Genomic DNA, 144,179 nt, shown 5'->3' on the forward strand with positions numbered 1-144,179 from the left:
ATTGGCCGATATTAAAAAATTTAGGATAAATAATAAAAAGCCCCTTAAAAAACCCATAAATTTAAAAACTAATCCAGTCCTGCGCAGATGAATAAGTGAGTTTTAAGCTCGCGACGAAAGGTTCGGAGGTCCGGAAGTTGACGGAGTCCTGGGGGGAGTTCGTTCCAGAGGGCGGGAGCCCCCACAGAGAAGGCCCTTCCCCTGGGCGTCGCCAGACAACACTGTCGCGCCGACGGCACCCTAAGGAGTCCCTCTCTGTGAGAGCGCACGGGTCGGTGAGAGGTATTCGGTAGCAGTAGGTGGTCCCGTAAATAGCCCGGCCCTATGCCATGGAGCGCTTTAAAGACGTTCACCAAAACCTTGAAGCACACCCGGAAGGCCACAAGTAGCCAGTGCAGTCTGCGCAGGATAGGTGTCACGTGGGAGCCACGAGGGGCTCCCTCTATCACCCGTGCAGCCGCATTCTGGACTAACTGAAGCCTCCGGATGCCCCTCAAGGGGAGCCCCATGTAGAGAGCATTGCAGTAATCCAGACGAGACGTCACGAGGGCGTGAGTGACTGTGCACAAGGCAACTGGCGCACCAGGCGAACCTGGTGGAAAGCTCTCCTGGAGACGGCCGTCAGGTGGTCTTCAAAAGACAGCCGTTCATCCAGGAGAACGCCCAAGTTGCGCACCCTCTCCATCGGGGCCAATGACTCGCTCCCAACAGTCAGCCGCGGACTCAGCTGACTGTACCGGGATGCCGGCATCCACAGCCACTCCGTCTTGGAGGGATTGAGCTTGAGCCTGTTTCTCCCCATCCAGACCCGTACGGCTTCCAAACACCGGGACAGCACTTGATAGCTTCATTGGGGTGGCCGGTGTGGAAAAGTACAGCTGGGTGTCATCAGCGTACAGCTGGTACCTCACACGAAGCCACTGATGATCTCACCCAGCGGCTTCATATAGATGTTGAACAGAAGGCGAGAGAATCGACCCTGCGGCACCCACAAGTGAGGTGCCTCGGGCCAACCTCTGCCCCCCCGTCAACACCGTCTGCGACCGGTCAGAGAGATAGGAGGAGAACCACCAATAAACGGTGCCTCTCACTCCCAATCCCTCCAACCGGCGCAGCAAGATACCATGGTCGATGGTATCAAAAGCCGCTGAGAGGTCTAATAGGACCAGGGCAGAGGAACAACCCCTATCCCTGGCCCTCCAGAGATCATCCACCAACGCGACCAAAGCCGTCTCAGTGCTGTAACCGGGCCGGAAGCTGGACTGGAACGGGTCTAGATAGACAGTTTCCTCCAGGTGCAGGGGAAACTGATATGCCACCATACTCTCTACAACCTTCGCCGCGAAGCGAAGGTTGGAGACCGGACGATAATTACCTAAAACAGCCGGTTCCAGGGAAGGCTTCTTGAGGAGGGGCCTCACCACCGCCTCTTTCAAGGCGGCCGGAAAGACTCCCTCCAGCAAGGAAGCGCTCATAATCGCCTGGAGCCAGCCTCGTGTCACCTCCTGAGTGGCCAGCACCAGCCAGGAGGGGCACGGGTCCAGTAAACACGTGGTGGCATTCAATCTACCCAGCAACCTGTCCATGTCCTCGGGAGCCACAGGGTCAAACTCATCCCAGACAATATCACCAAGACCGCCCTCAGACGCCCCGTCCGAATTGCCACAATTTTGGTCCAGACCATCCCGAAGCTGAACGATTTTATCGTAAAAATAACCGTTAAACTCCTCAGCACGTCCCTGCAACGGGTCATCCCGCTCCCCCTGGTGAAGGAGGGAGTGGGTCACCCGAAACAGGGCAGCTGGGCGGTTATCTGCCGATGCAATGAGGGAGGAGGCGTAGCAACGCCTCGCTTCCCTCAGTGCCACTAGGTAGGTCCTAGTATAGGATCTAACTAGTGTCCGATCAGCCTCTGAACGGCTGGACCTCCAAGAGCTCTCTAGGCGTCTTCTCCGGCGTTTCATCCCCCTCAGCTCCTCGGAGAACCAAGGAGCCGGTTGGGATCTGCGCCGGGTCAGAGGCCGCAGAGGCACGACACGGTCTAAAGCCCCAGCCGCAGCCCGTTCCCAGGCTGCGGCTAGTTCCTCCGCCGTGCCGTGAGCCAGACCCTCAGGAAATGGCCCAAGCTCCGTCCGGAACCTCTCCGGGTCCATCAGGCGCCTGGGACGGTACCAACATAGTGGTTCCGTCTCCCTGCGGTGTTGGGTAGCGGTCAGAAAGTCTAGGCGAAGGAGAGAGTGATCTGACCATGACAAAGGTTCTGTGACTATATCTCTCAAGTCCAGATCCTTCAACCACTGACCAGAGATGAAAATCAGGTCCAGTGTGCCTCCCCCGATGTGAGTGGGGCCATCCACTACTTGAGTCAGGTCCAAGGCCGTCATGGAAGCCATGAACTCCCGAGCCACTGTTGATGACGAGCCGGCAGATGGCAAGTTAAAGTCCCCCATGACTAAAAGTCTGGGGGTCTCCACTGCCACCCCAGCAAGCACCTCCAGGAGCTCGGGCAGGGCAGCTGTCATGCAGCAAGGAGCCAGGTACGCGACCAGCAAGCCCATCTGACACCTATGACCCCATCTCACAAAGAGGGATTCACACCCAGCAATCTGAGGTACAGTGGTCTCCCTCGGCTCTAAACTCTCTTTAATAACAACCACCACCCTCCCACCCCTACCCTGGGCCCTCGGCTGATGAAATGCACGGAAGCCCGGCGGGCACATCTCGACCAGGGGCACGCCCCCTTCAGTGCCCAACCAGGTCTCCGTAACGCCTATAAGATCCGCGGCGCCCCCCTGAATAAGATCGTGTATTAGGGGGGCCTTATTGGCCACGGACCGTGCGTTGCATAACATAAGCCTAAGGCCCAGGCTCTGAGGGTCTTGACCATCCGGGGAACGGGAGAAGTCAGAGGGATCGGGGCACGCGATCGCCTGCAAACATCGCGCGCGTGCCCCCCTAAACCGATATGATCCCCCCCTTCCGCCATATCTGCCCCTCCCACTTACCGTGCAAATAGAACCACCCTCACAAAAAGGAACGCACTCTCCCCCCTTAACCTCCAAACCCATTAAATAGTCGCCGCGAGCGCACGCAGGAACTGGTCTCCCTCCCGACGGGCTACCCCCAACCCTCCCCCACCCCCAACCCAAACCCGTCATCTTCCCTCCCCCCCCCCTTAAATCCCCTTTAAAACTCCCCTTAAAAAATCTATTAAAACAACTAATTAAAAAACCCCTAAGCCTCCTATTTTTCGCATGCCACCTCTCGGGACTCCAAAGCCCGTCCTCAAGGTGGGCCCTCGATAATCTGGAGGGCCAAACCCGCGAGAGAGGGGCATCTCGCAGGGCAAGTAGGTCAGCCACAGTAAATGTTCGCATCACTGAGAAGGTCCAGCAAAAGGCCCATCCTGGGCTGGTCAAGATGGTAGCAGGTGACAAAGCAGATGGTAAAGTGACCATGACCAGTCTGTCCTGATGGGAAACAGTTAGAGGTAATCCATGTGCGGTAGATGACCAAACCGCTGACTCAGTCAATTCACCACCCCGTACAAACAACCCGGGGTGGACTATGGAAGAAGGGGGGAGGCACGATGGTAAAGATATTATTTAAAGATGGTAAATAATGGAGGGGCATCCGCTGGGCCCGCGGGCCTTCCTCCGGCGCTATCAAATATCCACGCCATTAGGGCAAGGTCACAACCACCTTGGGCCTACCGGGCCATCCGCCGCCTCAAAGCACCGGGGCAGGCCGCTGCCGCCTACCGCCTCCGCCCGGCCATCGCCGCCGGGAAAGCCCCATCGCCACCGCAAGCAGGCCACTGGAATCTCCACCATCCGGGAGGGGACACCAGTCGCCAAAACCCACCAGCAGTCCCGGGGTTCCACCGGCGCCAACGCCCGACGAAGAGAACCAGGCCGCCACCGCCGCCGCCGTGAGATCAAAGAGGCCGATGGAGCCCAGGCGGCCCTCCAGATCTTCATTGGGGCGCAGCCCCTCCGGGGCTCCTCCCATTGCCCCCGGAGACGCCCAAACTCTAAAACCCTTCTTTGGATTGCCTGAGTCTTCCAGGCAGAAGTCCAGGGGGCGATGTCAACGCCCCCCCACTGCCGCCGCCGCCGCCGCCGCCAAAAAGGCTGGCGGCGGCTCGGCAGGCCGCCAGGATTACCTGCAAGGCGCTGTGACTCCGGGGTTCCTCCCAACGCCCCTCAGAGTCACACAGCGCCCAGCCACCCTTTTTTAGGGTGGCTGGATCTTCCTCCATCAGGGCAGGGGCCTAAGATGTTATTCAGGCCCCCCCCAGACCCGGATAGAGCCCGAAAAGGCCGGTCGCCGCTCCCCCGATCAGCAGGGCGGCGCCATCTTAGACATGCGCAGATGGAATTAATCTCAGTAAAGTTGTGTTTCCAATTTCAGCATTTGAAAATTATTGGTAATGGGATATGCCTGGACTTCCTACAACTCCCCCCCACCTTTTTTTTATTGTGCCTTTGAGTCAGTTTTTGACTCCTGACAACTGCTTGGACAAATTTCTGCAGTTTTCTTGGCAAGATTTTGGAAATGGTTTGCCATTGCTTGCTTCGTAAGACTGTGAGAAAAGGTCTGAATCAAGGTCACCTTGCTGGCTTTATACCTAAGGCAAAGCTCACCATGTCCCAGTTTCTAGTCTGATGCATTAACCACTACACTGTTCCCAGACCTTTATAGTAATTTTCTACAATAGGGATGGGCAACCTGAACCCTGCATAGTCTCCAATCCCTGGAGCTATCTTGAGCCAGGTTCCTAAAATTGATGGCATAATATCCTGCCATTCTGAAATGGAAACAGTAACTGAAATATGCTTAATATAGTTGCAGTCAGAGAGTTACTGCTTGATCCTCAGCTGTCACTGGATTCACAGGTGGCAGCTTTAACAAGGACTGCTTTTGGCTAACTAATCCTATGTCAATTGCTGCCCTTCCTGTGCAGGTCCACTAAAGAATAATGTGTCTATGTAAAATAAATTAATGAAAAGAAACATCCCCTCCTTCAGTTTTTCTTCTGAAAAGGCTGCAGTATCACCATACATACTACAATGTACATAATGCATAGAAGCAACATATTACAAATATATAGGAACACAGTCATAAGTAAAAAGATGGGTACAACAAAATTGTTTTGAAGTTGCATTAAGAATATTGTGAACGCAAATATGATATAATGTGAGAATATGGTGAGAATATTTTAACTTACTGCATCTGTGTATAGTTTGCCAATTGCACAGTGGCAGATAAAACAGCACTCCAGAGGGTCAACGTCATTGCCCAGACGTTGCCCTCTCCCCTCCTTGGAAGAGCTTTATAGCTCCCGGTGCCTTAAGAAAGTTCAAAATACTCTTAAAGATTCATCTCATCCTGGGCACCCTTTTTTTGAACTATTATCATCTGGCAGACGGTACACGATAATAAAAACAAGGACAAATAGGCTGAAAAAAAGCTTCTATCCCAGTGAAATAACCATATTGATTTTATGGTATAGTGCAATTTTGGGTTTTCAATTTCCATTATATAGAATGTAAAGGATGTATGTTTGTGTTTTTATTTTTATAGTTAAAATGTATACTGAAGACAGCATTTAATTTTATTGTACCATGTGCAATGACAATAAACTAAACTAAACTAAACTAAACACAAAGAAAAACTTCTTGTTTTTTTTTATAATCTTCATTATTTGCTAAATTAGTAATGTTAGAAGAAATATCCATCTGATTCAGTTCCAAGCTGGGAGAAAGACACTGGAAACATGAAGGCTGATTGGAAACGGGGTTTAACGATAAAGCAGAACCACATGGATGGTCCTGGGCAGCTGACCACATGGAGTTGAGAGTGAGGGGCTTTTACAACTTTTCTTTGGCTTTGCACTTGAACTTCCTGTTCCTGTGCAAGAATATGTATTCTATTGGTTGTTGTCAGACTCCCATAGTGCCAGGTACAAATTCTAGGAGTTTGTCTGAGCCAAGGTTGGCTGAAGTTTGGCTGATGCAATGTGCTCATAAATATATTTTTATATTTATGAGCACATATATAAATATATTTTTATTCTTTTTTTGAAATATACATCAATCTTGTGTGTGGACAGAGTTGGTTCCAGGTATCATTCATGTTAATCCAATTCACAGTAACAATAATAATCTGTATCACATTTGTCAAATTTAAGTAATCCTCATTATGTTGTTTAAACATACATAAACAAAAAATGCCTAACTCCTCATCTTTATCTCTACTTCCACCTATATCTTTCTTGTTCAATCTAAACATTTCTCTATTATGTATAGGCAAAGTTATTTCTAAGTATCATTCTTATTAATCCAATTCATGCTAACAATTTTAATAATCTCTTATCACATTTATCAAATTTAAGTGATCCTCATATTATTTAAACATACATAAAAAAATGCCTAACGTGTAAACTTCTAATCTATTATTTTTATTCATTCTATAAAAATTTATATTCTAATATTTCCCCTATCTAATTTTATTTCTGCCTCTTTCATCTTACAATCAGGCTACTTTAATATTTAAAGGGAAATTATTCCTATCCATCATCTCTTCTTCTCTGTCCCAATCTTTCTCAATGGGCACAAAATATCTGCTGGGGGCTATTAAGAAAAGGGTCGTAATAGCTCAGGCTGTTAAGAAGCCTGTTATTAGAACATAGCAGCCTGCAATTACTGCAGGCTCGAATCCCACTAGGCCCAAGGTTGAGTCAGCCTTCCATCCTTTATAAGGTAGGTAAAATGAGGACCCAGATTGTTGGGGGGGCAATAAGTTGACTTTGTAAAAATATACAAATAGAATGAGACTATTGCCTTATACACTGTAAGCCGCCCTGAGTCTTTGGAGAAGGGCGGGGTATAAATGTAAACAAAAAAAAAAAAACAAAAAAAAAAAAAAAAAAGACTTGGGGGCTGTTTTCTGTCTCCAAGAGCATGTTTCCCTATTTCTCCTTTAGGGAAATATAATATTCTGCCTTTTTAATATTTCCTAAAATATTTCATTCTTCTGAGAGGGGTGGCTTCCCACAATAACAAGCTATATACAGTTCCCCTATATATATAGGGGGGGGGGAAAGAAACTTGGTGACTAAGTGGGGATGTGAACGCGGATCTCCTTCAGTCCGACCTTCAAGTCACAGCATCAGCCTAGGACAGTGTTTTTCCACTTGGCGGCTTCAAGCTGTGTGAGAACTTCAACTCCCAGAATCCCTCAGGCAGTAACCCTACACAATTTTACAACTCAGCTTGGCTTTGCCCAACCCTCTCTCTCCCCTCCCACTTCCGTCTTGTTTTGAGTCTAATCCACGCCCACCAGAAGTTTAGCTCCCGCCACTAGCCGCCTCAAAGCGCGTGTAGCTTATGGGGATCATAGAGAGAGACCGTGGTGAGGCAGAGTTAACTTCCGGTTAAAAGAGATTACTTCCGTTGACGGAATGGCGTGCATATACATCTATCTATCAATAGATTTTTATTTTTAATCTAGGTGACTTGGAAGGGAGCTTCCTCGCTTTTACAGTGTTTAACACATTCTACAGAATGCTTTTTAAAATCAAGACTGCCCCCAAGACCTCCCACTACCCTCCTGCACTTTTTAATGTTTCTGCTCTGACACTGTGTAGGATGACGTCATCACTCCGAGCCGGAAGCGGCATGCCCCCTGGTGTGCATGCCCCTTGCTTATTTCGAGGGGAAGGGGGTTCTTTCTCCGCGATGATCCGCCTGTTAGCTCCCTTGTCGAGCCGGAGAGCTGCTTCGCGGGTGAGAGAGATTGTGAAGCCGGGCAGGAAGCTACTGGGTGGCCGGGAAGAATTTGTTGTGCAAGGAATGAGGTCCCCTTAAGGGACTATTAGATCAAGGCTCTCCAACCTTGGCAACTTGAAGACTTGTGGACTTCAACTCCCAGAATTGAAGCAAAGCTGGCTGAGGAATTCTGGGAGTTGAAGTTCACAAGTCTTCAAGTTGCCAAGGTTGGAGACCCCTGTATTAGATGACCCTTGAGAAAGCTGATCATATTTTCTGTGGGGGGGAGGGATACTGGTTCTATGCACGGAGTCTCCACTTTCAGCAAATAACTATAAAATGTTTTTAACCATGCCGTTTCTTTATGGCAGTATAATGTTTCATGGGTGTTGAATTAATTCACCCTAAATTAGGTGATTTTAGTTCTTCACGGTTGGGGTTTATGGTAGTCTAACATTTCACCACATAAAGAATATGTTTAATAAATCGGGCTCAATATCCAAGGATTATTCTTGGCTTAATAAGGTAAAATAGTTACAATTATGAAGTTTGGGTGACCTTAGTTCCCAAGAGAGCAACCACATTTTAGATTAATGTATTGTATTGAATTCAGTTCTGCAGTCAGTTTATGGCAGGGATGAAATCCAGCAGGTTCTGACAGGTTCTGGAGAACCGGTAGCAGAAATTTTGAGCAGTTCGGAGAACCTGCAAATACCATCTCTGGCTGGCCCTATAGTGGGGTGGGAATGGAGATTTTGCAATATCTTTCCTGCAGGAGTGGGGAGGGAATGGGGATTTTGCAGTACCCTTCCCCTGTCACACCCACTAAGCCACACCCACCAAGCCACACCACGCCCACCGAGCCACACCCACAGAACCAGTAGTAAAAAAATTTGGATTTCATCACTGGTTTATGGGTCTGTGTGATGTGCAAACTTAGCATAGGTTAATGGGTTGAATCGTTGTGGTTCCCCTCCCCCCTCCCCTGTTCCATTCACTCGTGTCCAGTTCTCAGTTTTCCTGGCAAGACTTTTCAGAAGTGGTTTGCCATTGCCTCCTTCCTAGGTCTGAAAGAAAGTGACTGATCCAGGGTCAGCCAGGTGGCTTTGTGCATAAGGTGTTGTCCGATGTCTAGCCTGATGCCTTAATCACTACACCAAACTGACTCTCTATTTGCGTTTTCCATTGCTATTTATTTTGTATGAGTACAGACACTATGTTTACATCTTCTGAGATCAGAATAATCTCCTGATTGTCCTGGGCAATCCAAAATTTGATCGGAAACTGCATAGGAAATCCATTGCATGCTCTCATATTGCATAAGAACTAATCTTTGGTCTCAAAGTTTCTTTTCCTTTTATTTATTTAGCAGCTGTTTGTTTGGTTTTCTACCTTGCTTATTAATTTAAACTGATTTCTTCCCATGGTTCTTTTTATGAATCATCCTCGTAATATCCCTGTGGGACAATTAAATTGAGATAATGACTTATCTAAGATCACAGCATAAATATAGTATCTGAAGGGATTCATGCTTGTGACTTCTTGATAAACATCTATTTTCTATAACACTAGATCTCATTTAAGAATAATCTGTTAATAAGAGTAAACTCTCTTATTAGATAAGATCAGTTTGAGTTCACAGAACATACTAAATCAAAGCTTGTTTTGCTTTGGGGCTATGCTTAATCCCAGTTAATTCTGTTTAATTCAGATAATCTTGATTAAGAATACTCATGTTTTAGCAAGTTGCATGAACATGACCTCTTTTTAAGGTAGCACTGTTTTGGAAGAAGTGCAATTAGGGATTGTAGGACTTGTCCAATGCATCTGAGCAGTGCTACATTGCAGAAATGCACAGTGCTACAAGGCATTTGCAGGCTTTATGGGAAAGTGATACCTTTTTGCATTGTGCTCATGTTGGGTGTTCATTATTTATTAAGTACAGCACTGGTTTACTGAGTTGCACCATTTCCACGAAATGTTGAACCATAGTTAATCACATTGGCTGTGTTTGGACAGTGCTGTGGAGTAATTTTGGTTTGTAATAGGTAGTTCAACAAATTAGCAAATATGGTTGACTTTTATGTCCAATGAATTTTATAAAACTACATAGAAAAATGTTGGGGATCATAATCAGATCCCCTGCTGCTGAATATTCCTGCTGCTCATATTCAGTAGCACAGGGAACTATGGAATGTGTTAAGAAAGATGATGGCAAGGATAATGGAATGGATATAAAAAGACACTTCTTTTAATGTCTCTGCATCAACTCAGTACTGGGTTAAATAAGGATGCACAGAATTGGAGCTCTGTGCTGTATTTCATCTCAGATATTTTATTTGCCTTTGCAATGATTAAAAGGTTGGGTACAAGAAAGGATATTCCAGATATAAGTAATAGTGATACAAACTAAGTGGCTTAATGACAATCCATCAAAACACATTTATCCAATGAACCATAGGTCAGAGTGTTCTTTAGATTTTTAACTTGGAAGTATAGTTCCCCATAGCTTGGCCTGCCAAAATACCAACAGTTGTGCACTTTGTCAGTTATAGTCCAAAATATCTGGAGTAATTTTTCACTTTAACTACTATTTGCTTTAAACCACAATGTCCAGTTTGCAGTAACCAAAAAACAGCTGCTAATGTGAAACTAAATTCTAGCTTATTCCTGTTTTAGCAAACAGGGGAAAAAAGAATTAGCTATGAGCCTGGCTATTTACCAATCATTTTTTCCTTTCTCATGCTTTAATGTAGTTTATCATTCTGCTTGAACACAGTCTTTGCACTGGAGATCATCTTTGTTTCATTTTCTATCCCAAGCTTATTTTTACATTGTCAAAAGAACAAAGTTTGGTTGGCAACGTAGATGGTCCAGCTGCTGTGGTGGATGAATCTTCATTGCAAAGTAAGTTTATTTCATAGAGCATGATTTACTTCTATGTATGTAAATTTATATTTGTGATTCTTCTCCATTACCACAAGTTATTATAGCAGTAGTTCTATGAACTAGGTTAGCCTGAGAGTTACCGGCTAGACCAGGGTAACTAACTGAATTCTATGCAAAATGAAATTAGATTAGAAGCCAAGTTTCCCCAGCCTTGGGCCAACAGCATAACTGCTATTCTATTGGTACAAGTTAATTGAATGTACCAAATACTGGTGCCTACTCCAAGCTGTGATGTGCAGTAGGGAATAGGGTTTTTTTTTGTCTTCTTCCAATATTATTTTGCAAAAACATGTTTTAGAAATGTTTCGGAATCTTTTGATTCCAAATCTTTTGAAGTAACCTTGTCAGAATTCCTATGGTCAGCTCTTCAGACAAAAACAGGATGTTTAGCAAATATAAGAGACTACTTTTTGTAATTTAAAAAAAAAAAAGGAAACTCATCCTCTCCCAAACTGTTCTCTTCCAGTTGAGTCAGGTTACAATTTACATTATTCACAACCATTTTTTGTTTAAATGACTCAGATATGTGATATAATATCGATCAGTTGTGGAAATGAAAATTGTTACGGTTTAGAATTTCTCAAAAAAACCTATTGTTCATCCATGTTTGAAGGTTTTTAGATGTAATTTTCTGAGTCTTTCCCCTTTTTCCTTTTTCTTGTATCCATATTAAGGATGTGCAATGAAATAGGTTCTTCATAAAGCATATTATTAGCAAAACATTATTAGCAAAACATTTGTGAGTAAAGTGTTTAAACAGAGACAATTTGGGAAGTCTCACAGGGTTGCTTTAAAGGCTTAAATTTGCCTGTGTGTGAATGTGCACACAACCATTTTACTTGCACTTGTCCTTTTAAAGCTTTTGTGAAAAAATAGTTTTATGAAAAACATCTTTCAGATGCTTCACATTGCCCTCCATGTAGATGCAGTTCCATTGAGGACTACACGTTGAGTGCAGTTGGTCAGCCAGTTACGAATCCATCTGGTGGTGGTGCTGTCGAACCCACATTTTTCTACTTTATCTAGTAGTAGGTTATGGTCTACTTTATCAAATGCTTTACTGAAGTCCAAGTAAATTATATCAACAGCATTCCTCTGGTCTACTAATTTTATCACTTTGTCAGAGAACGCAATAAGATTAGTCTGGCATGATCTGTTTTTAACAAACCCATGTTGGCTTTTGGTTATTACTTGTTTGCTTCTAGGTGTTCGGTGATTGATTGCTTGATTATCTTTTCCAGAATCTTCCCTGGTATTGAGGTGGAAGAGATGTAGTATATTCCATTTGGTAAGACAGGATAGCCTCTTCAGAGGAAAAACTGCTTATGCTGGCAGTGGTTTGTTCTCTGAGCTTGCTGTTTAGCTTTCAAACGTTTTGTCTCTCAAGCTAGGTAACATCATCAGCAAAACTTCGGACTGCTTCAGACAACTGCTTATACTACTCCTATAAGCCCTACATATTTGATGCAAGCATTTGGAAATGGGAAATAATTGTTTCAGTTTAGTTACCTGTGAAGCATGTTGGTAATAGTACTTATTTCCTTTAAATATTTTTCCAGTTTTAGTCTGAAATCTTCTATTATATTTTTGGGGAAAATATTCTGTTGCTGGCTTTTAAAGAAGGCACCCATGATGAGGCAGCAGCATTTTCTCTAGGTAGCAAAGAAAGCAAGTATTTATAAACTGGATAAGGAATATTTTGTTTTTTTCTTGACATTAAGGGTGTGTGTGTATATAGGTTATCCAACATGTAATACAGGTAATCCTCGATTTACAGCAGACTGCCCAAAAGCTACTTGCAACTAGTTCAGTAGTTACGACATCCCCTGACTCCTCTCCCTGGTCATGTGATTCATGGCCATTTGCAGTGCCCTGTGGTCATGTGACGGCAATTTGTGATCCCCTCCAAACAACAACAACAACAACAACAACAACAAATCTCCTGGCATTTACTTCTGGTTTCTGGGAAAAACTGTTCCATAGTGAATAATGGATTTACTTAACCAACACCCCAAAAAAAGCTCATAAAATCAGGTCCTGTCACATAATGACACATTACAGCCATCACGACTTACAACCATAATTGCCAGGCTCAATTACAGTTCTAACTTGAGGACTACCTGTATGAGTTAGGTATGATCTGTAACTCTTTTATCCCATCTAAAGGATCCTCTGAAATGATTGCGCTGTGTCTTTTTCTCTCTCTTTTTTTTCTTAGAAACATCTCCTGAAGTAGTCTCCAGTAACCCAATTCTACGGAAATGCAGCCTCCCCTTCCCCAAACACCTTAAGCCAGTCCAAGCTTGGATCGAATCATTGCAACATTACGATGCTAGGCATCTGGGCTTGGCAGACTTGCATCCAGATGTATTTGCAGTGATGCCTCGGTAAAGGCTGTTGTATTATTCATTTCCATACTGAAACTGAGCAAGCTATCTCATTATTCCCCCCCCCCCTTCCCAAGAAGCGATAGAGATTTTTTTCAGGTGAGGGTTAGAAAGTTATGACAGAAGGGATGGGGCAAAAATACAATTTAATAATGATTACCAGGCAAGAGCTGCAGAGATTTTAATACATTAGGAGTCATCTCCAAGGACAGCATCTGGCCCACTTACTGATATACATGAATCTGTTGTCCTGGACTATACAATTCATATGAAGTCAGAGTTGTATGGCATTGAAAATCTGATATGCGTATATCTTAGCTATTAGAGCTATGAGCAACTGAGAAATTCCAGGGCAGTAATACCAAACTGGTTTGCCTGTGTCTCTTTCTATTGTTTGGGTGCACTTTAACATTGTTTGCTTCTCATATATTTTGCTAGCTATTGCTTCTGTCTGAAACGTGTCTCTGTATTTTTCCCTTTCAGCCTTGATATTCTACATTCAGTGGTTGTCTGGCAGAGGAATTTCAAAAGAATTGTGAGTATTGGAATGCAGATTGCAACAGATGCCTTGGATAATTAAATTGTACCTGAGGTTACCTGTCCAGAGAGATGTGTGCAATAGTCTTAGAGGGGCACTTCTGCATGAAAAGTGCTGCCATTCCCAAACAGTCTTCCAGGGTAAAGCTGGATATCTAAGTAACCTTATATTTCTCCCACTCCAAAGAAAGCACAAATGGGCCTTGGCTCTCACCATTTTTAATCAGTTACAGTTAAGAGCACTGAATATCATTCCACAAACACTAAAAAAACTAGTTGACTTGTCCATGTCAATAGCTATGGCTTGTTTTGCAGCCATAAGGATCACATACCTGTTCATTTTCTGGACGTTAAGGTGAGGATACAGGCAAGTGCCTCATGTGCCATTGAATGGGTGAAAACGGGAGTGACCTATGGGTGCAAGTTGTAACCTTCTGCCAGCTTTCCCATTTGGAGCAAAACTGTAACACCTTAGAAAATAGGATCAAAGAAAATGATTATTTCTTCTTCAAATCATAAATGGCCCTTAATACTGAGCTCAGTTGGCAGGTCTTGTAGAATACAATTTAGACACGTCTACATTTCTACCTTGTGAAATTCCATTATTGTTGATTGATTTTGGCAGGAGGTTGGGTACTATGTTACTAGCATCAAAAGTTAAGATTGTACATCCCTGAGGGTTGTTATTCTGTAAAACTGTGTATACCTTAATTGTGCAGCACAAAATACTAAAAGGGACAACTGCCATAATAATGATTGCATGCTTAGAAAGTCCTTTTTATAGCAATAGTGCTCGGACTTATATACTGCTTCACAATGCTTTACAGCTCTCTCTAAGCGGTTTACAGAGTCAGCATATTGTCCCCAACAATCTGGGTCCTCCTTTTATGACCTTGGAAGGATGGAAGGCCGAGACAACCTTGAGCCAGTTACTATCGAACTCCTGGCAGTGAACAGAGTCTGCCTCCTCTGTATAGATTCCAGAAATTGTGTGTCAGATTGATGATTCTGCCATCATTGTAAACATTTCCTAATATTTGGGGATAAAAGAAAAAGGCATCAGGTTGAAGTCATCTGAAGAAGCTGCTATGGGGAGCCCCTGGTTCAAATTCAATTTAATCCATGAATTCCGATCAGGCAGTCTGTTCTGTCTTAGTTGTTCTTGGATCCATGGAAAAGAGGTAAAAACTTAAGCTAACTTGTAAAACTCTTGAGTGGGTGAAAGAAATGACAAGCAGGAACTTCATGGAACACTCTGGTGCACGGGTCTTCAATCTTGGCAACTTTAAGCCTGGCGGACTTCAACTCCCAGAATTCCCCAGCCAGCAAAGCTGGCTGGGGAATTCTGGGAGTTGAAGTCCGCCAGGCTTAAAGTTGCCAAGGTTGGAGAGCCCTGCTCTGGTGAACTTCCTTTCTGACACATCCTGCTCCAGCTTTAGTCTCCGATCTTCCTTTTCATTTCCAGAGTTATGCCAACACCAAGACACGGGCTGAGATGAGTGGTGGTGGTAGGAAACCCTGGAGGCAGAAGGGCACGGGTAGGGCACGGCACGGCAGCATCCGATCACCTATATGGCACGGAGGTGAGTGAAAAGATCTCTCTCTGGTTCTCAGCTCTTCCCATTTCTTGTAATAAAGTGGGCAAGTATGTGGCCATTACATCAGACCACAGCAGAGGAACACAAAATAGATTGTATCTAACTACTAGCTTTGTAAGATATATTATTTTGGGGTAAACATTGTGTTCTGTTTCCCTCCCCCAATACTCCCAACAAAGACTCAGTCAAAGGCCTTCTCTTCTAATTTATTTACATAGATAAATGTTCTGGCCACGTCTACCCATGGGCCTGCCAAGTCTCTGGAGATAACGAGGAAATTATAGATAAGGCCAGAATTACTCACGAATATATTCTTCCCTCCACTGATACAGTTGGCCTGCGCAAATTCACTGCTTTGTCCAAGACAAAAAACCAGGAAGTTCCACCTCCTTTTTATAGTCTCTGCAGATGTCAGTGCATGACCATCATTCTTTGGCTTTGTCCCAACGGTCACGTCTGTGCAGTCTTGCATCACTCCAAAACTGTTCTTGGGCGTTGCCAAATCAGAAGAAGGCCCGGGAGAATCAGGCCTTGCCGGCCCCTCCTCCTCCCTTTGGGTGGGTGTCAGGGAGGGAGAGGGCCCAAGAGAAGCAGGCCTTGCCAGGTCTTCTCCCTCACTTTCTGAATCATCCGAGTCCAGGAGTCCGGGTCCAGGAACCTGCGTCACAACACTATCCTTCACCGCAGGGCCCTTCTCTCAGGGCTGACGATCGGGATGTGGTCGGGCTGGGTTCTGCTCATGGAAGGCCTGCACCAGGTCAGGGGCATGAACGTCGGAGGCATCTACCCAGGAGAAATCAGTCCCGTATCCTTTCCACGCGATCAAATATTGGAAACGACCCTTCAGCCAGCGGGAGTCTCGTACGCTGTGGACTTCGTATTCCTCCGACCCGTCCTTGGCGACAGTGACGGGTGCTGTTGGGCACTGAAGGGGACTCGGTGTGGCCTCAGGAACCAGAAGGGACCGGTGAAAGACGGGGTGGATCCGCATGGATCGTGGCAGGGTCAGTCGGTAGGCTACCGGGTTGATGACTGCCTCGACAGGGAACGGGCCGATGAATTGGTGGTCCAACTTCTTTACCGGGCGGTCGGACAGGAGGTGTTGCCCGTCGGGAGCGGTCGGCGGACCATTTGTAGTCTTCCTTTGCCCGATCCAGCTGCTGATGTACCAACTGTTGGACCGCATGCAATTCCGTCAGGAAGGTCTGCGTTTCGGGAACAGGAGAGTCCGGTGGTGCCAGAGGGAAGAGCCGCGGATGGTACCCCACATTGGCAAAGAACAGGGTCATCTGAGTAGAGGTGTGCTGAGAGTTGTTAAAAGCAAACTCCGCCAGGGACAGGTAATCGGCCCAGTTGTCCTGCTGCTGGTTGATGAAGCAACGGAGATACTGTTCCAGGATACCGATGACCTTCTCTGTACCCCCGTCGGTCTCCGGATGGTGCGATGACGACAGACACACCTGCACCTCCAACGCGGCCATCAGGCTCTTCCAGAAGCGAGCTGTGAACTGAACTCCGCGGTCCGAAACCACCCTGTCCGGTAGACCATGGAGGCGGAAGATGTGCTGCAGGAAGAGATGGGCCGTTTTTGCGGCTGTGGGCAGTCCGCGGCATGGGATGAAGTGTGCCATCTTGGTGAGCATGTCCACCACCACCAGCACCGTGGCAGGTCCGTCAGGAAGTCCATGGAGATCGCCCCCCAGGGTCTGTCGGGTGTCGGCAAGGGCTGGAGGAGCCCGGGAGGGGCCCCCGTGGCGGCCTTGGCTTGCCGGCACGGTACGCAGGATGTCACGTAGGCATGTACATCATGCCGCACTCGGGACCACCACAAGGTCCGTGTCACCAGATGGAGGGTCTTGAAGAACCCAAAATGTCCTGCTGCAGGGTTGCCATGGCACTGGGTCATGATGAGGGCTCGGAGTGGTCCTGTGGGCACGTATAATCGCCCCCGAAACTTGAGTAAGTCCTCCTCCAAGGTCCAAGGAGACGCGGGCCCACCTCCGCTTTCCTTTGCTGTGACCAGGCATCCTGGCGCTGCGCCTCTCGCACCTGGGCCCGCAAGTCCACTGGTTCCTGTGCTGCGGCCAAGGCTTCTGCTGGCAGCACCGTCCGTGGAGGAAGGGGGTCCTTGGCGCAGAGGTACTCCAGCTTGCGGGACAGGGCATCCGCCCTCCGGTTGTGACCGCTGGGAATGTAGGTCACGCGGAAGTTGAACCGGGCAAAAAACAACGACCACCGGATCTGCCGCTGGTTCAACTTCCGAGCTGTGGTGAGGTGCTCGAGATTCCGATGGTCCGTTCGGACCTCCACCTGATGTCGGGCCCCCTCCAGATGGTGTCGCCAAGCCTCGAATGCAGCCTTGATAGCCAGCAACTCTTTTTCCCAGATGGTGTAGTTGCGCTCGAAAGGATTGAGTTTCCGGGAGTAGTAAGCGCAGGGAAAAAGTGTGCCGCCATTCGTCGGAGCCTGTAGCAGCACCGCTCCAAGAGCCACATTGGACGCGTCCGTCTCCACCACAAAAGGCTGGAGCGGTTCGGGATGCCTCAGGACAGGTTCCGTGACAAAGGCTTTCTTGAGGGCTGTGAATGCTTCTTGCTGCGGGGGACCCCACCGGAACGCGACCTCCTTCCTGAGGAGCTGGGTAAGTGGAGCCGTCAGTGTGGCGAAGCCCGGGATGAAGGTCCGGTAGTAGTTGGCGAAGCCCAGCAGGCGCTGAACATCCTTCACCCGACGAGGGGCTTCCCAGCTACACAAAGCTTCTACTTTGCGTGGGTCCATGGCTATGCCCTCGGGCGAGATGATATGCCCGAGGAATTCTATGGAAGTCTGGAAGAAGACGCATTTCTCCAGCTTCGCATTGAGTTGTTGCTCCCGCAAGCGTTGCAGAACCAGACCGACGTGTCGAAGGTGGCTTTCCCTGGACCGGGAGTAAATCAGGATGATCACCACGATGATCGTAGGTCCAGGAACCTGGGTCACAACACATTGCTTCTTGCCTTGCTTTTTCTCATTTCTGCAAGTGTTCTTTTGATTTCACAGCTTTCCTGCAGACAGGAGTGAGATTTTTCTTCTTCTTTCTTTTGTAAATAGGCCCCTCTAGAAGCCTCTGTTTTCTTAAAGATATTTTTTTTAAGAATTAGAAATACCTGAGTCTGAAATTTGTCTCATGGTTTTTGATCAGGAGGGAGAAATCCCTCTCTGATTTGTTTTCTCAGCCCATCATAAAAACTGCCATTCATTTGCCTGTTTGTTAAAGTTCTCTTATTTTTTCCCTCCAGAGCTCAAGGCAGTGCAGAGCCTTCACTTAACAAAGGCAACTAGCACTTCCAGTTGCCATCATTAAGTGAATCCTGCAACATTGTTAAGTATAATGTCACAAGCTGCCACTTGTGACCTTCTGCAAGCTTCCCCACTGACTTTGCATGTAGGAAGCCAGCAAAGAAGGCTGCAAATGGACTGAGGGATGGAGTGATGTGTGGTTGTTGTGATCCAGGTGCCTAGATCATGTGACTACAGGGACACCGCAGTGACCATAAATACGAGACCACCTACCACTTTCTTAAAACCTTCCAGTTCAAACTTTTGGTTGTTAAATGAGAACCACCTTTATACAGAGTGTATCCTGGAAGCAACATTACATAGCACTCTCATTTCTCATAACATCCTGGTGGAGTACCTGGCTAGGGAGTACAAGACTGGCCCCAACTACCCCGTGAGCTTCAGTGGCTGAGGGTGGCCTTGAGCCAGGGTTTCTCCAGTTTGAGCCCAGTTCTTGAACCCCAGCATCACCCTGCCCATTTGGTTCTGCTGCTCACATCCAGCCCAGTTGTGTAAGAGTGGCGCTCTGGCAGGCAGCTCTTTGAGCTCACTGACCCTTCCTTTGTTTCCTTCTAGGTGGTGTGGCTTTTGGCCCTCGTGGCCCCACTAGCTATTACTTTATGCTTCCCATGAAACAGCGTGTCCTTGGCCTCAAGGTGGCGCTGACAAGCAAGCAGATGCAGGTATGAGAGCCATATTGCAGTGGGAAGGCTTGTTCTGTCCTGGTCTGCTTATGATTCGATTCGATTCGATTAGCAGAGTTGGAAGGGACCTTGTAGATCATCTAGTCCAACCCCTCCTTACAAGATGCCTCACCCAAATCTTGGTAGAGGCTTCTCCCACTCCACAATAGGTTGGTACTAAATCTCATAGTCAGGGTTGAAAATAAAAAGTGCATTACTGCAGGCGCCCATCTCCAAGGATAACATTTTAGGGAAAACTCCTCCAAAGACAAATAATTCCTTGTGATAGACAGTTGTACTGTGGGGACTTTTCCTTTAGCCTGAGAAGAAAGAAAAATCCAACCACAAAATAACAAGAAATCTCATTACAACCAAAATCAGTAGGCCAATCTGACTTAACATCAGCAGCAGTGGGGGCTCTCCAGCTCTCAATGGCATTACTGGATAACACCCATTCAGTTTCTAATTATAATCTATCAGAAAAAATTCACCTGCTCTATTTACTTCCCTTTTTTGTCTCCTTGATGAATTATTCCACTTTTTGCCATTGTATTTTTAGATTAGATGAGAATCTATTATTCTTGTTGGGTTGATTCCTAGCTAGTTTTCCAATGGATGCTCCTTTTAGTAGGGAGTACTAGTAGAATAGAGATGCTCCCTTTAGCAGCTAGTAGAGTAGAGTACTAGTAGAGAGTTGGGATGCTCCCTTTAGCAGCTCTCTGTACAGTTCAGAAATGTTTTGGGCCTCTCATGAGCCCATTGCGATTGCCTCATATCTGCTTTAAGGGATCTATGCATTAAATTAAAACTTTCAATGCAGCTGCTATGTCAGGCAGGCACAGAAGCTAGAGAAATGATGGGCTCTATTAATGAATGATAGAGACTATACATGGTTTTGAGCATTTTTGCTGAATTACTTTCTAAGCGTTCTGCATTTAAGATGATGTAGGTTTGGAGTTTCGATATTTCAAATATTTTGCATGCTTTTGCACAGAAATCTGAGTTAAGAAAGAGAGCAAGGGGTTTAGAGAAGGAACACGTGGCTTTTTTTAAGCTTCAGAAGTGTGTTGCCATATTTTGGCTGAACTGATTGATTGACTTGGGGGATATGGAGGCTTTTGACGGGCAGGGGTGTTAAAGCAGTGGTGAAATCCAATTTTTTTTACTACCGGTTCTGTGGGCGTGGTTTGGTAGGCATGGTGAGGCTTGGTGGGCATAGCAGAGGACGGATAGTGCAAAATCTCCATTCCCACCCCATTCCAGGGGAAGGATACTGCATAATCTCCATTCCCACCCCACTCTGGGGCCAGACAGAGGTGGTATTTGCCAAACTGCTCAAAATTTCCACTACCGGTTCTCCAGAACCTGCTAGGTTCACCCCTATGTTAAAGCCTCCACCTGAAGCCTTTTTCTTTCACTCCGAAATGGTTCCAGAAACAGGGGTGCTGGTGGAGTAGTTCACCTGCCACTGGATTATATAGAGGTCCTTATTTTTCCCCCCAACCTGCAGGGTGATCTCCATATTGTGGACTCTCTAGAGATGCCGACCTTTGATCCTCAGTATTTGGCAGATTTGGCTCGCTACAGGCGTTGGGGGAGATCAGTGTTGTTCGTGGATGTGTGAGTTGATTTTGGTTGGGAGGTAAAATGGGTGGAGCATACGCGCGTGTGCATTCACACACATGCCACACATACCTTGTTTTGTCTAGGACTGCTGGTCTCTTCAGCTATGGAATTTTTTCCTGTAAATCTGTTTTCAAGCTACATCTCAGGGCAGCCATAAGTTAGCTAGTGGGAGTCTGAGTGAGAAGATTATTGTTGTCCTGAAGCTCCCAAATGGAAGTTTGTCTGCTGCTATTCATCTTCCCATGAATTGACAACCAAAGGGGCAACTTTAATACATTGAGTTATAAGGATGACAGTACAGGTACTCCTTGGATTACAATCACTCCTTCAGCAACCGTTCAAAGTTACAATGGAATTGAATGAGGGTGAGTCATACTTGGACCTCAAAATTGCACCTGTCTCAGTGTCCCCACAGTCTCATGGTTGCAAATTTGGGAGCCTGGTAACCACTTAACAACATCCTGGGGTCATGTGATCACCATTTCTGACCCCTTCCCTGCTGACTTCCCACAAGCAAAGACAATGGGAAAGCTGTCAAGAGGTTGCAACTTGCTCCTGCAAGTCACTCCTGCTCCTGCTGCCTTTCTGCCAATACACCTGTACTCTGGCACATGTGGAACTTGCCCACTCACACTACATAATGCCCACCAGCAGCAATCACCTGTGCTTATAGTGCCACCTTGTGGTACCCACCCATGCTGTGCAGTGCCCACCTGCCATGGCTCTTACTTTCTTAGTTTTATAATGCCCTTAGTTATAAACTCCCCAGAATTGTGTTATAAAGGCTTCCAATTTTACGAAGACCTCTTTAGAGAGTGCTAGAATTGCTGCATCTTTTGACTGTAAAACAGAAGTCTTTTGCACCTGCTGTATAATTAATGAAAGGGCCTGATATTTCTTTTTTGTACCTTGGAACAAATATCACCCCTTTTCCTAATAACAGTATTTGAGCCCCAAACCTCGTTCTGAAGTTCCAAAATTGGGATACCCTTGAAGGCAATAAATGGAATGTCAGGAAGCAGACTTCTTAGCGCTTATGATGGGAGGAGAGCAGGAGAGCCACTGGGAACTTTTCTCTAATGGTTGGCTGCAGTTGCTAGTCCTGTTCTGGAACCCTGATATTTTGCTGAGGCTTCTAAGTCATTCTTAAGGAAGCCTGAATTTTTTTACTAAAGAAATGTGTCATTCATTTTTGACCCACTGCTCAAAAGATGGGAGAGATTTGAGGCGTTGAGGCAGCAGTCAGAAAGGGTTTTCTACCCAGCAAATGGAGGGCACTAGCTAGAAGTTTGCATTCAGAAGATCTTAGATCTGAGTTTGTATAACATACCTGATTTCACCTTCTTGGCTTTCAGAGATGAAATACCTGAAAACATCCAGTCTGCGACAAGCAATCTTAAAACCTTCACAGTGGTGCCAGCAATAGGTGAGTTGAGATTGGATGGGTAGGATTCTTCAATAGATGAGTCCTTGCCTCTCAAACTAGATAACCAGTCATAGGCCTCTTGTCTTTCCTTTCTCAATCCCTAACTTGCATTGTAATTCCTATGGTGCTGAAAACTCTTTTGTCCTTTTCCGCTTTTGGGGATGATCTGCCGCTTCTTTTATTGTTTAGGGCTGTGTTATTTGTATAGTTTTAGCAAAAAATAAAAGGAATTGATAATATATATCCCATCTTACATAAAGCCTTATATTTTAAAAAAAGAATGACAGGGCAGCTGGCCTCATCTGGGAAAAAGGTCTAAGTCTTCATTTTTGCAAACTGTTGGTATTTACACCTACAGCCTGAAAACATTAACTGCAAATCTTGGAGATGCTTCCAGAAAGAATGTCTTTCTGTATATGACTAACACCCTGATATTTCACAAGAGAGCACCAAGGATCTGTTAAAAAATTTTTTTCCAATAAAAGGCCATAAGAAACTTGTAACACCTTCTTCCACCACTCCAGTTTTTTCCCTCACCTATGAAGTGCTATTATCTGTATTATATTATCCAGGACAGGTTATGTCTGCAGCTAATGCCACTGCCTTGCGTACTCCCTTTCTTTTAGTCCTTTTTTGTTGTTTTAAGCCAAGCAACCTCTTAACCAGGTGCTTGAACCTGGGTTTGTTCCTTTCTGCAGCCAATGTCTTAAAAGCACTTCTCGCAGTCAGGCATGTCAGTACACAGGAAGAATGACTTTAAAATATTCTTGATGCCCGTCTTTGTAGTGCGCTAAGAACAGGCATATGTAACCATTTGGTCGTCCTTATGTTTTACTTGAGGTCCGCATTGAAGCCAGTTCTCTCCCCCTCCCTCCCCCCTCATTTCCCTCAATTCTGGGTGGTGCACAAGACATAAAACATAAAAGCTTAACTACTTTAATAGAAACAGTTAAAAACTATTCTGTAACTGGCATCTTCCGGTGCCAACAATGTTTCCCAAGATTTCTGGTCCACAGACACTTGGGGGATTCTGGGGCTGAGGATTGCTTCTTTCCTGTTTTCATCTCTGGAGTAAAATAACTCTTTTCACCCCTAGGACTTAATGTATACAGCATGCTGAAGTATGAAACCCTGGTGCTCACCTTGGACACCATCTCCTTCTTGGAAAAGAAACTGCTATGGCATGACTCGCGATACAGTCCACTGTATCCCTTCCGGTTGCCCTACAGTGATTTCCCCTAGCTCATTTGTCAAAGACTGACCATTTTGTGGATGTGCATGTGTATTTTTTTTAAAATATGTACATTAAAACTAAACTTTCTGCCTGAGTCATCATGTGTTCTTGAGTATGGGCAGCCTTGAAATCAAAGCTTTCAGTTTAAAAATGATGCGGCATCACTCTGGGAATTAATTTAGATGAAGGAAACGCTATTTCTATAATATATTTCAGAGAAATGGTGGAAAGATTTCGCTGAATCAAACCAAGGTTATTGACAGGGTTTAAAAAAAACAACAACCTGGAATCTTGTTTTCAGAAACAACTAGTTACTACACTTTTGGAAGCCCCTGAGTAGAAATTGGAAGAGTAAACTGGGCTTTCACAGAACTAAGACTTTACGGTTTTTGATTGTGGGGAAAACAAGGTGTTAGTTTTCTTGCTGTGAAAAATAGACTTTGAAGGTAGATGCTAGGAATCCTCATTGTTAGGTTCTTCTGTGGAAAATATTTTTTCCCCTCCACTGTACCTTAAGGTCTTCAATGTGGAAATCACGATAACTAGCACTGTAGTAACTACCCAACTTATTTCACATCTAATTTTGAAAATTTCTTAGCCCACAGAAGGAGTTCTCAATTTTATTTCTTTTTCCCTGGTTTGTCAGCTTCCTAGAAATTAAAAAAAAATTACTTGGGGGTGTGTGTGAAATATCTTAAATTTTACATTGTAAAGAAAAAATGTTTCATGATACTGTTATACATTCCTGACCAATAATGCTTCACTTAAGTTAGCAAGCCTCAGATGTATTTGGAGGGAAGTGATTAAATGCAGATTACTTGTCAGTGGCAGAGCAACAAAAAAGTGATGGTACAGCTACAGAATGAAGTGGCATAATATAATGGCTGGAATCGTAACTTAGGAAGAGATGCAGAGAGACTAGCCTTGCCCAATTCAGTATTTTATTAATTTATATTAATTTGATGATGATGTTTTTCCATTAGATGTGTTCTTATTTTTGCTCCGCAGAACATTCATAAATAACTACTTATCTGGCTTACTAAACTGTGAGAACAGATAAATATTTGAATTTGTAGAGTTGTAATACTAAAAACTTTCCAGCATTGACATTTATTGTAAATTTATATTGTTGAAATGTATACAGTATACACTTTAATAGAATAGATACACTTACAACTAAGTGCAAAATGCTTTGTACTTGAAATGCCACTTTGTTTCAGATTCCAGACAGCTCATCCTGATCTTTTCAGCAGCCTTCAAATATGGTTGGAAGTACAAATTCAGTGGTGCTGAGTTTGCAATACCTCATGGCCTACTGACCATGAAAGTGGGGAGGGAAGTAATTTCTGGTGTATTCACCATCTCTTCTTTGCTCTTTGTCTAAAAGAGTAACCTGAGGTTACTTCCTTCTCCCTTTCTTGGGCCCATGCATGGAGCAATGCTTTCTGACTCCCCTCCTGGTAGGATCTAGTTAGCAAGGTGCCTATCCCTATAATGTATTTTCTGTAAATAAATCATCTTTCTATTGTAGTTATTAAATTTCTTTTATTAAACATTTTTCAGGCCAGGTTCTTTCTTTCTGAAATACCATACAAACCTCCAATGCTTTTTTTTTTTAAATTTGCATTTATATCCTGCCCTTCTCTGAAGATTCAGGGCGGCTTACACTATATTAGCTATAATCTTCATCCTATTTGTATATTTATATACAAAGTCAACTTATTGCCCCCGACAATCTGGGTCCTCATTTTACCTACCTTATAAAGGATGGAAGGCTGAGTCAACCTTGGGCCTGGTGGGACTAGAACCTGCAGTAATTGCAGGCAGCTGTGTTAATAACAGACTGTCTTACCAGTCTGAGCCACAGAGGCCCAGAATTTCAAAATTAAATACTTTGGGGAGGAGGAGGATGGGAACATTTTGGAATGTTTGGAACATCCTTAGTTATGTTTAAAGCAATCTGGTTTGAACTCAGAATAAGCCTGTTCAAATTCAGAATGATTTGGACACTGCTAATGAAAACAGTTTGGCTTCCTTTTTTTATCTTAGTTTTGAAATAGAGGTGGCTGCAGTTATGCAAACATCAGTTGCCTGTTTCAGTGGAATTCCTTGGCAATTTTGTGAAACTGTTATAATAATTTAGTTAAAAACCTCAAAGGCAACATCAGCATGTAAGAGAAGTACAGTGAAAGAGCAACCCTTAATCTATCGTGAAAACATATTTGTGCTTACACATGTAAGTACTGAAGACACAGTGAGAAATGGAATTTGATTTAATGTTTATTTGAACCAGCATCAAATTAATCTTCATTTCTGAAGAGAAAAATCAGTTTCCAGCATTCCAACAGCAAAATTCAGAGCAGAATGTTTTACACATAAATTTGCTGAAATTTACAAAATTTCCTTTATATAACTTCTAGAGACTGGGAAGGGTGTTCTATCTATGCATAGCTTACTTAGTCATGAATTCATGCACATCCTGTTCACGCTGTGGGTGCACATTGGGCAGAGCTTGCAAAATGGGAGATGACGTTTGAAATTTTGGACTCAAAAATTATGCTCATTGCAGAGCTCACAGGATGGCCTCGTTCAACTGAACTATTCTGAGATTAAATGGATAAACCAAGATATTTCTTATAAACCACGATGAGCAAACTATTTGTGCCTCTATCATTTCCTGTGCCTTTAGGAGACAATCTTGATAAAAACTATTAAAACCTGGCACAGCTATCTTCTATCATTTGAAGGCAACAAAATTAGCGTAACCTGAAAATAATTTTCACACATCATCTTAAAAAAGGGAGAGGAAAATCTCTCCCTGAAAAGTCTAGTGAGGAAAAATTCCACCTCATTTCCTATTTTGCATAGTTGTCTTAACAATGAAGGTAGTGTATGCTTACTAAAAGACTGATCATAGGTCTCTGAAGGAAGGATTAAAGATTGCAATCACAGAATTAGATACAATGATACTTCGGCTTCCTCAATAGCAAAGCGAGATCTGCCCCATTAAAAGGAAGTTTGCTATCTCTGTGATTGCACTCGTCGCTGGTTTAAAGCAGCAGATCCTCCTTCCCAAATCATAAGAACCTATTATGGGTCACGTCGGTGAAGAAGCAACACAGCCAGAAAGGAAAAGGCTCTTAACAAGATGCTTTTTGGAGATGAGAGAAGTTTGTGAAGTACACAAGAACATTGCCTGTCATCCATCTGACCTCCAGTTTCTTTCCCAGAGGAAGAGGAACAGCAAACTACTAAGTAGACAGACTGAGGAACAAATGTAAGAAAAGGAGTGGCAGAACCTGAGGGTGGAGTGAAGAGAGGAATCAGCCTAGAATGCTTACATAGCCACAAGAGAACCAAGTCCAACCTCTCGAGTTTCATTGAGCCTTAGCTAACCCCAAGAGGGTGTTAACAGTCAGGAAGATTCTTATGCATAGACATGATGAGCAATACGTCAGTTTAATTGGACCTTCAGGTGTGGATGCGACCTTTCGTGCCTGATAGCAACTCACAAAGAGAACCGATTTTTGGAAATCCACACCTGTTGTTTCTTTAAAATAAGAAAATTGATATGGTGCTTAATTTTTAGAAACTATGGGGTCCCAAACTTCCATCTAGTGGTCCTACTTTAGTAGCACCATTCCTTGCCATATTGCACTTGATACCTTGGAGACAAGTGGCCTTGAATTCATGCATTTAATTAAACTTGCTGCTCACCAGGCACATCAGGAATAATCTTTGGAAGGTAACCAGATTTGGGGCGCTCCTCTATTACATTAGAGAGTTAGAAGATGAAAATGAACCACAAGTACCACATTTATCCAAGGAAGCAATCTTTGGATGTTACAAATCACCAACAGATGGCAGCACTGACACAGGACATCGTTTCTCTAAATTTGGCAATTTTAAGCTGAGTGGGCTTCATCTCTCAAAAGCTCCAGCTGGGGAGTTCTGAGGGCTGAAGTCCACCTGTCTTAAAATTTGCCAAGGTTGAGAACTGTGTTAGGAGCTCTGATATGTCCTTTAGCCTTTGTTTTTTCACTTCAGTTTGAAGTTGCTGTGAGAAAAGATGATGTTGCAACATAACAATTACTTTATGGAAGACTGCAATGAGTAATTGTCAGTGCATATTAAGCAATGTATTATGGCTGGACTTTTGATTGTTGAAGGAATCCTATTGAAATTGTCCACTAGATGCAGGTTATTTATGGCAATGATTATGTTGAGATGAGTACTGTGCATCCCTCGGCCATAGAAAATAAAACGTGGACTGGGAAGAACTGATTTGTGTGACCAAGAATGAAATAGATGACCTATGACAGCTGATGAATTTTACATGAGAAATTTTGATCTAAGGATAATTGGCAAATTGCTCAAAGTGAAATTGCTGTCTTGCCTGCAATTTACAGGAACATATGGATTACATAACTGATTTTTAATTTTAGAAGGTTTGTGTAAGATCGGTTCCTCGCAAGCAGAAATGAAAGTTCAGGGTTGAATGGAATTAACACAGATCTCCAGTTTCAATGCCCTAAATGTGTTGTTGATATTCAAAATTGTCCCTTCAGTTCTGATATTTTATTGCATTATTTCCCTCAAATATAAAGAATTTCATAGCCAGTATTTATTCTTATTTTGGAGCTATTTCTTTTGGTCTTTCTTTTGGAGCTATTTCTTTGGTTATTTGGAGAAAAATAATGGTTCTTCACTCACTGAATGATTTTTGACTTGCACTCAACTTTTATTGTGTGTTCAAATGTGAGAGGAGATTGTTGCAAGGTATGATCTGGGTTTTCACAATTCATCAAAGTGGATTAAATGATAATTGCATCATTCCCTCTGCAACTCAATGACTTTTCTCCCTCATGCCAAGAAGCACTTTGTTCTGCAGAATTTGGAATAGCAACTGTCACTTTTTTGTCTGAAAGAGAATATTTTCTGAGTCCCAATGAGAACAGAAGTTTGTACTGCTGATCTACCTGTAACTGACTAAATACAGATCGTATTTGCTGTCTTACTGTCTTGTTCCAACTTCCCATTTTCTTTTTCAAGAAGGTTACAAACCTGAGAGGTCTGATAGGGCAGGGGTCTCCAACCTTGTCAACTTTAAGACTTGTGGACTTCAACTCCCAGAGTACCTCAGCCAGCTTTGCTCTCCAATACTTTTTTTTGAGGTGTTTTTTTAAAAATCAAAATGCCTGTGTCATAATTTGTAATAGCTACCAGTAATTGTATTTTTACTCTCTGTTAATCATACAGTGTCTTAGTAAATTCTCTTCAAGTTCTTTCATTCCCTGATATTCACTTTTTCCTGATACAAAAGTGTCCTTTTATAAACAACAACTGATTACATGCAACTTCTGTAAAATAAGTTGTATGTTTTTTTTCCAAATGTATTTTTTTCCTTGAACTTTGATCATGGAAAGATGAATACTATGAGATTTTGTTTGATGCTAGAATTTTTATTATTATTATTATTATTATTATTATTATTAATAATAATAATAATAATAATAATAATAATAATAATTCAATTTTTATACCGCCCTTCTCCCAAAGGACTCAGGGCGGTGTACAGCCAAGATAAAACAAACAGTGCAATATACAATTTAAAATACGAATTAAAAAACTTATTACATAATTGGCCTAAAACTTTGGAACATATAAAACTAAAACCCATTAAAATTAATAATAAAAATTTAAAACCAATAAAACCAATAAAATTTAAGCCAGCCCCGCGTGAATAAATAAATGTGTTTTCAATTTGCGGCGGAAGGTCCGAAGGTCAGGTATTTGGCGTAAACCCGGGGGAAGTTCGTTCCAGAGGGTAGGAGCCCCCACAGAGAAGGATCTTCCCCTGGGGGCTGCCAGCCAACATTGCTTGGCGGACGGCACCCTGAGAAGTCCCTCTCTGTGTGAGCGTACGGGTCGGTGGGAGGCATGAGGTAACAGCAGGCGGTCCCGTAAGTACCCAGGCCCTAAGCCATGGAGCGCTTTAAAGGTAGTAACCAAAACCTTAAAGTGCACCCGAAAGACCACAGGTAGCCAGTGCAGTCTGCGCAGGAGTGGTGTTACGTGGGAGCTACGTGAAGCTCCCTCTATCACCCACGCAGCTGCATTCTGGACTAACTGAAGCCTCCGGGTGCACCTCAAGGGTAGCCCCATGTAGAGAGCATTACAATAATCCAAGTGGGAGGTAACGAGTGCATGAGTGACTGTGTACAAGGCATCCCAATCAAGGAAGGGGCGCAACTGATGAACCAGGCGAACCTGGTAGAAGGCCCTCCTGGAGACGGCCGTCAAATGACCTTCAAACGACAGCTGGTCATCCAGGAGAACACCCAAGTTGCGCATCCTATCCTTTGGGGCCAATAACTTGCCTCCAACAGTCAGCTGCGGCTGCAGCTGACTGAATCGGGGTGCCGGCATCCACAGCCACTCCGTCTTGGAGGGATTAAGCTTGAGCCTGTTCCTCCCCATCCAGACCCGTACGGCTTCCAAACACCGGGACAGCACTTCAACAGCTTCATTGGGTTGGCCTACTACTACTGTACTTATACTACTGTGAAATCTAGTGGCACCCAAATTTACTCTCAATAAAATCCATGGATATGTTTAAACCGCTAGGCGTATCTCTGAAAACCTCCATGTCACCACATTATTTTTAATGCTTTTGATTGCTCTTTGTCAATGTAACCGAAAGTATTAATAATAGGTTTCATTTTATTATACATTTACATAATTCTTTTGGTATCTCTGCATTTCTAAACTTTTGACATTTCAGTAAAAGGCAGGAAGCCTTCTTTGGCCTGACTTAGACATTGATCACCACTGCAACATTTTCATGGGACTGACATTCTGCTTTGTAGTAGGAACAGTGGTACAACTTGGAAACAGTCTAAGCATACATTTGCATGCAAAGGTAAAATGCGCATCTCAGCTGCTGATCTCACATAGATTTTTTTGGTGAAATTGTGCCCCTGTGTAGGCAGAGCAACGGAGATGGGCTGACCTTTCCTTCCAAGCTAAACAAAGGGACAACAACTATGGTCATTCCTACCTGAATCTCCTGTGTTTTAATGGCATAGGATAAAATTTAATGGCCACCGGATAAAATTAAAGAAATGGAAGGGTGTGTTGCTATAAAATTCTGCCTATTCCTTCAGATTGCAGTCATTGCAATGTCAAATCAATAGAGAAGCTGGTTAAATACTTCATTAGCAAAGGTGAGAATAGGTCATGGAAAATGGCCTGGGAGCAAACATTAAAGGAATCATAAAGGAGAAGATATAGCGAGTAGTTTCACCTTGGCTATTCCAGGAGAAGAAAAGCAGACTGGTTGTTGCAGCACTGCAACCAAACTGTCACAGGGAAAGAATGTCTAGTTAGTTGCTAATAAAACATCTATTGCTTAAAATTTAATTCTTCATTTCTCATGTATCTCAGAGGTATGGATGACATATGGGGGGAGGGGGAGATTAATTTATCTGTCATCTTATTTTGATAAGACTAGAATTGGAGAGCAGGTAAACAGAATGGCTATTACAACATTGTGTCAGTTTTAAATGTACACTGTTGGTGACAGGGACAGAGTAGAGACCCTTCTGCTGCCTAGGTATCTCTTCCTGAGGCATTGGATTTCCTTAGATTCCTTATCTTAGGATCTAGGAGATTTCCATATACATGCAACTTTGGGAATAGGTCAATATTTCATGTCTTGTATGACAAATATGAACTAGCTTCAATTGATACCTGACCCCCATATGTAGCAGAGCACCAACTGGATTTGGTTTTTGCTCAGGTAGAGCTGGTGATTTAAAGATTGGATTGCCCCATACGACTCCATTGTGATTGTAACTACAACCTCAGTTTTGTGCTGATGTGAATCCCTGCAAGTTTAGTTAAAGTGGTCTAATCCAGGTGGTTTCGATGAATGTAAATGGTTTCCTGAGTGAACCTGGGGAACTCTCTTGAAGATATTGTCACTAAGACATTGGGCATATGGGATATTGGCACTATTGCTTATATGTGTCCCAGCTCAGCTTGTGGGGGTGTTTCCTTTTCTGCAGACATTGTGTCTCCATAGAATAGGCTGGCACTGCTCTTCTGAAGAGTGTAGCATCCCCACCAATGTGAAGGGAGGGCACGGAAACAGTTTTTGGCTCGAGGTGAACTACTTGCCCTGGTCTTTTTCAAAGAAGATGCCTCCTTCTTCTCACCAGAATCCCATCCCTTGACCCTCATTGGAAAAAAAACAGCTGTTGCATCTTAGAATCTTCTAAATCCACTACATCCCCTCTTTCAATCTTTCTCACGTGCATTTGTCTAGTCAAAATACCTGAGTGATCCCTATGAATGGAATCAACCTGGCCATAAGACCCCATTCCCTCCATCTCAGTTTTTAAAAAACTGACCCTGCAGCAATGAAGCAGGAAGACGTGGTATACCTGCAGTTCAGTGGTGGGTTTCAAAATTCTTTACTACCGGTTCTGTTGGTGTGGCTTGGTGGGCATGGCATGGCTTGGTGGGCGTGACAGTGGAAGGATACTGTAAAATCTCCATTCCCACCCCACTCCAGGGGAAGGCTACTGCAAAATCCCCATTTCCTCCTGATCAGCTGGGACTTGGGAGGCAGAGAATAGATGGGAGCAGGGCCAGTCAGAATTTTTACTACCGGTTCTCCGAACTACTCAAAATTTTCACTACCGGTTTTCCAGAACTGGTCAGAAGCCCACCTCTGCTGCAGTTTTGTAGTCAGAAGCCCCGCACAATAGCTCCAAAAAGTTGGTTATTCTAGGAGCTTCAGCAGTGGGGAATAAAACTGGAACTGATCTAGGTTGTATTTTTTTTGTTTGTAGATCCTTGTACCCTTTCTGAGATGGAGAGTGGCTTATAAACCCACGCACAATAAGCAGTGGCATTCTTGCCTCGACTCGGTATGTTATGCTAGTTAGAGTGACACTTGGACTTGAGCCAATATCTGCTGTCATCTTGCTCCTTGAACTTGATCCCTTGGTTTGCATTGCTTATGGAATCTCACATTCTTGGCTTCAGTTAGCATATCACCCTGCCTGGACAGAAAGCTGGAACTTGTTCTGCAGCTTGATAAACACGTTGCCTCTAAGATTTATGACCAGCCTGTTTATGTTGTACCGGAATTAAGTAAAGCAGCGGAAACTTGTTCCAGCCCTAAACTGAAAGTCAGGAGAGACAGCCTTATAGCAGAAAAATGAATATCAATCAATTTGCACAATTACCAGCAACTTTTACAGCTCTGTAGACACAATAGGTCCTCCTGCTCTCTTTTATCACTCTGGGAGTGCCCAGTCTTCCTCTGGCCCTCTCCCCAAATATGAAGGCCATAGAGAGAAATGTCCTGCATGCTTAGGCCAAGACATCTTTACAGCTAAAAAGGCAGCTGAATTCCATTTAAATTTCTATGCCATCTAAAATTCTATTACTAACTGACTCAGCAGCCAGTTTGGTCAATTCCTTATCTCTCAGAGCAGAGCCCATTTCTCTCAGCTTTTTCAGGCTTCATAAACATAAATTACAATATTTAATCAACTACAACCAGGATTGCCTCTCACGTTTACATGTAGCCTGTGGTTTAGATTTTGTTGGAGTTGAATTAGGTTATGCAAAAAACATGTTGGGTGGACTCATTATGAGTGAGAAGAGCAAGTTAAATTAGTCAGAATGGAATAGGATCAAATTTATCTGGGGATTAAGATGGTATTAAATGGGTGTTAGACTTTAATCCTAATTCAGGAGGAGGCTGCAAGGAGGCTGTGTTAGTAACAGATCTGCTAACTCAATTTCAGCTATGTGGATCCAGCAGAAGGATTTGTTGGGTTTTGGCAAAGTAGGTTATCTCAACCGTGCCAATGTTGCATGTAAATGAAGGCTTATTGTGCCTCTCCGCAGTGGGATCTGAGGTATTGTAGGCTGGCTGCTGCATCCCTTTGGGCTCCCAAGTCCTTGCCTGACTTCAGTCTTTACATTAAAGAAACATCTGAAGTTTAGCAATGGAGAGCTATCATATTCTAAAAGAAAATGTAATCTCCAGCATTATCTTGATTTCCCACATCCTTTCTCAGAAGTAAAAATGAAAGCGGGTGAAGGTTAAGATTTATTCTAGAAGTTGTCTATCCAGTAAAGGACAAATATAAGTACCAGGTATGATCCCGCTGAAGAGACAAGGTCAGGGACCAGCCTGGTGCTCCATCACTGGAGGTTTTCAAGAAGAGATTGGAAAGCCATTATCTGAAATAGTACAGAAGATTGACCAGCAGAAGATTGGACTGGAAGACCTGCAAGGTCCCTTTCAACTCTGTTATTCTGTTATCTGCTTAGGTATGGTGGCCATTTGTTGAAAAGAGAATTTCCCCAGCTGCATATTGCAAAATAGTTCTCAAATTGCCCACCAGCACTTAAAGAGACTAGGGACCCTTGTTTGACGGCCATAAACTGGGAGACTACCTTAGGCATGTAAACCAGCTGGCTGACTTTAGGCCACTCCCTCCCTCTCTCAGCCTGACTCACCTCACAGGGTTGAGAATTATTTATTTATTTATTTTTATTTGAATTTATATCCCGCCCTTCTCCGAAGACTCAGGGCGGCTTACACTATGTTAAGCAATAGTCTTCATCCATTTGTATATTATATACAAAGTCAACTTTTATTGCCCCCAACAATCTGGGTTCTCATTTTACCTACCTTATAAAGGATGGAAGGCTGAGTCAACCTTGGGCCTGGTGGGACTTGAACTTGTAGTAATTGCAAGCAGCTGTGTTAATAACAGACTGCTTTAGTCTGTTGAACCACCATACATGCCTGTTTTTCCACCCTTAAAATCCTGTAAATATAGTATTGTTCTCTCCTTTACTGAATAGGTATCACATTCCAGAATGACTATTCTACAAAGGACATCTCTCTTAAAGATTTAAATGTTACTCTGCCATCAATCAGCATTAAATTTCCCAAAATAGATGATTCCATCCATTGTAACAGTTCTTACAATTGAGTTAGGCAGTACAAAAGTCCTATCTGATGTGCAATGATTCAGAGGCCTAAAAGCTTCCTCCGTAAACTGAATAAAATTGTTTTCTTATTGTTTTAGAGGATTCAGGAAGGAAATTATAATATTGCTTAAGGCAATAGTTTAAATAACTTCCTCAGGTGTGACCGACACCTAACAGAATTCTCTTGGTGCAACTTTGAATGCTGAGTGGTGCCTGGTAGTGACATTTAAGTCCGGACCCCTTCATTTTCTGTTATTTAACAGTTGTAAGTTCTATTGTCTTCCGTAGATTCTTTTTGAAAAAAAAATTCGGGGAAATAAGCACGTGAGAGGGTGGAGTAAAGGAAGCACATATTTCCTGACATGACATGCTGTTTTTTAGTACTGCTTTTATTCCATTTATCAAGCTTGACTCTCCGTTCATCTGACTGAGCGGTCTTTTGTGCTTCAATTTTTGGTCCCTCAAGCTGGTTAAAATGACAACTATTCTGCTTCAGATCATGGCTGTCCTTCTCGTCTTCTGGGTGCCTACTAGTAAGTACTAAATATTCCAAAACACCCTCTCCACAAACTGAATTTACATTTGGTGTAGCAGGTGGAATTTAGAAGCTGACTAACGAAAGAGCAAAATGGAGCAAAGCACGCTAAGTGGAATCTCCTAGTTTGTGTGTATGTTATATATAAAGAATTTCCTCCAGTGGTAAGTTGCATGCAGTTATCTTAAAGTCATGGCAAAATACTACAAATAATAGCAAAAAGGAAAATCTTTGGAGATAATGTAGGTTTTTTTAACAATAGCCTATTTAACATTTTGTAACATTTTCTATGGAAGGGGAAATTTCTGATACAGCTACAACTCACGGGGGCCTTAATTAGTATAGAAAAATATGAGGGATATAGGGAAGTATAGTATAATATCTGCAAAGTGTGTAATAGGTTCACATATCAAAATAGGCTACACAGTGAGACATTTTTTAATATGTTGCCCTTAGACTGGAGGAAATAAGAACATTAAGTCAGATTTGAAGGAGGAACTCAATTGCTAATATATGTGATTCTGATGCTATCCTGTGATGAAATTTTTCAAGCTCAGTCGGTGTGCATGCACAATGTGTATGTATATGAAAATGAAATGGATTGAAGGTTTCCTAGTCTATCACAACATTTTTTCCTTAAGTTCTGACTCCTCTCCTGGTTCAGCTGAAATGCCATCCATTATTAATTCATTAGTTAGCAGAAAACTACACTACACAAATTTTTTTGCTGTTTTTATTGTTGATCCTTGTCCTGCCACAGGAAGGATGCTATCCTATGGTGGTATTATCACATACTATGTGCAGGGGACATTAAAGAAAGATTTTGGTGGATTTCTTTTTGCCTCCCTCGATAAACATCACCATCCAGCAGGAAAAAAATACATCACTCTTCTGAACAACGTGGATTGTGAAATGCATTTGGAAGGACATGTACCCCTCATGCCACCAACAGCTATTAGCTACTAATTGCTGACAGATACATGGGGGTGACATAGTGTAGTCCAGTCTTTCTCCTTCCACACTTTATATGTAACAGTTGACAGGCACATGGTAGAGCTTGTGTGATGCTATAGAATTCCTGGTGCATCTTGAAACCTCCCATGTACTTGTCATCTCTTAAAGTAGGCTATTTTAAAACATGAGTTTAGCATGCTTCTGAAAGAGCCTTAAACCCATGTGAAGTAATCCAAATCACAGTTTAAAGGATCAAGGGGACGGCTTGTGCAGTGCTGAGAAAAATCAACCTTCTGACTGATGACACAACTATCTTGTACTTCCTATCAGCTGATAAGACAGACTATTTTTAACACCTAGTATTACCTGGGTTCAAAAGGTGACAGCCAAGGGGAGAATTTTACCATGAAGCTGCAGCAAGAGAGCCTCCTCTCGGGCTATAATTAGTGCATTGCCTCTGCCATCATTGGTCACCTGCGATTTAGACCAATATATGTCTTTAAGCCAGGATTGGCTCACAAATCTGGTAGGTAAAGAGAAACCATGATTTGAAAGAATTGGATTCTCCTATTGCCTACGCCAAATGACCCTAAAGGACAATGCCAGAGAATACTAACAACTGAAGGCACCATAAGGTTGGCTTGGATTTGGGTAGGGCATAAGCTGAAGGCAAACTCAGGAAGACACAGCAGGAAAAGGAGATCTCCAGAGCATGTTCATGGGTCATTAGGTGCAAATGGAGGCAATAAGAAAATCCAATCAGCATTATTTCTCAGCAACTTCTGAACACAAAGGTGGACTGCACTACTCTATGTAAGACTTACTGAAAGAAAGTACAGTTTCCATTTGTTTAAAAGGGGATACAGTAATGCCAGGAAATATTGTCTTCTAGTGGATTGTGTTCTGTTAGTAAAACCTCACTCTATCATACTTCATGAAATTCAAACCTTTTCTGTCTATGTCAAGGGCGAGCAATTTGTTATGGTACCTTGCAGATATGGTCATATATCTGCAACAGCAACCAAATAGTCATCTTTCCCACTTCCTCATTTTGAGGAAGTTTGAAGACATCTGTGATTGTTTTGAAGCCTATCATCCTTGCATTGCTGAGAACAAGGGACAAATAATTATTTTCCACTCTATCTTGCTTAGGACTGGGGATATATAATTGGTTCAAGTCCACCCTTAGCCATGAAAGCTTCTTTTTTTTTTACAAAAGTTTTTTATTTTTAACAAACAAACTTATATAAAATCATCATCAATCCAAATACATTGTGTCAATGAGTTGATTCCCAATCCTATGTGCCCATATACATTCCAATTAATTTATCTAAACTTATATTTTATCAATATGACATGTATCTCAACTATAATCAAATAATTCTAATTAATTACCACGTTCAATTTCTCCCTTAAAATCAACTTTCCAAATTAATATTACACATCTTCAAATCCAATCCATCCATGGAAGCTCGTCAGATAAGGTTTGAACAGTCAAGTTCTCTATCAAAGCTTACATAGTTATGCCTACATTGCAGTACAAACTCTGCTACTTTTCTACATGTGTCAACACAGTATATACATCTTTTAGGATGCTTCTGTTCCCAAGGGTGTTGTTAAAAAGAAAAGGAAAGAAAAACCAATTATGTACACTACCTTGTGCACCTGAGTTAAAGACAGGATGCATTTCTAATAAATCTTTTTTCTTATTTATTTACTTACAAGGATTTATATACTGCCCAGACTCTATGATTCCAGATGGTTTGCAGGGCAAAAATAAAATATTTGCATCTTTACACTGAGAGAATAGAAGAAAAGCAGCTCAGTAGCAACAGCCAAGCAAACAATTGCAATTGGTCAGCAAGTTCTCCCTGCTTGATCACATAGACTGGGCAAATGGCATCTGAGAATAACCTGGAGTCACTCTACAGAGGACTTGAACCATAACTGACTAAAACAATTCTGACTTAATATATAATAAATCAGAAAACAATGCATAATTCATAAATCCGAAAAAAAGCATATTAATCCAAATCAGGAGAAAAAATATTAAATTCACAATACCATGTAAGGATATTTAGTATAAGCATCCTAAATACTCAAGAATAAGTAAATAAGGGGATAAGGAGCAGTTGAGGTTCCAAATCCCTTGTATTTTCGATGCTCAAATTTCATTGAGCTGCTGCTATTTTTGAATTCTCATTGTCCACTGGTTACTTTAATGTTAAAGTACAACATTGAATTATTATTATTATTTTTTATTTGAATTTATATCCCGCCCTTCTCCGAAGACTCAGGGCGGCTTACACTATGTTAAGCAATAGTCTTCATCCATTTGTATATTATATACAAAGTCAACTTTTATTACCTCCAACAATCTGGGTCCTTATTTTACCTACCTTATAAAGGATGGAAGGCTGAGTCAACCTTGGGCCTGGTGGGACTTGAACTTGCAGTAATTGCAAGCAGCTGTGTTAATAACAGACAGACTTAGTCTGCTGAGCCACCAGAGGCCCTGATTTGTTTATATGATTTCAAATTGGCCTTTTCGTATGTTTTGATATTTATTACTTTCTATATTTATGTCTGCCCTTTTTATATTGGCTGTTTATAATCTATTGTTCTGCTCTATCCAGAGCTGCCTTCAGTGAGATGAGCAGCTATAGAAGTTTAATTAATGAATAAATACATAAAATTAATTGATTATCTGCCATCAAGTCATTGTCAACTCTTAATGACTACATAGATAGAACTTAGATGCATAGATAAAAATAAATTACGTAGATTTAAACCATGGGCTCTGCAAGACCTTCAAGTCCATTTAAAGCAGGGGTGTCAAACTCGATTTCATTGAGGGCCACATCAGGGTTGTGTTTGACTTTGGGGGGTGGGTGGGTGGGGCCGGGGGGGCTGTGGTGGGCATGGGAAGGATGGGTGTAGGAAGGGTGGGCGTGGCCAGCTCAACGTTACTCATGTTGGGGGTGCCTGTGATGGCCTGAGCGCTCTGCCAACGAAAACGGGCTCCATTTTTGGCTGCGATGGCCTCCTGCAACCCTCTGCCCGCAGCCTCCCAAGCTCCATCTTCACTGGCAGAGGCACCATAGGCTGATCCTTTGCTGTTTCTGGGGTGGCCCTGCAGGCCAGATCTAAGCAGCCTGCAGCCGGATCCAGCCCCTGGGCCTTGAGTTTGACACCCCTGATTTAAAGTGATCTGCTTGAAAGGATCTCACCAAATAATCCATTCTAGTTGGCAATTAGTCTGATTCGAGTTTGATTTGATTCAGGGTCTCTCCCTTGTTCAGCATATTCACAAAAAAGAGACTCTGGTTTAGGTGTTATTAATGAAGGCTATATAATTATTCCATGTTCATAGAACATTAAACAATCAGCTGAACATTATTACAGTACAACACACTAGTATAGAATAAAACTAGATTCAATCCAATTCAGCAGTTTATATGGGAGAAATTAAAAGGGCAAGACCCCTTCCTCTTCGGAATACCTAAAGCCTGCTAGCTAGCTAAGGAGGGGAAGGAGCACCCGCAGATGGAGAAACTGAAAGGCCTGAAATAATAGAGCTGAAAGCGATCGTGGAGGTCTTCCAGTCCACAGGTGTCAAACTTGATTGTGTCATGTGATGTATCATGACATATCCCAATGTTTTTTGCCTTTCCAGAGGTGGGATGGGAGTGGCCTGTGCATGATTGCATCCAGCCTGCGGGTCTACAGTTTGACACCCCTGTTCTAGTCCAACCCTCTGCTCAGGCTGGAAACCCTATACTATTTCAGACAAATGGTTGTCTAATCTCTTCTTTAAAACTTCCAGTGTTGAAGCATTCAGAACTTCTGGAGGCAAGTCATTCCATTGATTAATTGTAACTGTCAGGAAATTTCTCCTATGTTCTAGGTTGCTTCTCTCCTTAATTAGTTTCCATCCATAGCCTCTTGTCCTGCCTTCAGGTGCTTTGGAGAATAGGTGGACTCCCTTTTCTTTGTGGCAGCCCCTCTGATTTTGGAAGATTGCTATCATGTCACCCTAGTCCAAGGGTCTCCAACCTTGGTCCCTTTAAGACTCGTGGACTTCAACTCCCAGAGTCCCTCAGCCAGCAAAGCTGGCTGATGAACTCTGGGAGTTGAAGTCCACGAGTCTTAAAGGGACCAAGGTTGGAGACCCCTGCCCTAGGCCTTCTTTTCATTAAACTAGACATACCCATTTCAGCAACTGTTCTTTATATATTCTAGCCTTCAGTCCTCTAATTATCTTTGTTGTTCTTCTGCACACTCTTTTTAGAGTCTCAACATCTTTTTTACATTGTGGCAACCAAAACTGGATGCAGTATTTCAAGTGTGGTCTTACTAAGGCTTTATAAAATGAGATGAACATTTCTCGTGATCTTGATTCTATCCCTCTGTTAATGCAACCAAGGTCAGCCTTGGGGTTTTTTTTGACAGCTGCAGCACACTGCTGGTTGGCTCTAGGACTGTTCGTCTTGTACACTTGGCCACCCCTCATTCTCCTCTGGCGTTCTTCCCTTGAGCGATTCTCCGCTGACTATTCTCCTTGGCTGACATGCCTCCACCGATTCGCCCTGGGCAATGGCCCATGACCACTCCCTCCCACGCTCTTCGCTGCAGCCCATACACAGAAGGAGGTTTTGTCCTGGGTTTTTCAACATCTGGGACAGTTAGGGCCCAACAAATCAGCTAGAGGGGGAAAGAAGGAAGGAAGGAACAGCCTTGTTGAAATGGGAGGGAGAAGGAGGACTTCCACTTCTGGGTTTTTTTCGAGAGAAGGAAGAACCCTTTTCAGGCCAGATATCCAAATCGATAACTAATGACAATGAATAATTTACGGCATTGATTTCCCCACCCAAAAAAGAGGGGAAATGCTGAAGAATATTAAGCAGGTTTTTTTCCTTCCCCCATATTTCTCAAATTGTTCATATAGCCAACCCTGATTCATCCATTTTTTTTCAGTTGAGAGGGAGTAAAAGCTCTCAAGCAAGGAGGAAACCAACTGACCTTTCTTTAATTCTGCCTACTCATAGTACACAAATGCCACGACCGCACTTTTTTATACTCATGATCATGATGTTCCTTTCTTTTTCCCCCCACACAGTCCGTGGGTGAGACCAATAAGCACCAATAGCACTTCCCCTCCTAATTCTGACACCATGTTCTGTCTTAAAGTGTCTACAAATTATTAGTCTTTGTCACCCATTACTGGGTGGCTGATAATGGCTGGAAAGCGAGTCAGCATACATCATGCTGATATAATTTCCGGTTGACTCAAGGATGGATGGAGACTGTCAACTCAGCAAATGGAATAGGCTGAGAATTTGGAAAGTGCAATGTGTATCTGGAAGAGGGAATCTGAGGAAAGATGGAAAAAAGTATTTCAATAATTTGTTCTCTGTCTGCCACACTAGAATGAAACTCTGACCTTTAATTGGATCCTCACAAACCAGAACAAGTTACTTCTTGATTTTGAAACAATGATCTCATGACTGAGGGATGCCTTTTTTCTCTCTTTTGTTCTTTTAAAAAATTTAAAAACACATCATTAAGTATATTCATTTTGTTCATATAGAATAGAATAGAATAGAATAGAATAGAATAGAATAGAATAGAATAGAATAGAATAGAATTCTTTATTGGCCAAGTGTGATTGGACACACAAGGAATTTGTCTTTGGTGCATATGCTCTCAGCGTACATAAAAAGACAAGATACACTCGTCAAAAATCACAAGGCACAACACTCAGTGACAGTCATAGGGTATAATAAGCAATCAAATCATACTAGGATACAATCAATATCAGTATAAATAGCAAGAATACAAGCCACAAAGTTACAGTCATGCAGTCATAAGTGGGAAGAGCTGGGCGACAAGAACGATGAGAAGACCAATAGCAATAGTAATGCAGCCTAATGTGAATAGTTTGACAGTGTTGAGGGAATTATTTGTTTAGCAGAGTGATGGCGTTCTTGTATCTAGTTGTCTTAGTGTGCAATACTCTATAGCGTCATTTTGAGGGTAGAGTTGAAACAATTTATGTCCAGGATGCAAGGGGTCTGTAAATATTTTCACAGCCCTCTTTTTGACTCGTGCAGTATACTGGTCCTCAGTGGAAGGCAGGTTGGTAGCAATTGTTTTTTCTGCAGTTCTAATGATCCTCTGAAGTCTGTGTCTGTCTTGTTGGGTTGCAGAACTGAACCAGACAGTTATAGAGTTATAGATGACAGATTCAATAATTCCTCTGTAGAACTGGATCAGCAGCTCCTTGGGCAGTTTGAGCTTCCTGAGTTGGCGCAGAAAGAACATTCTTTGTTGTGCTTTTTTGATAATGTTTTTGATGTTAGGTGTCCATTTTAGGTCTTGAGATATGATAGAACTGAAGGTCTCTACTGTTGATAATGCAGAGACGCGGTGGCTCAGGAGCTAGGACGTTGAGCTTGTCGATTGAAAGGTCGGCAGCTCAGCGGTTCGAATCCCTAGTGCTGCCGTGTAGTGGGGTGAGCTCCCATTACTTGTCCCAGCTTCTGCCAACCTAGCAGTTTCGAAAGCACGTAAAAATGCAAGTAGAAAAAATAGGGACCACCTTTGGTGGGAAGGTAACAGTGTTCCATGCGCCTTTAGTGTTGAGTCATGCTGGCCACATGACCACGGAGATGTCTTCGGACAGCACTGGCTCTTTGGCTTTGAAACGGAGATGAGCACCGCCCCTAGAGTCAGCTATGACTAGCACATATGTGCGAGGGGAACCTTTACCTTTACCTTTACTGTTGATATTGTGTTGTCTAGTATTGTAAGAGTTGGTAGTATGGGAGAGTTTCTCCTAAAGCCTACCACCATTTCTACCGTTTTGAGTGTGTTCACTTCCAGATTGTTCCGGTTGCACCACGAGGCTAGTTGTTCAACCTCCTGTCTGTATGCGGATTCATCATTGTCTCAAATTAGACCAATCAATGTTGAATCATCTGCAAACTTCAGTAGTTTAACAGATGGATCGTTAGAGATGCAGTCATTGGTATAGAGAGAGAAGTAAAGAAAGTACATGTTCTTGGGGGTTGGGGCCCTGTGCTAATTGTATAGGTATCTGATGTGATTTTGCTTAGCTTCACCTGCTGCTTCCTGTCTGTTAAGAAGCTTGTGATCCACTTACAAGTCTGTTCAGGTACCGCTAGCTGATTTAGTTTAGTTAGAAGAATGTCTGATATGATGGTATTGAATGCTGAACTAAAGTCTACAAAGAGGACCCTTGCATAGGTCTTTGGAGATTCAAGATGTTGTAGGATGTAGTGCAGAGCCATATTAACAGCATCATCTGTCGATCTATTTGCTTGATATGCAAATTGAGGGGGTCTAAGAGCGGATCCTTGATGATTTTCAGATGGGACATCACTAGCTTTCAAAGGTTTTCATAACTACAGATGTTAGAGCAACTGGTCTGTAGTCATTCAGTTCCTTGGTGGAGGGCTTCTTCGGCACTGGGATGGTAGTGATTATCAAATCCAGACCTCACTATTACCCCTCACAAAATACTAGGAAGTTATCTTGTGTCCCCATCTCTCTTCTGTTATTTCTAATTTGGCACTTATTTTTGGTTTATTAATGTATTCAATGGATCATATCAATCATTCTGGTCATGGTTATCCCAAAGGTGATTTTCAAAAAGCAACTGGACTTTCTTGGGTTTTTCCTTTGAAAATATTTCACTTCTTATCCAAGAAGCTTCTTGGATGAGAAGTGAAACATTTTCAAGGGGAAAAAAATCAAGAAAGTCCAGTTGCCTTTTGAAAATCACCATTTTTGGGGTATTAATTTATTCATTCCCTCATGCTTCTATCACTGTATCAGTGCTGTCTAGAACCAATATGGAGATTTAACTGCTTTGGATTATGCTAAACTTCAGGGGATAAATATCTAGCCCAGTGTTTCTGTATCTCAACTCCCAGGATTCTCCAGAGTTGAAGTTCAAACCAGGGGTGAAATCTAAAAATTTTCCCTACCGGTTCTGTGGGCGTGGCTTAATTGGTGGGCATGGCTTGGTGGTCAGATGACTGGGTGGGCGTGGCCAATAACAATAAATAATAAAAATAAATAACGAAGTATACAAAACAATAAGAGGTACCAAAAACCAACTTTCACACTTTACACACACAACACAACACAACACAACACAACACAACACAACTGACTCACACACAATGTAAAAGAAGCTCACTTCACCCAAAATGGCCCCTGCAACAAGCAGGAACCTCACACTTTCACACTTTATACACATACAACACAACACAACTGACTCACACATACACAAAATACCACATACAGCTTTGTGAGATTTTGTCTGTTTGTGTAGTTAGAGTGAAACACTACAGAAACACACCAAATCTCAGAAAGCTGCACAGATATTTTATTTTATTTTATTTTATTTTATTTTATTTTATTTTATTTTATTGTGGACTTCAAATCCCAGAGTTCCTCAGCCAGCAAAGCAGGAAGTCAAAGCAAGCTTTTTTTTTCTTCAGTAGCTGAAGAAAAAGCATGCTGTTGCCGAAAGGAGCAGTAATTATAGGTAAGTGAGGAGGGGGAATTGGCTGGGCATGGGTGGGGGCTCTTGTAAGTGGGGGCTGTTAAAAAGTGAGTTTAAAAGCCTGCTAGGATCAGGAAACTCCTTTGGGATCGCCAGAGGAAAAAAAGTTTTAAAGTCAGCTCCTCTGACAATCTCAGCTGAAGTTCCCTCATAGCAGCCCAGAACCTCTTAAAATAATTGTTTTAACATGTAGAAAACATGTTTTTTTAAGGTTCTGGTGATGAGGAACTCAGCTGGGATGGCCAGAGGAGCCTTTTAAAGCCCCCCCACTTTTCCTTTTTTTCCCCTTCCGCTGAAGAAGTTTTTAAAAAAAATCTTTTAAAGTGTTCTGATGATCTCTGCTCAGCCCCACGATCATCAGAGGTTTTTTTTTTTTTTACTTTTAAAGGTATGTTTTCGGCTGAAGAAAAACTTTTAAAAGTTAAAAAAAAAACCTCTGCTGATGGTGCGGCTCAGCAGGGGCAGGGGGCGGGGCCAGGGATTTTTGCTACCGGTCCTCCGAACCAGCAACTGCCATCGCTACCTAATTGGAAGAGCCGGTGCGAACTGGGAGCATTTCACCCCTGGTTCAAACCTTTTTATTTATTTATTTATTTATTTATTTATTATATTTGTATACCGCCCATCTCCCGAAGGACTCAGGGCGGTTCACAGACAAAAAACAACAGAAAACATATAATAGATAAAAACAGCTAAAGAATAGATAGTTAAATTCAATTGATGCTCTAGCTTTTAAATACAAATTTAAAACCTCATTTAAACCCCCTTTTTTAAAAATCCCAATTTAAAACTACATTCAGGCTAGTCCTGCTCTTCGAAACAGCAGCGTCTTCAGCTCGCGGCGGAAGGATTTGAGGTCGGGGAGTTGACGAAGCCCTAGAGGGAGCTCGTTCCAGAGGGTAGGGGCCCCCACAGAGAAGGCCCTCCCCCTAGAGGTCGCCAGCCGACATTGTTTAGCTGACGGTATCCGGAAGGGGCGTCTCAGTGAGAGCGCACTGGTCGGTGAGAGGCTAATGGTGGCAGTAGGCGGTCCCGTAAATATCCCGGCCCTAGGCCATGGAGCGTTTTAAAGGTGATGACAAGTACCTTAAAGTGAACCCGGAAGACCACTGGGAGCCAGTGCAGATTACGCAGGAGGGGTGTTACATGGGAGCCAAAAGGTGCTCCCTCTATCACCCGCGCAGCCGCATTCTGGACCAGTTGGAGTCTCCGGGCACACTTCAAGGGGAGCCCCATGTAGAGAGCATTACAGTAGTCCAGGCGGGATGTAACAAGGGCATGAGCAACCGTGCATAAGGAAGCCCGATCCAGAAAGGGGCGTAACTGGCGTATCAGGCGAACCTGATGAAAGTTTTAAAGTTGCCAAGGTTGAGAAACTCTGATCTAGCTTATAAGGTGGTTAAAAACTGTCTCTGTGTGCCAACTACCCAAGTGCAGACAGATGTTTACACTTGGCAAAACACATGGGTGGCCACAGTGGTGGGTTGCTAACGGTTCGCCCTGGATCGGGCGAACTGGTAGAGGCGGCGGCGGCGGTAGGCTCTGCCCATCTGGCCAGACGTCTCTGCATAAGCGCGAGTGCACCCACAAGTGAAATGGTAGCGACGAGATTTAAAGCCCACTACAGGATGGTCAGCAGCATGGTGCGCTCTCAGAACAGAGTCATATGGAGAAGCCAACTTGGCATTCATTGCCAAGAATTCCACTGCAGAATTTTGTTTGTCATTTTTCAGTGGGTCTGGCTCAGTTTAACAATGGCAGGAAGGCAGTTCTATTCTAAGGGAAAGTGATGTGTGATTTTAAAGTATGCATCATTTCTTGGCATGTTACAACAAGTATAAAGCAGGAATGCGATCAATGTCAATGTAAAAGGGTTTTTATGCAGTTAGAATAGAATAGAATAGAATAGAATAGATTTCTTTATTGGCCAAGTGTGATTGGACACACAAGGAATTTGTCTTGGTGCATATGCTCTCAGTGTACATAAAAGAAAAGATACGTTCATCAAGGTACAACATTTACAACACAATTGATGGTCAATATATCAATATAAATCATAAGGATTGCCAGCAACAAAGTTACAGTCATACAGTCATAAGTGGAAAGAGATTGGTGATGGGAACTATGAGAAGATTAATAGTAGTGCAGATTCAGTAAATAGTTTGACAGTGTTGATGGAATTATTTGTTTAGCAGAGTGATGGCCTTTGGGAAAAAACTGTTCTTGTGTCTAGTTGTTCTGGTGTGCAGTGCTCTATAGTGTCGTTTTGAGGGTAGGAGTTGAAACAGTTTATGTCCAGGATGTGAGGGATCTGTAAATATTTTCACGGCCCTCTTCTTGATTCGTGCAGTATACAGGTCCTCAATGGAAGGCAGATTGGTAGCAATTATTTTTTCTGCAGTTCTAATTATCCTCTGAAGTCTGTGTCTTTCTTGTTGGGTTGCAGAACCGAACCAGACCGTTATAGAGGTGCAAATGACAGATTCAATAATTCCTCTGTAAAACTGGATCAGCAGCTCCTTGGGCAGTTTGAGCTTACTGAGTTGGCGCAGAAAGAACATTCTTTGTTGTCTTTTTTTGATGATGTTTTTGATGTTAGCTGTCCATTTTAGATCTTGTGATATGATAGAATCTAGAAATTTAAAGGTTTCTACTGTTGATACTGTGTTGTCTAGTATTGTGAGAGGTGGAAGTATGGAAGGGTTTCTCCTAAAGTCTACCACCATTTCTACGGTTTTGAGTGTGTTCAGTTCCAGATTGTTTTGGTTGCACCACAAAGCTAGTCGTTCGACCTCTCGTCTGTATGCGGATTCGTTATTGTCTTGAATGAGACCAATCACTGTTGTGTCATCTGCGAACTTCAGTAGCTTAACAGATGGATCGTTGGAGATGCAGTCATTGGTATACAGAGAGAAGTGGGGAGAGCACACAGCCTTGGGGGGCCTTGTGCTAATTGTACAGGTATTTGATGTGATCTTGCTTAGCTTCACTTGCTGCTTCCTGTTTGTTAGGAAGCTTATGATCCACTTACAAATCTGTTCAGGTACCTGTAGCTGGTTTAGCTTAGTTAGAAGAATGTCTGGAATGATGGTATTGAATGCTGAACTAAAGTCTACAAAAAGGACCCTTGCATAGGTCTTTGGAGACTCACGTTGTTGTAGGATGTAGTGCAGAGCCATATTAACAGCATCATCTGTTCATCTATTTGTTCGGTATGCAAATTGCAAGGGGTCTAACAGCGGATCTGTAATGGTTTTCAAGTAGGAAAGCACTAGCCTTTCAAAGGTTTTCATGACTACAGATGTTAAAGCAACTGGTCTATAGTCATTCAGTTCCTTGATGGTGGGCTTCTTCTGCACTGGGATGATGGTAGAGCGTTTGAAGCAAGAAGGAACATAGCACATCTCTAGTGATTTATTGAAAATATGGGTGAAGATGGGGGCCAATTGGTCAGCACAGACTTTTAAGCAAGAAGGAGTTATCTTGTCTGGGCCTGGAGCTTTTCCTGGCTTTTGTCTGTGAAATAGGTCCTGCACTTCCTTTTCTGTGATCACTAGGGGTTGTGAACCCAATGAAATGGGGTCAGTTGTAGGAGGCTTGGTTGTTGTTGGTGTGTTTGAGATGGGGGTTGTGGAGATAGGTGACTGTAGTTTCCTTTCAAACCTGCAGTAAAACTCATTCAGGTCATCTGCCAGTTGTTGATTACCTTCAGCCTGGGAAGGAGGTTTGCCATAGCCGGTGATATTTTTAAGAGTTTTCCACATGTTTGCTGGTTCATTTGCTGAAAACTGATTCTTTAGCTTTTCAGAGTAGCTTCTTTTTGCTGCTCTGATCTCCCTTGTTAGTGCATTTCTGGCCTGATTGTACAGCATTTTATCACCTTTTCTGTAGACTTCCTCTTTGAAATGTCGTAGCTGCTTAAGTTTAGGTGTGAACCAAGGTTTGTTGTTACTGTATATTTGCAAGTTCCTTGTAGGTACACATAGGTCTTCACAGAAGCTGACATATGATGTTACAGTATCTGTGAGTTCATCCAGGTCTGCAGAGGTATCTTCAAAAATATTCCAATCAGTGCAGTCAAAGCAAGCCTGTAGCTTTAATTTTGCCTCCTCCGTCCAGGTCTTCACTGATTTAATTGTTGGTTTTGTAGTTTTAAGTCTTTGCCTGTAAGCAGGTACAAGGTGAATCATGCAATGATCAGAGTGTCCTACAGCTGCTAGAGTTGACTGAACAGAGTTGACTGAACAGGCTGTGAACTGATGGGAAGCTATTTCTTTTTCTTGAAATCTTGCCCTTGGACCTGTTCAGGCAAGTTGCTTCCTCTTTGTCTTGGCCTATTCCACTGAAATAAATGTTGGCAACCAGACCATCACCGATCACTTCTGCTTTTAATGGGGCTGCAGTTCACCATGGATAAAATGGAAAACCAATGGTTCCATATAACTGGCCAGGAGGGGAACTATCACTCTGTGCTTTTCAGTCATGTACTTCTCTGCACAGAACTGTTTCAGACTTACCTTCCCTTTGAAGGAGAGGTCACTGGTAACTCAATGGTTACTCTCTGATTATTTATAATCACATGACTAGAACATAGTGATGCTATTAATCAGAGTAAGGTGGTGACTTTGGCTAATGGATAAGCAAAGGTAAAAAAGGGGAGCTTGGAGCTTGGGGCAGCACAGCCTGCAGGGTACCCCTTAGCCCTTCAACAGTTGAAACTGGGAAGGAAGCTATAGTGATGGCAGCCTTCCCGTTGCTACTCAATTGGAGGACTGCCCTTTGGCTCTAGGTGCTATGGACAATGTTGTTTAGTATCTATACTGAATGCAACTTCCAATCCAATGGATTTTTATATATAGAAAGGATGGAGAGTGCCCAATTATCCATTCCTTCAGGAGGCATATTGGCTTGGGCAGATCTTAGTAAACAGCAAAATATTTTGGATGGGTAACTGATCTTTACTACTGTACGATGGCTCTTCTCCATTCTTCAGTCTCCAGTATTTTCCCTCCACCCGTGCTTATTCATTTGGTCTCAATATTGCAAAGCCTGCCTCTGTCTCCCTTTTAGGGGAGGCAAAGTAGATAGAAGACCATCTTCTTTTCTAGTCTATGTTGGCTTCCCAATTATTCTGGGGAGGACTCAGAAGCAGAAAACCACTTTCCTGCTAATACGGTAACACAAAAACAATAGCCAGATAAACCTCTGATTAGGATTGCTGGAAATACTGTCATATATTCGGCCAGCACAAAATGTTAGTGGGAACATAGAGAGTGGCTGGGTGATAAGGGAGGTAATGTGGCATTGTAAGAAAGGTTACAGCCTGGGGTGTAGTAATGGTTTGCGGGAATGACTTTGGGAGACAGGAGGAAGAACTGCAGACTAGGCAACATTCAGATAAGAGGCAGCTGAAGTCGCAGAAGGAAAGGGGACGCGGCAAATGTCTCAGAAAAAAACCCTCTCCATATAAATGAGTGCAGAGATGTACTTTCAGATTTGCAAGTTTCTTTTATGTAACCTTGCAATAAAGCTAGAGCTAGTTTTGGGTGTGCTTCTATCTGGACTATCTCACAAGGCTGATAGACACTCATTCCGAAATCCATACTAGACTTTGGAGGATGTTGAATTCTCCAAATTATACCATATCATAAATCAAATAAAAATCCACAAGCAGCAATTTTATACTTTATAGCAAGTTTTTTTTTTTTATGTGGAAACTGCAGTACAGGTTTATTCAAATTCAATGATCTAAAATGTCCTAATAAATTAAAATATCAGTATTACAGCCATGTCATATCAACAATCTTTGTGGTTGTAAAATAGATATTAAATGACAAAAGCAACTTTCAACTCTTGTGGAATGATCATTGCAATCTCAACTAAATGACTTTCCAGGAAATATAGATCTATATCTCTGAGTTCTCTGACACACTGCATCAGTGATCGTTTTTTTTGCCAATGGAAATGCCAGATTTAAGCTTTGTAACATTTTGCTGTTGTCTGAATTGTGTTACAATATTCACATGAAAGATCTGATTTTTTTCCTCCATTTGACACAGTTGTTTTGCATGCAAAATAGCTGCTTTGTGTTTGCATTGTGGGGTTTTTTTTTTTTTTATGTCTTGGAAGTATTTCAAGCTATAACATTTCCCCTCCATGCGATTTACCAAGTCAGCTGAAACTGTCTTCTCTGTACAAATGTCTCTCATCTATAGTCCTACCTAGAGCACAGGAAATGAAAAAGCAGGGTATCCAGGCTTTTTCCACTGAAAGAAAATTGAAAAAAACAACAAGCTGTTGCAACTGCTTAGAATGTGTAAAAGAACGAAGGAGAAGGGATCCTCAACCCAAACAGAACTACTAAAATTGTTGTTGTTGTTGTTCTCCTTCTCCTTCTCCTTCTCCTTCTCCTTCTTCTCCTCCTCCTCCTCCTCCTCCTCCTCCTCCTCCTCCTCCTCCTCCTCCTCCTCCTCCTCCTCCTCCTCCTCCCTGAACAAGGTAAGTGAGGACTACCTATAGGACAGAATGCTTGTTTAATTTTCATCAAAATATCTTTCCAGAACCATGCTACACATACTTTTAGAACTGCAGGATCTTTTTGTAACCTTTTCTTTGCATCCTGTTCTTGTTTTTCTAGTGCACTCATGTGAAGTCAGGATCCATCCCAAAGTAAATGCTGTGATGTTTGGGGCTCCTTTGAATTTGACGTGCACAGTTTCATGTAGCAACTATACCGAACTGAGGTGGGAAGTGGCTCTTCCATTCGTACTCAAGAAGGGAGATGGTTGGATTAATCTGTATATAGCCAGTGTGACTGAATGGACACTTCCACTCTCATGCTTAGTTAATTATGGAGACTTTAATCAAACCTACACCAGGAAAGTAATTTATATTTACGGTAAGTATTTACACATTCTGTTTACCATAAACATTCCAACAATCAGAACTAAAAGGTGTTGTAAGACTTGGGTCATATTTGGTTTCTAGAAAAATATTCTGTAAAAGCACTGTGCTCATTTCCCCCCCCACCAACTATAAAATAGTGGAAAAACCTGTCTTTGAATGATGTCTAATGTTGTCAGTGGAGCTGAGAAAGAAAGCCATTGAAAGGCACGTAATTGAGACTGGTTTATGATCAGCTTTAGAGCTTTTTCCAGCCCTCAAAATGATTTGATGTGGGAGTCTGCAGGGTCCAACCTGGTGTAGAAAGTTAGCACCCACCCCCCTCCTAGAAGAATGAAATATTTTGAGAAATAGTTTAAAAAAGCAGGATAAAATATTTCCCCTTAAAAAAGAAATAAAAATCTTAAGGGAGACAGAAACTCAGAGCCCCAGCTCCCTTCCTCTAGCAGATATTTTGTGCCTATTGAGAAAGATTGGGCCAGCCTATTTACAAAACAAAAGACTTTCAACTCCAGGATGATGGGATTAAGACATGACCTTTCAGGACATAATAGGATTAACCCACTACCATCTAGCAGCAGAGCTCACTACATTGCACAACCTCCTAAGGACATTGCATCATCCAGCAAACTTCAACCAAGTTTAGCTCAGACAAACACGACCCCTGCATGGCCCCATAGGAGTCTGAGAACAGCCAATAGAATAAGTATTGTTGAACAGGAACAGGAAGTTCAAGTTCAAAGCCCAAGAGAAGGTATAAATACCCCTCACTTTCAATTCCATGTGGTCAGCTGCACCAGAACCATCCATGTGGTTCTGCTTCATCATTAAACCATCTTTCCAATCAACCTCCATGTTTCCAGTGTCTTTCTCCCGGCTTGGAACTGAACCAGATGGATATTTCTTTCAATACTGACTTCTGCATTTCTAATGATCCATTCTACTTCTGCTCTAGGTGTAAATTGACACGACAAAGACAATGCAGTTCCCATCGAGTGACCTTCAGATACTTTGAGATGACAATTTCCAGAATTTCTGACTGTTATATTGTTATATTCTGACTGTTATATTTTATGGCAGCAGTGTCAAACTCAATTTCATTGAGGGACGCATCAGGGTTATGTTTGACCTCGGGGGGCTGGAGTGGATGTGGCCAGGATGGGCATGGCCAGCTCAACGTCACTCGTGTCAGGGTGGCCCAAGCACTCTGCCAGAAAAAATAGGCTCCTAAGATCCGTTTTCAGCTGCAATGGCCACCTGCAAACCTCTGCCAGTGAAAATGGAGCTCAGGAGGGCCCTCCTGAGCCCTGTTTTCACTGGCAGAGGCACCGTGGGCCAGTCCTTAGCTGTTTCTAAGCTAAGCACCCTGCAGGCCGGATCCAGCCCCCGGGCCTTGAGTTTGACACCCCTGTTCTAAGGCCCGGATCAAGATCAAGATCAAGATCATGAATCTCTTTTGGGCTGGTAGACACACTGGAAATTTTGAAAGTCTGTTGAGAACACGGAGAATGACCTTTATAGGGAAGACCTTAATCAGCCTTCAAGGTAGAAACAGGGGATGCTAGTTTTCAAAAGTACTGTTATACAATTAGGAAAATTCCAACAGAAACTGAAAATATACCAAAGCCTTTCTCTATTTCAACATACTCCTAAACCAATCAGGGAAGAATTGTTTTGAATTTCTCATATTTCTTACTTCCCTAGGACTTTCCTGTAACAGCTTCATACCAGGGGTGAAATCCACTTACCTTTGCTACTGGTTCACAAATGTGAGCATGTGCGCCTCTTCCATACATGCACACAGCCTTCTGTGCATGCGCAGAGGGTCAAAAACGGGACATGATGATGTCCGGATGGGTGGACGGAGCCTCTCTCTGCTGGCATTACCAGTTTTCCTGAGACAGATAGAACTGGCTGAATTTAACCACTGCTTCATACACTCCAGTTGTGCTCTCACATCCCTGATCCAAGTAGCTACTAAGATGCTGTCATGTAACAAAAAAAGGCAAAAGATGAGGAAAAAGTATATTGCAATTTCTTTATTGAATTAAACATGTCATCAATCTCACTCTGCAAGGTGACCCTGGGCATCTTGCAATTAAAATTATAAATATTAACATATTAAAAGGCATGACTGATATGGTGATGCCATCTTTTCTGTTAGTCCACCAGCCAGCTCCAACATATAGTGCCCCTATCAGGGCCACAGGCCAACCATCAAAACACGGTTTTAACGCCTTTCTGCTTGATTATACAGCAATTTAATTTTCTACTTCTGCTATAGTATTAAAATAGGTTTATTGGTATATGTCAGTGGTCTGCAAACTTGGCTCTTTTAAGACTTTGCTGGCTGAGGAACTCTGGGAGTTGAAGTCCACAAGTCTTAAAAGAGCCAAGTTTGCAGACCCCTGGTATATGTCAATAGAAATATGATATTTTTCTAACTTCAATAGATATAAAACTATTTTTTCCTAGCTCTTTCTTTCTTTTTTCTTTTTGGCATGGTATGTGATGTAACTTGAATCCAGTATTTGATTATCATTTTGCTCGCCCCAGTTCAAGATTGTATTCAGTAAGCATTTATATGTCTTAGAAATGAAACAAGAATCAGTTTATCTTCCTTTTAGGTTGGTTTTGTAAGCTATTCGGAAAAAATGAATTGAAACCAAGGTAGTATGAACCATATAAACATACATTTTACCTCTTTGTGAGGTTGTTTCTTATAAAAATATAACCATAACAATGCACACATGTATATTTGGAATTTGAATAATAAACTGAAATGAATTTGCTACCTTAGTTTTCTAACTCAGACACCAGCAGAACACATTGTTCCACAAAACAGGGATATTAGATCTTAGACAATGCAATTTCCCATCCATGCAATTAATACCAGGAAAAAGGTCCCTGATGAAAATCTATTGTACCAACCTATACTTTATTCTACATCTAATTTATATGTATCTCTAGGCATTAAGCCAAAATTTAATCAGTTATTTCAGACAAATAATCACAACCCTTCCATTTCCATTTCCTCTTCCTCTTCCCCTAACTGGGAATAAGCTATTAATCCTGATGAAGTCCATCATCCAGTTCATAGGATCACCACACCCATGGCAACAAACTTGTCTATATTGAATTGTCCTTCCTATTACACAAGGAAACAGGAAACTGGAAACTCCAGAGGAAAGCAGCAGCTTCTGGCAGTATCCTTATTTCCAAGAAGAAGCATCTATGGGCGCCACATAAGTCCTGGTGGTATTATTACTGATTTAAAATAGAGGAAGGTTGCACTGTTGGTGCTTTATTTAGAAGTGGATCCATCTGTCTTGCCCCACACAAAAAATAATAATCTGGGGTGATTGAGAGCATGCTGGGGGAGCAGAACAGATATGAGGAAGCAACTTTCCACTTTGACTTTTAGTAAAGAGGTGGTTTTTACAGCAGGCGTAAGCTGGTGCCTATTTTGTGGAGAAGCAGGTCTCCCTCTATCATAACAGTCACAAATTGTGAGAATGCCTGTGATATACTTTCTGCATCCCAAATAGACCATCCTCAAAAAGGTGTATTGCCACATCCTGGGACATATCTTCCCACCCTCAGCTGAACTCAGGCCTCCATGATGATGGCCAGATTGTTTCCATTGTTCCAAGACTAAGAGAGTCTACATGCACAAGCATGGTTTGTTTCTTCTAATAATGTTACCCTTCAGTTTGAATCTTGGTACAACTGCCATAGTCAAGATTAAATAGTGTGGGGAAAAATATTTAATTCTCCTCATAAATGAAACTGATCCAGTCACACTATTAAGATACATCGGAAACAAATTTAACATTTTGAAATTTTTTCTTCCTTCTCTACACACACACATACACACATTCGTGCTCACCTATGCATATCATCCTACCTATTCAAGAGCAGGATTTCATATTACATGTGATTCTATAACTCATTTTGATAGGAGGACAGGTCTTCCTCTGAATCTTGATTATTTATTTATTTAAATTTACATGTCTGCCCATCCTCTGGGAAAGGGGTCTCCAGCCTTGGCAACTTTAAGCCTGGAGGACTTCAACTTCCATTCTGGGAGCTGAAGTCCTCCAGGCTTAAAGTTACCAAGGTTGGAGACCCCTGCCCTGGGAAGCTTACAAGTTAAAAAACCCTCCCCAAACAGTAGAACTACTACAACAAAATGATCCATTTTTTTATCTCACACTGTTGGAAGATACACAAAAATGTCCACCAAAAGGTTTATTGTTATTTTTTTATTTTTGTTTATTTTGTCAAACACAATATATATATATAAGCATGAAATAACCACACAAATGGAATACAACCAAAGGGAACATTAGCACAGGAACGGTAGGCACGTTGGTGCTCTTATGCACGCCCCTTAATATACCGTTCCTTTCTATTTTTAATTCTCAGGTTCAGCTGTCAGTGTTACTTTTCAGTTTTACACAGCACAAAGCATTTCCTCTGTACAACCTATTTTTCCTTGCACCAAATTCAAGATGTCATATGTAACTGAGGAGCATGTGATTGTGTTCTGATGTGGAAAATGCTATCTTTCTTCTTACCATTCATACATTAGTATGAATGGTATTCTAGTAGCCATAGAGAGTTCATGGAGATAGCCTTGTGAGAAATATTCAGAAGTGACCACCACAACAAAAAAGGGCAGAAGCCTTTCTTGAGTCCCCGGAAGGGAGATAGTGTTAGAAAGAGACTCAAGCTGGCTTCTCTCTGACTCACTGGGTTATAAGAGGGAGAGAAAGAAGAAAACAGCCAGACTTGCAAGATTCTGTTTATGTAGCCCATCTCAATAAAATTGAGTTCTAGTCATTTTATGGAATTTTTTTCCTGGTTCATAACCTGGAAATGCTGACATTAGCTGAGATGGCTTATGACAGAAGTGGTTAACCTTATTTCTATGAGAAGCCACATGTGACCACAGGGAAGAAAGCGAGCTGGGTCCAAGAAAATATGAGATTAGTTTGGAGGGGAAATCCCTATTAAATACAGTACTATAGTATCTCTCTTCTCTTTCATGCTAATTCATTAAGGAAAAGGAAAAATTAAAAAATGCCATACTTTAGAAAAAATTGCCTTTAAATGTTGGTATCAAACCAACATTCCATCCAGTGGTAGGATTCAAATAATTTAACAACCGGTTCTCTACCCTAATGATTTCTTCCAACAACCAGTTCAACAAACTGCTCAGAAAGTTAACAACCGGTTCTCCCGAAGTGGTGCGAACTGGCTGAATCCCACCACTGATTCCATCCCTTGCAGTAAGGAAGGATACAAAAGGACATTTCAGGAATCTGGGTAGTGACCTCCTGGGTTATAGAGAGAATATGATATGGTCCTTTGAGCAATGAGGAGCAATTGCTGAGGGCAAGGAAAAACAGAGGTGATCTGGCAGCATAGTCCACTGGTTATTACAATGCATTGTAGCTGAACACCTTGATGGTGTTCACGCTTGGTGCTAATTAAGGAGGCTGAATAAGTTTCTTCACTTTAGATTTTGCATATCATGGGTTCATCCATATCTTTCATTAGACAATCTAGGGAGGCTTTTATTAATGAGGGGTCCTTGGTGCTCTCTGAGCTTGATTGTTTTCTTGCAGGTGTTTCATTACCCTAACTAGGTACTGTAATATGATCAGTGCTAGGCTTTTACAATGTTAATAATAATAACATATAATTTTTGATGGTATTACTATCTCTAGGAGGCCAAGATTGCCTAGTTCTTTAAAGCACTAACTTATCTTTCCAACTACTGGTCATCGCTATCTTTTGTCATTCCAAATCTAGAATTCTCTACTCCAGTTATATACCCAGTTTCTGAAGTTCTGAATGATCACTTGGAAAAAATCGTGTGCAACATTTCTAGCCTGAAGGTGAGGGGCTCCGTCCCATCTCACAGCAACATTTCTCTGAGCAGAGATGGTAATATCCTGAACAGCAGCCATGGAAAACCATCTGTGGAGTACAAGTTTGTGCCTAATTTAGAGCACGATGACGGGGCTGAGATCCTCTGTGAGGCCAACCTCCTATTGGGTTCACAAGTGCTGAGAAAAAATGCAAATCAAACTCTGAAGGTTGTGGGTAAGTTGCATTTATTGCATGGCAGGTTAACTATTTTCCCCCTCTTCAGGTTAGGGGTAGTTATTTGTTATTAGATGTCTTGTTTCTCTCTGGCAATTTCTTCTAGCTTGAAAAAATCTAGGGCTTGTCCTTGATAGTGAGAGCAGCATTTAAGCAATCACATCAAACCCACCTTTCTTTCCCTTCTTTGTCACAAAAAACGGTGAAGACTATTTCCCTCTTGTGGCAGGAAAATAATTTTTGTCCCACTGGTGACCAAATAAATGAGTGTGAAGATTTCAGAAGCACCAAAGGCTTCTGAAAGTGTATCCTCAGGGCAAGGATGCTCTTGCCACATTATTTACACTGGATAATACTTGCCATCCTTGCCATAGTTGACTTGCTGGGGAGGCTTAGCTGCGGGGAAACCTCGTGGTTTCATTCCTGGAGTTCAACACAATTAAGTGAGAATAGGATGTTGTAGGCTGAGATCGTCTTTCCCGCTTGACTCATATAATTTGGCCCAGAGAACATGAAGACAGCTTTATAGTTTGTCCATGCTTGCACTTTATGTCAAAACTAGGGGTTCTTGCTTTGGATACATTCTAGTACACATTGTCTTCCCTAACGACTGGGTAATAATAGTGCTATACTGCATAGATCTTCTGGCCTGTCAGCTATTATCTGGACTGGCCTGATTTTAATTTTAAATTTTAATTGAATTGTTGATGGGTTTTAAATTTTGTAATTTTATGGGGTGTAATGTCATTTTAAATTTTCTGGCATATTTGAATCAGTTTTTTAAGGATTGTTTTAATTATTGAGTATGTTTGTTTGTATTTTATTTGCCTGTTCACTGCCCTGAGTCTTTCGGGAGAAGGGCGGTATACAAATTAAAACATCATCATCATCATCATCATCATCATCATCATCATTATTATTGTTGTTGTTGTTATTATTATTATTATTATTATTGTTATTATTATTACTAGAGCTGTTTTTCAAGTGTAACAATTATTTTTTATGAACTTGGGATTCTCACTATCCAAAGATCCATAGCAGGAGGAACGCTGTTAGTACTGAAGTCTGGCTAGTGTTCATTTTCCTCTACTTCTTTCATTATAAAAATACCTCCTCTAGCAGCCCTTGTTTCATTGTTCAGAGGCTATCTGTCATAACGTGCTTCATGAACTGGTCATGGAACAAAGCAATGACATGATCAGTTCACGACATGCTAAGAGAAAAGCATACTGTGAGCATATGGGATATTCCACAGTGAGTGTAAATAAATATCTAGTGCTCTCAGCTATTCTTTGCATCTATAGTATATGCCCTTTACTAAACAGTGTAGTGTTCATTCCCCAGATTTTTTAATGACAAATCCTTATTAACAGAACAGAAAATAACACAAAATACCTGATAGGAAAGTGGTGCCTGAATAGCGAACAGAGAAATGGACCAGTCTTGCTTGTTTGCATTTCTGGGCTGTCAATCAATGCTCTACATGAAATGGTAGACAGGACTCACCTTATTCATTTCTTTTTGCAGCTAGCCCTTATAATGTCAACATATCGGCTACTCATGTGACTTATAAAGTAGATGCAAAAATTGTGGTGACATGTAATGCTAAAGGAAAACCCAATCCAGAATATTCCTGGGAACTGCCCTCCAAACTTAATGTGGAATTCTCAAATAGCAACAAGACTGTAACAATTAATTCAGCGAAGGAGTTCCACAATGGGACTTACCGTTGCCTAATACATAATATTTATGGCAAGAATTCAGCACAGATTGACATTGTCTTTGAAGGTAAGATGAATGTTTTTATTTTCAGATTTGCACATTTTTCCTTCTTTATATCCACGTTTAATATTTTCAATTAAACATTTGACTTGCAAATTTATAGATGGGGGGGGAACTATGGGTGCGTGTGTGTGTATGATTATACTGAAGAGGAGCAGGAGAAATATTACCACAGAGGTTGGAGATAGCAATCTCACCACCTCTGTGGTTTCCTCAGTCAAAGAATGAAATGGGGTTTTGGTTGAGTTGGTTAGAGAAATATCAACAAAATAGCAAAGTGCAATTTAGCAAGTACACATTTAGGAAGTTGGCAAGCTCTTTTATAACTAGGTCCAAGCCATCTCTTATGTTCTATTTCAGGGAAGTCTCGCAACTGGGTTATAGCCCCAGTGATAACAATGTTAGTACTGGGTGCAATCATCATTGGTGGTGTCTTTTACTTTTGCCGAAAACGTCCACTTTAAGAGAAGGCAGATCGGGATTCCTTTGAGATGAAGAGGCAGAATTTGCAGGGGATCCGTGTTGAGCCACAGCAGAAGCCAGAATGAGAAGGAATCTTTGTTCTCATTCGCAAGTCTACACAGCAGAACAGACAGAATTTGGATAATCTCCTCCACGGTGCCTGATCTACATTCAACCACTGCTGAAACCAGAAAATGTTCCTCTGAGCAGCTGAGGGTTTTTATAGGAATTGGAACGTGTGCCAAACTACAGCAAGAAGAGGAGATTCAGCCACCTGAGTGCTTTGCAGTTGGAAATAGGGGGAAAAAATGTTTCTAGTTCTTAGAGCTGAGCTGTATATGTGTATATGTATGTATGTATATGTATATATATATGTATATATGTATATGTATATGTATATGTATATATGTATATGTATGTATAGGTCTTTGGTTATTCGGGTTTTCTCCCGCGTAAAATTGGAAGTGTCTTGGCGACGTTTCGACGAAACAGCTGCAATCACACATTGCTCCCAGAAGCAGGAAGCTGAAGCCTGAAGATGACGAATGAGACTTCGTCGAAACGTCGCCAAGACACTTCCAATTTTACACGGGAGAAAACCCGAACAACCAAAGACCTATATACAACACGTGAAAACCTCAGAAAACAATTTCATATATTTGTTTTCTGAGGTTTGAACTGATTGGGTGGAGCTTGGCTGTGCTCTGATTGGATGGGCAATGCAGCTCACCAGCTCAAATCCCCCTGCAACTCAGACTAATCTGAGCACAACCAAGCCCCCACCCAAACAGGACACACCCCCACCCAATCAGAGCACAGCCAAGCTCCAAAAAAAACAAACCCCATCCAATCAGAGCACAGCCAAGCTCCACCCAATCAGTTCAAACCCCACTAGCAGTTAAAAGGAAGAAACAGCTGCAATCACACATTGCTCCCAGAAGCACGAAGCTGAAGCCTGAAGATGACGAATGAGACATTGTCGAAACGTCGCCAAGACACTTCCAATTTTACGCGGGAGAAAACCGAATAACCAAAGACCTACATACAAACACCATGAAAACCTCAGAAACCAATTATATATATTTGTTTTCTGAGGTTTGAACTGATTGGGTGGAGCTTGGCTGTGCTCTGATTGGATGGGCAATGCAGCTCACCAGCTCAAATCCCCCTGCAACTCAGACTAATCTGAGCACAACCAAGCCCCCACCCAAACAGGACACACCCCACCCAATCAGAGCACAGCCAAGCTCCAAAAACAAACCCCATCCAATCAGAGCACAGCCAAGCTCCACCCAATCAGTTCAAACCCCCACTAGCAGTTAAAAGGAAGAAACAGCTGCAACCACACATTGCTCCCAGAAGCACGAAGCTGAAGCCTGAAGATGACGAATGAGACTTCGTCGAAACGTCGCCAAGACACTTCCAATTTTACACGGGAGAAAACCCGAACAACCAAAGACCTATATACAAACACCCGTGAAAACCTCAGAAAACAAATATATATATTTGTTTTCTGAGGTTTGAACTGATTGGGTGGAGCTTGGCTGTGCTCTGATTGGATGGGCAATGCAGCTCACCAGCTCAAATCCCCCTGCAACTCAGACTAATCTGAGCACAACCAAGCCCCCACCCAAACAGGACACACCCCCACCCAATCAGAGCACAGCCAAGCTCCAAAAAAAACAAACCCCATCCAATCAGAGCACAGCCAAGCTCCACCCAATCAGTTCAAACCCCCACTAGCAGTTAAAAAGGAAGAAACAGCTGCAATCACACATTGCTCCCAGAAGCACGAAGCTGAAGCCTGAAGATGACGAATGAGACTTCGTCGAAACGTCGCCAAGACACTTCCAATTTTACGCGGGAGAAAACCCGAATAACCAAAGACCTACATACAAACACCCGCGAAAACCTCAGAAAACAAATATATATATCAGGAATATATATATATATATACAAATATATATATACCTCCTGATGAAATCTCAGAATGTGAAAATGGTTCTCCAGTGACTGCAGGTAGGATTCTTTAATCTTCCCCAGAGTTATCAAAATTGAATAATGTAGGCAAATTAACACAAGTCACATATTTTTAATTCCTTATTGGATTTAGACTGCTATATTCAATATACTATGAAAAGTGAGTTGTCTACATTTTCTAAACAGATCTACTCTGTCCCTTCTCCCTTTTGCTCTGCTGCAGCTCATACAGGCTGCCCTGTGTCAATTAATAAGTACAGTTTACAAAATTTCACATCTTTCATTGAAATAATCTTAGTCTTTGGCTTCAATCTTATGCAAGATACCAGAGAAGTGAAAGTAGAAATTATCACTACCTATTTTTGAATTGTTTGCATTTATAGATGGTTTATTTTTCATTTTGCTTCTGTCAATAAAAATACTTTATTTTAAAAGATTTTGGACTTGTTGAAGTCTCTACTTTTCTTTGCAACGGAAGGCTCTGCTTGAAAAAAAAAAAGGCTTACTCAAATTGCAGAAATGTATCAGTGATGCAGACTTTTTTCACAATGGGAGGTTTGTGAGGTTTGTCTGAGTGTCCCCTGGAGAAGAGAAAAGCAATTTGGTCAGGCTAATCTAGGATAAATCATTTATCCGGGGAGAAAATTCCCTTAATGCTTTTAAATCAGTGATCCCCAACCTTTCCGGCTTGGTGGACTGGTGGGGGAGGAGGAAAGAAGACGGTTCTGTGTGAACAGCAGGTGCGCCTGTGAGGTCATGCAACTCCATTTGCACAAGCGGTGGGCATGTGTGTCTGCTGTTCACATAAGTGGAGCCCTGCATGCGTGTCTGCTCCCCCAGTACTTGTGCAGCTGGTTCCAAATGGGCCGTGGCCCTGTAGTGGGCCAAGGTCGGGGGGGGGGTTGGAGACCCCTGTTTTAAATCATTGAAGGCCAGAGTGTTACCTGAAGGATCAATGGAATACCAATGATGGGATGAAATCTCCAGGTGGGCATTTTTTATTTTGGGGGGGGAAATCCTTTAGGACAAGGATGTCCAACCTTGGCAACCATGCTGGTTGGGGAATTCTGGGAGTTGGAGTCCACAAGTCTTAAAGATGCCAAGGTTGGACATCCCTGCTTTAAGGCAAACGAGGAGATCAAATTCTAACAGAAGCTCAACACCATTACAGTTTGTAAACCCCGCCAGAATCATTTAGGTGAGATGGGCGGTGTAAAAATTTGATAAATAGATAAACAAACATGTTTTATAGCCTTTATTTTCGGCTCTTAAAAATTGAGCATTTGTGCTGCTTACAATTGAGTAGTGCCAAAATAGGACTGGGGCAGGTCATATGTGCCCCCACCCCAATGGGTTTGCCATTCCTGATTGTGTCACAGTCTCAGGGCACATACAAATATTAAACATGAAGCCCAATTAAATTGTCAAGTAAGTTCCATCACTGAAAAAGGAAGTTTGGGTTGGGATATGCCATCCTAGGGTCAGCTTTCAGCCCCAATGCTTCTTCCTTGCATTGCCATTGAAAGACTCTAAGTCAGAAAAACTTTGAAGAATGGGTTGCTATCTGCCAATTATGAAGAACCATAGCCTATAACAGGGGTCTCCAACCTTGGTCCCTTTAAGACTTGTGGACTTCAACTCCCAGAATTCCTCAGCCAGCTTTGCTGGCTGAGGGACTCTGGGAGTTGAAGTCCACAAGTCTTAAAGGGACCAAGGTTGGAGACCCCTGGCCTATAACCAGAACTGGCTCAGAAGTGGATAAATAAATAAATGGATCAACTGACTTTTCTCTGATAGAAAAAACATTTAAAGAAAAAAGAGGCTACTTTAATATGCAAGATTCATACCTTGGATATTAGTTATTCATATTAGTTATTTGTGGTATCAGCTCCTTCTTGGTCAAGGAACAGCCAGAGGTCATTTTTCCACATCAAGTATAGATGGAGAAAATTTGTAGTTTCCATCTTCCCCAGCCTCATGGTTTTAAACTGGTTTTAAACCAAACCAGTCTTTTTTTTTCCCCAGGAAAAGCAAAGCTGTTTTAAGGGATTATATTAGGGCCCTTTCATGCTCCAAACTGGCTTTTTGCCTTTGAAGCCACAGGGTGGCAGGGTCCTAATAAGACGGATGAACAGGAGAATCCTACGGTGTAATTTTCATTTGCCTTGGATAGGTTTGCCACATGGTGGAGCTATGCTGTTACGGGAAATCAGTGTAAATCCTTGTGTACAGTTATGGTGAATGATTCAGGGCAATCTAAGGGACTTTCCCTGTGGTTTTCCAGAGTGCTAGGCGCCAATGTCCGCCACTGAGAGCCAATTGCTGTTTCCGGTTGAGGGTGGCTTGGCTTGAAACCTCTCTTAATTGGAAGGCCCCTGCTTGGGAAAACCCATCAGAGGCTAAGGGACTTCCATTACCACAGGGACATTTGGCTGAGGGAAGAAGGAATTTCATGTACATAATGTACATTCCATGTACATCATGGAAGTAAGAAGAAATGCATTAGGAGATGAGAAGCACTCCTAGCTGGACAAATTCCTTATCATTTTTCTTGGACTCCATTTATAGTCCTGGCAGAAGATTCATTCACCAAACTGGTTTTCTATCACCATTTTTTCCCCTATAGTTGATTTTCCCTCAGGTTCTTGTACTGTTACAGGTTTCTCTAGTATAGGGTTGGTGGATGAGTTTTTTATTTATATTTGCCCACCACATGATCACTTCAGTGGTGGGTTTCAAATTTTTTTACTACCGGTTCTGTGGGTATGGCTTGGTGGGCGTGGCATAGCTTGGCGGGCTTGCTGCAGGGGCAGGTTACTGCAAAATCCCTATTTCCTCCCAATCAGATGGGACTTGGGAGGCAGAGAATAGATGTGGGCAGGGCCAGTCAGATTTTTACTACCAGTTCCCTGAACTACTCAAAATTTCCGCTACTGGTTCTCCAGAGCTGGTCAGAACCTGCTGAAACCCACTTCTCGATCACTTTTGCAGTATGACTACCGAATCAGATCTTGATTCATGAATCTGCAAAAGTTCCTTCATGCCGTTTTTCTGGCAGATAAAATATTTTCAGATGGTGGTTCTAATCAGATTTATTTTCTTTGGGAGTGGGACAGGTTTGCTGGAGAATTATGTGATAACTGCATTTTATCTCTCTTTCTAAGCAATGTTTCTCAACCTTAAGCTTTAAGGTGTGTGGACTTCAACTCCCAGAATTCCCCAGCCACATACAAAAATGCACATTTTCAATTGCTGTTTGGCTTTCACAGCAAATACAAAAACAAACAAACAAAAACAAGTGGAACATCTGAAACATTAAGAACTTGATTTTTTCCCCTGTGTCTCTGTAATCCATGAGAACTGGTGTTAAATATTATGAAAAAGAGCTCAATCATTTCTTGATGAAATGGATCTTCACCATTTCTTTTTAAAAAGTCGCCATGTTGATTTCAGTGGTAGAGAAATATAAGGCCCTCCCATTTTGGGGATATTGCTATTCTTAAGGTTAGATTTGTTCACATTGATTTCCTGGGCGACTAACCAATTGGATGAAGTCAAGTCATGTGGGCATTGTTTGATAGATTACTATGCATACCAGACTGGGAAATGTGCAGGGATATGTGCCCTTCATCAAGCTACCCACTGCAGCATAAAAAAATGAAAAAAGTGATTATGCAATAATAAATGTCTTTGTCTTTCAGGACCACTAATGCTATTTGTTATGTCTCTATGTGTGTATGTAAATAGACAAAAATCATAGATGGGGCATACAAGGTGGCAAGTATGCTATCTGCCATCAAAGCCTTCAGTCATTAATGACTCTTCAGTTAAATTTCTTTTTCTGTGTCCTCCCCCTCCCCCATCATAGTTTTATACCAAAAACGTGCAGATATCTGATTTCAATTCTATTTAAATGAGCGGTATTCTTGTTCTCTCTTCTGCTGTGCAACAAATGAGAGTTCTCCATGATGTAGTCACACTTGGTTTCTCTTGCATGTTACTCATTCTATCATGGTTTTCTCTGGCTACAGTAGACCTTTTGTTTAAACGTATCCTAAAAATATTTCTAAAGGAAAGGACAAAAGATTCATGTAGAAGCATTAGTCAATCTGGGAATGTTGATGGAATATTTGTAAGGTTAAAACTATCCTTACCAGAGGGTCAAGTTTTCTTATAGACATTCCAAAGATTTTTTTTCTGATAGTCAAGAACTTGCACAAGTATATGAAATGGTTGTTCCTCTTCCCTCTTTGTTTGGTTTCCATTTGCATCAAGAGACACAAGAGTCAGATCTGCAGCATGTTCTCAGAATAAAGAAGTATTTCTGGCTCAGACTATGCACAGACAGTGCAGTTATTAGAAAGCACTACTCAAAGTTAGATTTTATTCAACTGGAAATCTACAGTATGAGTATCAGCAATAGTATTTTGATTTCATGTGCCGCAAGGTCTGTGCAATAGTTCTCTGGTTAAAATTTAAAAAAAGCAAAGGGGTGCAAGATGTTCCCCTTTTGTTCATTGACCCCACACATACAGAAAAGAAGTGGAGTTTGCATCACATTAGAACAGTGCTTCTCAATTATTTTTCTGGTTACCACCTTTAAAGCGCTCCATGGCTTAGGACCCGGGTACTTACGAGACCGCCTGCTGTTACCGTATGCCTCCCACCGACCCGTACGCTCTCACAGAGAGGGTCTCCTCAGGGTGCCGTCCGCCAAACAATGTCGGCTGGCGGCCCCCAGGAGTAGGGCCTTCTCTGTGGGAGCATCGACGCTCTGGAATGAACTCCCCCCTGGCCTACGTCAAGTGCCTGATCTTCGGACCTTCCGTCGTGAGCTAAAAACATATTTATTTACTCAAGCGAGACTGGCATAATAGTTTGATTTTATATTGGGGTTTTATTAATATTTTAAATTTTAAATTCATTTTTAACTATCAGCCGTTTAGTAATTGCTATATTTTAATTTCTTTTAATTGTATATATCTTGTATTTTATTTCTGGCTGTACACCGCCCTGAGTCCTTCGGGAGAAGGGCGGTATAAAAATTTAATAAAATAAATAAATAAATAAATAAATAAATTTTCTGTCATGCCCCCCTAGGAAGAAGAAAACATTTTTCACGCCCCCCGCGAAAATATGACGAGGCGTATGTAGCACTTGGCTTCACTGTGACTACGGTGGGAGACGAGGAAACGCGCCCCCCTTTATGGAGCCTTGCGCCCCCCCTGGGGGGCGCGCCCCACTATTTGAGAAGCACTGCATTAGAACATCATTACTTTTTATCATTTGCTCCCCTTTGATTCTCTGCCCACCACTCCTTAAATAACGCTATTGATAAGCACTTATATCTCAGTTGAGGACAAGATCTATTTTACATCCCACCCCAATATCCATGAAACCTGAATATACCATATTTTTCCATGACTAAAATGATACTTTTTCTTTAAAATATTTCCTTAAAAATGGAGGGGCGTCTTATACATGGGGGGCCAAGAGGAGAACCAACAGCCAACTGGGTGAACCAGTTGTTAAATTACCACCACCACCCGCTATCAAAGTGCATCCTGGGCACTGGGGGAGTTTTGGAATAATGTCAAGGTTCCAGAAAAACCTCTTCTGCATAAAAAAACCTCAGAAGCCATTGTTTTCCAGGGTTCTTTACTAGCATGAGGAAACTGGCACACGATGAGTGAAATTCCAAAACTGAATTTCCGGATTCTTTTCCCAGTTATACAAACCCCAAGAGTCCCACCCCCCTGACCCCTTTGATGGTCACATGGTCCCACGTTCTCCCAGTTCATTCGAATATCTTCTTGCCATTCTTCCTGCAGATGTGAACACCATCCGACCTTGACCGCTTGAAGAATGTTACCATACCCCTCAGCCCCCCTTCCTCCCCTCAGGGGAAAAATGTGGCAGCGTCTGGAACCCTAAAGTCTAATATGGTTTCCAGGCCTGACAGGCACTATGCTGCAATGGACAAGCTTGAAATAGAGTAGCCAGCACAAGGGGAGGAGGAGGAGCAGGGAGAAGAAAGAGAGGAAGCGGCCTCCTCCTTCCCTCGCACTGGCTGCTCCATTTCCTGTTTCTCCATTGCAGCGCAATGCTACGCTGTGGAGCTTGGCCCACCCACCACCACCCAGATGCCCTCGCTTCCCCCAAATATTTCTTTGCCTACCTGATTTTCAGCTCTGTCACGTTTCTCCATCGCATTTCTCGCCGTCACGTGCAGGGAAAAAGGTTGGTGGGACTAAAAAAAAAAAGTTTGATCAATCAATTCCAAGTGAGGGCATCTGGGCTCCAGACACTGAAATGGGCCCATCTCTCTTCAGCAGTTGCCCAGGCCCACGGGAGGGAAAGCAGGCATCTACCGGCACTTAAATGCAGTGGCAGCTCTGGTTGGGAAGGGGCACTGACGGCAGGAAGCCCGCTGACTTCAGCACCCTCCCAAACCCTCTGGCATTCCGCCGGCGTTTTGGCCCTGGCAGTGCTGCCGCCTTATGTGCAGGACCTGCCCCTGCCACCTGAGACAGTTTTCACCTGTTTTCTGAATTTTGGATAAGAAAAGTGTGTGTGTGGGGGGGGTTGTCTTATACATGGGGGCGTCTTATAGATGAAAAAATACCGTACCTAATTTGTCTCCACTTATATCATTTGCATTGCTATACAGTTATGATAAAAATGGATACAAATGATGTAATAGGGCTGTCCAAATATGTCTTACAAACAACAGGCTTGTCTGCTGTGTGTGTGTGTGTTTGTATGTGTGTGTGTGCGAAGTACATTTGAGTGTTTTGGTCTGAAAGCTATGACATTGAAGTTTCTCTACAGGCTTTTTGATGTTATTGGCTAAGGTTGTGTTACCTGTAAGGATTGAATGCCCAGTTTAACTGGAGAAATCATTTTATTTGCCAGGGAGAAATTGATCGATCGATTGATTGCTTTACAAGCTAAAGCAATCTTAAAGAGAAAGAAGCTAGAGCAGATCTTTTCAGGATCACAGGTCTTCTCCAACACCTTATTTGTTTTATTATGAAGGCATAGCACCCCTTTTTATCAGTCCCAGATTTCCTTGTATTTCAGTTTAATGGATGATTCCACCACCTGTGTGAGAGGAAAATGCCTTGCTGTCCATGTATTCCATTATGTATAAATATCTTTTGATATACAGGTGGTCCTCGATTTACAATCACAATTAAACCCAAATTTTCTGTTGTTAAGTGAGACATTTCTTAAGTGAGTTTTGCCCCATTTTATGATCTTTCTTGCCACAGTTATTAAGTGAGTCACTGTAATCTAGATATATTTTTTTACCTCTGATTTAAATGTGATTAATATTTCAAAATTTTGGAAGGATTTTTTAAATGAAATAAGCCTTGTAACTAAACAAAAGACTGAATACACTCCAAGGTTAGATTTGCTACATATATTCAGTGATAAGAGTGAAAAACAGAAAACTGAGAAAGGCTTATATTCTTTCTATCATTAGTTAAACAAATTATTGCTTAGCATAAAAAAATGCTTGATAATAATTCAGTTGAACTGTAGCTAAAGAAGAACTAGTTGAAAAGGTGTTTTTTTAAAATGTTGGAGAAACAAGATGTTGAAACTCTTGCAGAGAAGAGCAACAAAGATGATTAGGGGACTGGAGGCTAAAACATATGAAGAACAGTTGCAGGAACTCGGTATGTCTAGTTTAATGAAAAGAAGGACTAGGGGAGACATGATAGCAGTGTTCCAATATCTCAGGGGTTGCCACAAAGAAGTGGGAATCAAACTATTCTCCAAAGCATCTGAGGGTAAAACAAGAAGCAATGGGTGGAAACTAATCAAGGGGACAAGCAACTTAGAACTAAGGAGAAATTCCCTGACAGTTAGAACAATTAATAAGTGGAACAACTTGCCTGCAGAAGTTGTGAATGCTCCAACACTAGAAATTTTTAAGAAAATATTGGATAGTCATTTGTCTGAAATGGTGTAGGGTTTCATGCCTGGGCAGGGGGTTGGACTAGAAGACCTCCAAGGTCCCTTCCCACTCTGTTATTATGAGACAAAATAGAGAAATATATCTTTATAAGAAACAATGTAATTTTGTTAAGCAAGCAGTTAAGCATAAAGATTATCAAGATTTGTAGAAAAAAATGACAGATTTCTACCAAATATGAAACAGATGTATAAATAATATTGTACTGGACTTATATCTCCACAATGAAATAAAACTAATCATCATCCATCAGAGGATTTTATTGCCTTTAGCAGCTCAAACTCAGGCATCAGCCCAACATACACCGTAGTAAAGACAAAAGCAAATAATCATTTCCGTTTCTCCAAAATTTCCCTGAGCTCTTTAAGGCCCCCTGTTAGTACTTCAGTTGCCTAGTGGCCTAACGGTCTCCTTGTTTGGTTTCCTGTTTAGAATATCATAATAATTGTTTGTGCATCTTGCCATTCTTTGGTATAACAATAACACTGATAACTTATGTTCTTAAAATTGCTTGGATTCTTCACAAACCCTTTCACTGTGTAAAGAAGATCTTCTTGCTGCTAAAGGCTTTTCTGACCTTGTTCAGTCACCATGAGGACATCATTATGGGCTGTCCTGGAAGGTAAGTCTACTTTCTGCCATGGCCGTTTGGAAGAATCACCAAGCTCTCTGGAGAAATGTGTCTTCTGTCTTGATTCACTCTCTTTTTGACAGCTTCTTTTTTAATTGAACTCTGATGTTTTGTTTTAAGTCAACTGTGACACCATATTTGGTCAGTAATCTACATGTATTATAATCACCTTTAAGAACCAAATAACCAGCGGACAATGGGCTTCCCATAAATGCATTTCTGAGAAATACCAGTAGTTCTCAACTTACAACAATTCATTTAGTGACTGTTCAAAGTTACAATGGCACTGAAAAAAGTGATTTATGACCATTTATCACAGTTATGACCATTGCAACATTCCCATGGTCACAAATTCGGACACTTGGCAGCTTGCTCATATTTATGATGATTGCAGTGTCCCAAGGTCAGGTGATAAATTTTTGCGACCTTCTGACAAGCAAAATCAATGGGGAAATCAAATTCACTTAACGATCGGGTTACTAATTTATCAACTGCAGTGATTCATTTAACAACTGTGGCAAGCAAGGTCATAAGATAGGGCAAAACTCTCTCAACAAATGTTTTGCTTAGCAGCATAACTTTTTGGGCTCAATGAATGGCGCAGGCTGGTAAGGCCTGTTATTAAGAACAGCCTGTTATTAAGAACACAAAGCCTGCAATTACTGCAGGTTCGAGCCCGGCCCAAGGTCTCAGCCTTGACTCAGCCTTCCATCCTTTATAAGGTAGGTAAAATGAGGACCCAGATTGTTGGGGGGGCAATAAGTTGACTTTGTAAAAAATATACAAATAGAATGAGACTATTGCCTTATACACTGTAAGCCGCCCTGAGTCTTCGGAGAAGGGCGGGGTATAAATGTAAACAAAAAAAACAAAAAAAAAAATCGTACATAGAATTAAGTCTTCAGTTGCATTAGAATAAGTAGTTGTAGTAATAAAGTTTTTACACTTAGGCAAGAAAAACCAAATGCACAGGTATAGAATACGTGGTTACCTGGCTCAACAACAATAACTGCAAGAGGGATCTAGGAGTCCTAGTGGACAATCACTTAAATATGATCCAGTAGTGTGCTATAGCAGCCAAAAAAGCCAAGGCTGACCTGGGTTGCATTAACAGAGAGATAGAATCAAGATCACCTGATAAGTTAGTACCACTTTATAATGCCTTGGTAAGACCACACTTGGTATATAGCGTCCAATTTTGGTCGACATGATATAAAAAAGATTTTGAGATTTTAAAAAGAGTGAAAAGAAGAGCAACAAAGATGATTAGGGGACTGGAGGCTAAAATACATGATGAACGGTTGTAGGAATTGGGTATGTCTAGTCTAGTGAAAAGAAGGACTGGGATGACATTATAGCAGTGTTGGAATATTTGAGGGACTGCCACAGAGAAGATCTATTTTCCAAAACACCAGAAGTCAAGACAAGAAACAATGGATGTAAACTAATCAAGGAGAGAACTAACTTGAACTAAGGAGAAATTTTCTGACAGTTAGAACAACTAATCAATGGAACAGCTTGCCTCCAGAAATTGTCGGTGCTCCATCACTGGAGGTATTTAAGATGAGATTGAACAGTCAATTGTCTAAAATGGTTATTAGGGTCTCCTTCTTGAGTAACCAATTGAACTAGAAGACCTCCAAGGTCCCTTCCAATTCTATTATTCTGTAAGAGCTGTGCTAGTCACGGTGGTGCAGTAGTTAGAGTGCAGTACTGCAGGCTACTTCTGCTGATCACCGGCTGCCAGCAGTTTGGCAGATCGAATCTCACCAGGTTCAAGGCTAACTCAGCCTTCCATCCTTCCGAGGTGGGTAAAATGAGGACCCAGATTGTTGGGGGAGATATGCTGACTCTGTAAACCACTTAAAGAGGGCTGTAAAGCACTGTGAAGCGATATATAAGTCTAAGTGCTAGTGCTAGTGCTAATCTAGTTGACAAAAAATCAGAAGGCATCTGGCAGCACCTTTTTCGAATAAATACATAAATAAAATATGCTGGTTAAAAAAGTTGTTATCAGAAACTTCTGATTTATTGCCCCTAACAGTTCCTTAACATGCTTCTTAGACAAAGACAATATTAACAGTGCAGCCTTACCCCAAATGCCTCCTTCTGCAGAATGACAGAAGCACCATAATGTGATGTTCTTCCTGGACATTTTTATGGAGGAATGAATAAGATCTTATCAAGAAACAAAGGCATACTGGGAAATTTTTTTCTAAGACTGCCAAGATCCTCGATTATGGCAAAAAGAACAAGAAGCTTGTGTTCTTATTTTACCTGAGATAATGCCCCTTTCATCCTTTTTGTTTGATTTCTTGACATATTAAGTTTGGCCCAACATCTTTAGAAGCATTTCACAGTAAATGGCCCCATTTTGTTGGAGAAGGCATATAGCTTGTGATCGAGGGAAAAAGTGAATTCCATGGGCAATCGGCAGAATTGTACAAGTGTTTGTTGCAACAGGTTCTATTTTGAACTGCTTGAATGATTTTGTGGAGAAAAATAAGAACATGAAAAATGTATTCTGATTTCCCCCACTGGCAGGTGCTGCCCAGAAGCGAAGTAGTTTTTCAGACTGGCAAAAGAAGAAGTGTGAACAAAAGAGAAACAATAAAGTACTGAGAAATAATTTGTAGAAATGAGGTTGAGGTAAGATGGAAAAACTAGATTTTGAAGGAGTGTTAGAATGGAGCCTTAAGGAAAACAGAGGAATAAATGGTTAGCCTTTATTTTGGAAACAACAGGGCTTGAGTTTACATTGTTTTGTTCTTTAAATTCAATTTCATGAAAGTTCATTCCCTCTTTCCTTTTGTTGAGAGTTTAATCGTGAGGGGTATGCAATTTGTTCTTCAGACATTTTGGACTTCAGTTTCCGTCAGTCCCCAACACCATGGTGAATGATAAGGCAGGATAAAGAACTGCCATTAAAAAACATACAGAGGTATCCATCGGGTATGTGCAGGTGTTAGAATGTCAAGATGGCTGCCATGACTATGAAAGCAATTATTATAATTCCAGAGTACTGAAATTATATCCAACCCAGTAGTTGCACCAACAATTTAGAAAAAAAATCCAAGTTAATCTCATACAAAAAGTGGAACAGTAAAATTGGGCACATAATAGACTTTGTGAAAATCATTGAGATAGTTTGCAGGCAGGAAAAACAGAAGATTCTGCAATCAATGGAATTCTTGTCTGAAGTACTGAAAAGTAAGTGAGAGAGTGGAAATAATCTTTGTTTTAATACTTGGAAGACAATGTTCTGAAGAGTCTCCAGGGAATCCATTGTTTTAGTAATTATGTGTTCTTTCAGTTAGAGATACGTTTCCCCCAAAGTTAAGCAACAAAGTGAATGGGGTGGAGTGAGGACTTTAGGAAATAATATATTTTATCTGTCATGTTGCCCGAGTTTAAATAGAAAAGTATATGTTGAGGAGCACATCAAAGTTAATTTAAGGAAATAAAGATCACAGGGGACATAGTAATTAGCCCCTTTTTAATCCTTCTCCCTCTCCAATATTGAGGAAGTACATTGGTCATAGCAGCTCAGAAACTCAGTGTTGCTAGTGCTGAAACAAGGAGATTAATAAAGCCCAGATGATCAAACCATGGCTAGGTGACCAAAGTCCTCCTCCAATGGGTTGTGTGGTTGTTGTGGTTGCTACCTGCTATCTTGATTTTTTTTATTTTTTTTATTTTTTTTGTCACAACAGTATACACAAGCATCAACATAAAATAACTACATATCATATAAGCATATATATGAGCAAAAGTATGCAATAATTATATTAATTTGATATAATGAAAGAAAACAATAGGACAGGAACGGTAGGCACTTTTGTGCTCTTATGCATGCCCCTTATAGTCCTCTTAGGAATGGGGTGAGGTCAATAGTAGACAGTTTTTGGTTAAAGCTTTTGGGATTTTGAGAAGAGACCACAGAGCCAGGTAGTGTGTTCCAAGTGTTAGTACCGTATATACTCGAGTATAAGCCGAGTTTTTCAGCACGTTTTTTGTGCTGAAAAACGTCCCCTCGGCTTATACTCGGGTCTATCTGACTTATACTCAGTTTTTTTAAGCCCTCGGCTTATACTCGAGTATATCGGCTTATACTCGAGTTTTTTTCTTTTTCACATTTTACCGGACGGCGCTGGGAAGCCCTGCGGTGCAATGAGAGGCGGGCGGGGGCCGCCAGCCTTCTCAGCTGAGGGAGGGAGGGTTTCCCCAACCGGTAGGTGCCTCATTTCCCACCCTCGGCTTATACTCGAGTCCCCAGTTTACCCCAGTTTTTGGGGTAAAATTGGGGACCTCGGCTTATACTCGGATCGGCTTATATTCGAGTATATACGGTAACTCTGTTACAGAAGTCATATTTTCTGCAATCAAGATTGAAGCGGTTAACATTAAGTTTAAATCTATTGTTTGCTCTTGTATTATTGCGATTGAAGCTGAAGTAGTCTTCAACAGGAAGGACATTGCAATAGATGATTCTATGAGTTAAAAACAGGTCTTGTTGGAGTCGGCTGAGTTCTAAGTTTTCTAAACCCAGGATTTCAAGTCTGGTGGGATAAGGTATTTTGTTGTTTTCAGAGGAGCGGAGAACTCTTCTTGTAAAATATTTCTGGACACGTTCAAGTGTATTGATGTCAGAAATGTGGTATGGGTTCCAGACAGGCGAGCTGTATTCAAGAATTGGTCTAGCAAATGTTTTATATGCTCTGGTTAGTAGTGTAGTGTTTTTGGAAAAGAAGCTACACAAGATTAGGTTTACAACTCTTAGAGCCTTTTTTGCTATGTAGTTGCAGTGGCCTTTGGCACTTAGCCCATTTCTGGAACATTTTCTCATGCATGTTTTTTTCAGGATTTTCTTAGAACGGTTACACAAAGATCTATGACAAACTGAGAAGGAAAAAAGGACAAGTATAAAAATGGAAAGAGAGACATATAATAGCAACAGAATACCAGCAAATAGCCCAAGTATGGAAGGATGAAGTCAAGGAAGTTAAGGCTGAGAATGAATTAAGACTTGCAACAAATGCCAATAATAATAATAATAACAACAATAATAATAATAATAACAACAACAACAACAACAACAACATTAATGCCATGAAAGCGAAGATACAAAATTCCACTGACTTCTACTTTGCAACAACAAAGTTGAAACTGTTTCACACTTAATATGTGAGTGCAGCAAAATCACACAAACTGATTACAAAGCTAGACATGATCGAGTTGCTAAATTAGTCCACTGGTCATTATGTAAAAAATACAACATACCTGTATCTGAAAAGTCACGGGACCACACAGTGGAAAAAAACAGTGAAGATCTTGTGGGACTTTCGAATACAGACAGATCATCATCTGGAACATAACATGCCTGGTATCACGGTTGTTGAGGGCCAAAGGGTGCAGTTTATTGATATCGTTGTACCAGGAGATGCCAGAGTCGAAGGCAAAGAACTGGAAAAAAATCACGAAATATCACGACATGGCCATATAACAGTGATACCCATTGTCATCGGGGCACTTGGTACCATGTCCAAGAATTTTACAAAACAAATCAAGAAATTGCAGCTTCCTGCATTAACATCAGTGGAATGCAAAAAAACTGCACTACGTCATATATTTTAAGATCCCTAGGACTCTGGCAGAATTAGAATTAGAATAGAATTTATTGGCCAAGTGTGATTGGACACACAAGGAATTTGTCTTGGTGCATATGCTCTCAGTGTACACAAAAGAAAAGATACCTTCATCAACCATTAGCACCAGTCAATCGTATTTGTGACACATTTTTAAAAGTTCAGTTGACGTAGTTTCATGTTTAATGAATAAAAGAGATAATAATAATAATTTTCTTTCAACATGTAAGAAGCAAGAAAAAATAAAAAGTTAAGGAAACAATTAGTTCAGAATAGGAGAAGATGGCAAGGAGTTGAGAGATAACATGGAAAAAGGAGAAATGCTTAAGTTATTTTTTTGCATCTGTCTTCATACAAAAGGAAAAAATAGGCCAATCTACTAAAAGCAGCACTGTAGGAAACAGAATAGAATACAAGCGGTGGTGGGATTCAAGTAATTTAACAACCAGTTCTCTGCCTTAATGATTTTTTCCAACAACCAGTTTGCCAAACTGCTCAGAAAATTAACAACCGGTTCTCCTGAAGTGGTGTGAACTGGCTGAATCCCACCATTGAATACAAGTCAAAATAGTCAAGAAAATGGTAAGAGAACACCTATCCATTTTAGACAAGTTCCAATCACCAGGACCAGATGGATTACATCCCCAAATTCTGAAGGAGCTGGCAGACATGGTCACTGAACATAATCTTTCAGAGCATGGGGGAACTTCCAGAGGACTGGAAACAGCTGGTGTGGTTGCAATCTATAAAAAGGCAGCGTGGGTGTGGGTGTGTGTGGATTTAGGAAACTGCAGACCAATCAGCCTGACATCAATGCCTGGGAAGATCCTGGAAAAGAAAATGAAGCAGCACACCTGTGAGCATCTAGAAATGAGCAAAGCAATTAATAGACACCAGCATGGGTTGACAAAGTGACTAAATTAGTGGATAAGGGAAATACTGTGGACATAGTTTACTTAGACTTTAGTAAGGCATTTGACAGTAGAACACATCCTGCTACTTGGTAAGATAGAACAATGCGAGATATCAGATGGATTCACGATTGGCTGGTGAAGTGCACCCAGTGAGTAGTCCTCCATGGTACTATATTTACATGGAGGAAAGCATGTAGTGGGGTACCCCAAGGTTCTTTCTTAGGCCCAGTATTCCCCAATATCTTTATAAATGATCTAGATGAGGATATAGAAAGGGAATTCATCAGGTTTGCAGACAACACCCAGCTGGGGGTGTTTAATAAATGCAAAGCAAAGGACCAACTTCCATTATCTTCATTTCCAAGAATCCCCTGAAACCAAAATAGGCCTCATGAAGATAAACAGGATGGGGATTGCTTCCAGCTGCTTTGTTGGACATGTATCCATGGCGAACCTTTTGGTGTCGAGTGCCCACGCAACCCCAAAATGCACACGCAACCCCAAAATGCAATATGAGTGCCCCTGCACATGTGTCTGCCCCCCCGCACATGCATCCCACCCCCAGTGCATGCACATGCATTCCCCATGCATACACCCTGCGCCCCCCCTCGGCCATTTTTGGCTTTCAGGTTGGTGCAGGAGCCTTTCCAGGCCCAAAACGGGGCAGAGGGGGGGGCCTTGTGCGGCACCCCTGCACTCCATTTTGGCTTTTAGGTTGGTGCAAGAGGCCTGCCAGGCCCAAAATTGGGCACGGGGGGGACACACATGCATGTGAACCCCCAAAATGCAATGCAAGTGCTCTGTACATACATCCCGCCTCCTCCCTGCACATGCGCACACATTTCCATGCGCCCCGCGACCTGCGCATAGATGGCAGAGATCTGGCATGCGGCACACATGCATATGCGGTGGAGCTGGGCTCGGGCGATGGTTGGCGTGGCTGCAGAGAGGGCTCTGCGTGCCACCTATGGCACGCGTGCCATAGGTTCACCATCACGGGTGTAGAAGTTGGACAAGAGGCAACACAGAATATCCTTCAATAATGGAGAGAATTCAAGGAACCATCCTGGTAAGTTTTCAAGTAGTTATACTGTATAACCTTCCTGGAAGCAATTTTGTAAATTGGGAAGATATTTTGGGAGAGTGTCCAAAATATGCTCACAATATCTACCTACAACTCTCCAAATTTTGACCTAGAATGGTCCCTGAATATATTTCACTCTTGTTGAATTCTATTGTGTCAGAAATTATGAATTGGTCAGAAAGACAATGTTGCAGAATTAAGATATCATAACGGAAACACAGTGGAAGATGTCTGTTAGCTCTCCCACCTTCCAGATAATCTCCCGATTTTTCCTTGAAAAAGCTGCTAAGGCCTCATAAATTTGGCAGTTTTTTGTTTTCTCTGGCTGGTTTCTCCCATGCTAAGTAGCAACCTTTTGATTCAAACAAAAACGGGAAATGAGAAATTGGCCACACAGAGAGCTTTTCTTGAAGATGCCAAACTGCTGAGTTTGCCTGGAACACAACAGCTTCATGTGGAAAAATAAAAACGTTATTAAAATGCCCTTTGCACTCCCCGTTCTATTTTCTGCAGCTGGCCATGAAAAAGCTTTTGTTCAGCTCTTGGAAGTATCCTATGTGTGTTCCAGTTTTTAGAGCAAGGACAGCGTTTCAAAGCATTTGGAAAATGCACAGAAGTCAGCAGTTTCTCCAGTAAATTGAAGGGCCAGGTAATAAGCAGCCACATACACTAGATCTATACTTGGCAGCTTAATAAAGAAGAGTATTGAATACTAATTGCAAACTCAGTGCTGAAAGTTCTGTACAGTGCTGAAAGTTCTGCATTGCATTGTATTATCCATGCAGATCAACATTTGTTCCTGCTGGAATCAAATGATCATTCAACTGGCTTGCATGAAATAGTCTAAAGGGAGCTTCAATATGTGGATATATTTTGTTTCTATTTTGAATAGAATAGAAAAGAATTTTTTTATTGGCCAAATGTGATTGGGCACACAAGGAATCTGTCTTGGTGCATATGCTCTCAGTGTACATAAAAGAAAAGATACCTTCATCAAGGTACAACACTAACAACACTTAATGATAGTCATAGGGTACAAATTTAACACTTAATGATACAACACTTAATGATAGTCATAGGCTACAAATAAGCAATCAGGAAACAATATCAGTATAAATCGTAAGGATACAAGCAACAAAGTTTTGTAGTGCAAATATACAATGATAGATGAGCTGGTAGAGAACATGCCAGGTAATTTAAATGAGGTCTGCTCCATTTTCTAATTCACTCTTCTTGTAGTGTTGAAGATACTCTACAACTAATTGAAAAACTGAAATAAATATATAACTAAGTAGCACAAGATGCCTATAGGTGGATCATCTTTATTAAATGACTGGAGCTGAATCTAACATGTCACAGGTACATATCTTATTCTAAGCAACATAAGCATCTGTTTTGACCCATGGTGATACCAGCATGACTCTCTATGAAAAAATATGGAAAAAATAAAATTCCAACACTCCATCCGGATCCATGCTGGGAGCTTGTAGAAGATTAGCATGATTAGATTCAGCTGATACTCAGCTTATCTGTTTATCTGTTGCAGATTATTCCTAGTTAAGTTTATCAGGGTGACTAATGAAGGAAGGGTCTAACACAGGGGTCCCCAACCAGGGGTGAAATCCAGCAGGCTCTGACAGGTTCTGGAGAACTGGTAGCAGAAATTTTGAGCAGTTTGGAGAACCAGCAAATGCCACCTCTGGCTGGCCCCAGAGTGGGGTGGGAATGGAGATTTTGCAGTATCCTTCCCCTGCCATGCCCACCAAGCCAACCACACAACTCCTACCAAGCCATGCCCACAGAACCGGTAGTAAAAAAAATTGATTTTACCACTGTCCCCAACCCCTGGTCTGCAGACTTGTACCGGTGCACATCCCATTGGGAACTGGGCCTTGCAAGCAGCGGATTGGTACACAAAGCTCCATTTGTGGAAGTGGTGGGCACATGTGTGAACCCCTCCCCTCCCCCCCTGTCGCCGCTGCTTCTGGTCCATGGAGCTGGAAAGGTTGGGGACCACTGGTCTAACAGATGATACTTTACCCAGATCCACTTCAACTCTGCAAACAATGAATGTTGGAGTTTTCCAAATTCACAGTGTGGTGATTGGTTAATTTGTGCAGCCCCCATGAATAAAAGTGATGATAAAGTGGAGTATAAATTTGACAAACAACTAAAAAAAAATAACTTTGCAACTTTAGAAAACAAAACTGGAAAAAGGAAAGACATCGAATGTTTTTAAAAGGAAGATGAGCTTGCTTAGTTTTACATAATTCCTTGAAAACTGTGTTTTATTTTAATAACATTGCCTCCTATTTTTTGTTCCACATTTATCTGGAATGCCTGTTTGCCCTTCTTTGCAGCGGTTATAGAAAATTGTGATGCTCTTGCCATCTTGTGGAATCTGCCAGTCTTGGATTTATATGACATCAGGCTAGGTTACAATTTGCTGGACCAAAATCACTTTGCCTTAGATCCAAGATTCACAGCTGAGTCACTGCAAATGGCAAACAAGTCATTTTATTCATCACAAGACAGCCAAGCACACACACAGCAAACAGAGTGCATACAAAAGCAGAACCCGAACCCGCCCCCCCCGACCCCAACAGGGATGCAATGTGCAGATACAACATAAAATGCCACTGTAAAAGACAGATATCTAACAGGTATTTATTGATTCATGTTTCCTTAAAGACATGATGTATTAATGGCATTATCTGCCCCTTTGGGGAGTATTGTCAGAAGAATTATTTGGGGTTTCAACTCGAGCTGGGGTTGCAAAGGAATAAATAAAAATCCAAACAGCTGTGAGGAAAGAAGAATTGTTGATTCCCAAAAGCATAGAGGTTTGCCTCTTGGGGCAGCTGCAGAAAAAATGGGGCACCGAAGGGTTGTTTTATAGGGGAGATTGTGGAAGTGTGTTTGTGCTGATTCTAGGATGACATTTGAGGGGCATGGGTGTGTGTAGGTACATGTCATCTATAATGTTTATTCTTGTGAACACGGAGTTCCACTGGGAAACCATTTTAATTAACTAATTAAATTAAAATTATGCATAATTAATAATTAATTAAAATTGTGCATAAGTGGATAGCTGTGTTCCTATCAAACAGGCAGCAAGTAGTCAAAATAGGGAATGTCTTATCTAACCCTGCACCTGTTAACAATGGTGTCCCCTAAGGCAGCGTTTTAGGACCCACACTCTTTATACTTTATATAAATGACCTTTGTGATCATATTATAAGCAACTGTGTTCTCTTTGCGGATGATATAAAACTATTCAATACCACTGACAATGCTACTACTCTACAAAAAGATCTTGACTATGTATCAGAATGGTCAAACATTTGGCAGCTCCAAATCTCAACCAACAAATGCTCTGTCTTACACATTGGCAAAAAAAAATATCAGAACACAAAATACAAGCTGGATACGACCTAACTGACGACCCTCACTCTGTCAAAGACCTTGGAGTACTCATCTCAAATGATCTACATGCCAGAACTCACTGTAACAGCATTGCTAAAAAAGCAATCTTAACCTAATCTTTATTTTTATTTTATTTTATTTATTTATTTATTTTGTCTCACAGTATATATAAGCATAAGTATGAAATAACTATACAATATATAAGCATATATATGAGTATGTAATAACTATATTAATTGGATATAACAAAAGGAAACAATAGGACAGGAACGGTAAGCACGTTTGTGCTCTTATGCACAAACTATCTTGCGTAGTTTCTTCTCTAGTAATATTGAAATGCAAACTAGGGCATATAAAACTTTTGCCAGACCAATTCTTGAATATAGCTCATCTGTCTGGAACCCACACTGCATATCGGACATTAATACAATTGAACAAGTCCAGAGATACTGTATTTCACAAGAAGAGTCCTCCACTCCTCTGCTCGCAACAAAATACCTTATGCCACCAGACTCGAAATTTTGGGCTTAGACAACTTAGAACTTTGCTGTCTTCGGTCTGACCTAAGCATAAAATCATCTGCTATAATGTCCTACCAGCCAAGGAATACTTCAGTTTCAACCAAAACAATACAAGAGCACACAATAGATACAAACTCATGGTAAACCAATCCAAACTAGACTGCAGAAAATACAACTTCAGTAATAGAGTTGTCCACGCCTGGAATGCACTACCTGACTCTGTGGTTTCTTCCTCAAACCCCCAAAACTTTTATCTTAGACTCTCTACTGTAAACCTCACCCCATTCCTAAGAGGTCTGTAAGGGGCATGCATAAGCGCACCAGCGTGCCTACCGTCCCTGTCCTAATGTTTTCTTTTATTTATACCTTTTACATCGTTTATAATTATATGTACACTTGTATCTGTCATAAGATACATGCTTGAAGAAAATAATAAATAAATAAATAAATAAATAAATAAATAAATAAATAAAACTATTTCTTTATAGACCTTCTCCTTTCATATGTGGATTAGGTTTGGGTAACTTATTTGAGGGTTTAAGGATGTTTGAATAAAAGATTTTCCTGTTTCCTTTTCTTACTTGATTAACTTAGTTTCAGCTTGACTATCAATTATCTAGCAGAGATGCTGATTCTCAGTCCATTGTGGATTCTATTAATGTTAAACGGGAGATAAGAGACAGTATAAGGAATAAAGTCTATCTTGATATAAAAGTTCCCACAACTTCAATAAGGCTAATAATTAACTTTTTAAAATTAAATGTATATGTGTGTGTAGACTGTATGCTTTCACTAATAATGTCATAATCCTGAAAATTTAACAAGCTTGACTTCCCTAGTCATCTTCTTTGTGTCTCTAACGGGAAATAACTGAGCTGTTTGGATGTCTGTGGCATGATCTTCAAACTAGATCTAAAATTCTGCATCCTGCATTCCCTGGTCAGGGTATAGCTTATGTTCTAGTATCATTTAAAAATACCGCACCAAATGCTGAGTAATTTCATGGAGCATATTTTTTTCCCCATAAGGCCTGCTACCTATTATTCCTACTGGAACCTTACTAGCTGCTAATTTAGCTAGGAAATCTATGATTACAGGTTAAAAGATGAACCATAAGGTACCTATTCCAATGTTAGCATGCAATTTATATACTACATTTCTGGAGGCACCCAAAATTTGCATCTGAGGCTTTGAATAAACAAAGGACAAGGATACCCAATTAAGGATATGAAAAGTATTGCTGAAGAGGCAAAGCTATCCAGGGTTACATCTGGTTAAAAATTGAGATCCAGCTTGTTGAAGTAGAATGGGAAGGAAAACCTGGAGCGTGATCATAAAAAGAGCAGCTCCATTTGTCCTCCATGCAAGGACAAATCAGATGCCCTCTCTAATCTAGTCCAGTGTGCCTGAATGTTCCCTACACGGAATTTTGTCTTTTATAAGCAACTCAAAGAGTTATTTGAATCAAATCAACCCTTTATTCAATGAGTCTTAATAAACATTCCCATTACTATTGCAGGTTTTGCTTATCTGCTCCTGTATAAACTAAAATATGTTCCACATCTCTGCTTCTTCACTAGCAAATTGCAAAAACAAAGTACATAGAAATCATTTTTTTCCACTTGGATCAACTAGCCTTTAAACCCACCAGTACTGAAATGCCTTCAGTCATTTATACCAATTCTTAGCAACATTTGCTGCTGAACCAGAATGGAGGGCATTTAGAGTTCACTCAGTTCTGACATCGTGCCAGCTTTGCTGGCCCCAACACTAAGCTTTGGCTGTTCCTTAGCTCCAAGTTCTGCAGACAAGTCCCTACAGATGTCAAGCAAGTCCTTTTATTTACAGGAAGAAAGTCAAACATACCCAGCTATCAATACGCATAAAACAACAGTAAATTCCCCCGAAAGGGAGGATCAACATATATAATAAATTATAACATATAATAAATTAGGCTTATTAAGGGCACTTTTCCAGCAGTTTTGAGTTTGCACCCTCAAAACTGTCTTCTCAGAATTCACTCCTATCTTTGCTTGGAACAAACCAGCTGCTCTTTTTATGATCACGCTCCAGGTTTTCCTTCCCATTCTACTACAAAAAGCTGGATCTCAATTTTTAACCAGATGTAACCCTGGATAGCTTTGCCTCTTCAGCAATACTTTTCATATCCTTAATTGGACTCATCCTTAGTCAGACTCATAGTCTGGCCCGGGGTGGGCAACTTTGACTTCTTTACATCCTGTGGACTTCAACTCTATGACTTCAACTCTACTTCCTCTGGATTTCAACTCTATGGCTCCTTTACGCCCTGTGGATTTCAACCCCCAGAATTCCTGAGCCAAACATGATAGCTCAGGAATTGTGGGAGTTGAAATCCACAGGGCATAAAGCAGGGGTGAAATTCAAATTTTTTCCCTACTGGTCCTGTGGGCGTGGCTTGTTGGGCATGGCAGGGGAAGGATACTGCAAAATCCCCATTCCCACCCCTCTCTGGAGCCAACCAGACGTGGTATTTGCCAGTTCTCCGAACTACTCAAAATTTCCGCTACCGGTTCTCTAGAACCTGTCAGAACCTGCTGAATTTCACCCCTGTCGTAAAGGGCCCTCCCTGATCTGATCCCTCCAGCTGGTGATGGGCTACAAATATAGTGCTTTCCCTTGTCTGCAGTTGCAGGAGGGAACTCATTTAGGTACAACTTGAGGTGAAGCCAAGATCACAAATAGATTCCTCCAGATGTTCTCTTCCCAGTGGCTCTGACCAGGAATATGAAAAGTGGAGCTGAGAGATTGGCTTTTTGCACCTCTTCAATGCCCGTCCAGGAGGGTACTTTAAGCACAGGTTACCTAAATATTTCAAAATATGCATTTCAAATGCCATCGTGCATCCCCTTTTAAGCTTCAGCTCTTGAATACTGAAATTGTGGGGGAACCATGTTATACTGTATCCAGCAGTTTTCCAGAAGACAGATACACACCAATAAGGTGAATGTCAGTGATCCTCTGGAAGACTGCTGGACATGTGTAGATATATATCCTCCCGAGCAGGGCTGTCAAATTCCCAGCCCATGGGCTGGATGCATCACGCGTTGGTCATGCCCATGTCACATGACACCACTATGACAACGTAGGTTTGACACCCCTGCTCCTGAGGGACTGGTACCATCTCATTACAGCTTTGACAACATGGCAAAAAGCTGTAGAGGAGCATTTCTTGGAAAGAGACCACAGGAATACAGCTTTTCAGCTGCTATTCCAAGAGTCTGCTACTGGGATTAGTGGCATCACAAATATCTGCTTTCTGTCTTTTTCTCACTGCTTCAACTGCCAATCATGGATGTGGAGGTGTCAGTCGTGGGAATGGCTGCCAGATCTTCAATCGTTTGGAGATAGGTTAGCTTTGATTGTGAAAATTTGGAATGGAAATGATGGTTGTGTGAAAGTTCCCAGAGAATGAAAGTTCCCATCTAGACTCAAAAGGTACAACCAAATCTTTGTTTGGTTGAATCATGTTGTTCGTACAAAGTGTAAGCATGGAATAAACTTGAATGGAAAAGATTGCAGGTAAAAACCTACTATAAGAGCATTAAGAGTGAGATTTCAAATTAGGAAATCTGGTGAATGGATGTTGTGATAGATGAAAAAACGCCAGATTCCTTGGAATCAATCTATATGGATCATTCATAAAGGAGTTATATTATTCTCTACAGCCCACTCAATTCTTCTGATGTCATTTTCTATCCATATTCCATTTTTACACACTGTTTTGATCTTTAATAGGTGGTTGGTGTGGTTGGCTGATTACAGCTTTCTTTTGACTGTGGGCCTTAGGTCACGTAGAACTTCAGCTGTAATCTCCAAAAAGTTACCAGGCTGTAAAAATCCAGACAATAACTAGACCAGTGATGGGTTTCAAAAATTTTTACTACCAGTTCTGTGGGTGTGGCTTGGTGGGCATGGCATGGCTTGGTGGGTGTGGCTTGGTGGGTGTGGCAGGGGAAGGTTACTGTAAAATCTCCATTTCCTCCCGATCAGCTGGGACTCAGGAGGCAGAGAATAGATGGGGGCGGGGCCAATCAGAGATGGTATTTACCGGTTCTCCGAACTACTCAAAATTTCCACTACTGGTTCTCCAGAACTGGTTAGAACCTGCTGAAACCCACCTCTGAACTAGACCGCACTAAAGACTCTGTGTGTGTGTGTTTTGTTTTCCACGACTGCCTTCTAATGGTCACCAAATTTTCCATGCAGAGCAAACAGGAAGATGAACTTCACTTCTACTTGCAATGCCATAAAATATTTGTTTGTTTTCCCAGACAGGATTTCGTAACTGCTGACTGTGTTGATGGCTACAAGAACTCACCTACCTGGTTTCCTGGAAATGGGGTGGGACAGCCGCACCTCTTTTATTATCGCTAAGGAGCAAAGTGAACTCTGATTTCTCCTTTTTTTAAAAAAATAAAAAAAGGGGGGGGAAGCAAAATACAAAGGTAATTATAATGCAGATACATACTACACATAAAAAGTGCGTGCAAAGCGAAAAAATACAACAGGAAAAAAAGAAGAGGAGAAGCAGCAAAGTGTAACAGCTCTGAGCTCTCTATAAGAGATTTATGCCAAGCATCTTTTTAAAAGGCTTGATATGACAAATAGCCATACCATTATTAGTCTTGCTGCACTTTCACCAAAGCAGGGATTTAAAAATATTAAATTGGAGGAAACAACTACTATAGATTGCAAAAAAAAAAGAAAAAGAAAGAAAGAAAGAAAGAAAAAGCCATGCTCATAATTAAACACAGCGTGTACAGATGGCTAATGGGTAGTAACTGCCTTTTGAAGACATGCAGTTGTATTTGTTCCCTTCCAGCTCCTGGGATTCTTGTAATAACTACACAGTATAGGTCTGTGATGGCGAATCTATAGTATGCGTCAGGGGTGCTTACCTTCGCTACTTTTTTTTTTTTTTAATTTACATTTATATCCCGCCCTTCTCCGAAGACTCAGGGCGGCTTACATTGTGTAAGGCTACTGGTTTGCTATGATCGCGCCTTCTCCTCCACACATGCACAGAGCCTTCTGCGCATGTGCAGAGGTTTAAAAACGGGACATAATGATGTCTGGGCGGGTAGGCAGAGCCTCCCGCTGCCAGTGTTACCAAGATCACATGATATGGATAGAGCCAGCTGAATTTCACCATTGGTACGCATGCCACAGATGGCATGCAGAGCCCTCTCTGCCGGCACGCCAGCAGTCGCCCCAGTCTAGCTTCACCGCACATGTGTGCTCACCTCCCGCCGGCCAGCTGGTCTTCAGGTCTCTGCAGTGCATGCATGGGGGGCGGGGCCTTCCCCGATCTCTGCAGGTTCCCCTCAGTGCGCTCTATCTTTCTATTCCATTTCTGCTGCCTGTGCCTTCCCCGATCTCCACAGGTTCCTCCCCCAGCGCGCCCTACCTTTCTACTCCATTTCTGCCACCTGCACCAACCTGGAAGCCAAAACGGGGTGCTGTTGTGGTCCATCAGCAGCCTACAGAGCTGGCAACAGAGTCGGATGAGGCTGAAGTAAGGCCAGGGCCATTGGGGAGTGAGGTGCGGACTCCAGAGCCTCCAGAGACTGATAGTAGTGAGGCAGAGGAACAGGAGGAGCCTGTTACTAATGCATGCATGAGAAGAGCTGCCAGAAGGCAAGAGCAGCTCAAGCAGAGAGGACAACTTGGGAGTAGGGCCAAGAGATGATTGGCCCCGCCCATAAGGCTTAAAACAGACCAGCACCGGCGTTTGGCCTTTGCCAGAAAACAACACTGAAGGTGCATCTTTTGCTTCGTCTTCTGCTTCGTCTACGTCTTTGTTTTTGTGGCTTCTGGACGTTTGCCAGGAAGGACCTTTGTTTAATTGGACCAAGGTTTGCAAGATAACTGAAGAATTTGTGTTGGGAGGCATTTGTTTTACTTTGAGTTGAATGAAGTTGGGAATGAAGTAATTCCCAGCTGTTCAAATAAAGTTTGTTTGCTTTTTCACGGACTGAGTTTATTACTACCTACTTGGGCCTGGGTCACAACAGGCGCGGGGAAGGCCAGAGTGAATGTGCGAGGGGATGGGACACATGCACAGGGATGCATTAACATGTGTGGGGGTGCTTGCGCATGCATGGGGGTGGGGTGCATGCGTGGGGGCACTTGCATTGCATTTTGGGGGTTTGGCCACGTGCGCATGCATTTGCATGCACACATGCTTTGGGCACTTGACACCAAAAAGATTAACCATCACTGGTATAGGTAGATCTTAACAGAGGGCAAATTTCAAAAAAGCAGAATTTTTTTGCTTATTTGCTGGAGATAGAATAGATCAACTGGACTTCAGGAAAAAGGCATATGTGTGTGTACACAAACTCACACACAAACTCACATATACAACTCTCACACAATCTCACTCTCTCTCCCCTCCCCCTCCCTCTATCTCTTACATGCACAGAATGGGTGGCTTCAAGATGAATGGCTTCTAGCACCACCAGCCAAAAAAGTATTATGGAAGTAACGGGTAATTCAATACATTTCCAAGAGAAGAAAAAAGTGATAAAGAACAAGAATTGTAAAGGAACTTGGGGTTTTGTGTGGGAAATACTATAAATATTAAAGAATTTTGAGCCCAGAAACATATTTTGAGTACTTAAGCTAACACAGTTTGAATACTTAATATTGTTTCTAGGTTTGGCTAAAGATATTAGAATTGGGAAATTTATTTTCAGGACCATTCCTAATAATCCCTAGCATTGAGCCTAACCTTGAACCATCTCCTAATTTTAAGATCTCTTTCCAGATTATCCCTGCTCTGTTCAAAATGTAGATAAACTCAGATTTTTTGCCCAATGTGTACCTAACCTCCTCCACATTATAGCAATATAACAAGCTTTATATTGCTATAATTATTTATAGTTTGGTGAATGAGAAGAGGTGGGTGAGGAAGAGAGAATTTGCTGGTGCTCTAGGCAATAGGGCTGAGGGTGGGCATTTCCAAGATGGGTGTATTTTCCATTTGCAGACAGTTATATATTTGGAGGAAAGGGAAATGCTGAATTTCTGAAAGGCGCCATAAGGAGAGCATTAGCACTGATCAAGCTTCCTTTTTCTGCTGTGTGACCTTTAGAAACAGGCAGAATAATCAAAATTAATAGGATCCAAGTGCTTATTAATAGCATTGCAATGGCTCATTTAGCACAACTGACAATGAAGAACAAATCATGACATGCCCGGTATTTGCTACCCAATCATAGCTTGTCTCAGATTTGCAAATCAGCGAAGCAAGGGAAATGTGAAATTATGACAAGATCTTTTTCTTTAAATTGTACAGTAAATATGCCGATACTATTCAGATATGTAGTCAAGAGAGGAGAGAATTCTGGTTTGGGGGATCAACCTTGTTTCATGTGTTTATTACTATTTCTCATAGGCTAAGGCTATCAGATCTAGGCTGCAAAAATCTGGCCAATCACCAGATGGTAGCAATGTGATGCACCCTTTGTTCCCATCTAGTGGTCAGCCAATGTTTTGCACCCATAACTGGTAGCCTAGTAACCTGGCCAACAATGGGTAGATTAAAGGTTTATTAAAAGAACAAATAAGTTTTTAAAATAAAACATTGGCAACAGTAAGTACATCACCAAATAGCAACAAAAAGTGACACAATATATTTGGATATGTAATATTATATAGACCCTCTACATTTCAAAATTAAATTATCAAGATCTAAATTTGAAATGCTTGGGAGAAGATGGTTGTCTTAGCCTGGCATGAATAGACAAACAATATGGCCGCTAAACAGCTAAGGACAGTGATGGTTAACCTGTTTGCTGTCACGTGCCAAAAGTGGGGGGGGAGCATGGGGGGGTCTCACATGTGCGTGCCCACACCCATAATTCAATGGACCCCACACCCACACATGCGTGGCTTGGTGGGCATGGTAGGCATGGTGTGGCTTGGTGGGAGTGGCTTGGTGGGCATGGCAGAGGGGTCCATGCAAAATGCAAAATCTCCATTCCCACTCTACTCCATGGGAAGTATATTGCAAAATCTCCATTCTCACCCCTCTCTGGGGCCAGCCAGAGGTGGTATTTGCCGGTTCTCCAAACTACTCAAAATTTCCGCTACCGGTTCTCCAGAACCCGTCAGAACCTGCTGGATTTCACCCCTGCCTTGATCCAGCCCCAAAGGAAATAATTGATTATAGTTCCGAAGGCTGCAGAGAGATCAAGAAGAGCCAAGGTGACTGAACTACCCCCACTCCCACCAGAGTCATCCAAAAGCACGACCTAGCCCCATATCCAGGCTGGAAGGGGTTCAGATGATTCCCTAGGTATCTCAAAAGAACTGCACCTTTGGATAAGAGATACAGGATAAGGACAGTTATGACTTATATCTGATCAACATTGCAAGGATATTTTTGAGCAAAAACACAGTGAGAGGTATCACAGTTCTTTCCAGAGGTCATAGACAACAATTTACAGAGCTCCCTAGAGCTGCCATCAGAATCAAATGACCCAAGCAGCAAATGATCAGTGGCTTGCCAACAAAATCCGAGAGTAAAACATAGTACAACTTAACAATAAAATAAATCTGTTTCCTTTCCCCTTTGGTCTGAGTCATCATGCAGTTTTTCCAGCCAAGAAGCCGTTTGAAAGAAATTCTGTGTGCCTTTTAGAATCATAGTTCAGTGAGGACATTCCCAGAAATACACCAGAGCAGAATTCTAGAAACTAGGTAGGAAATAGGCCTGAGCTAGGCTGGAGTTGGGGAACCAGTGGCTCCCCAGATGTCACTAAGTTGCAATGTCTGGCAAACTCTCACTACCCCCACCCCCAGCAAGCCAATATGCTCATTAGTACTTGAGAACACAGATTTCCATATTAGGCCTAAGGAGACAAGACTGCATCCATTATTGAACCAGGTGCAGAGGTGGTATTCACCAATTCTGGAGAACTGGTAGCGGAAATTTTTAGTAGCTCAGAGAACCAGCAAATACCACCTCTGACTGGCCCTGCCCCCCATCTATTCTCTGCCTCCTGAGTCCCAGCTGATCGGGAGGAAATGGGGATCTTGCAGTAACCCTGGAGTGGGGTGGGAATGGAGATTTTACAGTATCCTTCACCAAGCTACGCCCACCAAGCCATACCCACAGAACCAGTAGTAAAAAATTTTTAATCCCACTATTGACTAGGTGGTAACAGGAGCAGAACTTGCAATCCAATGAGGTTCATTTTCACTATCTAGAACTGCCACCATTAATGTCTGGCAGAGGATTATTCTATTATAAACAATTTTTATTTCCATTTTCCAACATCATATTTATGTGCAAACTATTATCTATCATTAATCATTAATTTTCATTTATTACTGATTCAGGCCTGCCCGATTGCCACTTCCTTTCTTCACAACCTCCCTCTCTACCCTCTACTACTTTCACATCCTTCATCTCCTTCACTTTACTACTTCCTCTCCTCCTTCTCCACTCCTTCCTTCTTATCCTATCTAACCTTCTTATTCCCCTCCTCCTTCTCTACTCTTTCCTACCTACTTTCTTCCCTCCTTCTACTTCTCTCTCCTTTTCTTTCTGAAATGGCAATCGAGCATCCCCAATATCATTTTAAATTTTATTTTCATATCTTCAAAAATTACTGTACATTAATAATCAATCCATGTATCATTTTCCCCCCTTTCCCCCCCTCCTCCCCCTTCCCCCCCTCCAGACTTCTCAGAGCAAATACCGGGTATTATGACCAACAATCACAAGCTAAAGTATACAAAATATACATAACCTCCCACCTTTAAAAATTTAAAACTTTAGATCCCCTCACAATAAAAATAATGAGATAGGAAAGAATAATAAAAAGAAAAAAAAGAAAAGAAGCAATACCAACTTCACATATTACATCTTCTTACAGTCCATTTTTAAAATTAATCCATCTTCTCAAATTCAATTTTTTTCCCAGTTGTATATTCCTTCAAATTTCATAAGTCCATTTCTCAAATTAAATCCATCTTCTCGAACTCAAATTTTCATCACTTATATATTTCTTCAGTTGCCATAACATTTAATGTCCGTTCTTCTTAGAGTCCATTTTAAAAATTAGTCCATCTTCTAAAATTCAATTTTTTTTTCACCCACTTGTATATTCCTTCAAATTTCATAAGTCCATTTCTTAAATTACAATCCAGCTTCTCAAATTCAAATTTTCATCACTTATATATTTCTTCAATTGCCTTAACATTTAATATCCAATCTTCTAATACTACTCAATTAAAACAAATAATCATTTAAACTACATCCACAATATAACAGTAAACAGTTAAAATCATTACATCCACATTATCTAAATTCATAAATTTCACTTTCCATCCGTCACAATTAAATAATATCATCCCATAGATTTATACCATACAAATAGCAAATAATAAAAATCCTATAATTTATATCCTGAATAAATCAATTCCAAAAATTAACCATAATCATCATATTCACATCTTAAACATTCCTCCCCTCTCCCATTCTATTTTCCATCATTTCCAAACCAATTAACTTAGCATCTAACAACAAAGGATTCCCACTCTTTAAAACATTAATATAAAAATGTCTCGCTTTCATAACTGAATTAAGAAAATACTTTCTGCCTCTAAAATTCACTGACAAACCCATTGGAACTTCCCATCTAAAATATATCTGATGTTTCTTAAACTCATCCACTAAAAAAGCAAATTCTCTTCTCTTTCTTAACATTTTAGGAGGAATTTCCTTCATCATTTTTATATCTTGTCCCAATATTTGAAATTTATTTTTATAAAAGGCTTGCAAAATTTCATACCTAACCTTTTTAGATGTAAAATAAATAACCACATCCCTCGGTACTCTATTTTGTCTTGCACACCAAGAATTAACACGATAAATTCTTTCAATATTAATCTCAAAATCTTCCGGCTCCACACCCTTTATCTGAGCAAAGGCTTGCGTAAAAATCTCTTTTAAATTTTCCTTCCTATTCCTATAAGTAGATAGGTAGAAATTCAAAAAAAACTTCTACCTTTTTCTGTGGGCATGGCTAGGTTGGGTGGTCATGGGACTGAATGGCTGTAGCCATGAGTGACGTCAAGTTGGCCATACCCACTTAGTCACATGACCACCAAGCCACACCCACCAAGCAAGCCACACCCTCAGAACTGGTGGGAAAATTTTTTGAAACCCACCACTGCTGCGTGGCCCATTTTTGGCCTACGCGCGCCCTGTTTTCGGCCTGTTCCAGGTAGTAGGGATAGGCATCAAGGATAGGTGGCCACTGCCTGGAATGGGCCAAAAACGGGATGCACAGAGGCTGAAAATAGGGTGCATGGAGGCCGAAAATGGGGCACACAGATAGATGCCATGGCGATGGGTGGCAACAGTGGCGATGGTGGGGGCGATCCCCGCAGCCTGGAACAGCTGATAGTTGGTATTCATGGAGGCCAATCCAACCACCAATCAGCTGCTCATGCTAAATCAGGCTGTGCTGAAGCTGACCAGACTGTTTGCTGCAAGGAGGCAAATTGCTGGGAGGCAGAGGCAGGTTTTTTTTTCTTGTTTTCCTCCCCAAAAGCTAGGTGCATCTTATAGTTCGGAGCATCTTATAGTCTGAAAAATACAGTATATATCACTTCACAATTCTTTTACAATCCCCTCTAAGCGGTTTACATAGTCAGCGTATTTATTGCCCCGAACAAGTCCTCATTTTACTTTCCATCGGCAGGATGGAAGGCTGAGTCAATCTTGAACCTGATGAGATTCCAACTGCCAAATTGCAGGCAGCCAGCAGTCAGCATAAGTAGCCTGCAATACGATAGTCTAACCACTGCAGCCACCTCGCAGTAATAAATAAATAAAATAGTCCATTAATGATTCAGTTATTCCCACAGTTTACCCAGGAAAACAGGAATGAGCTAGCTCAGGGGTCTCCAACCTTGGCAACTTTCAGACTTGTGGACTTTAACTCCCAAAGTAGCAAATCATACTCATTTCTACATTTGCTAACCATGATATGATTGGGGAAAATAAAAAAATGGACCAGGCACTATGGAATTCCAATGTGAGGTACAGTGGTTGATAAAGTGATGTGGAGATGTAGGTTCAAGTCTCCCCTCAGCCACAGAACCTCACTGGTAGCTTTGAGGCAGTCATATCCTTTCACAGAAACTTACCTCACTCAGATGTTTAGGGATAAAATGGAAATCCCTGTAGCCTCCTGAATTTCTGGAGAAGAAGTGAGGATATACTGTAAGTCATAGGACAAAATCTACAGGATATTTTGAAACAGTGTGAAAAATTCATTAAAATGAGGTGGTGCTGCATAAAAGAGAAGGAAAAGCGGCAGCTGGCATTTTTGGGGGGAATTATCCGGTATTGGCTCTGAAATGGCAATAAATACTGCAATTGGTGCCAATTGACTATTTGTTTTCTCTACCCAATACCAGGTCAACTTGTCACAGCACAGAATGGGAATATCTTCACTACTGAACACTAACCTGACTATGAGGAATTGAGACGGAATTAATCATCACAATATGATAAATAAAAGGTAGAGACTTTGGAAAGAGTGCAGAGAAGAACAAATTAGGGGCTTGGAGGCTAAAACATATGAAGAACAGTTGCAAGAACTGTGAATAGTCTTTTGTTTCACTAGTCTAGTGAAAAGAAGAACTAGGGGTGACATAACAGCAGTGTTCCAAAATTTGAGGGGCTACCACAAAGAAGAAAGGATCAACTTATTTTCCAAAGTACCAGAAGGCAAGACAAGAAACAGTAGCTGGAAACTAATCAAGGAGAGAAGTAACCTGGAATTAAAGAGAAACTTCCTAACAGTTGTAGGTGCCCTATCACTGGAGCTTTCAAGAGGCGACTGGATATAAATTTGTCTGGAATGGTATATGTCTCCTGCTTGAGCAGGGGGTTGGACTAGAACACCTCTAAGGTTCCTGTTTCGGGTGACCCGTTCCCTCCTCCATCAAGAGGGACGGGATGACCCCTTACAGGGACGAGCTGAGGAGTTTAACGGTTATCTATACGATAAAATCGTTCAGCTTCGGGATAGTTTGGACCAAGATTGCGATGATCCAGCTGAGATGACAGAGACACGTCTTGTTGAGGTTATTTGGGATGAGTTTGAGTCTGTGGCTCCCGAGGACATGGACAGGTTGCTGGGGAGGTTACATGCAACTACATGTTTACTGGACCCGTGCCCTTCCTGGTTAGTGCTGGCTGCTCAGGAAGTGACACGAGGCTGGCTCCAGGGGATTATAAATGCTTCTTTGATGGAAGGGGTTTTCCCCGCCGCCTTGAAAGAGGCGGTGGTGAGACCTCTCCTCAAGAAGCCTTCCCTGGACCCAGCTATTTTGGGTAATTACCGTCCAGTCTCCAACCTTCGCTTTGTGGCGAAGGTTGTAGAAATGTGGTTGCATGGCAGCCTCCTCGGCACCTGGAGGAAACTGTCTATCTAGACCCGTTCCAGTCTGGCTTCCGACCCGGTTATAGCACGGAGACGGCTTTGGTCGCGTTGGTGGATGACCTCTGGAGGGCCAGGGACAGGGGTTGTTCCTCTGCCTTGGTCCTATTAGATCTCTCAGCGGCCTTCGATACCATCGACCATGGTATCCTGCTGCGCGGTTGGAGGGATTGGGAGTGGGGGCACCGTTTATCGGTGGTTCTCCTCCTATCTCTCTGACCGGTCGCAGACGGTGTTGACAGGGGCAGAGGTTGTCCTCGAGGCGCCTCACTTGTGGGGTGCCTCAGGGTCGATTCTCTCGCCTACCCTGTTCAACATCTATATGAAGCCGCTGGGTGAGGTCATCAGTGGTTTCGGGTGAGTTATCATCTGTCGCTGATGATACTCAGCTGTACTTTCCACCCGGACCACCCCAACGAAGCGGTCGAAGTGCTGTCCTGGTGCCTGGAAGCTGTACGGGTCTGGATGGGGAGAAACAGACTCAAGCTCAATCCCTCCAAGACGGAGTGGCTGTGGATGCCGGCATCCCGGTACAGTCAGCTGCACCGCAGCTGACTGTTGAAGCAGTTAGTGGCCCCAAAGGAGGTGGTTCGCAACTTGGGCGTCCTCCTGGATGGACGGCTGTCTCTTGATGAACACCTGGCGGCCGTCGCCAGGAGGGCCTTTTACCAAGTTCGCTTGGTTCGCCAGTTCCGTCCCTTCCTTGACCGGGATGCCTTATGCACGGTCACTCACGCTCTGGTTACGTCTAGGCTGGATTATTGCAATGCTCTCTACATGGGGCTGCCCTTGAGGTGCACCCGGAGGCTGCAGTTAGTCCAGAATGCGGCTGCGCGAGTAGTAACGGGAGCCGCTCGTGGCTCCCACGTGACATCGCTGCTCCGTAGCTTGCACTGGCTTCCTGTGGTCTTTCGGGTGCGCTTCAAGATTTTGGTAACTATCTTTAAAGCGCTCCATGGCTTAGGACCCGGGTACTTACGAGACCGCCTGCTGTTACCCTTTGCCTCCCACCGACCCGTACGCTCTCACAGAGAAGGTCTTCTCAGGGTGCCGTCCGCCAAACAGTGTCGGCTGGCGGCCCCCAGGAGTAGGGCCTTCTCTGTGGGGGCAGTGACGCTCTGGAACGAACTTCCCCCTGGCCTGCGTCAAGTGCCTGATCTTCGGACCTTCCGTCGTGAGCTCAAAACATATCTATTTATTAAAGCGGGACTGGCATAATTTGGGTTGAATTTTAAATTGGGTATTTTTAATATTTTTAAATTTTTAAATCTAAATTTTAATAATCAGCCTTTAAAATTTGCTCTTTTTAAATGTTATTTTAAATGGTATATATTTTGTTTTTATTTTGGCTGTACACCGCCCTGAGTCCTTCGGGAGAAGGGCGGTATAAAAATTTAATAAAATAAATAAATAAATAAATAAATAAATAAATAAGGTCCCTTCCAATTTGGTTATTCTGTTAAATCTATCTATTCTCTTTTCTCTCAGTTTACGATGATCTTTCAATGTTCCTTTCTATATATATATATTAATTTTTCCATTGATAAGTTTGGCTTACAAATTTGAGATATTTTTTTAAAAAGTTTAAAATTTCCTTTTATTTGTTTTTGTTTCCAATGTTAATACACACAGTGTATACAGTTATATATGATCATAGTCTTCATTAACGATTCCCTGAAATTTATTTTGTTGGCCATATTTTCATGAATACACCTGTAGATTTCTCTGCTATTTAAATTCCTTAGCATGTATTTTTTTTTGTTTACACACATACAGTAGATTGTGTACCTGCACAGGGTTCTATTCTGAATATTGTAGAACAATGTTTTTCAACTTGGCAACTTTAAGATGTGTGGACTTCAACTCCAAGAATTCCCCAGCTAGCATTCCACATTCCATCACACTTGGCAATTTTAAGATTCTACACTGTTTTGTTTGTGAGGTAGCTTCATGTAATGCAGACTTGCCCAGGAAAATACAAGATTACATCCAATCCAGGATTAGAAATTAGATTGTATCTGATGAGAAATTAATATGGCTCCAACTCTTCTTTCTTGAATAGAATAAAAAAATCAATTTCTCAGGTTGACATAATTATGAGATATAATGAAAACTAGAAATTTTTTAGGTTGAAAACATAGTTCTGCTTTGTTTGCATTCATGAACCTAAATGAAAGAATAGTAAGCATTTATCACCAGCAAGTCAGCAAAAACACATGAGGAAACTATTGCAACAACTTGGAATATTGGTTGCCATGACTTACCATAAAACTATTCCCAAGCATGGTAGAAATTGGATTAGATTGTTCTAGTGAGTGATTTGTCTCAGCTTGTACTCTTGGATAGAGTCCAATCATTGAAAGTGTGGGGCAGGTTTTATAATAACAATCCTATTCATGTAGCTAACTTTAGCATGTGCCCACAGCATAATAAACTCTGATCATTTTTAAATGACACATTGTCACAAAGTTGTTTTTGTCACAGCTCCATCCCACAACTCCAGAGAAGTGGCCAAAAGGCATCACTAGGTACTCCAGTTTTTAAATTTCCTTTTCTCCAGTCCAAATTTTGATGAGATTATTATCTACGGTGGCTGTAAGTGCAAAACAGCTGACCTGTCGGGTGGGAGAAGGCGGTATAAAAATTTTAATAAAATAAATAAATAAATAAATAAATAAATAAATAAGGTCCCTTCCAATTTGGTTATTCTGTTAAATCTATCTATTCTCTTTTCTCTCAGTTTACGATGATCTTTCAATGTTCCTTTCTATATATATATATTAATTTTTCCATTGATAAGTTTGGCTTACAAATTTGAGATATTTTTTTAAAAAGTTTAAAATTTCCTTTTATTTGTTTTTGTTTCCAATGTTAATACACACAGTGTATACAGTTATATATGATCATAGTCTTCATTAACGATTCCCTGAAATTTATTTTGTTGGCCATATTTTCATGAATACACCTGTAGATTTCTCTGCTATTTAAATTCCTTAGCATGTATTTTTTTTTGTTTACACACATACAGTAGATTGTGTACCTGCACAGGGTTCTATTCTGAATATTGTAGAACAATGTTTTTCAACTTGGCAACTTTAAGATGTGTGGACTTCAACTCCAAGAATTCCCCAGCTAGCATTCCACATTCCATCACACTTGGCAATTTTAAGATTCTACACTGTTTTGTTTGTGAGGTAGCTTCATGTAATGCAGACTTGCCCAGGAAAATACATGATTACATCCAATCCAGGATTAGAAATTAGATTGTATCTGATGAGAAATTAATATGGCTCCAACTCTTCTTTCTTGAATAGAATAAAAAAATCAATTTCTCAGGTTGACATAATTATGAGATATAATGAAAACTAGAAAATTTTTAGGTTGAAAACATAGTTCTGCTTTGTTTGCATTCATGAACCTAAATGAAAGAATAGTAAGCATTTATCACCAGCAAGTCATCAAAAACACATGAGGAAACTATTGCAACAACTTGGAATATTGGTTGCCATGACTTACCATAAAACTATTTCCAAGCATGGTAGAAATTGGATTAGATTGTTCTAGTGAGTGATTTGTCTCAGCTTGTACTCTTGGATAGAGTCCAATCATTGAAAGTGTGGGGCAGGTTTTATAATAACAATCCTATTCATGTAGCTAACTTTAGCATGTGCCCACAGCATAATAAACTCTGATCATTTTTAAATGACACATTGTCACAAAGTTGCTTTTGTCACAGCTCCATCCCACAACTCCAGAGAAGTGGCCAAAAGGCATCACTAGGTACTCCAGTTTTTAAATTTCCTTTTCTCCAGTCCAAATTTTGATGAGATTATTATCCACGGTGGCTGTAAGTGCAAAACAGCTGACCTGTCGGGTGGGAGAAGGCTATCCAGGAGAGCAAGATGAAGTCGGGATAATCCATCATACACTTTCCATACATTGTTCCACATTGAATTTGTAAGGACAGCATCATTCATCGTTTCAGCAGGAGACAGAGGGGTAAAAAAGGACAAGTGTAGTCAGTGGTGGGATTCAAGTAATTTAACAACCGGTTCTCTGCCCTAATGATTTCTTCCAACAACCAGTTTGCCAAACTGCTCACAAAGTTAACAACCAGTTCTCCCGAAGTGGTGTGAACTGGCTGAATCCCACCACTGAGTGTAGTGCACATATTCTTAACATTTTAAAACCTTAACATTAAAATATTTTAATTGGGGGAGATACTTGGCAATATTGTTGATACCCTGGCACCCTGCCCATCCATCCATCCATCCATCCATCCATCCATCCATCCATCCATCCATCCATCCATCCTCTATTACCTATCTAATTACACATGTTAATTTCTTCTGACTTCCCCCTTTTAACCTAATGCCATATCTAAACATTTAGAGGAAGGATTTTACTCCAGTCCCCACCTTCAAATGTTCTACTTTACACAGCAGAAATATACACCTCTTAAAAGGGAGCATTCTGCTATTCTAAATCTGCCCTAAGCTGACTGCTTCCTCCACATGAGGTTCATTTCATTTCCCTCTGGGCTTCCCCAAACTATTAAACCATAAACACTCCTTGAAGCCCAGAAACAGATGGAAAGCAAGATTTGCTTTTCTACTGCTCAGAAAAAATCCCAGAGTTTTTAAAAAAACAAACCCAAAGGTGCTGATCGTAATTCACAATGGTCCACAATGTAGAATGAATGGAGGGGGGAAATAGCAAGGAAAGATGCCAACTACTTTAGCAACCATGAAAAGTCCTAGCTGAGAACAGCCCATAGGAGCCTTTGATGCAGACAATTGTTTCTGCTGGCAATTTTCCTCCCAGAGGCTTTGGAAATGAAGGGCCCCATTCCACAGATTCTTAAGGCACAAATAACTAAAAAGAAAAAAAAAAGAACTCTCATTGCAAAATCTCCAGCATGGAGGATTTGAAATGAAACTATTTGACCTTGAACCAAACTCTGAGAGATTCCTGCTGAGATGATGGAAGAGCTGTTTGGAAGAGGGGTCAGACCAACCTTCACAAACTCATCTCATTTGTCATGGCTAAGTCAGGAATTTGGAGTGGGATGCCAAGAGATCAACACTGAAACAAACTTAGTTTCAGGAGATTTGGGGGAGGGGTGGATTTTGTTTTCACAGAGAAGCCTTAAAATGCAGTTGTTTAGAGCTGGGGCTACTATTTGGGGGGAATGATGGACTGGCCTACTCTCCTTGACTTATAAGAAGTTATTACAGTTGTTTTACAAATGTATTTTAATTCAGTCTTAAATTTTATAAGGTATAAAACAACTGTACTGGTCTTTGACCACAATAACCTGAATTGAATCAAACAATTGCTATTACCTGGAATGGAGAGAGAGAGAAATAACATGAGGTTTAAAGGGTTGGCAGGTTAGTGTCATGCCTAGTTAGACCCCCAAGGCTTTCCTTGGTTCAAATTTTGTTTCTGCTATGAACTGACCCCAAGGAATTTAAGACCATCATTCATCTTAGTCTCCCCTTCCACTATTTGCAATAAGGTGATAATGTGACTGACAATACTTTGAAGCGACACTGGAAGGACTACAAGAAACAATGGACATTGGACACAGCTTCAGGTATGATTGCAGCACCCAGCCTGATATACTTGGGCAAATACCAGGGTCCCAGGTGATGACTATACCACCATTGACATCTCAGCAGACCAGTTTCATTTTTATTGGTCGGTTGCTAACACACACATACACACTACTACTACTACTAAGAGTAGTTGCTACTCTTTTATTTTTCCATAATGCATGGCCCTCAATCTAAGATGATGTAGGGCAGGGGTGTCAAACTTGATATCATTGAGGGCCGCATCAGGGTTGTGTTTGATCTCAGGGGGCAGGGGTGGGTGAAGCCAGAATGGGCGTGGCCATCTCAATGTCACTTGTGGGGGGTGGGGTGCCTGTGGTGGCCAAGCACTCTGCCAGTGAAAACAGGATCCTGAGCTCTGTTTTTGCCTGCGACAGCCTCCTGCAACCCTCTGCCAGTGAAAACAGAGCTCGGGAGGGATGCTCGTGGCCCTCGTAAGCTCCATTTTCACTGGCAGAGGCACCACAGGTCAATCCTTCTCTGTTTCCAGGGCAACCCCTTGGGCCAAGTCTAAGCATCTTGCGGGCTGGATGCAGCCCCCCGGGCCTTGAATTTGATACCCCTGATCTAAGAGGTCTCGCCATGTTGCTGAATCAAGTGGCAGGGCTAGGAAGAAGTTTTCTTCCCTGGTGATTACCCCCCTCCTACTTCTTATGTATAGAGAGTAAAGAGGACTTGTATGTCTCATGGAAGCTGTCCTTCCCAGTTTCTCAGGAAAACCATCAATAGACATTGTAAACATATTCCATCTTTGTCTTCTTAGTGTTAGCGTTAAACTCTAATTCAGACTCTCCTTTGTTTTTAAAAAAAACATTCACATGTTCAGTTTGTAAATTACAGAAGGAAAGGATTTGTATGTAGCTCTTGTGGTGACCCAGGCCCAGGTAGGTAATAGGAAACTCAGTCAGTGAAAAAACAACAAACAAACTTTATTCGAACAGCTGAGAATTACTTCATTCCCAGCGTAGTTCAACTAAATTAAAACAAATTCCTCCCAACACAAATTCCACAAATTCCTTGCCTAATTGGACCAATTCCTTGGTCCAATTAGGCAAACTTGCAAAGGTCTTTCTTGGCAAACGTTCAGAAATCACAGATACAAAAATAAATGCAAGACGTAGACAAAGAAGAAGACGAAGCTACCAACGTTGTTTTCCGGCAAAGTCCAAATGCCATTGTTGGTCTGTTTTAAGTCTTATGGGAGGGGACAATCATCTCTTGGCCCTACTGCCGAGTTTCCTTTTTCCTTGAGCTGCTCTTGCCTTCTGGCAGCTCTTCTCATGCGTGCATTAGGAACAGGCTCCTCCTGTTCCTCTGCCTCACTACTATCAGGCTCTGGAGGCTCTGGAGTCCGCACCTCACTTCCCAATGGCCCTGGCCTCACCTCAGCCTCATCGCTGTCTGACTCCATTGCCAGCTCCGCAGGCTGCTGGCGGACCACAACAGCTCTTTAAAAACAAAATGTTTATTATCTCATCATATTTTGTGAATTATAGTCCTCTTCCTGAGTTCCTTAGCCTAGATGTCTCTTGTTTTGGGCTACAAGAAGTGGACAGTTGAGATTGTATGAGATAATCACACAGGAGAGGAAAGAAAAACATGATAAGAAGACCATGTTTGTAAGACCACACGGCTTTTTGTGCATATTTATGGAGGCAGAGGTTATTACATAAGTTTATATATGCTGAAAGCTACTTGAAAGCAAAATGCTTAGTGCCACTATGTTTAGCATCTGATGTGACTCAGGAAGAAGAGGAAATATTTCATTTGGCCATCTGACCAGTGAAAATGAACTTCTGCTTTCTCTTTAGCAGCAGAAACTATGTGTGTATCTAAGTAAGGGAGAATATATAAATTAAAATCACACCCACTTCACTGGTGTCAATGTAATAGTTTGTTATCAGAATGACAAGTCCTCACTTGTAATCAAAACCAAATCAAACACAAACGCTGGTAAATATGCACATGAAGACCCATTCCTTTGAAAGCAGGGGCACTGGGGAAAGAAATCTCATTTCTGGAGTCTCCTGAGTAGTTGGCACACTCCTGTTGGATCACAACCAGTGGTGGGATTCAGTCAGTTCGCACCACTTCGGGAGAACCGGTTGTTGACTTTCTGAGCAGTTTGGCAAACTGGTTGTTGGAAGAAATCATCAGGGCAGAGAACCGGTTGTTAAATTATGTGAATCCCACAACTGATCACAACTAATATCATGGGAATGCCATTACATATACAAGTAATTTTCTCTATGCATGATAGGATTCCTGTTATGGAATTTCAGTGACTTTGGAATGAAGAAACATCTGAGATATGAAAAATAAACCCTAACCATAAACATGTTCCAAAATGTATCTGTGCGGCCAGAACACCTTTTGCTCTATTTTTAAGCTGCCTTTTTAAGTTCATTCTTCTCTGAAGCTGCTTCTGGATGGGTAGCTGGTTGTTTGCAAAATGCACTTGTTTCTGCAGAAGTCCAGCAAATCATATAGCAATAGCACAGTATCATATTTAACAATAACACTAGCATGAAGTACGTCATAGAAGAATCAGGAAATTATAGATCAATAAGCTTGATATCAATACTTGGGAAGGTTGTGGAAAAGATAATCAAGCAAAGCTATTATTAAAAGCCAATATATGTTTCTCAGAAACAGACCATGCCAGACAAAGCTTATTGCATTCTTTGATAAAGTGACTAAATTAGTAGACCAGCAAAATGCTGTAGGTATAGTTTACTTAACTTCAGTAAGGTATTTGATAAAGTAGACCATAGCCTACTTTTTGGTAAGATGGAAAAATGTGTTATAGAGAGCATCACCATCAGATGGATTCATAATTGGCTGACAAACCTCTCTCAATATGTTGTCCTTAATGGAACCATATCTATAGTATATGGAGGGAAGCATGCTACCACAAAGCTTGTTGTATGCTTTGTGAAAGCATACCACAAAGTTCTACCTTACATCCAATACTCTTCAGACAACACCAAGGTGGAAGGAATAGCCAATACTTTAGAACAGTGGTTCTCAACCTTTATAGTGCTGCGACCCCTTTAATACAATTCCCCACGATGTGGCGACCCCCAACCGTATCGCGGTGATAGGCAGCGATCTCAGCGCGCCTCAGCAGCCGCAGAAGGGGAAAAAAAGAGGCAAACTGTTTTTTTGAATTTATCCTGCCTGAAGCCGTATTAACTAGCAATCTGAACTGCTTGCAATTGCCTTGAGGACGGAGGCATTAAAGCGGAGACTCCTCCCCTATTAAGTTTATCGCGCCTGAAGCCAGATTAGGCTAGCGATTGGGAGTGATTGCAGCTGGCTTGAGAGGGAAACTCAGAGCAAAGATTTCTCTCTTTTTTAATTCATCGCGCCTGAAGCCGAATTCGGCTAGCGATTTGAAGATCCTGCAGCTGGCTTGTGGAGTCAACCATTGGAGCGCGATTCTTCGACTCGCAAGTATACTTCCCATATTTCCGATGGTCTTAGGCGACCCCTGGCAAATTGTCATTCGACCCCCAATGGGGTCGCAACCCACAGATTGAGAACCGCTGCTTTAGAAGATATGTTCGAGATCCAGAAGGATCTTGACAGACTTGAACACTGGGCCCTATTCAATAAAATGCAATTCAGTTGTGAGAAAAATAAGGTTTTCCACTTAGGCAAGAAAAACCAAGCACACAGATATAGAATAAGTGGTACCTGGCTCAACAATAGTAATTGTGTGGGGGCTCTAGGAGTCCTAGTGGATAATCACTTACCAGTAAGAAGTGTGCTGCAGTTGCCAAAAAAGCCAATGCAGTCCTGGGCTGCATCAACAGAGGGATCGTTTCAAGATCACATGAAGTTTAGTAACATTTTATACTGCTTTGATAAGACCATCTGTGTCCAGTTTTGGTCACCACAATATAAAAAATATGTTGAGATTCTAGAAAGAGAGCAGCAAAGATTATTAGAGTACTGGAGGCTAAGGAATAGGAAGAACAGCTGCAAGAAGGATTAGGAGTGATAGGATAGCTGTCTTCCAATACTTGAGGGACTGTCATGGAGAGGAGGAGGTCAACCTAGTCTCCAAAGCACCTGAGAGGAAGGGAAGAAGTAATGGATGGAAACTTATCTAACAGAGATCCAACCTAAAGTTAAGGAGGAATTTCTTGTCAATGAGAATAATTAATCAGTGGAATGGCTTTTCTCTGGATGTTGTGGATGATCCAATACTAGAGATTTTAAAGAAGAGATTGGACAGTCACTTATCCGAAATGGTATAGGTCAGGATTTCCTGCCTGAGCAGGGGGTTAAACTAGAAGACCTCTAAGGTCCCTTTCAACTCTATTATTCTGTAATTCTGAAATCTCGAGATGCTAGAAAGGGCAATGTATTATAACCAACCAATAAATCTGCAGGTTTGTTTCTAAACTGCATATATTTGAATTACAATATCTTCTGCTCAGTAGATTTTGTAGGAAAAAAGAATCCAATTAACCCCTGGATAAGGAGAGATTTGAGTGCCTGAGCTTGGGTTAAGTTATTTTACAATTCAGATTTATCAGAGAATTTAATCTTCTAATCAGTTTCATAATATCAAAAGTAAATTCTAAATTCAAAGTTCTCTATTGATATGGAGAAAAAAAATGTAATAAAGCACATCACACACACAATATCTTGTCCACCTCCCAAGTATAACTTTTAACCACAGTTATGTTACAGGATCTGCTATTTGTTGAGTGTAACAAATCTACACAATCTGAAAAACTGAATGTACACAATCTGAAAATCTCCTCTGGCTTGATATGAACAGGCTTTCTTATATTTATTTCTTTTTTTATCCCTCCTTTCCTATATAGCCTGTGACACAATAATCAGATATAAATATTTAAAGAAAGTGACATCACTTGATAAATTCCAGAATCCCAGCAACATTCCACTTGGCTGCACATACATTTGGCTTTGCCAAAGAACAGCAAAATGTTTACAGATTGTTCTTTTCTCTGGGATTGTTTTCCCAAGGTTTCTCCCTAGAAGTATTTTTTCTTTCTTTCTGTGATGAGGGCCAGAAGTCAGAAATAGTCATTTTTTTCAAATTAAATTGGAATTGAAGGCAGATGTAGATTTAGAGCAGACTCAATCACTAGTTTGTTCTAATCTAGATGCACAACAGTAGAAATTTGAAAAGTGTCCCTTAGTGACGTCTAATTTTTGCCTCTGTATTTTAGGTAACTTGTATTTCCCAAAGGTATGTGCTGTTCCTTTAAGAGAAATAGCAGAATAAAATTCAAGAAGTGTGCTTTAGTTCAGGGGTCTCCAACCTTGGCAACTTTAAGCCTGGTGGACTTCAGCTCCCAGAATCCCCCAGCCAGCTTTGCTGGCTAGAGGATTCTGGGAGCTGAAGTCCACCAGGCTTAAAGTTGCCAAGGTTGGAGACCCCTGCTTTAGTTGAGCTTTGCCGTTTCTGATCAGACTGAGATCTGGCAATCTCAACTTGTCATTTCCTGAAACCCAATTCTAGTTTTCATTGGAACTAATTTTAATAAATTCCTTTTGTGCTGCGTAATGGTTGTTGCATCCCTGTGTATTGAAATCTGTCTCAAATTCACATATAAAGCTAGGTTTGCGAAGGCCAATGGCTATTATTTTACCTTTCTAATTCATGTGTATTTAAGAAGAAGCCTCAATGAAATACAGGTAGTCCTTGACTTACAACAGTTCATTTAGTGATTATTCAAAGTTACAACAGCACTGAAAAAATGACGTATGACCATTTTTCACACTTATGACCATTGCAGCATCCCCATGGTCATGTGATTTACACTGGGATGCTTGACAACTGATTCATACTTATGACAGTTGCAGTCTCCTGAGGTCATGTGATCCGCTTTTGTGACCTTGTGACAAGCAAAGTCAATGGGGAAACCAGATCCACTTAACAACCGGGTTAATTAACGTAACAACTGCTGTGATTCACTTAACACTTATTCACTGCAAGAAAAGTCACAAAATGGGGCAAAATTCGCTTAACAAATTTCTTACTTAGCAACATAAATTTTGGACTCAATTGTTATTGTAAGTTGAGGGCTACCTGTACCTGTTGATGCAGTTTCATATGTAAGGTTGTCTGAGGAGTAAGAATATTTATGGAAAGTCACGAGAAGTTCTCTTCTAAGAAATGAAGTGGTGGTTTCAGCTTATTATCACTTTAGGCTTTCTAAGACATGATTTTTTCCAGCGAAAGAAGCATCTTTCTTTCTTTCTTTCTTTCTTTCTTTCTTTCTTTCTTTCTTTCTTTCTTTCTCTTTCTCTTTCTTTCTCTCCCTCCCTCTTCTTTCTTCCTTCCATTTCTTTCTTTCTTTTCTTTTCTTTTCTTTTCTTTTCTTTTCTTTTCTTTTCTTTTCTTTCTCTTTCTCTCTCTACCTCTCTCCTTTTCTTCCTTCCTTTCTTCCTTCCTTTCTTTTCTTTTCTTTTCTTTTCTTTTCTTTTCTTTTCTTTCTCTCTCTCTCCCTCCTTCCTTCCTTCCTTCCTCTCCCTCCTCCCTCCTTTTTCTTTGTTCTTTTTCCTTCCTTCCTTCCTTCCCTCTCTTTCTTTTCTTTCTGTCTTTCTTCCTTTCTTTCTTTCTTCCTCCCTTCCTCCCTCCCTCCCTCCTTTTTCTTTTCTTTTCTTTTCTTTCCTTCCTTCATTCCTTCCTTTCTTCCCTCTCTTTCTCTTTCTTTTCTTTTCTTTTCTTTTCTTTTCTTTTCTTTTCTTTTCTTTTCTTTTCTTTTCTTTTCTTTTCTTTCTCTCTCTCTCTCTCTCTCTCTCTTTCTCTGTCTCTCTCTCCTCCTCTGTCTTCCTTCCTTCCTTTTTTTCTCAGCTTTTGTCAGCTTCCTCTCCTCTATAAACATAATCAGTTCTGATGCTTATGTGTTTTAACCTCCTTTCTCATGCTTTAGAGAGGTTTTTGACTTAAGGATGGAAGGAAGGGGAAATGACCATTTATTCTCTGAAATACTTGTTTAGATTTCTCTTTCCTTCTGCTTGGAATAAGCCAATGTACTACAGATATTTTATGATGATAAAGACCAAACAGATTTCTATGCAGCTAAAAGATGAGAGTGATTTCTTGATAGCTACAAAATACATTGAAACATAGTCTTCATACATGATTTCTTCAGGAAATAAATGCTGGTTGCTTCTGAACTCAATCCTTGTTAAATCTTTGGGCCTGGGTTTAGACATCATGCTTAGTCAAATCATTCTAGTTTTGGCTTAGTGTGTAAATTAAGCTATTTAAGCTCAAAACAAAACATTCCAACTTTGACAGTCCAATAAAATGTTTTGAGTTGACTGTTTTTGACATAATAATATTTACATCAATTTAAATGTTCTACTGAAACATCAATTGAAAATGCACCATAGGCTTTAGCCTTAGGAATTAAAGCCTTTTTCTCTCTTATTTTACTCCAGGTTGGCAGGACTGGGGTGGGGGAAGGGTAGTACTATAGCTTTTAATGAATGCTACCAGCAAGTTAGCTTGCATGAAGACTGGAGCAAGGAAAATATTTTTGAAAATTCCCATTATAGAAAGTTCTGTTTCATCTTCCTTTTCTGCTGTCTTCCTTCAATTCAGGTAGAGGGTTATTCTTCCTTTCCCTGAGGTATGTTCATTGAAAGAAACAGTAGGAGATACTACTAGGTTATCGTTGTTTAAAAAACAAAAGAACACACAGACAAACACATCATCTTAATCTCTCACACATTCCATAAACAAATTCCAATCCATTCATTTACACCAGGGGTCTCCAATCTTGGCAGCTAGGCTGGCCAGCTTTGCTTTGCTGGCTGAGGAATTCTGGGAGTTAAAGTCCAAAAGTCTTAAAGTTGCCAAGATTGGAGATCACTGGTTTATACAAGTAGCAGTTTCCTTCAGGAATATTTTAATATTTTAAAATATTTTAAAATCTCTTTTTAATCTAAATATATTACATGAAGTCAAAAATGTAATCTAATCTTGCAGAAAGTAGGATGAGCCATCTCAGCTTTCCATCCAAGTATTTAAAGGTTTACCCAGAAAATTGGGATAGTCTGCTCAGCTGCTGAAAACAAAAAATTGTATTTTGAGATCAAGAGTATCATCCTTCTTTTTTCGCTTGAAATAATAAAGGGACAGAAGAAGTGCAGTGAACAGTTCAAACAAACAGGTTCAACTGTGCCTTTACATCACAGATTACATCATAAGATCACGCACAGAATGCCTAGACATTCTGCCTAAGCTTTCCATGCCTATCAAACCAATATCATACTTTTTGCATTTATAAATGCAAAAAGATGCATTTGCATCTGTTTGCATTTATATTCTCTCTTATTTTCTTCTGAAGCTATGCACCCATATACAATTAAACATGAAACCTCATTTCCCCCACAGAAATCATAGGGGGGGGAAAGCAGCAAAAGAGTAGTTTTTAGACCAGAATAATTTTAAGATGTGTGGACTTCCAGAATTTACTAGCCAGTATGGCCATTGCTAAATATTCTAGGAGGTGAAGCCCACATTTCTCAAAGTAGATGAAATTGGAAAACACAGCCAGACAAAGGCATAATGACTATGGGAATAGTCAGAATGACTTTCTTTGTGTGCCATATGTTCTTTAAATATTTTGCTGGAAAACGCCATCCTCAGATCCCACCCCCACCCAAGCTAATAGCAACTGGGATATAACTTCTCCTTACTGCTGCATTGGTCCCGGAAGGAAATTCCAAAGATCACATCACAGTCTTCAAATCACCCATCAAATAGTCTAAACCAGGGGTCTCCAACCTTGGCAACTTTAAGACTTGTGGACTTCAACTCCCAGAATTCCTCAGCCAGCTTTGCTGAGAGTTGAAGTCCACAAGTCTTAAAGTTGTCAAGGTTGGAGACCCCTGGTCTAAATGTTCCAGCTGGTCATGTTTTGTCTCAGACTGAAACCAGGATTACCCACACTAATGCTTGTTTAGTTTGAATCAGCAGTATCTACAGGGGCAGGTAAGGGAGTCAGAATGATGGGAGCAGTGTTGCACAATTGCAACAGAAGCCTTTGCACATGCATGAGAAAGGGATGAGTGGGTCTTGCCTTTCAACATCAGCTAACATACTTTGGCAGACACCTGTGATTTCAGCCACTTGAACACAACCATTTTAAGCTTGAAAGTTTGCACATCCTTCCTACCAAAGTGTAGGGGGGAAAAACACACCCGGGAGTATATTTGTTGATCACAGTTATAAACTACACACCCTTTTCAGGCATTGATAAGGAAATACGATTCACATTCCAGTCCTGAGGGAAGGGCTGAGCACATGGCAGTCCAAACAATCATATTGATTCAAAAAATGATTAGCATTAGCACCATGGCATGAAGTTGTCCCTGCTGAGCCATGGTTGAAGGAAAGCAGGTCAATGGCCCACACAACTGTATCCCTTGGCCACTGTCCCACCTGGTGTTGCCAACTCTTTACCTCTAAGATTGCTTCCTTGGGCTGGCCCTTCTCCCTCAGGGATTGTCTTATGCACACTCAACCAGTCTTGCCTTTTCGCAGGCATTGACTAGTCCCACGAAAGAGTAAATTAAGCACACATACCATCAGCATGAAAAAAATGCTAGCAGACTCCAGGCCTAAATAAATCATCCCTAATCAGACTCCCGAAAGAGTCAGTTGGATGACTTGTGTCTGCCATTAAAAATAGGGTGGGGTTGTGTAAAATAGATCAGGTCTATCTGGTCTCTCGATCAAAATTGGAGAAGCAATACCTGGATAAAATGATTAATGCTCTCAAGCTCTCCCAAGCAACAAGGGTAGATCACGTCTCTCTTGAGAATATTGCAAAATTTACCCTCCAAGCTGATTGATGGTGAAACATGAAAGTGAACCAAAAGAAATACTCATACTGTATTGTTCCTACCTATGTAAGGGCAAAATGATGTTTTGAAAAAATGCCATGCCATTACACAGTGCTGTCACTTTTTTTTTAAAGTCTCCAAAGTTTCTCTTCAGTCATGTGATTGTGATTTTTTTGTAGTTTGCGCAATCGCCCTTGTGGCTTATCAGTAGGACAACAGGAACCTTGGCATCATTAGCGCTGATCTCACTGTGAATCCCCAGCTATACTAAGTAAGTTGCTGCAATCACAGATTGGTAGTTTCTCTTTTGAAGAGGCCTAAAGGTCAGAAAAACATCAACCAGTGTGGGATGCCACCTGAATGTGTGTTATTTACTGAAAACCTATTTTGTAGGAATGTTTTAAAGGGCCAGTGTGCCTGCCTTCACCAGGAAACGTGTTCCTCTCCCTCATGAAAAAGAAGTGATCGTTGATCACTAATGAAGCAATGCATTCAGCCCAAGAGCTTCGTTGCAGAAAGCCAAGATTTTAGCTTTCTTTTTCTTTTGTATTTTTGGAGGTGGATGCTGAGTGGCACAATGGCTGCCTTAAGCCTTGCCCCTTATTTTCCTCAGTTGACAGTTAATGGACAACATTTTGCCCCTTTGCCTTCAGATCACCATAATAGATCTGCTCCAAACTGCTGACCCTGAAGAGAGTTTAGGAAGCTACAGTTTAGGAAGCTGCTTAGGCAGGAAGACCTATACCATTTCAGAAAAGTGGCTGTCCAATCTCTTGTCCAACTCAAATAAATTAAAGTGTAGCCCCATCTCCACAAGAAAGCTGTGCCTACTGATTCTGGGATCAGTTCATCCAAGTCTCCCTTGTCATTCCTAACTGACTTCTTGGATGTTCAAATGCAAAAGAGGAAACATTTCTCGATGCCTCCTTGCATTGTGATCAAATGCCACCTTTGCTAGTAGTTTGTGGCTACTTAAAAAACTGAGAACAAACCAGGCTCAATTTATTCCACACTTGTATTTAGTGGGGGGAGCGTCCACAGACAAAACTGTCAAAATGGTAGCTGTGATAGTTGATCAGAGCTCCTCTGGTTTTTATGTGCAACAGCTTTAGCATTTAGGAACAGAGGTAACTTAGTTGTTTTTCGATTAATACATAATTCTTAAAATGGCTCTCCTCTATGGACCTTGCGTGTCTAATTCAGGCTGGAAATATAGCAAAGGAAAATATTTTCCCCCACTCTGCTTTGTCCTGTTTCCCCCACTGGAAATGATTGTTTACAATATCCTAAAGAGCTCACAATTCAAGCAGGGGTGAAATGCTCCTGGTTCGGACTGGATCACCTGATCCGGTAGTGATGGCGGCAGGTGCCACTGTTTCCAGGGCAGACAGATCTAACCACATCGCGACCGGATCTGGCCCACAGGCCTTGAGTTTGACATGGCTGGCCTAGCATTTTCCTCTTTCTCAAGATAAAGATCAGTCTGACTCTTCAAATTCAGAAACTCAAAACATGATCCACAGAAATTAGTTGAAGATAGTGTGTCTCAGAAGGCACAGGTGTGGGCTGAGTCAGCTGATCCAGAGCTTGAACAAGACAAAGTCTAAGGTCTGGGTCACATGTGAAGAGTTGAGCAAAGGAAGTTGACATTCCGCTGGAAAGATGGAAGTATGACCCTGTCAGTCATTCAACTGATAATCAGGGCTATATAAAAGTAATACTTTTATAAGTGGCTCTCTTAATTTATAACCTATGATTCTGTTTACATGTTGTTGTTGGATTACATGGACCTTTGAATTAGAAATTAGAAATAATTGTTGGATCTTCCTGAAATTGGGATTTATCTCTCCAGCATGTTTTAAAGCAAGCTCTAATAACTGTTTCTATAGAGAAAGTTATTACTGTACTGTAGCTAAAAGATTTAAATATTAAATCTAAATTTAAAGGCAATATACTTTTAGATCCCACATGCTAAAAGCAAAGAATTGGGGGACAAGGAAGAGAAATAAAATTTATCTTGTTCACTAGGGAATTTCAAAGGCAGCTGACTGTGTCTGTTCCAGTAGTTTGCTTTTGAAAGCCATACAAAATTAGAAAATTTCTGTTCCACCTATTTTCTGATGTTGACACCATAAATATTTAGGAGGGAAATGTATCAAATCAATTGCGTGTGAAACACTTTTCACATTGTAGCTGGTGTGCCAAATAAAGGAACAAGATTTTAAAAATCATAAATAAATCACATCTACAAATGCACAGGAAGTTTAAGAGGAGTCAAGAGATCATTCCTGATCGTTGTAATTTCAGGTAGTTCTTGTTTAGTAGCCACAATTGGCACCAGCAGCTGGGTCATTAAGTGAAGCAATTGGTAAGTGGGAAATCATAAGATCATACTATGCTTTCAATTTTATTTCAGCTTTTACTTTTTACTTTTTTCATTCCCTCATTTTTTGAAATACCCACCTCAGTTCTGGGATAAATAGCAAGAATGGAATTATTTATATTTACATTAATAGGAGAGGAAGTGATTACAAGAGAACGCAAGCACACAATGGGGAATATACATCAAAAGGAATTTAGTGGTGTTGGCAGACTGAAGCAAACAGCCCAGTGTATTTCCCATTGTGTGCCTGCTTATTCTCCTGCAATCCCTTCCTCTTCAATCTCTCCGCTCTATGAGACCAGAATAAAAATATGGGTCAAGCATAGGAGAGATTGTTTGGGGGTCTTCCTCCTTGTTTAAGCAATCTCTCTTGTGCTCCTCTCCTGCAAGGAAGAGAGAGGAAGATATTACAAAAATGTAATCAGGCACACAATGGGGAATACCCCATTCAGGGACATTCAGTTTACCATGAATTTTCACAAGAAGTCTCTTTAGGGTGTGTACTCTTGGTGTACAAACTCCATAAGAAAGATATGGAATGGTTGCTTGGACCACAGTAGGAGAGATATTTTTGCTTCAAATGTTCTCATGTGTTTTCAAAGGAAACTATAAAGCAAGGGTCTCCAACCTTGGCAACTTTAAGCCTGGCGGACTTCAACTCCCAGAATTCCCCAGTCAGCAGGCTGGGGAATTCTGGGAGTTGAAGTCCGCCAGGCTTAAAGTTGCCAAGGTTGGAGAGCCCTGCTATAGAGTCAATGCAGGTCAGGGTATTTTTCAAACAACTCTCCTTCAGGGTGAGGAGGGGTGGGAGGAGATGCTCTGCTTTTTGAGAGGAACTCCTCCACTTTTGTGTCTGTAGAAACCATGGCTCTGTGAAGCAAACTGGGGGGAGTGTTAGCTACCATCCTAAAATCATCCAGCAAGTATTTGACTAATTGGAATAGATTCAAACATGAGATATTCCAATCTTAGTTCTGGCCTTCCAGTGATCTGAGTTTGACAAAACTGCTTAAAGAAAGAGAAGATTCAGTTCTACTGATAGAGCAGTACAAAACTTGAGTTTCCCCAACACAACTGGATGAATTTGTTTGGATTGTATGAATAAACAAACAATAATGTCTCTATCATTCTATCATCTATCACTACACTCTAGAATTGACACATGCCAATCTATCTAAAATCACAGGTGTATAAACAATAGTACACCTAGTAGAATAGAATAGAATAGAATAGAATTTTATTGGCCAAGTGTGATTGGACACACAAGGAATTTGTCTTGGTGCATATGCTCTCAGTGTACATAAAAGAAAAGATACGTTCATCAAGGTACAACATTTACAACACAATTGATGAGTAGTGGGATTCAAATCCCACTGCTACCGGTTTGTTCGTGGGCACACACGCACTTGTGATACTTCTGCACATGTGCAGAAGCTTTTGCGCATGCACAGAGACGTCTGGGCAGGTGAGTGGAGCCTCCTGCCACTGCCGCTACTGGTTCGCCCAATCCGGGATGAACCAGTAGCAACCCACCACTGGCCTAGTGTCGTGTCCCACTCTTCCGCTGACGGCCGGGTCAGGGAAATCCGAATCAGGCATGCCTCTGCAGTTCTGCCAAAGTCCTAGCAAAGTTCTCAAGGTGGGCAGGAGACCAGAAAGTGATTTCAGCAAGATAAGGTAGACTTTGCCTGACTCAGAGAATGCCAGAAAGCAGATCCTTTATATAGGCCATGGGGTGTGGCTCCATGACTCAGCACTTATCCTGGCCTGCCCCTCCCTTCCTTCTGTTGACGCTGCTTATCAATTCTCCTGAAGCGAGGGTCACTCCAGTCTGCAGCTGTTGGTAATTGACCTTCCTCAGGCTCACATGCTGTGGGGGAGGGGTCTAGTTGCTCCGTTTGCCTGGGCATGGAGCCAGGGCTGGGGGCTGGAGGCGCTTCTTCCTCCTCAGCCTGTCTGGGCATGGAGCCAGGGCTGGGGCCGGGAGGCATGCTAGGACATTCCTCAGCGTTCGGAAGCAGATAAGAAGGCCCCGGCTGCGGGGAAAGTGGACGAGGCACAACACCTAGTAGCTTTATATGGTGCTGAGTGCTGGCCAACTACCAAATGCATTGAGGGTTCTTTATGTGCCAGGGAGATGCACATGCTTCGTTGGTTGATAGGTGTTTCTGTTCCTGACCATGTCAGCAATGACATAGTACAGCAGCAAATGGGCATTGCACCAATACCTGTGGGAGAATACGCCTACAGTGGTATGGCCAAGTCCCTTTAGCAGCTCCCACACCGTTGTCTGCATTGCCTCCCACTTTGACACAAATAGCAAGTGTCCACATGGAAGGCCAAATCAAAGATGTCAAGACACAAGAAATGCAGACATGAAAATTGCCCAGTTGGCCTCGGAAGCTGCATCTGATCCTGTAAGATGGAGTTCATTGATCCGAAAAGCAGACCCTGCACCTGTGGGAATGCTGCTTTTGCTGCTGAGAAGATAAAGATGATTCTATCATCTATCTATGTTTGAATTGCTCTAAATTAGGTGATTAGTTTTTCTGGTGCATTATTATCTCTTCTGAAGGGTGGCTGCTTAGACTCTAGAAACGAGCTCTGCCCAGCTCTGTTAGTCAAGATCCTTTTATTTAGACATGCCAGGATTTAATCTGGGATTCGTTACAGAGGATTTATATGTATCTTTCCAGCTTTCCAGTCAATAATGGATTATTCAAGGAACAATAATTAGCACTGATGATTTTTCTGAAGTAAAAACATAGGTAAATTAGAACTATGCTGTTTGTTCACTTCCTGGGAACTGTACCATGAATGTTCTTTGCAGAGAGAGAAGTTTGCAGCCTAGCGTAGTATTCTGAAGGAGAGGGGAAAACCATAGTTAAAGAATGAGAATGAGAAAGAATCATATGACTCAGTCTTTCAGCTGCTACTTCCTCAAACTGAAAAGAGGAATGAAACAGAACTGGAGGTATCTTGGAATAATTTTTAAAATCCTCTTCTTTTAACAAATGTGCATCTTTTTCAGAGTCAGCCCTAATTCTTTCCCAAACCCATGAAAGCCAAATTCTCTAGTAACCTAAGATTTCAGCAACTGTAGAACCTTCTCAGAAGGAGCAAAACTAAACAGAGTAACCAATGGCAACACCAAAAGCAAACTAAGAAGCGTGAAAGTTTTTGTTTTTTTTAAAGATGTAGACTTTCAAATGATTAGGGGCCTGTGGGCTAAAACATATAAAGAATGATCACAGGAATTGGGTTTGTCTTGTCTAATGAAAAGAAGGTCCAGGGGTGACATAATAGCAGTGTTCCAATATTTGAGGGGCTGCCACTGGGGGGGTCAACATATTTTCCAAAGAATCAGAAAGCAAGACAAGAAACAATGGATGGAAATTAATCAAGGAGAGAAGCAACCTAGAACTAAGGAGGAATTTTCTAACAGATAGAAAAATAAAATAGTGGAATAGCTTGACTTCCAAAGTTGGGAATGACCTTTGAAGAAGAGAGAGTAAAAAAAATAATGGCTTGTGCAGAAATGGACGGACTAACACTAGAACGTAAAAATAAAGGTGAGACAAAATATTACGAAATTTGGAACAAAACGTACCAATGGTTGGAAACAAGAAAAAGGAGTTGAAACAGAAAATATTGAGGGTTCGTAGAACTGAAACTGGACAATACTTAGACAAATATTCAAATGAGGATAAGGGATATGTTTATAATATCAATGTAACAATGTACAATGAGTGGGAATTGTATCTGTAGTTATGTTAAAACATGTATGGAAATGACAAAGCCAGGATGGTCGCACTGTGTCCATTGTTTTAATATTTACTTAATAAAAATTTGGAAAAAAAGAAATCGTGAATGCTCCATTCACTTTATGTGAATGGTCACATAAAGAAGAGATTGAACAGCCATGTGTCCAGAATGGAATAGGTCTCCTGCTTGAGCAGAGGGTTCGACTACAAGAGCTCCAAGATCCCTTCCAACTCTTATTCTGTTATTATTCTGAAAGTTTCTTCTTCTTTACCTACATACTGTACTAGAAGCACCAGGAAATGTCTGTTTCAAGCTTTATAATTCAGAGATGGGAAATTCAATTCAGAGTTCATCCAGATGTTGCTGAACAAAATACTGTAGTGTTTAGTCCTAACTTGGTGCAATGGACTCTGTCAGTTCAAGCTGCAGGAGAACAATTAGTTTTCCAGTCTTTCCATGCATGAAGCATTTGGTGCAGATCTAATTTGGCCGGTTGGACTAGACACTTTTTCCAGATGCCTGTTTTGTATAGTTTAATTTTAACAACAAATTAAAAATGGTATCCCCTCCTTGCAGGTACAGTCCATTCCATCCAGAAACATCCAGGCGAGCTTCCTCTGAGTTGAAGAAATACAACTCCTACAACTGCTCAAAGAGGGAGCTAAGCCCAGAGAATAGTCTTTTGCTTTACTGCTATCAGAGGAAGAATTCATTCAGCCATGAGTAATTGAGTTGTAGCATATTTCCAAAGCAATAACTCAGACATAGTAGGAAGCATTGGAGATTTCCAGACAAGACTGTTCTTGGGCAATCATCTGGTTTCAGTTGCAGAATGTTATCAAATTAGTGATGGCCAAGAAAAACCAAAGTGGTATGTCTACACAATTCCCAAGAGGCATGCTTGATTCAAGGGAGACTTTATCTTTAGAGTCCAGGAAAGCACCAAGTTCTTCCTAACAGTAGCTGGAAAGAAGATAACGGATGAAGAGGGAGTGATTCGAAGAAAGTATCCAATGGACAGTGCCAGTTAATAACGAAGCAATGAATTTTTTTTATTGTTGCAGAGAAGGAGAATGGCATGAAAAAAGGACTTAGAATTTGCATAAAACTTTCAAATACTACCTTAAAAGGATGGGTTTAAGCTTAGCAGATCTCCTTGAGCCGCTGATTCCAGTCTTAAACTGTTTCAACTCCTACCCTCAAAACGACGCTACAGAGCATTGCACACCAGAACAACAAGACACAAGAACAGTTTTTCCCCGAAGGCCATCACTCTGCTAAACAAATAATTCCCTCAACACTGTCAAACTATTTACTAAATCTGCACTACTATTAATCTTCTCATCGTTCCCATCACCAATCTCTTTCTACTTATGACTGTATGACTATAACTTTGTTGCTGGCAATCCTTATGATTTATATTGATATATTGTCCATCATTTGTGTTGTAAATGTTGTACCTTGATGAATGTATCTTTTCTTTTATGTACACTGAGAGCATATGCACCGACAAATTCCTTGTGTGTCCAATCACACTTGGCCAGTAAAAATTTTTATTCTATTCTATTCTATTCTATTCTTAGAGGTCTTTGCTAGACGCTTTGCCTTTCAGATTCCTTCTCCAGGTGTTGCCCCTGATCTTTGGTAATTTCAGGTTGCAAATGTGTTAAATAGTGGTTAAAAACCAGAGCTAGATGAGATTTGTTTCTTCATACATTCCCTCATTCCTACAATGGTGGTTCCAGACTGCTAAGTCAAAGTTTTACTGAAGCATATTTTCTTCAGCTATAAATGACTTTTCAAATTTTGAAATGAGTGTGTGTATGTGTGTGTGTGTGTGTGTGTGTGTGTGTGTGTGTGTGTGTGTGTATATGTAGGTCTTTGGTTATTCAGGTTTTCTCCCGCGTAAAATTGGAAGTGTCTTGGCGACGTTTCAATGAAGTCTCATTCGTCATCTTCAGGCTTCATCTTCATGCTTCTGGAAGCAATGTGTGATTGTAGCTGTTTCTTCCTTTTTAACTGCTAGTGGGAGTTTGAATTGATTGGGTGGGAGCTTGGCTGTGCTCTGATTGGATGGGGTTTTTTGTGCTCTGACTGGCTGGGGGTGTGTCCTGTTTGGGTGGGGGCTTGGTTGTGCTCAGATTAGTCTGAGTTGCAGGGAGATTTGAGCTGGTGAGCTGCATAGCTGTTGTTTGGCTTCGTGGTCGTGGTCGTGCTACATCTTCATAGTGGGTGTCAGTCTGCTGCATGTATGGATTGGAGGGGCTAATCTTGCAGCTGCGGTCTGGCTTCTGGTCCTTGGTCGTGCTTCCTGATCAGTGTGGGTTTGGGTCTGCTTTCTGGGAGGATAGAAAGGTGTGGTGGTGACATCCTGTGTGGACCTCGTGAGTGTGGGTCTGTGTTATTCCTCGTGTTAGGGACTCGTTTGTCAATAAGGGCGGGTTTCCAAATGGCTGGATGATACCTCCTGCCTACCAGCCATTTGGAAACCCGCACTTATTGACAAACGAGTCCCTAACATGAGGAATGACACCAGACCCACACTCACGAGGTCCACACAGGATGTCACCACCGCACATCCACCCAGAAAGCAGACCCAAACCCACACTGATCATGAAGCACGACCAAGAACCAGAAGCCAGACCGCAGCTGCAATATTAGCCATTTCAAACCCCTCCAATCCATACATGCAGCAGACTGACACCCATTATGAAGATGTAGCACGACCATGAAGCCAAACAACAACAATGCAGCTCACCAGCTCAAATCCCCCTGCAACACAGACTAAACTGAGCACAACCAAGCCCCCACCCAAACAGGACACACCCCCAGCCAATCAGAGCACAAAAAAAACCCCATCCAATCAGAGCACAGCCAAGCTCCCACCGAATCAGTTCAAACCCCCACTAGCAGTTAAAAGGAAGAAACAGCTGCGATCACACATTGCTCCCAGAAGCACGAAGCTGAAGCTTGAAGATGACGAATGAGACTTCGTCGAAACGTCGCCAAGACACTTCCAATTTTACGTGGGAGAAAACCCGAATAACCAAAGACCTACATACAAACACCCGCGAAAACCTCAGAAAACATATATATATATATATGTGTGTGTGTGTGTGTGTGTGTAATACACACATATACATACACACATACATACATATACATACACTGCATATGCACTAATATGATACTTACTAGAAGTGCAGCATTTGTTAAATGTTAAACTTGTTAAAGTTTGCATCAAAATAACTTTTAATTCAAGCTTGATTATGTCAATGGCAGAGTTTGAAGATGTTTTTAAAGAAAGTTTAAACTGATGAGATGGTTATGATCCACAACATCTTATAGGTTAATAAAGTTGATTTTTAAGGTGCCATAAAACTTTAAAATTTGGAAATAATAAATGGTGATAAAATGGTACTATACAAGCCCCATGTTTTAAAATTTTGCAGTTTCTACTGAGAATTCAATATATGATAAGAAGCTTTCCAGAAATTTTGTTATACCAGATGTCAAAACCACAACTTAAAAACAAGTTTTGAAAGGAAGAAGAATGATATTAAGGTAATCAACACCTGGCTGCAAAATCTTTTACAACAGTTCTGTTATTTCCCCAAATAACAGTTGATGGGGTCTTTCCCACTGTTGAGATAAAGTGTCATTTCCCATATCTTTTGGCCACATCATTTAGAAAACAATGACATGCATTATCTCCATTGCTAATCCCTATCCCTCCTTTAACATATCTGCCCTGAGTCATTGCTGATTGGGGAATGTGTCAGTCATTACAGAGAAGATGACTAGTATCTATCTTTTCAGGCTTTGCTGCCAGTTCTCTTAAATGGGGGCTAACATCCATCAGCTACTGGGAGCAACAGCTTCTAGTGAAAATGCTGAGGAAGGAAGGGAATGAGTTCACATTCAAGATTCTGTTTGGCGTTTTCTAAATAGGTTTACCCCTTCATGGATTACTGCCTTGTTGTGGTGAAGGGGCTTGCGTAGCTCAATGAAGCTATGAGGCTATAGGTTTAAGAATAACGATGAGAATAACCAAGACAAGGCAAAAATCTACTAAAAAAGAAGATTTTTTTATTTTATTATTTATTTATTTATTTGTCAAACACAACAGTATATATAAGTATAAGCATGAAATAACCATACGAATTGGATACAATCAAAGGGAACATTGGGACAGGAATGGTAGGCACGCTGGTGCTCTTATGCACGCCCTTTACAGACCTCTTGGGAATGGGGTGAGGTCAATAGTAGATAGTCTTTGGTTAAAGCTTTGGGGAATTTGGGAAGAGACCACAGAGTCAGGTAGTGCATTCCAGGCATTAACAACTCTGTTACTGAAGTCATATTTTCTACAATCAAGATTGGGGCGGTTCACATTAAGTTTAAATCTATTGTGTGCTCGTGTATTGTTGTGATTGAAGCTGAAGTAGTCTTTGGCAGGAAGGACATTGTAGCAGATGATTTTATGAGTTATACTCAGGTCATGCCGAAGGCGGCAGATATAATCAAGACTTGTATCTTTATACATATATGTAAATATACTGTAGATAAAATCTATAAAAGTGAAACAAAATCCCCAAATGGGTGATGGGTTTTGACCTCAGAACTAAGAGCAGAGATTGTAGAAATAGAATTCCTAGAAAATATTCCCAACAACAGTTTTGGGAGTTGATGGAATATCAGGAGAACTGTTAGAAATCATGCAATACGGAGAAAGGTTTCCTTGAGGGATGTAAGCAGCAATAAAAAAATATAAGGGTAAGCTGGGTGGCCAAGGGACTGGAAAAGATTTTTATTTTTTTATTTTAAAAAACAATAAAAAGGAGCAGTACAAAATTGCCTTTCCTGCAACTGCATTTATTTTATAAACTACTGAAATAGTTCAAGGTCTTGCAACGTTCAGCACAACATGGTATGAGAACTACTATATGGATTTTGAAAAAGCAGGGTTGCTAACTTCTGACATAAAATGAAAAAGGCAAAAGAATTTTTTAAAATTATCCATTTTCCTTTATTAGTTATGAAATAAACTCATGCAAAGTTCAACCCTCTCCTCCTCTTTATTCAATGTCTACATGAGACCATTGTGTAAGATCATCTATTGAAATGTCAGTGATTCCCAGCTTTATATCTTGACTCCTAGCTGAAGACGTGATCTTGCAAAGGTATTTTCCCAGTTCTAGAAGCTCTAAAGGGCTGGGTGGGGAGGAATAGACTCAAATTTAGCACAAATGAATCACAGTTGCAATAAATTATCATATTTAGTTCTCAATGAGAGGGCAAAATTCCCAGGTGGAACTGGTAAGCAATTTATTGGATTTCCTGGACTCTTGGTACAGTGAGATGACAGCCATGGCCAGGAGGATTCTTGCACAGTCCAATTTATCCACCAGTCCAATTTCTGGATCAGAAAGCCCACTTCCTGCTTGGACTATTTCAATGTACTCTATATGAGAATCACTCAGATGGTAGAATTTACCTCTAATATTAATTATATTAATATTAATTATTGGTACACACACAGAGATACATTTCACCCTGGTAATGTCATTGCTCTGTGAGTTGCACTGGTTGCCAGTGAACTTCCAAGTGCAATTCAAGATGCTGATCATTATCTACTGTTGGAAGAACAATCCAGTCTGGTTCCAAGCAGGGGGTGTTGGAAGAAATGTCCATTTGGGTTGAGTTCCAAGTGGGGAGAAAGACACTGGAAACATGGAGGCTATTTGGAAAGATGGTTTAATGGTGGACAGGACCACATGGTTTGAAGTCCTGGGTAGTTGACCACATGGAGCCCTCTCTTGGCCTTTGAACTTGCTTCCTGTTCCTGTGAAAGAAATGTATTCTGATTGGTTGTCAGACTCCCATGGGGCCATGCAGGGGTAACTTTGTAGGTTGCCTTGAGTCCCAGGCTTGGTTGAATCTTGTTGGGTAATGTAATCTTGCCAAATGTCAAGTGGTGAGATGGGTAGCGGGCTAATCCTATTATGTTCTGAGGATGAAGGTCTTTTGTGTTGTAGATAACCTGGACAAGCCTTTTGTCTTGTGGATAGGTTGACATCAGCCTTTCTGGGGCTATTATCAAAGCTGGGGGCTGCTTTCCAAGAGCATGTTTCTCATTTTCTCATCCAGGGAGGTATAATATTCTGCCTTTTTAATATTTCCTAGAATATTTCATTCTTCTAGGAGATGGGTGGGTGCTAACTTGCTACAGGAGAAAGGCACTGAAAATAAAATGGAGGCTGATTTGGAAGGACTCTATTTATTGATGAGCAGAACCAACAACAGCATGTAGTTCTGGGACAGCTGACCCCTTGGCTTAGGAATGGATGGATTCTGAGCTGTTGCAGGGGGTTGTGCAATATAGTGAGCCTTGTGCCTTTTGCTGTTCCAATGATGGTGGGTTAACCCTATTATGTCCTAAAGGTCATGTCCTGTTCTTAGAATTTGGGTAGGAGATGTACATTTTAATCCCATCAGTTGGAACAGATGATGTTTTGTTTGTGAATAGGCTGGCCTGGATTTCTTAATGGGCATAAAATATCCATCTCTAAAGATTTCAGGCATCTGCTGGAGGCTGTTGGGGCTGCTTTCTGCCTTTGTTAAGATTGTTTTTTCTCCATTTCTCCTTTGGGGAAATGTAATATCCTGCCTCTTTTAATATCCCCCAAAATATTCCATTCTCGGAGATGGGGGGCGGGCAGTTCCTACACTACAAGGTCTTCATGGTTTAGGAGCTGGTTATCTACAGGAGCATCTTCCTCTTATTGTTTCTGCTTTATCAAGTTCACGTTTGATGAAGCTTTCAAGTTTTCTGCTTCATAGACATGTTGGCTGCATTTATCCTGTGAAATAGTATCCCCTAAGTTCTATATAGTCCTACTCCTGTTAGACTTTTATAAAAAAAAGAAAAGAAAAAGATTCAATAGAGCATAGAGGCTGCTCAATATTGATGTCTTGTTGGGAATATGTTCATGTTGGTTATCCTTCCAGACAGAAGCATATATTCTGTTATTGATTTGATCTCTCTTATTTATTGTATTGGCTGTTTTAGCTTATTTTATGTAAATTCTCTAAATTAGTGATGAGGTTTAGTGATGAGGTGGCCCACCAACTGACAAACAAACAGGGCTGTCAAACTCCCAGCCAATGGGCCAGATGCGTCATGTGCTGGCCATGGCCACGCCTGGTTTAGTGATGAGGGTGGGTGTAATGTATTTGAATTTTAGGAGGGAAATTTGGGCGGAAAAATGCACGTTGCTGATTGGCTGATGCCTCAGCCAAAATACTATTTAAAGAGGGGGTTTTGCCTGTTGGCTTTTGCTGGGATCACAATAAACCAAAGAGCTGTTGTCACTTGTATCGTCTCCTGCCTCTTCATTGCCCGAACTTAACATTGGCGACGAGGATGGGATATTGAAGGCAGTGAGACTAGGAAAAGAGCTGAAGGAGCAACGTAATTTCAAACCCAGCCAGTATCAAGGGCGGATACATAGCGATGTCTAGCTATACGCTGCCAGCGCCATTCGACCCAGCCAAGGAGAAATGGGGGTCGTACATGGCTCGTTTCGAGTGTTTCCTCGAAGCTAACGAACTGCAAGGAGTATCGGATAATCGGAAGCGCGCTTACTTCCTGAGCCACTGTGGGCCAGAAGTCTTCGATACCGCCGAATCGCTGTCGGAACCAAAGCCGGTACAGTCGGTGCCATGGCAAACGCTACAGACGACGCTACGAGCACACTACACACCGGTGCCATTGAAGTTTGTACAACGGTACGAGTTGAGGCAAAGAGTTCAGCGAGAGGGCGAATCGATAAGCGTGTACATGGCCGCATTAAGGAAAGCCGCAAACCACTGTGAGTATAGAGACTTGGAGGACTCTTTATTAGAACAACTCATTTGTGGGGTCAGGGACATCCGACTACAGAGGCGGCTGCTGTCGAAAAGCAACCTAACCCTGGCGATAGCCCTGGATGAGGCCAGGGCACACGAGATGTCCACCAAAGCGGCGGAAACCTTACAAAAGCCGAACACGCCAAATGCCGCGGCGAAAGCAACGCCAGTCCACAGCGAAGAAATCCAGGCCGAATCGGACGGTGAAGAAGAGGAAGAGGTTTTCCACACCGGGAGGCCGGAGAGAGGCGACCGGGACGAGTGCGTGAGTTGCGGAGGCCAACACCAACGACAGAATTGCAGGTTCAAAGACGCAATTTGTCGGCGGTGTGAAAAGAAAGGACACATAGCTCAGGCCTGCCGAGCCTCTCAACCTTCCCGCCCAAAATTCAAACCGGCCAATCAACAGGGCGCCGGATCCGCGAAGCGGCCAGGGATTGGTCAGTTCAAAAAAGGCGCGAAGTTGAATCAGACCACTGTGAGAGTGGGCCACGCATCGACACGGCTAGAAAAGAAAATATTCACCAAGACATACATCGAAGGAGTGCAGTGTAAAATGGAGGTGGATACTGGCTCATCAATCACGATTATGTCTTGGGACACAATCGCAAGGGACCTGCCAGACGTCGCGAAACGCCAGCTGCAACCCCAAAAGCTGAGAGTGCAAGACTACCAGGGGAACCGAATCCCTGTTCGAGGAGTCACGTCCGTCAGAGTGAAATATGGACAATTCAAGAAAACCCTGCCGATCACCATCGTAGATGGAAACCTGCCCAGTTTGCTAGGTCTGGACTGGTTCAGAGCCTTGGGCATGGAAGTAACCGGGGTTCACAGAAGCGGAGTCAACCTGAAGGACGAATTGTTGAGAGAATTCGAGGACGTTTTCCAAGACTGCCTGGGCAAGTACGTGGGGACCCCCATTTCATTCAATTTGGACCCCCAGGTGGCTCCCATTAGATTAAAAGCTAGGAGGGTCCCATTCGCCCTCAAACCCAAGATTGACAGGGAACTAGACAAATTAGTAAGCCAGGGAATACTAGTCCCCGTCGACCATGCAAAATGGGAGACACCAATAGTGACCCCAGTCAAACCGGACGGATCAGTCCGGATTTGCGCTGACTATAAGGCAACGCTTAACAAAGCATTGCAAAAGAGTGCTTACCCCGTTCCCGTAGTGCAACATTTGTTGCACTCGTTAGGACAGGGACAGGTTTTTGCCAAACTCGATCTGGCTCAAGCCTACCAACAATTACCAGTTGACGACGAAACGGCCGAAGCGCAGACGATTGTCACACATCGGGGCGCTTTTAAATGCACTCGACTTCAGTTCGGAGTTAGTGTAGCCCCCGGGTTATTCCAAAACCTAATGGAACGACTCCTACAAGGTCTACCGGGAGTAGTTCCATATTTCGACGATGTACTGGTATCAGCAGAAAACTTGGAAGAATTAGGGGTCAAATTACGGAAGGTTTTGGGCATTTTCAGGTCTGCGGGGCTTAAGGTTAAACTCAACAAATGCCAGATAGGAGTTGAATCTGTAGAATTCTTGGGTTACCGGATAGATAAGGAAGGCATCCACCCAACTGAGAGCAAAGTGCGAGCCATTAGAAAGGCTCCAACCCCAAAAAACAAAACAGAATTACAAGCATTTTTGGGGCTTTTAAACTTCTATGCGGTATTTTTAAAAAATAAGGCAACGGTAGCCGAACCGCTACATAAACTGCTAGCGAAAAAATCTGTTTGGACTTGGGGCAGGGTTGAGGCTAAGGCATTTGAAGGCATTAAGAATCTCTTGTCCAGTGATAGCCTTCTAATTCAGTACAATGGGACGTTGCCACTAGTACTAGTTTGTGATGCATCACCCTACGGGGTAGGGGCTGTCCTCAGCCACAGGTTACCAAATGGTTCAGAAGCCCCTATCGCATATTTTTCCCGCACGATGTCCGCAGCGGAAAGGAACTATAGCCAACTAGACCGGGAAGCCCTGGCTATAGTTTCTGGGGTTAAAAAATTCCACGAGTACCTGTTTGGGTGGCAATTTGAAATAGTCACAGACCACAGACCTTTATTGGGACTCTTGGCGGGGGACCGTCCAACACCGGTTGCATTATCACCCAGGCTGACCCGTTGGACTATTTTCCTGGCAGCATATTCGTACAAACTGTCTCACCGACCGGGCAAGGATTTGGGACATGCGGACGCTTTAAGTAGATGCCCGTTGCCAGAGACTATTGAAGACCCGACCCCAGGGACACCCGTCTTGTTAATTGACTCTTTGGACTCTGGCCCAGTCACATCTACGGAAGTGACTAGGGCATCTTACAAAGACATTGTCGTAAGAACTGTGATCGGTTGGGTGCAGAGGGGATGGCCCATTGCACCGGGGGATCGTTTCAAAGAATTTACAAAAAAGCGTTCGGAACTGTCGGTACAAGGGGGTTGTCTGTTATGGGGGGATAGAGTGGTTATTCCGGAGAAATTACGAGGGCATGTGTTGGAACTATTGCATGTGGGCCACCCGGGGATTGTAAGGATGAAAAGCCTAGCGAGAAGTTACGTGTGGTGGCCACAAATGGATAAAGACATTAGCGACCGGTTAGGGAAATGCCAAGCATGTCAAGAATCAAGGTCACTACCCCCAACAGCCCCCATAAGGGATTGGGAGAAACCCCAGGGTCCTTGGTCCAGGATCCATATAGATTTTGCCGGGCCGTTCCATGGGCAGACCTTCTTAATTGTGGTAGATGCCTACTCGAAGTGGTTGGAAATTTTACTCATGAAAACCACAACAGCGGAAGCTGTAATCACAGTATTGAGACATCTATTTGTGACACACGGGTTGCCCGACACTCTAGTGTCTGATAATGGCCCACAATTCATGGCCACCCAGTTTGAGGGGTACTTGGCAGAAGAGGGCATCTGACATGTCCTCTCGGTGCCTTTCCACCCGGTGATGAACGGACTTGCAGAACGTTTCATACGCAGTGCCAAGGAAGCGCTATCTAGAATTAGCCCAGGAGATTGGCAATCCAAAATTGATACCTTCCTGGCAGTCCAACATAAAACTCCCTGTGTGACCACTGGCCGTAGCCCATCGGAGTTATTAATGGGTAGAAGACTCCGGTGCCCCCTAGATCAGTTAAACCCAACATACTCCCCTGATGGGTACCAAAGCACAAAGGGAAGAACCAGAACAATGACAACAGGTGACCCGGTATGGGCACATAACTATAGTGAGGGCCCAGCGTGGCTAAAGGGAACAATTGTAGGAGTGACGGGCCCAAAGTCATACATAGTGGACATGGGGGATGGCCGAGTGTGGAGACGCCACATAGATCAATTACGAAAAAGAATACAAAACAATCCAGAAACCAAACAGCCAGACCCTGACTACCCAATATTTGAACCAACAGCTAACTCAACCCCGAGGCGATCGGAGGACTTAGCTGAGTCTGAAGAAGTCCAGCGACGCCAACTGGCTCCTCCAGAGGACAGCAGGGACGACTCTGCCAATAATCCAGGGCCGGATGGCCCAGAGGAGGAGCTGGGAGGAACAAACAGTCCCTCCGACCAGCTCGACTCACTCCCAGGGAATGAATTGCAGGTCAGAAAGAGTTAGAGACGCCCGTCTTGTTAATTGACTCTTTGGACTCTGGCCCAGTCACATCTACGGAAGTGACTAGGGCATCTTACAAAGACATTGTCATAAGAACTGATCGGTTGGGTGCAGAGGGGATGGCCCACTGCACCGGGGGATCGTTTCAAAGAATTTACAAAAAAAGCGTTCGGAACTGTCGGTACAAGGGGGTTGTCTGTTATGGGGGATAGAGTGATTATTCCAGAGAAATTACGAGGGTATGTGTTGGAACTATTGCATGTAGACCACCCGGGGATAGTAAGGATGAAAAGCCTAGCGAAAAGTTACGTGTGGTGGCCACAAATGGATAAAGACATTAGCAACCGGGTAGGGAAATGCCAAGCATGTCAAGAATCAAGGCCACTACCCCCAACAGCCCCCATAAGGGATTGGGAGAAACTCCAGGGTCCTTGGTCCAGGATCCATATAGATTTTGCCGGGCCGTTCCATGGGCAGACCTTCTTAATTGTGGTAGATGCCTACTCGAAGTGGTTAGAAATTTTACTCATGAAAACCACAACAGCAGAAGCTGTAATCACAGTATTGAGACATCTATTTGTGACACACGGGTTGCCCGACACTCTAGTGTCTGATAATGGCCCACAATTCATGGCCACCCAGTTTGAGGGGTACTTGGCAGACATGTCCTCTCGGCGCCTTTCCACCCGGCGACGAACGGACTTGCAGAACGTTTCATACGCAGTGCCAAGGAAGCGCTATCTAGAATTAGCCCAGGAGATTGGCAATCCAAAATTGATACCTTCCTGGCAGTCCAACATAGAACTCCCTGTGTGACCACCAGCTGCAGCCCATCGGAGTTATTAATGGGTAGAAGACTCCGGTGCCCCCTAGATCGGTTAAACCCAACATACTCCCCTGATGGGTACCAAAGCACAAAGGGAAGAACCAGAACAATGACAACAGGTGACCCGGTATGGGCACATAACTATAGTGAGGGCCCAGCGTGGCTAAAGGGAACAATTGTAGGAGTGACGGGCCCAAAGTCATACATAGTGGACATGGGGGATGGCCGAGTGTGGAGACGCCACATAGATCAATTACGAAAAAGAATACAAAACAATCCAGAAACCAAACAGCCAGACCCTGACTACCCAATATTTGAACCAACAGCTAACTCAACCCCGAGGCAATCGGAGGACTTAGCTGAGTCTGAAGAAGTCCAGCGACGCCAACTGGCTCCTCCAGAGGACAGCAGGGACGACTCTGCCAATAATCCAGGGCCGGATGGCCCAGAGGAGGAGCTGGGAGGAACAAACAGTCCCTCCGATCAGCTCGACTCACTCCCAGGGAATGAACTGCGCAGGTCAGAAAGAGTTAGGAGACGCCCTGTCTTCCTGCGTGACTACGTGGAAAAATAACATGCAAATGTTATGCAAAAAACTATGTAAATATGGTACAATGTGTTCTGGGAGGGGAGGAGTGTAATGTATTTGAATATTAGGAGGGAAATTTGGGCTGGAAAATGCACGTTGCTGATTGGCTGATGCCTCAGCCAAAAACTATTTAAAGAGGGGTTTTTGCCCGTTGGCTTTTGCTGGGATCACAATAAACCAAAGAGCTGTTGTCACTTGTATCGTCTCCTGCCTCTTCATTGCCCGAACTTAACAGTGGGGAGTACTGATAAGTCATGTGACGCCACTGTGACGATGTGAATTTGACACCCCTGCACTAGATAGAAGCAAAATTCCAAAATAACTAGTAATAGGAGATACCTATCTAGCAAAGAGGTACAGAAAATTCGAATTATCTCCTAATTAGATTTTTCTGTACCTCTTTGCTAACAACTCGTGGTCATCTAGATTTTTGCTACACAGATATGGTAGTCTAAGATTTAAGCCCACTTGAAAGGACAAATTTCCTTTCCTCACAGAACAAGGATTTTGGGTTATTCAGTGAAACATTCAGGCAATTGAAGAATGCTACTTGACACTATTCAGTAAAGGATTTTCATTGGCCCAGGTAGCAGATACTTTGGGTAGATTGGAGGACAGAGGAAATGAAGCCCTACAAAAGCACTGATCCAACAAGCAGGACTTGACCAGAGGTGGGTTTCAGCAGGTTCTGACCAGTTCTGGAGAACCGGTAGTGGAAATTTTGAGTAATTCGGAGAACTGGTAAATACCACCTCTGACTGGCCCCGCCCCCATCTATTCTCTACCTCCCGAGTCCCAGCTGATCAGGAGGAAATGGGGATTTTGCAGTAACCTTCCCCTGCAGTGGGGAGGGAATGGAGATTTTACAGTATCCTTCTCCAAGCCACACCCACCAAGCCATGCTATGCCCGCCAAGCCACGCCCACAGAACCGGTAGTAAAAAAAATTGAATCCCACCACTGGACTTGACCCATTCCAAGAAACTATTCTGAGTAAATGACTCAGGCAGGCCCCTCTCTAGTTCACACTAAAATAAGATGAGGGAGGGGGAAGCACATTCAGACTTGCAAGATGCTGTTAGTATTGCTATTACAATAAAAGTAGTCTTGACTTATAGGTCCCTGGTTTCTTAGGTCTGGTCTACCATAGAGAGCTGATAAATAGTCACTGAAAAGGGTTTTGCAGAGGACAGTGAGGCAGGATTTAACGCGGTTGGAATACAAGAGGGTTTAGTGAAATCTGATCTCCATCTAAGTTAAGTAAAACAATAGGGAAGAAAAGGATTATAATAACCATAAAGGCTCACTTTGATATAATTATATTAAAAGTTTTAAAAGCAAGAGTGAAAACCTAAACAGAGTAAGAAGAAAAAGGAATAAATAAGAAAGAAAGCCAAACAAAGAAAGGGCCGTGGTGGCTCAGGCTGTAAGATAGCCTGCTATTAAAACACAGCAGCCTGTAATTACTGCAGGTTCTAGTCCCACCAGGCCCAAGGTTGACTCAGCCTTCCATCCTTTATAAGGTAGGTAAAATGAGGACCCAGATTGTTGGGGGGGCAATAAGTTGACTTTGTAAATATACAAATAGAATGAGACTATTGCCTTACACAATGTAAGCCGCCTTGAGTCTTCGGAGAAGGGCGGGATATAAATGTAAAAAAAAAAAAAAGTATGAAAAGAAAAAAGGTATGAAGAAGTGGGTTCTTTGCAGCAGTGATAAGTACAATTGTAAATTTCCCTGTTTCTCTAAAGTTACCTTGTGACTCTCTTCTTTCTATCATCTATCCTGTCTAATCATCAGAACTATAGATAGATAATATATTCAGTACATAGATATTAATCTTGAATAACCTTGAACTACGACGTCTACGTTCTGACCTAAGCTTAGTACACAAGATTATCTACCATGACGTCCTACCTGTTAATGACTACTTTAACTTCAACCGCAATAACACAAGGGCTATCAATAGATACAAACTAAATGTAATTCGCTCTAATCTTGATTGCAGAAAATATGATTTCAGCAATAGAATAGTAAATGTCCGGAACACACTACCTGATCCTGTTGTTAATTTCTCTAACCCCCATACTTTTTACCTTAAACTGTCTACTGTAGAACTTACACGTTTCTTAAGAGGTCCCTAAGGGGGCATGCATAAGTGTACCAGCATGCCTACCGTCCCTGTCCTATTATTCCCATTTATATATACTCGTTTTATGTGTTTATGGCTACGTTTTGCTTATTCATATCCATTTATTTGTGCCATTTTTTTCATGTGCCCATGTCTGCGTCTATGCTGATACTTGTTTCCTTGTATGTGTTGACAAATTAAATAATAATAATAAATAATATTATCTTTTCTCTAACCAGCCAAGTCAATTTGGCCATCTTAACCAGTCCTATCGTCTTCACCAACCATTCCTCAATTATAGGGATTGCACAAATGTATCATTTTAGACTATCACGTCTTCAGAAACTATTGGTTGCAATTCACAATGAAGAATGGTTTTTTACAGATAAAGGAATTCTGAGTCAAGAGTGCATCAGCAAAACCCCCGGGGTGAAAATGGCATGACATGGTATTTTTTTCTCCCAGCATATCAAAAAAATGAGGCTTCTAACATCGCACAAACCCAGGCTTTGTTTCCATTGCTCTGAAAAGAGACAAATACCTGGCAATTATACAACCATCTGCATCCTCACATTGCACATACAGACAGCTAGATAATTGTTTGAAAGAAAATGTTGCTTCATGAGGCTTTTTAAAGCCTCCCCCACGAAGCAAAAAGAATAACAGGAAAACCTTGAACAATTTTTTTAGGCAGGATTATTTCCTTTTAAAGAATATTGAAAACAAGTTGCATGTCCATAGAATGTTTTTCTGGCGGTTTTCCAAGAATGGCTAGAAAAAGGCTGATTAGGCTTGACTGTTAATGGATGACTCACCAGTTTTTACCAGGCCACTTGAGACGTGTATTTAATACAAATAATAAGCCACATGAAGTAAATGTAGCAGCAACCGCAGAGTAATGAATTTAACTTCAAAGAGAAAGGCAGACTCACTTTGCAGAGAATAGGAACTGAATAATTAGAGGCTAGTTCAGGGATTCCATTGCCATGGTACAGTACTGAATAGGAAATTTTTTAAAAAGACAAGAATCAGAAACTGTTTTAAAAGAGGCTCAAGTAAAATGCTCTATTTATTAATCAGGAACTTTCAAGAAAAATATCAGAAGACAAGTCCTTATTCCAGTTTATTAACAGTAACTCCACTGAAGTTAGGGTGAATTTTTTTTTACTTGTACAGGAAAGGTTTTTAGTTGACTTTATATAACAGAATAATAGAGTTGGAAGGGAACTTGGAGGACTTCTAGTCCACCATTCTATACCAGGGGGGGTCAAACTCAATTTCATTGAGGGCCACCTCAGCATTATGGTTTCCCACAAAGGGCCAGTAACTGAGTTGCCGTGACCAGGTGGGTGCGGCCAGCTCAATGTTCTTCTCCAATCCCAGTCTCATCGCCATTTCACTGCCAGGTGCCCCCTCCTAGCAAAGCAGGAAGCGGAGGATGACACTGCTGCATGTGGAAGCGCAGAGGAGAAAGTCTGCAGGGAGCAATTTCCTCCGAGTCTGCCTTGACAGATCTCTGGAGAGCAAGAGGAGGAGGAGGCAGGGGAGCAGTGCTCCCTGGTCCTGCACAATGGAGGCTGGCCCTTCTCAAAAGGGAACCCCTGTTCCCAGTCATGTGTGGTAAGGATGCTGGCTTGTTGGGGCAGCTTTCCCTCTCACAAGTTCCCCTCCTCTCCTCTCTCCAGAAATATGTGCTTCCACACATAGAAACATTGTCCTCCACATCCCATTGGGGGGCCCAGGCAAATTGGAAGGGGAGATCCAGAGGTCTCCAGCAGAGGAAGATGAGACCAGGGCGCAGACCAAAGCCTAATCCATGGAGGAGCCTTGCCATCCTTCTCAGGCCACATGGAGGATCCCCGGATGGCGGCGTGGAATACCTGGAGCCCTTGGCAGCAGAGGGAAAGTGCCCACCTGGCCCTCAACTTCCCGGGACACTGTGACCCCCCAGCCCAGCCCAACCAGCCCCACTTCTCTGAGAGAGTGCCTAGCTGCTGTTACCTCCTTGAGGATGCTGCTGCTGTGCTTGCTCTGCTTGGCCAGGTTGCTCATGGTGGGTGCGGGAGAGCAAAGTGTGTGGGTCAGAGGGAGGCCCACTCCCTCACTCTCCATGCGAGGAGACTTAGCTTTGTAATTAAAGCATCCTCAAGGATAGAATGGGAAACCACCAGGAGAGGCCAGGACAAGGGGCAAGAGGATGGTGAAAGGGCAGCAGGGCTGCTGATGGCCAAGTGCTAAGGCAGGACTTCCCTCAGACCCTCCCTCTCATTCCAATCTCCCTCCTTCCTTCCTTCCTGTTTCCCTCCCTCCTTCTCATTCCCAGCTCCTTCCTCCCTCTCTCCCTCCCTCACCCAGGAAGGGATGAGGGGAGGGGGAGAGGTTGACAGCACGGCTACTGCCCATGCTGCCAGTAGCCGTGGCTTTCCCAAGCAGGGCCAGGGCGGTCCCGGTGAAAGGGAAGCACTTGCGGGCTGTGAGGCTAGGCTGGCGAGTGGGCCGTAGAGACACTGGTGGCGGGCATGGTGCTGATCTACAACTTTGTGGCGGCCATCCAGGCCAGGGTGTGGTCAGCCTTAGATCTGGTCCGCAGAACCGCCCTGCAGACAGCAAGGGGCTGCCCCTGCCATCTCAATCGCACCTCCTGGGCATGTGTATAGGGGGCAGTGAGCGTGCGGGGCCTAGCATCCCTGGTGACCCTCTTGCCCCACAGGCTGACTGTGTTCTGAGTGCTTCCCTTTCACTGGGATGCCAGTCCTGACGCCCTCTTCACCTCCTGTGCGCTGCACCCACAGTGGGGTGGGCCAGGGCCAAGGTGGTGGTGGCTGGCCCCTCACTGTCCCTAGGGCAGCCCATGGGCCAGATCTAACCACATCATGGGCTGTATCTGCCCCGCGGGCCTTTTGTTTGATATGTCTGCTCTATACCATTTTAGACAAATGTCTGTCCAGTCTCTACTTAAAAGGCTCCAGTGATGGAGCATCCACAACTTCTAAAGGCAAGCCATTCCAGTGGTTAATTGTTCTCACTGTTAGGAAATTTCTCCTTAATTCTAGGTTGCTTCTCTCCTTGATTAGTTTCCATCCTTTGCTTCTTGTCTTGTCTTCTGGTGCTTTGGAAAAGCAAGACAAGAAACAATGTATGAAAAATAATCAAGGAGAGAAGCAATCTAGAACTAAGGAGGAATTTCCTAACAGTGAGAACAATTAACTAGTGGAATGGCTTGTCTTCAAAAGTTGTGGGTGCTCTACAACTTCTATTACAATATTACACTACGTATTTTATTGGCAATGGTTTCTGTTAAATAACAAGCAAACAGCATATGGAATATTGTTAAATGAGATCATATTTACATCTACTAAAGTCATAAAATGATTAGTGTTAAGGGAAAGCACAATTCCTTTAGTGAAGCACTTGAAAATACATATTGGTTCATACATCTAACCCTCTTCTTAGGAGATCAGCTAGAAACGAAATGTTAAAGAATTGTTTAACTTCTTGTGACACAGTTTTAATCACCCAAATGAACCTGACCATTTTTTGGGAGGGGGAATGGATAAGTGAAACAGTAGAATTATTGTCCAATATTTATAAAAAGTTTCAATGTATATAGCTTTCAATTTATTTTTATATTTAAAACATTTTTATTACCACCCATCTTATATTAAACTGAGAGTGGCTCACAGTTGTCATACATGTTAGATTTTGAAGGACCAAACAGCAAAGATGACATTTTCTTGGCAGAACAGAGTTCAGGAAGAAGTATTCCACACAAGATAATAGATTTGTTCTAGATCATTTAGTTTGCAAATACAGTACATTTCCCCCCAAAAAAGCCAGACTCCCTGCTAATTTTGTTCACCTAAAGATGGTTTTGATTCTATAATATTTGATCTAAAGGAGTCTATTAATTAGGATCTATTATGGAAAAGTTATGGGACATGGTGGCTCAGTGACTAAGATGCTGAACTTGTCGTTCGAAAGGTTGTCAGTTCAGCAGTTCAAATCCCTGGTGCTGCATAATGGGGTGAGCTCCCGTTACTTGTCCCAGCTTCTGCCAACTTAGCAGTTTGAAAGCACTTAAAAAATGCAAGTAGAAAAATAGGGATTCACCTTTGGTGGGAAGCAGTGGTGGGTTGCCCCCGATTTGGACCGGTTCTATAGAACCGGTAATAAAACTGGTGGGAGGCTCCGCTCACTGACTCAAACGTCATCAAAAGTGATCTGCACATGCGCAGAAGAATGCGTGCATGCACAAGCGGAGTGAGCGCGCGAGTGTGGGCACGACGCAAATCGGTAGTAAAGGTAAGTAGAATCCACCCCTGGTGGGAAAGTATTCTGTGCACCTTTGGCATTTAGTCATGCCGGCCACATGACCATGGAGACGTTTTCGGACAGTGCTGGCTCTTCGGCTTTGAAACGGAAATGAGCACCTCCCCCTAGAATCGGGAACGACTAGCACATATGTGCGAGGGGAACCTTTACCTTTATGGAAAAAAATGTTAAATAATAGAGATCTAACAACTAGAACTAACAACTTTTATATCTCATTTGAATTTTGTATTCAAACATTTCACTATAAGTCAAACTACCAGTAACCCTAGGGAATTCTAGGGAAGTTAGGCCAAGGCTTGTACTGACTCCTTGCTCCATTTCTATATTAGAATAGAATAGAATAGAATAGAATAGAATAGAATAGAATAGAATAGGATAGGATAGGATAGGATAGGATAGGATAGGATAGGATAGGATAGGATAGAATTTTTTATTGGCCAAGTGTGATTGGACACACAAGGAATTTGTCTTGGTGCATATGCTCTCAGTGTACATAAAAGAAAAGATACCTTGATCAACGTACAACACTTACAACACTTAATGATAGTCATAGGCTACAAATAAGTAATCAGGAAACAATATAAGTATAAATCGTAAGGATACAAGCAACAAAGTTAGAGTCGTTAAGTGGAAGGAGATGGGTGATGGAGAACGATGAGAAGATTAATAGTAGTGCAGATTTAGTAAATAGTTTGACAGTGTTGAGGGAATTATTGGTTTAGCAGAGTGATGGCCTTCGGGGGAAAACTGTTCTTGTGTCTAGTTGTTCTGATGTGCAGTGCTCTATAGCGTCGTTTTAAGGGTAGGAGTTGAAACGATTTAAGTCCAGGATGCAAGGGGTCTGTAAATATTTTCAGAGCCCTCTTTTTGACTCGTGCAGTATACAGGTACTCAATGGAAGATAGGTTGGTAGCTATTATTTTTTCTGCAGTTCTAATTATCCTCTGAAGTCTGTGTCTGTCTTGTTGGGTTGCAGAACCGAACCAGACAGTTATAGAGGTGCAGATGACAGACTCAATAATTCCTCTGTAGAACTGGATCAGCAGCTCCTTGGGCAGTTTGAGCTTTCTGAGTTGGCGCAGAAAGAACATTCTTTGTTGTCCTTTTTTGATGACGTTTTTGATGTTAGCTGTCCATTTTAGATCTTGCGATATGGCAGAACCTAGAAATTTGAAGGTTTCTACTGTTGATACTGTGTTGTCTAGTATTGTGAGAGGTGGAAGTATGGAAGGGTTTCTCCTAATGTCTACCACAATTTCTATGGTTTTGAGTGTGTTCAGTTCCAGATTGTTCTGGTCACACCACGAGGCTAGTCGTTCAACCTCCTGTCTATATGCGGATTCATTAATGACTTATTATACACATATTTATTTAACCTTGTGTATAATTAGGACTGAGCAACCTCAGGAAAATTGATTATCTTATCTTAGAACTTGGAGGGTTGATGGTCGAGGTAAATGTCTTAAAGTTTCAATGGAATTTTAAACATGCGATAACCAATGACCCTTTATTCTTTCATTTTGATTGTTGCATGTTATGGACAAACAAAAGGAATCATGACTTGGAAAACATTAAAATAATAAAATAATAATAATAATAATAATAATAATAATAATAATAATAATAATAATAATAATAATAATAATAATAATAATAATAATAATAATTTAATTTGTATACCGCCCTTCTCCCGAAGGACTCAGGGTGGTTTACAACCACAGTAAAAATACAAAAACAACACATACAATGCTAAAAACAAACATTAAAAAACTTATTCAATTGGCCCCATTTAAAATACAATATCAACCCTGTAAAACTAATAAAATTTAAAACCCATAAAATCAATTAAATTTTTTAAAAATTCAAGCCATATACTTTTTGTTTGACCTAAATTTATAGCCCTTACATTTCTTTGGATAATCCCATTTTACAATGAGTGAAAGAGGAGCAGACATCTTCCAATCCACATTGGATAATAAGTCTTAATTATGTTAAGAAGTAATTTTCTTTCTTTTGTTCTAATGAAATAGCTTCAAATATTTTAGTCTTTCCTGTAAGACAGAGCTTTTTGACCTTTTTATGTCTTGAAACCTTTTTATACAAGGAACAAATTATCTTCATACACTGTGCGCACAATTATTAGGCAAGCTGCATTTTGAAGGATTAATTTTATTATTGAACAACTACAGTGCTCTAGGTCAATCCAAAATGATAATAAACTTCAAACCTGAATATTTAAGAAAGTAAAAGTGAGGTTATAGCTTTCTTAGGAGAATATCTACATATGCACAATTATTGGCCAACTATTAGTGTGCAGAATTATTATGCAATAAATGAAAAATGAAAATTTTCCCATCTCACTCATTTATTTTCATCTGTTAAAGTGAGAATAATAAAACAACTCAAAATTTACAATTAAACATTTCTGACAGTTCAGAAAAAAATCAATGACCAATACAGCCACCCTTTTTTTCAATAATAGTCATAAGCCTTCCATTCACGGAGTCTGTCAGTTTCTTGATCTGTTGACGATCAACTGTTTGTGCAGCAGCAACCACAGCCTCCTAGACACTGTTCAGAGAGGTGTACTGTTTTCCTTCACCATAAATCTCCCATTTAAGAAGGGCCCACAAGTTCTCAATAGGGTTTAGGTCAGGTGAGGAAGGGGCCATCTCATTATTCTTTCATCTTTAAGGCCTTTACTGGCTAGCCACGCAGTGGAGTACTTCAATGCATGCGATGGAGCATTATCCTGCATAAAAATCATGGTCTTCTTGAAAGATGCAGACTTTTTCCTGTACCAGGAAAACACTGCTTGAAGAAAGTGTCTTCTAAAAACTGGCAGTAGGTTTGGAAGTTGATTTTGAGTCTATCTTCAACCCAAAAAGGTCCAACTAGCTCATCTTTCATAATACCAGCCCATACCAGTACCCCACCTCCACCTTGCTGGCGTCTGAGTCGAAGTGGAGCTCTGTGCCAGTTACTGATCCAGTCACAGTCCTGCCCTAGGCTTGAAGTCTGCTGGTGGCTTTGGGATAATCCCTCCTTCTCTCTCAGCCTTAGGAAGCAGGCTGTTAAGCATGAATAAATTTCATCATTAATTTCACTTTGCAGGTACACAGGTTAAAAATTACAATTGAGCCCAAAATTTCTGTTGTTGTGAGACATTTGTTAAGTGAATTTTGCCCCATTTTATGACCTTTCTTGCCACACTTGTTAAGTGAATCACTGCAGTTGATAAATTAGTAACCCGGTTGTTAAATGAACCTGGTCTCCCCACTGACTTTGAAGACACTGCAACCGTCACAAATATGAACCAGTTGCCAAGCATCTTAATTTTGATCCCATAATCATGGGGATTCTGGAAAGGTTAGAACTGTGAAAAACAGTCATAAGACACTTTCTTCAGTGCCATTGTAACTTTGAACGGTCACTAAGTGAACCATTGTAAGTCGAGGACTACCTATACTGTATATATATTTAGATTCTTGCATATTTTTTGAGTTCTCACTAGTACAAAGGCACAAAGGCTTCTGGTGGCTCAACAGACTAATGCAGTCTGTTATTAAGAGCAGCTGCTTGCAATTACTGCAGGTTCAAGTCCCACCAGGCCCAAGGTTGACTCAGCCTTCCATCCTTTATAAGGTAGGTAAAATGAGGACCCAGATTGTTGGGGGGCAATAAGTTGACTTTGTATATAATATACAAATGGATGAAGACTTTTGCTTGACATAGTGTAAGCCGCCCTGAGTCTTCGGAGAAGGGCGGGATATAAATGCACATTTTTAAAAAAGGCGACTTTTAAGAACCAAAATCTACATTATGTATGTCAAAATGCCCATTTTAATGCAAACAATACTTTTGGTAGGGTAGACTAAAAATGGAGAAATGATGAAAAGTTTAGATTATATGTTGTTCTTTCCATACAGTTCTATGTTTCAGATGAATATGTAACTGTCTGGAGGTGGCAGAAAGATCTGGAGAGGCAATCTGGAGCAGGAAATCTCAGGTAAGGAAAGGGTTAAGCACCTTCTGCTGCTTTCCACTTTTGGTTCCCCAAATTTTCCAACATGTAAATACTATATGTTTATGTGTGTGTGAGAGAAAGTGGTTTCATATATGTTTCTGTATGTGCAACATGTGCTTTTGGCCTTTTGAAAAACCAAATATATCTATCTGTTGACCAGTAAGGTTGCTGACTCATGTAACCTTTGCAATTGCTTTACCAGGAGGGAAAATTTACGTAAAGGAAAGCACAACCAGCTCAGGGATCTATTGAGAATAACTTGTGTTTCTTTCCTTTCCATTTTCACCCCAACACTACCACTACCCCCACCATCAACTTTTTAATTTCCTCCTTTCTCTTCAGCTCACACATACCTCAGACCATAAACAAGGCAAGTGTGATCTAGCCTGTTTAATTGCAAAAAGGAGGCCAACATTTCCACTTCCTACCTTCAGTGGTTTTCTCTCAAAGCCTCCTGAAGACTTCTCAAGGCCTGCTTCCCTCCTCCCACTTGCTCTCTACCCTGACCCAGCCACCCAGCCACCCACAAGGCCGTGGGAGACTGAACAATTTGTCAGTGCTAGAAAAATACAACATTAGCAATTGCTTGTACAGTATTAATAAAAGTATTATTATTGCTTCTCATAGATTTTTGTTGTACACTGTGGCTTAGAGGGTTAGTTACAGCAGGGCCCCCCAACCCCCACAGACCTGTACCGGTCTGTGGTGCGAAATCGAAACCATCCCCCCACCCCTATTGTGTGAAAAAAGTGTCTTCCACAAAACTGGTTCCTGGTGCCACAAAGATTGTGGACTGCTGACTTAGAGGACATCTGTCAAAAGTAGGACACACCCTCTATCTGCCAGGAATAGCCTTAAAATCAAATATTGTCTAGCTTCTTGAGTATCTAGAATGCTTTCTGTTCCTGAGCAGCTTTTCTCTGCTTCTTGATAAGTACTAACCACAAGTTAACAAGCTCAGGTCGATGACCTTAATCAATTGATTAGCATTTTCTAGCTGGCTTATGCTGCTGCCTAAAATTGACAAGACCTAAATCAGCTTTTGCCTCCTCTAGCAGACTCCTGCCATTAAAAAACCAATCTTTCTGATCAGTAATGGGTTTCAATTTAGTATGCTACCGGTTTGCTTTTGTGCGTGCATGCGCTCACGTGCGACACTTCTGCACATGCACAGAAGCGTCTGGGTGGGTGGGTAGAGTCTTCCGCTACCGGTTTGCCCAATCTGGCAACCCACCACTGTTTCTGCTGCTGGAAAAAGTAATGTCATATATTGTACATAAGACAAATAAGTATACTTATTTGTCTTATAAATTAACTATACTTAAGTACTCTTTTTTTGTTGTTGTTCTCAGTTTTTCAATGGAACTTTTAATATGAAAGTTAAGAAAATTAAACAATAAGTGTGTCCCCGCTCCTACCCCAATTTGTCCTCCTTTCCAATTGTCAGTGTCCTCCTTTGCCTGTTCTGACAAGTCTATTTAGAGACGCATTGAACAAAAGTGGTACAGAAACTACATCAATCAATCAAGTTGGTATGCCTAGCAACATTAGTTTATTTGTGTTCATTTAAATTAAAAAACAACAACAACATTAAAAACATATGGACTACCAACCTTGATCAAGGAAAAACAATAGATGCAATCTACATAGACTTCTGCAAAGCTTTTGATTCAGTAGTACACGATAAACTACTCCTCAAACTAAAATCCTACGGCATTTCGGGACCACTTCACAATTGGATAAATGCCTTCCTGTCAAACAGACAACAAGTGGTCAAAATTGGCAACGCTATATCAAATCCTGTTCCTGTCAAAAGTGGCGTTCCCCAAGATAGTGTTCTTGGACCAACACTCTTCATACTATACATAAATGATCTCTGTGACCTCATCTCAAGTTATTGTGTTCTCTTTGCTGATGATGTCAAACTATTTAATACCACTAATAATACTTCTACCCTTCAAGAAGACCTCGACTTAATTTCCGATTGGTCTAAAACTTGGCAACTCCAAATCTCAACCAGCAAATGCTCAGTCTTACATATTGGAAAAAAGAACCCTAACATCAAGTACAAACTTAATGGACATTACCTAACTGACGACCCCCACCCTGTCAAAGATCTTGGAGTTCTCATATCAAATGACCTTAATGCCAAAGCCCACTGCAACTACATAGCAAAAAAGGCCCTAAGAGTTGTAAACCTAATTTTACACAGCTTCTTTTCTAAAAACTCTACACTACTAACTAGAGCATACAAAACATTTGCCAGACCTATTCTTGAATACAACTCATCCGTCTGGAATCCATACCACATCTCTGACATAAATACAATAGAACGAGTCCAGAAATATTTTACTAGAAGAGTTCTTCACTCCTCCGAAAACAATAAAACACCTTATACCAACAGACTTGAAATCCTGGGATTAGAAAACTTACAACTCCGTCGACTTCGACATGACCTGTGTTTAACACACAAAATCATCTATTGGAATATCCTTCCTATAAAAGACTATTTCAGCTTCAATCGCAATATTACAAGAGCAAAAAATAGATTCAAGCTTAATGTCAACCGCTTCAAACTCGATTGCAGAAAATATGACTTCTGTAACAGAGTTGTTAATGCTTGGAACTCATTATCTGACTCCATAGTCTCTACTCAAAATCCCATAATCTTCAACCAAAAACTGTCTACTATTGACCTCACCCCATTCCTAAGAGGACTATAAGGGGCGTGCATAAGAGCACAATAGTGCCTACCGTTCCTGTCCTATTGTTCCCTTCATTATATCAAATTAATATAGTTGATGCATATTTTTTTACTTATATATATATATTTTTTTTTTCTTCAAGATATGTTGTTTTATCTATGACAATTGTTTGTGTATACTGTTGTGACAAAAAGAAATAAAAAAAGAGCTTTCTTAATGTCCCCATGAGGAGAGTAGCCTGGGTAGAACACACTTAGCCTAAAAGAAGCCTCCTCCTCCTCCTCCATTTTGACACAAGGAAGGAGGTTTCTACAGGTTCTGTTACTGTCTCGTGTTTCGAGCTTCCATTTTACCATCCTCTTTTCTCTACAAGATGTTGAAGATGTTGAACCTGCGTCTGGAATTAAGAATCTGTTGTTAGGGCTACCACGTCTACACTGCAAAAATCTTGAACAATCATGAGAGGACAGCAAGGACATACAGAAATCTTAATTCTTTTCATTTATTTATTTATTTGTCAATCTTATATAAGATAACAGGTAAAAGTATAAACATAATTTGGATACATGAAAAGAGTAAGTATAAAAGGAATATTAGGACAGGGACGGTGGGCACACAGGTACTCTTATGCACGCCCCTTACAGACCTCTTATTTATTTATTTATTTATTTATTATTTAGATTTTTATACCGCCCTTCTCCCGAAGGACTCAGGGCGGTGTACAGCCAGATTCAAAAACAGTACAATATACAAATTAAAACAAAAATTAAAATAACATATTCTATAAATGGCCGAAAATTTAAAACCGTCAAATTTGACCCATAAAATTCATA

At 41.8% G+C, this 144,179-nt stretch overlaps 2 protein-coding genes and 1 pseudogene across 3 annotated transcripts; all 3 read left to right on the top strand.

Annotated features, from left to right (window-relative positions):
• Positions 1-7,639: 7,639 nt before the first annotated feature.
• MRPL4 (mitochondrial ribosomal protein L4) lies at positions 7,640-23,624 on the top strand. The gene is made up of 9 exons (XM_058173395.1): positions 7,640-7,790; positions 10,595-10,679; positions 12,940-13,108; positions 13,592-13,643; positions 15,111-15,228; positions 19,138-19,244; positions 20,755-20,864; positions 22,226-22,296; positions 23,393-23,624. Exons 1-9 carry the CDS (start codon positions 7,653-7,655, stop codon positions 23,536-23,538), a joined length of 996 nt encoding a protein of 331 aa, XP_058029378.1. The 5' UTR covers positions 7,640-7,652; the 3' UTR covers positions 23,539-23,624.
• Positions 23,625-34,931: 11,307 nt separating this feature from the next.
• LOC131193338 (uncharacterized) lies at positions 34,932-70,475 on the top strand. Of its 2 annotated transcripts, none has more exons than XM_058173405.1 (5): positions 34,932-35,088; positions 51,278-51,538; positions 57,364-57,657; positions 59,185-59,445; positions 70,411-70,475. In XM_058173405.1, the coding sequence occupies exons 1-5, from the start codon at positions 35,031-35,033 to the stop codon at positions 70,458-70,460; spliced, it is 924 nt and encodes a 307-aa protein (XP_058029388.1). In that variant the 5' UTR covers positions 34,932-35,030; the 3' UTR covers positions 70,461-70,475. The 2 variants fall into 2 exon arrangements, with proteins under 2 accessions (XP_058029388.1, XP_058029387.1); XM_058173404.1 differs by lacking the exon at positions 70,411-70,475 and adding an exon at positions 59,800-60,540.
• Positions 70,476-125,012: 54,537 nt separating this feature from the next.
• Positions 125,013-128,124, top strand: LOC131193334 (uncharacterized protein K02A2.6-like; annotated as a pseudogene).
• The last annotated feature ends 16,055 nt before the right edge of the window (positions 128,125-144,179 follow it).

Source organism: Ahaetulla prasina, chromosome 2, assembly GCF_028640845.1.
Source record: "Ahaetulla prasina isolate Xishuangbanna chromosome 2, ASM2864084v1, whole genome shotgun sequence".
Classification (NCBI taxonomy): domain Eukaryota; kingdom Metazoa; phylum Chordata; class Lepidosauria; order Squamata; family Colubridae; genus Ahaetulla; species Ahaetulla prasina.

What these genes read in the sequence shown, in the direction of transcription:
- MRPL4 (XM_058173395.1), top strand. Translation starts at nt 7,653, where the DNA reads ATGACGTCATCACTCCGAGCCGGAAGCGGCATGCCCCCTGGTGTGCAT. An exon ending in AGAGGAATTTCAAAAGAATT is followed by an intron (nt 13,644 to 15,110) that starts GTGAGTATTGGA and finishes TTTCATTTCCAG; the next exon opens with AGTTATGCCAACACCAAGAC. An exon ending in TGACAAGCAAGCAGATGCAG is followed by an intron (nt 19,245 to 20,754) that starts GTATGAGAGCCA and finishes CCCAACCTGCAG; the next exon opens with GGTGATCTCCATATTGTGGA.
- LOC131193338 (XM_058173404.1), top strand. Translation starts at nt 35,031, where the DNA reads ATGACAACTATTCTGCTTCAGATCATGGCTGTCCTTCTCGTCTTCTGG. An exon ending in TCAAACTCTGAAGGTTGTGG is followed by an intron (nt 57,658 to 59,184) that starts GTAAGTTGCATT and finishes TTCTTTTTGCAG; the next exon opens with CTAGCCCTTATAATGTCAAC. An exon ending in GATTGACATTGTCTTTGAAG is followed by an intron (nt 59,446 to 59,799) that starts GTAAGATGAATG and finishes GTTCTATTTCAG; the next exon opens with GGAAGTCTCGCAACTGGGTT.